This window comes from Archocentrus centrarchus, chromosome 1, assembly GCF_007364275.1.
Source record: "Archocentrus centrarchus isolate MPI-CPG fArcCen1 chromosome 1, fArcCen1, whole genome shotgun sequence".
NCBI lineage: Eukaryota > Metazoa > Chordata > Actinopteri > Cichliformes > Cichlidae > Archocentrus > Archocentrus centrarchus.
The window spans coordinates 27,727,556-27,871,734 of record NC_044346.1 but is presented as its reverse complement, the minus strand read 5'-3'; the positions used below and the strand labels follow the sequence as shown (position 1 = coordinate 27,871,734).

Sequence of the window (144,179 nt, the reverse complement as noted above, 5' to 3'; positions counted from 1 at the left end):
CAGTGCAGTACAAAGTGTGTGTTTGTGTGTGTGTGTGTGTGTGTGTGTGTGGTGTGCGAGCGTGTGTGTACTGTATTTACTCACTTTACTAATTAGATGTGAAAGCAAACCAGTAAATTCATGCAGTCTCTGTGCACAGTGTGTGTAGAAACTTCAATGTATGTGTGTAAATATATAGTCCCTGTAATAACTGAACATACAGTATATATCTTTTTGTGTAATGTGTGTGTCTGTAGTCCCAGTTTAACTAGCTGTGGTGTTTTATTTCATTTGAAGCTGTTTATGCTGCCTGTTTAAAGTTTGATGAGACCTCTAAATGAGCACAGTTAGGAATTCTGAGAGAGACGCAATGCGGAAAATATATCAAGTCTGTGTGTGTGTGTGTGTGTGTGTGTGTGCCTACATACTCTCAAATTTTTTTCCTGCCAAAACCCACTGTACATAGTTTTGTTTTTTTTTTTATTAGTAAGTGGATGAGTGCACATGTGGCACATGTATTTGGGAATGAGGCCTCATTATATTTTGTGATCTGTGTGTGCATACATGTGTTTCTTGTACTGTATGAAATCAGCCAAATAGTGTGTTTGTGCATGTCTGCATATGATGATGGCGGAAATGAGAGTGTGTGAGATTGGCATGTAATTATCAGTGTGTCAGCTCGGTGATACTCTACTGGGTCATTCATCCTCTCACTGTCACCACTCTACACACTCTTGGACTATGCTATCCTGAGACGTTTGTGTGTGTGTGTGTGTGTGTGTGTGTGTGTGTGTGTGTGTGTGTGTGTGTGTGTGTGTGTGTGTGTGTGTGTATGAGAGAGAGAGAGAGAGACATGCATCAACTCTATAACTGCAGTGGGACAGAAGAAGTGCACCCCAAAAAACTGTTGTAGCTGTTCTTATCTTGCTTTAGAATTTTACAACATCCAATTAGTCACATTGCGTAGAATTAGAAATTATGTATAAAAAATATAGTATTAAAAAAAAATTATGTATAAATCAAAATCAAATGTATAGTGCCAAGCTTAAAAAAATTTGTCTTAAAAAGGTCATCACACATTATTCTCAAGTATAAAGGTAAACACACACACATACACACACACACACACGCACACACACACACCACACCTCAGAAATCTTCCTCCACTGTTTAACAATGGACCAGATTAAAATATACCATTTTGTGCTGCCTCCCTTTTATTGTTTTATACACAGATCGGGCATAATATTATGACCACTGACAGGTGAACTGAATAACACTGATTATCTCTTCATTATGGCACCTGTTAGTGGGTGGGATGTATTAGGGAGCAAGTGAACATTTTGTCCTCAAAGCTGATGTGTTAGAAGCAGGAAAATGGGCAAGTGTGAGGATTTGATCAAGTCTGACAAGAGCTGAATTGTGATGGCTAGACAACTGGGTCAGATCATTTCCAAAACTGCAGTTTATGGGGTGTTCCCAGTCTGCAGTGGTCAGTATCTATCAAAAGAGATCCAAGGAAGGAACAGTGGTGAACCAGCAACAGGATCATGGGTGGCCAAGGCTCATTGATGCACATGGTGAGTGAAGGCTAACCCGTGTGGTCCGATCCAACAGACAAGCTACTGTAGCTCAAATTGCCAAAAAAATTAAAGCTGGCTGTGATAGAAAGATGTCAGAAACCACAATGCATTGCAGTTTGTGGCATATGGGGCTGCACAGACAAAGACCAGTCAGGGTGTCCATACTGACCTCTGTCAACAATTTGAGGTGTTAACTTGGCCTCCAAATTCCCCAGATCTCAATCCAATTGAGCAACCATGGGATGTGCTGGACAAACAAGTCCGACCCATGGAGGCCCAACCTCACAGCTTGCAGGATTTAAAGGATCTGTTGCTGACATCTTGGTGCCAGATACCAGAGCACACCTCCAATGTTATGCGTGATCTGTGTATATACTGATAGCCTCCTGCATGCTTCCTAGACATTTTCACATTTCTGAACTCCTTACTGGCTGATGAATTGTAAAATATTACTACTTCTATAGTTATCATCTAAATATTTAGTATTATTTAATGCTAGCAGTGTTTCCACACAATGTGCAAATTATAACTGATCCCAGAGCAGTGAAAGTATAGCTAGTGACATCTTGTCTAGCACACTAGTCTCTCATAAGTTTCTTGTCAAAGGCCAGAGGTTTTTCCACAGCGTGCATGCACAAACAAAAAAAAGCTGCTGGAATCTCAACTTGACAAACTCAAGCCTTTACTGATGAGACACATATCATAACACTGGTCCCATACAGATTTCAGTGGCTCATTGTCAAGCAGAGTTAAGCCTTCTTCCAGAGACAATAGCCAACTGCAGCCACAAGATGGCAGTAAATTACAAGCTGGCTAGAAATCATGAGATAATTTAGGCTATAAAGACAGGGGTAAAATCAAATAGGAAAATCTGCATAAATTCAAAAACTCAAGTTGATGAAATGGGAAGTAATGGAAAGTCTTGACATTTTAGACAAATGGCTGCCAGAATGAATGTCACCTTTAATTATTATTTCCAAGCAAAGTTTCTCTTTCCAAAAAACTCCAGTTAATATTATTCCATTCTTAAAATGTTCATTATTACAAATATAATAAGGTTAAATAACATGGAGTCAAATTCATTGATAATAAATATTAGGTACTGTATGTGGTTTCATTGGTGTACTTCAACCTCTAAATAATATCAATTTATAAATAATTTAAGTGCATTGTCAGAGAACATACTTACATATTACCTGAACCACTCTTTGTAAAGTTAACAATCTCTCTTTATGTTTTTATCCTGTGTGCGTTGATGCTTTGCACTGAATATCATTTGATAAAATAATTTATGGAGGCCTTGCAAACGAAAACCGCATTCAGTCTCACTGAATCTCACTGTTCATGTAACATCAAAGTAAGATTCAGTAAGCTTGTAATATTTGTGTTATGAAACCAACCCAGAGCCTTTTTACCACATGATAAAACCCAAAATATTTACTGCTTGGATATGAAGGAAAGCCACCAAAAACAGTGACAGTGGACAGACTTTCTCATAACAAAACCTGTGCTGTTTTTCATGCAATTCAGCCATAAGCATTGCTCAGCATATCAAGCATCTCTAATTGTCAATATCATGACAGCAAGAACATTATAGAACTACATTAATAATTGAAGTGTATTGGCAAGCATTGCATAGGATCAGCTCTTCTGTTGCTGATGCATGTGCAGTATAGTAGCATACAGTAGACAATTAGGTGATCAGCAAGAATCGTGAAGAAGACTAAGTTGTCTGTATTTCTACCACGCTAATCAATGCTGTGTTGTTTATTACAGACATTTTATTTGTGTAATGAATGCCTTACAATTGTTAATAAAATGTGTAATTATGCTGTAACTTTAACTTGCACAGAAGGACTAGAGTAATACAAATCTTGCACTGTTATAATATTGCCTTGACTGTTGCAGTCATCGTGATGTATGTTTTATGTACCAAACAATCAGCCAGCTTGCGTGCTATCAGGCTTTGTGAACCGTGAAGAAGAAGTAATTACATAAAACTAAACAGAGTCAAATCTTCATTGTTAACTTCGAAGAATCCCCGTGGTCACATTGAAAAGATGAATGTATTTACTGAGCATCAAACAAGTGTTTTTAGATCTGTGGGAACCCCATCAGGCATCATGAAAAATAAATACCAGGCAATGAGGCAGAAATGGAACAAACCGCTTTTCCATGTTGATATCAGACATTACAGCAGCAGAGAAAGCTGCTTTTTGTCTCCTTAAGTTAATGTGCTGTCACGCTTCATAAGCAAGTAAAACTACCTGAGATATTAAAAAAAAAGCTTTATTACAAACTAAAGTAGCAATAAAAATATGGCAGCTTAGCTGAATATCCTAATTTGCATGTATGAAAATAATTTTCTGGAAGCAAAAATGCAAGTCTAGTTGTTGGAGACAATTAGGCAAAAAAAGACAAAGGCAATCACTTTTCATTCTTATACGTCATCATTTTTAAAGTTGCTGTATTAACTGGTGTTTGAAATATCTATTAGTCACACAAAGCAAGATTGTTATCATGCTCAGTGAATAGTAAAGCACAGCTCAGCAGAAATGCAGCAAAGGAAAGAGTCATTTATTTAATTTTATGGTCCTATTATCTGATTAACCTTTGGAGTTTATTATGTATATGCTTCAAATATGGCTATAATCATAACTGAAAATGAGTATTAAATATAGGTACCTAGTGGTGTGATGTGCCAACAGCATCTGACATTTTTTCAAAATATGCTCTCAAAAGTTACATGAAGACAAGTGGGATGATAGATGATTTTGGTCAAAGTTGACAAGTCAGAGTTGGCTCAGCAGTAGATGTGGCTTATATATATATATATATGTATATCCTGCTCAAAAAATTTAAGAAACACTTTTAAAACACATCAGATCTCAATGGGGATGAAAATTATGCCGGATCTATATGTACTGGGGACTCCATCTGTAAAACCATTTCTGTTTTGGGTTTGTCTCATTGTTGCTCCTCTGGTGCACCTGTTGTTCATTTCAATAACACAAAAGCAGCTGAAACTGATTAAAAACCCCTCTGCTCCTTAACTGACCAGAGCAGTTTCCCAGAAGTTTAATTGACTTTTTTTGAGCCATATAAAATACAATAATGTGTTATCCATTTTCCAGCCATTAACTGTGCACTTACAGAATGCTAATTTGAAAGTCTGCATTATCAGCAAATGTGGGAAAATTATCTATTTCTGTCAATAAAACCATCAGAACAGCAATCCGTTCAGTCTTTTCCATTTCTTCCACTTATCCAGTTCAGGTTTGCAGTTGGACTGGAGTCTTTCCTGGCTGTCATTTGGTGAGTAGCAAGGTATACTGGTCGTGAGATTGGAAAGGAATAACCATGGTTCTGCTGTCCCCTGGCCCAGTCAGGAACTCCTTCAAGGTTGGCTTTCCGAGACCAACAAAAGATCTGCGGCGCTATAGTAAAACTGTGTCTAGGCAGGATTCTGATGCATTCAGAATCCTACTTTGAGGCATTCAATGTTAATACCACAGATGGTAGCAGAGCATCACTGGCTCTTGAGGCAAGCAGATACACTAAATGCCTGAACCTGCAGTTTTGATAGTACTGAGCAGGATTACTTTTGTAACACATCATCAGTAAAACTAACCTGTCTCACAATGGCCTACCAACAAAACAAACAAAAACTGCAAAACAGAACATCGTGAATCGGTTTTTAGACCGCTCGGATCAGTAATATATTTTTCCATTTATTTCAGAGGACCTTTTGGGAAACCAACAGTTTTATTCCTCATATTTCTAGTTCTTTTACCTGATAATATCTACCTTTTGATGATAATGTTCCAGATGCTTCAGTCCTTGAGTATACACTTATTAAATAGGATCAGTGTGTGTTTGCATACCTGCATTATTGCTGCCTTTTTACTTAAGTGACTTACAAAGCACTTTACAATGTTTGCCTTTCCTTTAGTGATTCACACAAACCCTTACAAATGCAAGGTACTTGCCTGCCATTGGGGGCAACTTAAGATTCTGTGTCTTGCCCGAGGACACTTAAGTACATGAACACAAGGAGCCACGGATTTTAAATTTAAGGATACACCGAGCTGCCCTAGCTTTTCATTATAATGGAGGAAAATATGAAAAAAAGATGACATAGCAGCATCACGCAGTTGCTACACATTTGTCAGCTGCATATCCATGACTCAAATCTCCCGTTCCACCACATCCCAAAGGTGGTCTATTGGATTGAGATCTGGTGACTGTGGAGGCCATTTGAATACAGTGAACTCACTGTCATGCTCAAGAAACCAGTTTGAGATGACATGAGCTCTGTTGGAAGAAGCCATCAGAACACTGTGGTCATAAAGGAATCATTCTCCTCTGACCTCTGGCATCAACAAGGCATTTTCACCCTTAGAACGGCGGCTCGCTGGATATTTTCTCTTTTCAAACTTTTCTCTGTAAACCCTAGGGATGGCTGGGTAAGAAAGTCCCAGAAGATCAGTAGTTTCAGACCAGCTTCTCTGGTATGCCACATTCAGAGTAACTTAAATCTAGATTTATATGCAATAATATAAAGAAGGAAATATGAATAAAGAAATAGTGATAGCAACCAAGAGGATAAAGGTATGGAAAAATCACACAATAAATATTACATTCCTGTTCAAAGCTTGTCCATTAGAGTAAAATATTGTCTATTTTACCAGGGAAACGTCTGTGTCATTATGGTAGTGACGATAGTGAGACATTTACTAAAATTACTGTTTTACCCATGTAAGGTAAGTCAATGTGGCTAAGAGTTCAAGCTTAGCTAACATTTTAAAAGTAACCCCTCAAGTCTGCAGTACTGCAACCAAGGCACGAAAAGACACCAGTACAATTTTATATAGAGCACCAACTTCAAAAGAAAATGGCACTTTTTTTTGCAGAATATTTTTAACATAGAATAAAACATACCGATTTTCTTCCCACAGAGCCATTAACAAGAACACTCTTGGAAGGAAGATGTTAGCTTAGTGGTGTATACTAATTATCTATTGGAGTGCTGTGTATGCCAAACTGATGGCGATCGATAAAAAGCAAAAGGGGAAAACAGCTCTGGCAGAGATAACTGCAAAGCAATAGAAGGCAAACATATACACAGAGAGACACACATACTAGTACAGAGAGCGAAGGTGAGACAGATGTGCATGTGTGTGCGCGTACACACACACACACATTCTTTTTGTCTTGACTTACATTATTTTCTGAATCTTAACTATAACTATGGTGTTAATGATACCCTAAATCTACTCTGACTTTGAGGTAAGTTTTCACCTTGAAATTTAATGAATGTGTAAAGTGACTTTATGTCTCCACATGTGAGTGAGTGCACAGCCCACGCACATATCATATACTTAAGTCAACAAATATTTATGATGAGTGTGTGAACAGCAATATCATTCATATCATCAATGGCCACCAGCCAAAAATAGCAATTTATTAAAGTTTGTATCTACTTCATATAATGTGGGCAGACTGATAAGAAAAGATGAGAGTTAAATAAACAGGTGGAGAACAATAGAGGAAGTAGGGCCAAGCAATGCAAAAACATACCCTTCTTCTCTCCTCACAGTCTTTCACATTGTTCTCTGCTCTGTTCTTCCTCCTCTCATCTGTATCCCTTCAATTAATTCAACTGCTGCAGCTGCTTTCTCTTAGTCCATGCAAACTCACTCTTGCCCTTCTCTCCGTATCCTCTCTATTTCTTTTCTTCTCCCCTTACTTACCTCTCTTCAGCTCTCCCTTCCTCTCCTCTCTCTTTGTCCCAGCTCATCTCCTTTCATCTCTCCTCTACTCTCCTTCTCCCCTCACCTCTGCAATTAATGGCAAGCTTGGCAAGGTGGTTTGTGTCTGATTTGAGGATATTTTTAGTCGAATTACCATCCTCCTGGTTGATCACTTCAGTTATTTAAATGAATTTAGCATGTCTATATATAAGTATATCTGAAATAATCAATGAGAAAACATTTATTTTTTTAAACTGAATAAGCAGACAGCTAAATTTTGTCAACACTGAATATACAATTAGTATACTCAATGCCTTTTTTCCACATAGAAATTCCTCCCAATGGCATCATCATCAATTATTGTCTTAATAGCCAAGTGTATCATTATTTGTTGTCGTTTCTAAATTTTATGCAGTCTTAACATGTCATCAACTTGGCATGGATATCTGTAGTAATTGATGACTTACATTTAAACTGATACGTACACAATATACCCATGCAAGCAACAGAAATGCTGGCTTATGCGGGGCTCATATTAGGCCATTTACGATCTGGTTCTAAACTATTAAGACCCCTCCACTGCAACTCAGTGCATTATGTCCTTGCATGTCATTACCTGCTCTGTTTCTTACTCTTCTGTTCTTCTGCCCCTCCTTCTAATGTGATCTCCTCTTCCAAGCTTGTCTTTTCAGCCTAATCACTGCTTCCCTGGTGTGCTCTTTTACATCAATAAAAAGACAGTAGAAAAGCAAAATCCTAGATGGCCTTTGATGTAGTGGCCAGGTCTGGCTATCTGCTCTCAAAGTAAAATGGGAAAGGGACCACAAATAAGGAGGAGAGTTACCACTTGTTCGTTACTCCCTTCAAATTTAAGTCTAGATATGAGCTTTGCTAAGACTACCCTTCTGACTTTCTTTCACTAACTCCTGCTTCCTTCCTTTCTCACTTTCATTCAGCGATCCTCTCATCTGGGCTGCACAATCGATTGAAGAGTTCTTACTGCAGATCTTGTTGATGCACTGAGACTCACTCTGCTCATCAATAGAACCAATGATCACTAAGGAAGAGGGAGATTGAGTAGAGACAAACAGAGGAGAAGAACTGCTATCGTCACATTTTGTTTAAACAGCTCCTGGTTTAAAAAAAAAAAAGAAGCTTAAATATAAGTAATAGTCTACTATAGCCTGATTTACATTTAAATTTGCAATCAACTGACAACAATGTTGCACTGAGGCCATGATGGGACTTTCTAACTGCCCTCTACAGTTAGAAGAGGGAAATATAGTGCACTCATTGTGTTTCTGGTGCTGAACTAATAGACATGATGTAGAAATATGACAGCTAAAGGGCCCTGTAACATTTACTCAGTGATGGAAATCAAGAAGAAGGCGATCTTTTAAAGTACTAATTAAACAGATTGATAATTCTACCATTTGTGATACAGTCTCTATCCTGGCAGTACAGGCTGTGAGCCTTAAAGAGGCAGTATGTCTCTTTGAATAAATAAATAAATTCAACAATGTGAACAAACCACACTGGCAATGGCTAAAAATTACTATATATTGTTTACCAATTTTCAGATCACTCATTTCTATATCTGCCTTTTTTAAGACAACCTTAGAACCTTTAATATGCTCGGCATATTCTCAATCACTGACAGCTTCAACGAGCTCAAACATTCACACTTTTCCTTGTTAATCCTATAATTAACATAATGTGACACCCAAAAGTGGTACTTTATGAAGCACTTTAGATCTGTTAAACAGGCAGCATGTTTAGGATGAAGCGCTTCATAAGAGGGATGTTTGCCACTGGAAACAAGCTGATGGCTGTGTTTAAGACATACAGCATTTTGTAATTTTTATTTATTTATTTTTTTAGCAAAAGCTCATACCATGTTACTAAACATTTAAATGGAAAAGTATATATTAGTATATATATATATATATATACATATATATTGACTACAGAGACAAAAACAGTCACTGATGTCACTAATATGAGAGTGAGAGAAATAGCTGTAAAAAATGATGTCGTCATGCAGATGACGTCATGAAGTATCATGCAGAACCTGCTCTTCATCGAAACTCACTAACACCTTGCTTTTATTCTTTTAGTAGTCAGTGAATAAAGACTCACATGGGCAACTTGGCTTTGAAAATAAACTCCAGTGGCATGTCAGACATGTCACAATAAGGTGAGCAGAGCTTGATGTTCCACCAAACTTTAGGACAGTCTTTACCATCCATTCATCTAGATTTTATCTCTTCTGAACCTTATGATTTTTTTTTACACATTATAGAACCTGTAACAAAAAAATGCTAGTTTTATGAGTCAAATTTAACATTTTAATTTGGTGTTTCACAATGTGAAAGCTTGTGAAGCCACATTAAAAGTTTATGATGGCTACGTAGATTATTCATTTCACAGAAATTATATAAGAGCTGCTCAATTTACTGTCTATGTCAGTCCTTCAGAGCAAAGCCATGAACTTCTAAATAAGCAGCATACAGTGGAAAAACAGGCTTCAAAAGGGCCCGTCCCATCAACATAAAATACTCAGCACACGTAGCTTGAAATGTGTGCGCGCGCGCGCACACACACACACACACACACACACACACACACACACACACACACACACACACACACACACACACACACACACACACACAGTCTATTTAAGTGCTTCAGAGCAAGGTACAGGCATGAACCTGTAAATAAGCAGCCTGCATATATATATATATATATATATATATATAGCTTTTTTTTTGTGTATAGTTTGTTTTTCCAGTGTGTGTGTGTGTATGCACACTTTGTACTGTTGATGTGATGGGCCCTTTTTGAAACACATTGGAATGTATAAATATCTTTCTAGCGTTTTCTGTTTTGTGCTCAAAAACTTATGCTTATTTTTTCAGTTCTTTGTTCACTCCTACATTTAATATTAAGAGATATGTGCATATATGTCAAAAATCTGCTAATCTGCTTTGAGGCACTGAAGAGGCTCAACAGGTTTTGGAAGCACACACACATATGCACAGCTCTGTATGTGTGTAATAGAAAGTTTAACCAAAAGCACTTTCCCCAGTTTCCAGTTTAGAAAGCGATAGAAAGCCTACATCAATACTAAGAGCCAAAGTGCTGAGTGCCACATCACACACACAGACTCACAGACACATACATGCGCAAGTACACACACACATACACACACACACACACACACACATGCACACACGCCCTGGATCTGTACACAGTGTAGCGAACTGTCACCAGCAGACTGTAAATAATAGGCTGAAGATGAAACCATTTCCAAACAAAAGCTGTATAGTGTGTGTGTGTGTGTGTGTGTGTGTGTGTGTGTGTGTGTGTGTGTGTGTGTGTGTGTGTGTGTGTGTGTGTGTGTGTGTGTGTGTGTCTGTGTGTGTGTGTTCTGTGTTTGTGTTCTGTATGTCTTGAATACCCTGTAGAGGCCCAGGCATTTGCCCAGTCCACTGCTCTTTCTTCCAGTCTGGCAGGCAGACAAGGGGAAGTGAAAGAGATAAGTTGAAAGGAGAAGTTCCTGAAGTCCTGTATGGGCAGGATATGGTCTGATTAAGATAGACGCTGACTGATTGCTATTTGGACACAGCTTACATCATCAAGTCAGTCTCTGTCTCGGGTCAATTCAATCAATTTGAAATATAAATCAATTTAGGAGCAGCCAGGAAGAGATTACATTTGCAAGCTATATTATCTATTGCAGTATGAAAGTTGGGCAACTGTGGAGTGTGTGAGTCTACACCCTTGTTCATTTTTTTTATAACTGACAGTCAGTATCATAATATAGTGATTCTACTATCAGACACCTTACATGGAAGTCTTATAAGGAGTCACAGCCTTCCCTAACTGTCTCTCTTAGGCAGTGTACACGTACACTACAAATCCATTCATAATATAACAATGTGTGTAATACACTGTGTATAATGTGTATAATAACTGCTTAACACACACTTTGTTAACATAATCTCAATCTTTATTGACTTGCAGTATCAGCTTGTTAAATCCGTCATTACATCCACATGAAAATGTAAAAGAAACTGAACAAAAATTAGATTTACATTGTATTTTGGTAATGACACAAGTGCGCACAGTCCTGTTTCTTGTTTCAGAATCATAGAACTGCCGCTAGCCTTCCTCAGAGTTCATGTAGAGCTTCTGCTTCTTCTTTTGGCTGCTCCCTTTAGGGATTGTCAGAGTGGAACATCTGCCTCCACGTCAACCCAGCATCCTCTTCTGTCACAGCAGCCCTCTGCATGTCCTCCGTCACTACTAGGGTTTAATATTTTTCCCGAAAATGACATGAATCAAATCCCGGGAAATGACGAGCCATTTCCCGGGAATCCCGGGAAAAAGTTTATTTATTTTTTTATTTTAATTAGGCCTTCTGTAGCCTGTGTCGGCCTTAACCTATTGTGATATTGTAGAGGTAGCTTTCCAGCTATGTCCTGTTATGCCCAGTAGGGGGCAACGTCGGCTTGATTAACGCAATAAAACCTACATCTGGACATTTGAGTGCTCGAGCTATGCGGTGTTGTATCGTTCCTCAACACTCCCTTAACAAATATAATTCGAATATTCCTCCATTGTACATGGAATTATAACAAGCTATTTTACAACTGCTGGTGCAAAACAATACGGTTCATCTCCACACAGCATTGATAAAGGCTCAGCCACGCTGTCGTGGCGACATCTGTTGCACTATATCTCCACCAGTGGAACGCTGTAATAGTCATTGAAAAGTTAACTACCGTACTTCACTATAATATGACATAACACAGGGCCTTGAGTAATGCACCACGACTTGGTCATTGCCATTCTGGCAACAGCAAATTTATAACACCGTGTCTGAGGGTTAAAGTAGGTTCGCTGTGAATCGTCTATTGAAAAACTGGCTGATCCTTATAGCCTAAAAAATATACATTTTACTCAACTCCATTTTAAAAGCGAAATATGTTAAAGCAATCTATTTCATGATAATTTCTTCACCCATTAGGCCCGTATCCTAATTCATGATTGTTAGTAAGCGGCTGCAAACGAGGAAAAGAAACACTCGAAGTTAAACAGATATTTCTTTATTGTTCAGGGCAGGCATATTTTATAGGCTATATAATGCAATATAACAATATATAATAATATAGAATTATATAATACAAAATACCTTAGGGTAAACACATTGCCTACGATTTCAACAAATTAAAGAGGAAAAAAGTACAACTGGGTAATACCTCTATTAAAACGCTTGAGATGAAGGCTGAAGCCTTAAACGGAGGCTGAACGTGCCTGAAATGAAGAGTAATGCTTTTCGCATTAAACGAACCCTTCTCTCAATATTTCCTTAAATTTAACATTCTGAAGCTTTCTTTTCTTTCTGAAAGTCAAATCGACGCGCGCGACTTTTTTCCCGGTTTCCCGTCTAACGTTTCCCGGGAAACGGGAAATGGTTCTGATCGCATTTCCCGGGAATCCCGGATCCCGGGATTAAACCCTAGTCACTACATCCGTTAATCTTCTCTGTGGTCCTCCTCTTTTCCTCCTGACTGGCAATAAAGTTAATTTTCTTTGGAAGCCAAATGTTCTTTATTTACACATGTATGCTTGTCATTTGTTGAGGGTGAATCACTTAAAGCAATGGATCACTTAAAGCAATGAGGCAAATAAGCTGAGCTTAAGTTACCATGTGAAGTTATGCTCAAGATTACTTGTTGGGTCATCTAAAAGTAACAATGATAATAATGTAGTAATAATGAACAAATTATAACAAAACAACATGGTTATGCTTAAAATCTTTACAGTAAAAAATGCATTTATTTACTAAATTGTATTTTACAGTATCCAGTATGATCTCAAACCAATGCTTGTTTCTTCTTATTGTCAGAAATAGCCACGTGTTTTCTCAAATTGCACCTACAAGTTAGACTATTAAAAGTCTAATTGTTAGTTTGAAGTCTGAGCTCACGTTACATAATTAAAAAGTAATCTAACAATCATGCAATCATCACGGTGGCTTTGTGTTTGTCTGCTGCAAATAACCATTGATTTCATGTGTCTGTTTGCGTGTGTGTGTGTGTGTGTGTGTGTGTGTGTGTGTGTGTGTGTGTGTGTGTGTGTGTGTGTGTGTGTGTGTGTGTGTGTTTGTTTGTGTTTGGGGGGGGGGGGGTATTAGGGCAAGATGTACTAAAGAGGGGAATTTAGAATGAAGTTGCTTCACTTGCAAAAAAGTGCTAGTTGTGGTAGAAGGTCCTGCAGGTGTTCTAACTAACAAGATGCATATAAACAGCCTACATTTGAATAATGACCAAGGGCAAGCACAAATTAGCAGGTCGCAAACAAACCTGATGAGAATATATTTTAGCTGTAAACCATTTTAGGCTAGTGCTGATTCAGAATGACAGAATGAGTACTTAAAATGACCCAAAAGTACAGAAACAATAAACAATACTGAACAAATAATGAATTGTGTGTGTGTGTCGGTGTGTCGGTGTGTGTGTGTGTGTGTGTGTGTGTCGGTGTGTCGGTGTGTCTCTGTTTGGTAGAGTTATGACAAGTCTTGACATAACAGTTGAAAGCTGTGTGTTGCTACCAGCTAAACTGTGGCAAGAACCAGGATGAGTAAGTGAACCCACGGGTGCTGTGTGGTCAGTGATGGGTGAAAGTCTATAATCTGCAACACATGCTGACACACAGAAACACACATATATTCACACACTTTCCTCCATGTGGGTATCTCAGCACACACACAAAAATATCAAATCTAACACTGAAAGAGCTGCAAAGCCGCCATCAGAGAGTTTGAGGAGTAGCTGTGGCATACTGTAAGCTTTCATATTGGAGCTTAAGGTTTGAATTATTAACTGGTAATTATGTGACAATGCATCTACATAATGCATTACTTATTAAAAACTAACAAGGAAAGTGCATTACATTATTTTTTCGAATAACGACCCAAATAACAGACTTGGCAGCGTTTAGATTAAGATCACAATTATTATATAATTCATAGGGGTCAAGAAGTTGTGTGATAAATAATTTGAGAAGAGGCAGACATACAATAAAATTTGTGCAAAGCCAAAAATCTATGTTCACATGTTCCCACATGAGTGCTCCCGTACATAAAGGGGTTTGCTGTTGTCCTCGTAAAGAAAAGATCAGTGCTGAGCTTCCATGTCTTTCATCGGCTTAGACAAAAGAAAAAAAAGATCACCTAACTAAGATCAAGTCACAGCCCAGGAAAGAAAGCAACAGCATGAGAGGGAGTGAGAGAATATAGTAATGGTAGTATTAAAGGCAAGGTGAGGTAGGAGGAAACAGGCAATTCTCTACTGATTCATCTAGTTTTCAGTGTCAGTCATTTTCTGTAGTTCAACATTCTGTTGAAGTGTGTGTGTGTGTGTGTGTGTGTGTGTGTGTGTGTGTGTGTGTGTGTGTGTGTGTGTGTGTGTGTGTGTGTGTGTGTGTGTGTGTCTGAAAGACCAAGCTGGAATACTAATACACTTTATGTGTGTTTTGAGGGTTTTTATTTTTACGGGGACCTTACAAAGAATTCCGCAACGAAGCTCGTCATAGAGGAAGAGACAGAAAGGATATAATATAACTCCTTTTTTTTAAATGGGAGGAGTTCCTTGCTACCGTTTTCATAGAGGGAGGGTGAGATGAATTGTGGGAGGGATAAAGAAGGAGAAGACAGTGATAGTGATGAAGGGACAAAGGTTTACAAGCAAATGTCAGAAGCTAAGAAACAGCAATCAAAGGTGATTGATTTTAATTTAACAAGGCTTTATTGCATGCTTCCCCTGATCCCCAACTTCCATGAAGTGCGCCTGCTGCAGAATGACTACTTCCTTCCAGTAGAAAGAGAAGTTGTTTTAACGAGATGTGGATTTCCTTTATCATTTGAAGCCATATCCTTATTCATTACTCCTGAAATAGCACCCTGCAGACGCACTGAGCCTATTTTCACAAACAAATTGATCCTTTTGTCATCAAATGCCTGAAATTAGTTTGACAATCCAGGAAAAGTGATGGAGGCGTTGCCTGGGTTCTATTTCCTGTGACAAAACAGGACAAGACTCCAGCTGCACTTGATAAGCTAGCAACCAGAAACAAAGGCATGCTGACATGCATTTCATACAGCTAATTAAAAAAGCATTTTATGATAAATGTACTCACCTCCTCATGAAGTACCACTGAAGGAGTCTGAATTAATGTGTCTTCTAAAACAGCTCCTTACAGCCAGGAACCTTAGTCAGCAGCCGAGTTACATTATTCCCCCGTGTGCCTTTTTACACCACAGATTTAGCTGTCTTAATCAGGTGAAGGCCAGAGAGAAATGCAGCATCTGCCATGTCAAGTTATACTGCTTAATGAACATCAAGTTGGACCACATTATGGTGGCAGCACAATGTAGTTCACGACATCAAAATGAATAATATCACTCTCAGCATTTTAACATGGATGTCCTACTTTGGAATTAGCATTAAGACACAGATTCTGAATGTGAGACCCAGGTTTATCTAAAAAGGGTTTTTGCAGGTTTTTCACAACTAGACAGTTTTACCATCCTGCACGAGAAAAAAATTCCTTTAATCTCAAAACCAGAGCGGAGTGAATTTGAGTGGAAAGTTGGGTGCTTTGTTTCGGACACTGTAGCAAAAATACCAGTAAAGGTTGAAAAAAAAAATAAGTACCATGAATTTGGATCAAGGGGCAGCACGGTGCTGCGGTGGTTAGCGTTGTTGCCTCACAGCATGAAGGTCACCAGAGGGAGCGGTCCCCCTCACAGTGTTGGCAACTTAGCGACTTTCTAGCTAGATTTAGCAACTTTTTTCCAAAAAGCGTCTAGCAATAAATTTAGTGACTTTTTCCGGTGACATCGGCGACTTTTGGAGAGTTTTGGGGGTGTTTTGTGTACATACAGCATTCGTACTGCGTCCCTTCGTATGCTTTGGCATTGCGCGGACCTCCAATGGGTACCCCCATACTCCTGTAGTTCTTAACATATTTAGGGTGTTTTTACCTTATTTTTTGTCACTCCAAATATGTTATTCCTCTCTCCTATAGCCTCGATTACAACTACATGCAAATGATCAATAATGCAAATTAGGCGTCATATGGCTACTTTTAGGACAGCCAATAACTACTTTCCTTACTGAGGAGTTGGCAACAGTCCCCCCCTCGGTGGCAAAGTGGTGGCATGACAGACTGGCGACCTGGCCAGGGTGTGCCCTGCCTCTCACCCTATGGCAGCTGGGATCAGCTCCAGCTGCCTTCTGCAACCCTGAATTGGATAAGCGAAGAAAAGTACACATACTGGGAGGCTTGTTTTATGCTAATGATGTAATTGGTATATTTAATAATTAAATCATAATGTTTTACTCTTTTTAAAGCCATCAGTTACAGAAACATCAGCTATAGATGTTGGCTTTCTAAAGAGAAACATTAGGATTGCTACCTAAAACTCTAAGCCTAAAAGTGACATTTGTTTTTTTGTTTGTTTTTTTTAGCATTTCCTTCATAATTAGCTGTTTAGATAAGTACAGGTATTGATTCCTGTAGGGTGTATGCAGCACAGCTGCCTAGGTGCTTTTTGTTGGTATTTGATACTGAGGCATGAGGATACTCTGTGATTTTTAGCTGAAGTGAGCAGAATATTAATTAGATTGAAGACAGGACCAAGATGACGGATAGTTGAGAATTCATTACCTCAGTGCTTCTGCTGGATTTTCTTTTTAATTCTTTTAAAGACACACTTCATAACATTAAGCCCAAGGACACAGCGAAGTGCAGAAAAATTGCAGATGTTTATGTGTGAGATAAACATATGATATTTAAAACGTAAATAATTTAAGAAGTCTTGACTGTGGCTCGGCACTCAGTATGGCTACTATCAGTGTCTGTGTGACTGTTTTATTGTGAAGTTTTTTCCATTTTGTTTTTCTTTTTAAAAAATAACAAAACAAGAATACAGAATACTATTAACAACATGTCTCTTTAAGGGATTTTTTTTTCATGTCATATGTCAGGAGGACTAATAAATTCAGAAAACATTGCTTAAGGCTTATTGGAATTAAAAAGCATAATTAAAGAAATGAGAGGTGGAAGCTGTGTCCCACAGGAACAGAACGAGAGGGAAGAGAAAGAGGAGAGGAGATGAAAGCCAAAATGGAAGAGAGTCTAGCTCTGGAGATGCTTAATTTGAGACTGGATGATCATGGTCACATGTGACAAACACACACAGATACATATATACACACAGGGTGCTAGTTTGCACGTGTGCACATGCAGTACACTTGTTTGTGCGTCCATGCATGCTCCACCATTAGTGTTATCAGTTTGGAGTGGCAGTCTTATGCGTGCCCAGTGCTTTGTTTTTTCTTTTTTACACAAAAGCACTGGACAGTGGAGTGAGCGAGAGAGAAAGCAGAAAGGGAAAGTATGCAGTGTGTGATATTTTCTGCAATACAAAGATGCGAGTGTAAAAAAGCAACTGAAAGAAACAAAAAAGCTGCGAAGAAATGAAATCAATAAAAAATGAAATTATGTAAACAAATAAACCAAAACTGGCATTCTGTTTATCCATCCATCCATTTACTTCCATTTATCCAATTCATTCTATTAACTAGATATGTTGAATGTTTATATTTATATATATTTATATCAACACTTTTTTTTACTGTTTTTTTTTAAACCAACTACTATTCACAAGTTGACTCTTATAATGTACTAATATATCAGCCAAATATAAGTATTTGGGCCTGATACTATGATGCAAGTTAAACATGGATATCTTTTAAACACATACACTACCAGTGCTACTACTATGATAGTACAGGCCTCTGCTGAAAACTAATGTTTGCCTATCAGCAAATGGGATACAACTTCTTCACTGGAGGTAGCTGTTGTTTGTTGTTGTTAATTTGAAGCTGGCTACATGTGTAAAGACAGCATGACAATGAGCTGCAAGACTTACAGGTTCTCTTTATAGTGAAGTTCTGTTTGTTTAATCATTGGCTAAAAAAAAAAAAATCTAATTTATTTACCATTTATGGTTTGTGTGATCATGTTGTATTATCTTTTTTGTTGTGTTGGTGTCCATGTTCTCCTGTGTCAAGGTCATGGGCTTTGTTGCTGACCTCATTATTAAGGATGATATTCACACTGCTTTTGCATTTGATTTTAACAGACTTAAGTCATAAATCACACAGTCAGAGGCAGTTCTAATCATTTGACCCAGTGACCAAAGCAATTTCATTTTCCCTTGATAAATAAAAAATGAACCTGCTGTGTATTTACCATGAGATCAAGAGAAAAGCTTGGTGCAGACACTAACATTTATTTGTATCTTACAAAGTACTGACTCTTCTATTCTTGCTAATAAAGTTATAAAACTGAACTAAGAGAGAGAAGACAGAGGAAGAAAATAGAATGTGTCTTTTTGTCAGAGGGCAGCAATGACAGATTGGGAATGCACAGGAATAGACTCCTGCCTTCGAGAGAAAGCAAGTGGAAGCGAGAAGGGAAAAGGGAGATTGGCTGTCGCAGTTAAAAAAAAAAGAGTGAGAGTGAGAGAGAGAGAGAGAGAGTAATACAAGGTGATGAGAGATGATGAAGACAGTGATTTAGAATGAGAAAAATAAATTTGCCAAATGGGGAGTGGTCATGGGGGAGAGGAATGTGGGGAAGGGGGCTAGCAATGAAGAATGATAAGTAAGGGGGGGGGGGGGGGGGGGGGGGGGGGGGGGGGGGGGGGGGGAAGGACAAGGAGAATAATCTATACACCAAGAGCAGGATGTGATAAATGAAAGGAAGATAAAAAAAAATGGGAAGACAGAGAGTGTGTGACGATATAGGGGGAATTCAAATGAGGGAGTGGTTTGGATGCAGAAGAGGGAAGAGCCAATTGAGAGAGAAAAGGTGGGAAGCAATCACAGAAGAAGATAAAAAGACAGAGAACAACTATGCACTACTGACATATTGATCCATATTGTCACCACCCTCCCCTCCTTTATCCAGCCCCAGCATGGATTACTGCTACAGGCCTCAAACCTCATAGGTCACTGGTCACACGACAAACACACACCCAAACACACACATGCAGACATATGGACACTCACAAAATACACAGCAGCAATTCCAACTACCACAGTGTTGACAGGAAATATGTTAGATACACTTGTTTGGGGAGTTCAGGCCAAACAAGACACATACATACACACACACACACACACACACACACACACACACACACACACACACACACACACACACATGAAAGTGCGTACAGACACACAAACAGATTCCTAGGGGCAGTGTGGGACACCAGTCTTTGTGTTCATTGATCCACAGCAAGAAAAGTCAGACCACTCAAGCTGTGACAGAATCTTGGCTCACACACACTTTAACTTCCACACACATGCAATGCACACTCAGACACTTGGCGTTCTTATCACACCTTTGTGTGTGTGTGTTGTGTGCCCAGGGTGGGGGTGAAATGATAAAGGGATGACAGGAAGGTAGAAAGATGGTGGAATGGATGAAAGCAAAATTAGTTGGAAAAAGAAGAACGGGTGGAAGAGAAGGCAAGCAGGTGGAGATGTGGAAGTGCAAAGACTGGAACAGGGGTGAATTAGAGGACAAAAAAGTCTGCAAAGGATGGGGAGAGAGATGTGAAATGGAGAGCTGGAACCAGGAGAATATAAAAAGAGAAGTAAGGCGAGTGCTGGCTGACATATTTAGAGGACAAGACAAAATAGTCTATCTCACCTAAATGCATGCTAGATTAAAGTGGGATCTTCTGTGTGTGTGTGTGTGTGTGTGTGTGTGTGTGTGTGCGTGCGTGTGTGTGTAGGTGTGTGTGTGTGTGTGTGTGTGTGTGTGTAAAACACCAATCCCTACTCAAGGCCAAAACTATATAGATCATATCCCAATCATCATATTATTGCCTCCAACGTGAGATAGAAGACAGAGGGAGAGAACACACAGCACTCTGTGTCCCTCAAACACACACACACACTCACTCTCTCTCTCTCTCTCTCTCTCTCTCTCTCTCTCTCTCTCTCTCTCTTTCTCTCTCTCTCCTGCCTTCTGGTATTTTCTCTACTATTGCTGCTTTTTCCCCCCTAATTTCCATCGCCCACTGTAAATCTGAACTTTCTTGTCCCTTCAAGAACTTGAACTCAAATTCAACCCATACACTTCAGTAACAACAGCTGATGACAGTAGAACTCGATAGAAGCAGGAACTGCCAAAGACAAAATTTCTGGGTGGTGCATGGCTTTGAAGTACAGGGAAACTGCTCTCTTGTGGTTCCTAGTGGTTTTCATTGGCTATATTAAAAAAAAAACATTGAAAAATTATTTTAATGACCAATGGCATTCATAGACTGTATATAAAAGATGAATGGGGCTTGCCAAGCCTTGGCACCGGTGGGACACGGAGGGTGGGAGTTACCCCTCCCTACTGCTCCACGCTGCTCCCCACTGGTCGTCACTGCCGCCCCTGGGGTGTGGGTGCCCGTGGGTCCCGGGATGTGTGGCCGGATGTCTCGGCATGGTTTTTGGCCTGCTCCCTTGGCGGCCGTGACCTGGGGGTGGCTTGGGCCTCTTTGGCGCGTGGGGGGGCTCTGCCGGGTGTCGGGCTGCTCTCGGGCGCTTGGGGCCTCGGGGGCCGCATGCCTGGCTCGTGCTGGGGGTGCCGGCCTGCCGGGGGGGGTGGGCTGCCCGTCGTCTCTGGCTCTCTGGACTCTAGCCCCTGGATTGTGGGGGTTCCGTCTGTAGCCTCCCTCCTTCCTCTTCTGGGGAGTGTACGCGGTTGCCATCGGGATGTGTGGCCCCAAGTCTTCTGAGCTCCTGTGCTGTGGATGGCCTGGGTCCCCTGGGTCCTTCCCTATCTACCTCTGGATCGCGGGGGGCATGGTTGCAGTTTCTCGCCCTCATTATCGAATACATTGCATGACAAAGGCGCATACACACACATTACTACAAACAATAAACTTGTGTGTGTGTGTTTGTGTGTGTGTGTATATGTAGGTGCATATGGGTGTGTGTATGGATGTGTGTGTGTGTGTGTGTGTGTGTGTGAGTATATCAACCCCTTTTATTTTTTTTTTTTTTTTTTTTTTTTTTTTTCTATCTCCTTTCTTCCTTTTCTCCCCCCCTCCCCCCTTTCTCCCCCCCACCTCTTGCCCCTTCCTTGTTGCCTGTCAGACTTGGCATGAATAACTAAATAAAAAGATAAATAAATAAAAATAAAATTGCAAACATTAACAAGAAGAGCCTATAGGAAACATATAGAGCTGTTCTTGTCAAAGCAAATATGTTTGGTACATCAGTGCATTCGGATCATCATTCCGATTGTGAAAGATGCCAGACATGACAGGCTAAAAAAAAAAAAAAAAAAAAAAAAAAAAAAAAAAAAAAAAAAAAAAAGATGAATGGGACTGAACTTTAAAGCCACTATATACAGTACCAACCAAATGTTTGGACACACACAGACACACACACAAAATCAATAAAAAACTGATTTTGTGCGTGTGTGATATATATATAGGGTCCCTAGGCTATGCCCTGCAGGCTACCCAAGCCTACCTCAGAATATGAGCGAATATGAGCAAGACATATACAGTTGAATCCATACCAGATGTTGCCCAGATTAACAAGGTCCACATCAGGTGCTGAGGAACCATGAAATACTAATGACAAATGGGCTACTGGAACAAGCATACAGATATGGCATACGTGGACAAGCGATGAGAATAGGGAACTGTTGAAACGCTATTACGCATATAACCCTAGTGAAAGGGGTGGGCCCTTCGACACCCAACAACTAGACTAACATTGCTATCAGAACTTGGTATTAGCGTTCAGTTTCTACAGTGTTTCTCACCCAGGTCCAATCCTTGCTCATAACAGGAAAAAAAAAATCATGTTTTTGTTTTGTTTTGCTTTTTTTAGCCTGTCATGTCTGGCAATTTTCGCAATCAGAATCAAAAGATCATGAGTTTGAGTAAAAAATTACTTTATAAAGGTTATGGTAGCTTAGTCGTCATGGTTACCATCATAATCCCTTTCCAACAGCATGCTGGAAACCGGAAGAGGTCTCTCATCAAAGTCTAATCTTTTGTTGACCAATCCATCTGACTTTATCATTCTTTCATAGCATGAATTTACTTCCTCCTTTGCTCACATAATAAATATCATGGCTGCTACAAGGCTTTGCCATTTAAACTATAAATATGTCATCTTGGTGCACTTACTAAAATAACCGTTGCTGTCACACTTCCCGAGATAAGAGCTTAAAATAACCAGGCATATGGCCCCTGAGGGCAACACACAACAATGGTGGGTAACATGTCACAACACCCCAGCCTATTTCTCATACACCGGCTCACACACTAGCAGTGTCTTAATAAGAGCTGACATGCATCAACACATCAGCATATGCCATCATTCAAGATCAATCAAGATCAGGTGTGTTCAGGGTGGTATGGCCGTAAGCAAGGATATGCTCCATCTATTTCCCAACATCAGGGCATTGCAGCTATTCAGAGAAGTAGTAAATTTATTCAGTCCTTGGAGTGGCGCATCTCAACTTCTGTATCCAGAATGCTTCCTCTGTCTAAATGGTCACTTTGTGTTGCACATCAGAAATATATTTTTTCCTTTCCTCTGTTGTTTGTCTACATCTGCCTCTATAATTTTCACAAAATTTGCTCTTATCAGTTTGTACTCTGGCCGTCCCTTTTCGTCCTCTCCTCTGTTCTTCCTGCCTTCATAGTGTGTTGTGTTGGATCTTTTCCTGAAAGCAGGAGCGCAGTGGTTTGCTTTCAGTTTATTTTCTCAATAAGCAGTTATAACAGCTTACGCAGACAAGGACTGAAATATCAAGTATGGATACATACAATTACCAGAAGCTCCCCAGAATAGGTTTATACGGATATGCAGGTTTTTTTATTGTAAATAAAATGACTGATGGGAAATGACACTAATGACACTAAATTACACTAATTACCTCTTTTTCCAACACCATGTTTAACTACATGATAATAATAAGTTCATTCTCAAAATGGGCCTCCAAAGAAAATCATTGCTGAGGACCTCCAAAAGTCTACAGCTGGTCCTACAAAATCCCCCCCCTCTTTCTCCTTATTTCTCTCTCACCCCCTCTGGTGAGACCAGCTGTCTCATAGCAACAGGATGACACTGTTCCTGATTGCCTGACCACCTACACAAAACACATTGCACACATAGTCATGTATCCCTGACTTCAGACAACATTACATTACCTTACATTTATTTCCTGAAGACCAATATTACCTTAACTAGTAGTGTAATTTAAAACCAACCCATCAGATTGATCTAACCCTAACTTCTACATTTAAGTTCCATATTTATGCAGAAATTGCCTCTGAGTTGTATTTAAACATGGCCTAAACCAAACTGTCAAAGATTTAAAACAACTCTAAAATCCAAACCTAGTGTCAAACAAGTTGATCAGCTTGGAATTAAATGTTTTAACTCCAATCACTTAACTCAAACCTCTTCATCAAAACAAAATTCTTAAACCCCTAGTGTAAACCAACACTGTTCCAGAGCTTAATGAAGACAAATGTAAAAGACACACAACAATTCAATGGGTTAAATGGGCTGCAGATAATGCACCATTGCACTGCCTTTGGCTCTCCAGTTTAACCACTGGCTGGATGCAGTGGAGGGAGTGGATGAACTAGGTAACAATCTGTAAAACTAAATTCACCCCATATTTAAAACATACCATCAGCTTTAATTTCAAGGATCTGCATCTTCGGATTTGTTTTTTTGTCTCCATAAGGAAGACATCCTCAAAGTATTACTGTGCAAAATTGTAAAAATAAATAAAAATTTAAAAAACATAAATAAACACATAGATATATACCCTTCACACATGTACTTGTATTTTCATTAAGTTTCTTTCCTATATGTTTCTCGTCTATTTCTTTCGCAGTGTTTTCATCATACGAAAACTGGCAAAGCTATTCACTTTGAGTGCATAAAGTCATACATTCCAAGCTGAATGTGTTAAGAGTTTCTGTTTTCATGTGAATGTATTTTCTATTTACCCATTTCAGCATACTTGCATGAAATACCTGCACATGTAGAAAACAGTATGAGGTTAATGTGTTTTTCAGGTGGATGTGTCTTTGTCTATGTCTGCTTTTTGTTGTTAAGGTGGACAGATAAATAGACAAATCACAAATTCCTGTACAACTAATACATGCTGCTATTCTTCTAAACACATCTAAAACGATCAGCACCATTTTTCTACCAGACTTTGGTCTCTGAGAGGCAAGTAAAGCATGCCACTGTGATCAATGCCCATTCATGAAAAAAAAAAAAAAAAAAGAAAGCTCTTTTGGCTTTTTCAAAGAAGACCCCTCTTTATTTGACATTACTTTCAGTTGGGAGAAAAAAATAAAGACAGCCTCTTATTGGTGACAAAAGTTGCATGCACAAAGGTCTTCAAAGGAATCTGGGAGAAGTTCAGAAATGCAAGGCTTACACACGTACTTACAAATGTAAACTGAAAAAGAAACACACACGTAGATGCACACATGCACCAAAATCCATCTAAAGCAGAAACTACCTGCACTTTCTTTCATGTCTTTGGAAAAATCAATACAGACAAAAAGTATGCAAGAGAAAAGAATAAAAGAAAATGAATGAGAAAAAAATCTTTTTATTTTATTTTTTATTTTTTTACTGAGATGCCTCTCACAAGGAATAGTAGAGTATCTATTACACATCAAAGGCATCTCACACTCCTTTTTTTCCTCTTGACTCTTCTTGCCTTCTAATCAAGAGAAAAGGTTTGAAACTCTCAACGAGAAGAATAAAAAGGGAGTAATGTGGTGAGGATGCATGATGGTAAAAGATGCCCTTTAAACTTTAATGGACTCTTTCTCTGTAGTGTTAAGTCTAATATGGACATAAACAAACTAAAACATGTGTACTTGGTTGCAATGAAATTAGGCACACACAAGCACTTGTGGTCTTTTGATGTTGGAAACCATGTTGTTAATAATGTCTTATGTCTCTAATAAAGGTTTTAAAAATTATTCTGCATTAATTCAGTATACAAAGTGTGATTTGCCTCATGCCAAATTATTTTTTTAGTAGTACCTGGTAGAAAACCTTGGAAAGATTTGTATTTTAAATATATATGCAAATACAATTTTTCATAAAGGCTTGCTATTCCAAGTGACTTTTTTTTTTTTTTGCTGATAGGGAAAAAAACGACCTTGTTAAGATAATTTTTTTGTACAGAAGTTGGGACAATGTACTAGGCTACACTGCTGCACCCTCAACAATTACTGTAGAGATTTAAATCTGAGAATTCCTGCTGTTCAAATTTATTTGCAGCGTGCTGGGATACGATGGAAAGGGCATAAAAATAAAAAAAAAGCTCAGCTTGTACAAAAAGAACAAACACCTGATATCAAACCATTCAGATACTGGTATGCCAAAAATAAGTACACACATGCGCGCGCGCGCACACACACACACACACACACACACACATAGTTTGATACCATCAAACATTCATATTGCACCGACAAATGCACACAAAGCATCAAAAGCAGGTAGAAGGACAAGATCAAGAGAATCACTGCATGAAAAAAGAAATAACATCACAACAAAATATCAAAAATAAGTCTCTTTCATGTCATGACAAAAAGGAATAAGTAATTTTCCCACAATACAATTTTCCATTTCAGGAATGAAAGGCACCTGAGCTGTCCATCTTCTTTTGTGACATGAACAATATGTAAAGCTATTTCTGAGCGAACAAGTGAACAAGTAATACGCTCGAGTCAAAACATATGGATCAGGCTCCGTGCATTTAATGAGCGCAACACACTGCAGGTTTAGCATGTACCCAGTTGTTGTTTTAGTCCATGTTGTATTGATGATAGAAGAGAACAATCATCGGTTTAGTCCTCTACACAAGCACATACATACTCACACAAAGACATTAATTTAGGCCACAGTTACACAGGCCTAGAGACCAGTTGGCAACTATCTGGCAACCATCAGTTGCGAAGGAATAATGTGGATTCTGCCACCTGCTGGAGAGTTGTTGCTGGAGATTGCCGGTAATCGTTAGCATAAAATTGGTTGCAAAGAGGTATATGGTGCTCCACCAGAACCTCCCTGTGATTGCTCTGGTCACTAGCAGATTGCCATGGTTGCCAGATGTTAGTATGATCAGAATAACAGAGCAAATGTCAATACTTAGATTTAAGACATAGCAGTAACAGAAATAGATTCAAATAGAAATATACCAAGCTAATCAATGGGATTATTTGACAGTTCTTTGTTTCTTTGTTTTTTGGTGGAATTAAATGGGTTTTTTTCTTTAAAGAAAATCCAGTGTGATGCATATTGCTATGATACAGCGATTTAATTCACAGGCAACATGCTATTAATTTGTAGTTATCTTAACTACAAAAAAAAAAAAAAAAAAGACACACACAGCTCTGAAATTCAAAATCAAAGATGTGATGCTAGAGCCCTCAGTGGGTGGTCAGATCTTAGCCAAGAGCGTGTGCACATTCAGTACTTGATGTTCTAATTTGTGTGAGAGTCCTGCCTTCTGGGTAGAAGCCTCACTCTGAAGTTTACCAGCCACTGAAGAACTCCTGCGTGATCTGTTCCCATCAGTCACCACTCCTTTCCTGAACTACAGTGAGGCAAGTGTTCATCTTTTCTTCTGACTCCTTCCTAAGAATGATAAAAAAAAAACAAAACTATTTGTCATTTCCCCAACCTACTGCCCGCATAACATATGAAAAACTAAAGTCTAATCATACTTAAAAGCATGGAAATTTTACATATGTTAATGAACACAAGCTGCAAATTCAAAGGTATTGATTTAAGTGATGATGATCCTGATAGCGCATGCAGAGACAGAAATCAATTAGATAAGGAATATGGCACAAGATGAATGGCTATCTCAGCTGTCAGTTTTCAGTATCTGAGTCAATTTAGCAGATAGAATCAGGCTTGAATCTGGCAAGCAGCCAGTAATGTTTTTACAGGAGTTTGGGTCAAGATGCTAAAAGCAAGCATTTTAAAGTCAATTTTACAGGTTTAGGAAGTATCCATTTTCTTTTTTTCCTGCATTTTGGATTTCTGCTCTTTTATGTTCATTCTGACCTTCACTTTTTGCCTGCCTTTAACTCAGCTCCTTCTTTTTAGCATTCTATATACCTTTCTGTACATTGCTTGTCTTCTTACCTTGTTCTCCAGTTTTGCCTGCTCTTCTCTTTGCCCTCTGTCTGTTGCTGCATTATCATCCATCTGTAGCCCTCTGAAGTGAGACACAGTCCTCTGTCCTCCTTTCCATCACTCCATCTCTTTCTGTCCTTCACTTTCCCACTTCTGAATTATGAGAACAGACATTGACAAGGACCTTGTCCTATTCTGTTTAATTTCTCTCAATGTATTTTCACTTTCTCTGCCTTTGTGTCCCCCTTTTAATTCAGAAGCAACACAGACTCTGGGAGATCGCAGTTGTGATTGCAAACTAGATATAACTAATATGCAATCCAGAATTACTTTCAAGATTCAACAGTTCATAGTAACATCTGAAGGTATTCACATCCAGAACCAAATATAAATATCAGTATTTATGCACATCGCTAATCCAGTTCAAAAAAAAAAAAAAAAAATCAGGTAGTACATTGATACATGTTTATACTCACTCAAGATAGGAACACTGTAAAACAGGTGATGTCTACATTTTAGAAATGGAAAAGAAATCCTATTGTGATGAGTTTAGAAGGGGCATATTTTTCAGGTGTGAATGTAATCCAAGCAAATTAAAGGAGAAGTGTGGTGTGGAAGCCATGTTAATAGTATCTCTCTCTTTTTGTCTCACTTGCTCTCTCAGTTAAAGTCACTTTCTCACAGTCGTCAATCAATTACCTCAAAAACTGACACAAATAAGAAGAGCAGATGTTTAAAAATCTTCACTCACACACTAATAGTAAAATGGTTAGAACAGTTCACACCATGTGCATCTTATTCAGCTCCCTCTTTTACAACTACAAAGCAAACATTTTGTTATTAGATGCTGCCAAGTGCTTCCTCATAGGTGGCCTTTATATTGGGCTTTTTTTTCCCTCTGTAATCTAATAAGTTGTTTACAACATGACTCAAAGTACATTAAGATGACTATTGCTGTATATACACACACACACACACACACACATAATTATATATACACATTATATATATATATATATATATATATATATATATATATATATATATATATATATATATATATATATATATATATAATAATTTCTCCTGAAATGTGTGTGTGTGTGTGTGTGTGTCTCCCTCTCTCCACACATACATATATATATGAGAGGGAGAGAACGAGAGGTGTCTAGAGGTGTCTGTACCCTAGACTGGACACTTCCCTATCTCCACCCCCCACCCGTCTGTCCCTCTATGTTTCCCAGAGCTTATTTCATGCCCCTGAAATCTAGCACCAGGTGTTGGTAGCTTTGCTGGCATATAACTCAACTCAACCTCCTCCATATTACTCTGTCGTTCCGCTCCATCCAGCCCTCGATCTCTCCTCTTTTCCTCCTCTTCTCTGTGCTCCTCTTGCTTCATTTGGCTCATGATGAGGTGTCACCACTCTGTCCTTGAGTAGACGAGAATCCCCTCTGACAAAATGTGTTTGTGTGTGCATGTGGATGCCAGCGTGTGTGTGTGTGTGTGTGTGTGTGTGTGTGTGTGTGTGTGTGTGTGTGTGTGTGTGTGTGTGTGTGTGTGTGTGTGTCTGTGTGTGTGTCTGTGTGTGTGTCTGTGTGTGTGTGTTCAACATGTGTGTGGCCTACACTAGCCTGCAGAAGTGAAAGACATCAGGATTGTGCTGTCACAGCAGGAGAAGAGATGATTTACTTGTCAGGGGGCTGAGGGACAGGAAGGCAGATACAGCTAACAGATAAATGCTCTGCTGCTGGTGGGATAATGTAAAGATGCTAGGCAATACTGCTGGGACAGTACAGCTGAAGGACCATTGATGCAGAGCGAGTTAGGGCACAGGTTGTCTGCCTCCTAGAGTCATGTTTGTTTCAAATTGTGATTCATATCATGTCACCTCCTGTCTCTTCAGCATTTTTGACTGTACTTTATTTTCAAGCCTATAGAGTTATAACTTCTTGTGGTCATATGGTTCTAATATGACAATATGCAATCTAGCTGAAGAATCTTCAGTTCACAAATGCAAACACTGGGTCTTTATCTTGGCCTACAACCTGTTTAAGTGATTCTTTTTATTGACAACGCAAGACCCAGCATTCCTTAAATGATGTGACTTTATGTTTTGTTGGACAAATATCAAAAACTGTTAAAAAGTATTGTTTCTGTAATGTAATGCTGGGTACAGGTAACATCAGGCAGTGTTTTGCAGTTTGAATGAGAGGACTGTGTCACTGTAATTTAGTTTGGGGAAGTAATCAAGTACAATTTTAATTTCCAACGATTACAAAAACAATCCACTTGAGATAAAACAATTATTGTGTGGCCTTGATTTTCACAAAAATGTTTTTGTTTGTGTTTGTGGTATAAATCCACCTCATCCCTTTTCTTCACAGCAGTAGGATTTTGCCACTGCATAGAAGCCCAAAGTCACTCATTGGTTACTTTACTGTTTCCGTAAAACATTTGTTTCATTACACTTTTTGTCACAACTTATCAATAAACAATTTTGATCCCTTCATCAGCTGATGCAGAGGTCATCCACATGACTGTGACCATGTTGAATGGTTATGGATAATAAATGGATCCAGGCCAACCTCTGCACCATTTATTGACCAGGCATTGGATGGGAAATGTAGCCTCAAAATTATATCATGACAATTCAAGAAAAGTTGTGATATTGATATTTCTGACGATACAGAAAAAATATTGAACAGTGTTGTATTGATGATTGCAGCTTGCAACCAGCAGCATTTCTAAGTGTAAGTAAATAAAGGGCATTTTTTTCATCCTTCCTTTCCAATGAGCTACTGTCACTGATGGCACTCTTCCTAATTTGAAACGTGTCTGTTTTAACTAATGTCTATTGAGAAAAGGTGCCAGCAGCAGCAGCAGCAGCAGCACCACTACAGTGAAATAGTAGTGACAGAGCATTACATCCAGTGTTCCCTGGAAACTTTAAGTCTAAATAACTCCTTAATACTTTAACAATAACTAAAGTAATTTAACCTTGTAACCTATCAGGAGCCTCCACAATGTTATCACATTGTAAAACAAAAAAATCTTTTCTACCTGGGATGTTCTATCTTAATCAAACTTTTTAACCAGCTATTTAAAGCCCTGCTTTTCCACCATATGACCACATCAGTCATTTCCAGCCACTGTTTGCCCTTCCTTTCATATGCAGTGCAACCAGCGACACTTGGTGAGGTCATTTGTTTACATTTGGCTCACACATCACCAGCTGTTAGCATCTCCTCCTTCAAAGCCTGATTTTTCTCACTGGTGTGGGTTTTGCCTCAAGTGGTGAAACATGTTTATTGTTTCCACCTTTGTCAGGAACAGTTTTCTTGCATATTTTGCAAAGTGTTGTGCTTTGTTTGAGGTTTCCAGCTTCCCTTTTAGGTGCTAAATCATCACTGAAGACTTGACGCCGCTCTTGCTCCCAAACCTGCTGGGCTTGTCTCGTTGTTGCACACACCAGGAAATGTTAATGTGTGGCATTGCAATAGTAATGATATTGTGATTTGACATTGGAACAAAAAGCTATTTTGTTATAGGTTGTCTTTAGCGTTTTGGCTGCTGTGACACAATGGCATCTGGGATACATTAAATATATCTTATCTTATGATGTCTCATGTTGTCTTATTTTAGAGCACAATTAACCGATTGCCCCTAACAAAAATTTTACCAACAAGATTAAAATGTTGTGAAATCATTTAAGATTTATTCAACGGTCAAATCTAATCTGAATTTAGACTGCTCTTCAATAAAATTAACACAACTGAACAAATTTGGCTAAGCTAAACTTGACTGTTTAGACTGTTGACAGTACAAACACTGGCAATTATCATCCAGGGTCAGAATCATTCAACCCTAATTAATTTGACTGTAATCTTGAGCTAAGTTAATGTCACAAGTAGCAGCAAAGTCTGTGCTTTGGGAAGTGACTGACAGGACAAGATGGTGTATAAGGAGATGAATATTACCCTGTCATTCCAGTGTCACTTCTACAGTCTCTGTGAATGATATCCAAGCTGGGGCACATGATAGCTGGCTTGCTGCAGGGAAAGGACAAAATAAATACTATCAGGGAATAAAGGTTATGCCACATGTGCAAGTTGGAGGCTGAGGATGCAGAGAGTGAAAAAAAAAATCCTTATCTGCTTATAGCATTTGGAGGTATAGCCTTCTGCACAATCATAAGGTAGAAATGAGAGAAAAATATGTTGTCAGAAAAATAATCAGATTTTCTGAAAATTTCTAAGCTACAAACTGCACTACCTTTTAAGTTTAGTTTAGTCTATGGCCAGTGCACATTATAGAATATGACTCCAAATGCAACCCTAAGACATTCAGTGTTAATCACTGTTAAAAATGTTAAATCAGCCAGCTTTGCACAAAAGCCCGAACAAAGAGCCACTGATTTGTACACCTGACAAAAACAGGTGATCATTAGCTTGCTATAGCTGGATCATATAATTACCAGATCATGATTATCTTGTCATTACAGCATAATTCAATTTTGAAATAAAATGTTGTTGAGAAATTGAGCCATGTTGCAATAAGCTGCAAATGATCGTGGCAATTTGTGAATAATTTAATGAGTGAGATCTGAGACTCTGTTTAACTCCACTGTGCAAAGCAGCATATTAACTTGTCACTGGTGGACAGGGGGACATAGCCTGCAGCAGTGCACATAATGACAAATGTAAAGGTCCCTTCATGGTGGGCTACACCTCAAATTAAAATCTAATATTGAACAGTGAACAGGCTTATGACATTTAAGCTGGAGATGAAACAGCACCACATCATTTCATTCTTTTGGACAGGGACAAATTTGTACATCTCTCAAAACCTCTATCTCTGAAGTACTTAAAGTGGATGGACAAGTTAATGAAACTCAGCAGCATAAATGCCATAAATTTCCTTGATTGCAGTTTTCAGTGAATTAATGAGAAATTGTTTAGAATTTATACACTGACTGTTGGTAATATAGCTTGAACAGTGTTGCAGTATTGAAAAGAATTTTTGCACTTTGTCACTGACAGGTCAGCTGAAATAAGAATTTGAGCTTCAATGCCAAAAACAGGGGAACAGATCACATCAAGGCCACGTAATCAAGCAATCTGACATATCGAGGATGAACTGTGCCATGAGCCCTGATCGCCATGCAGATACTGCAATATATTTTTCATATGCCACATTTCATAGTAGAAGACTGATAATACTGCTTCTCATAAAAATGTTTCATTAAACTGAGGAAGGATTTCTTTTATACACCAACATGTGTGCAGTGCAAAAGAAACAAAGTAGTTACAAGAGTATGTCAGAACATGAAGTGGGCAGACCATTCCCATGTGTAAAACTGGCTAAAATAGAATGTAAAAGTCACACAAAAAGAAACACATGCACACACTGTCACACAAACCCTAAGGCTTTCGGAGGAAAGGTTGAGTGGCAGGTAGCAAGGTGAAGCATCAGTCATTGTTAAGCCTGATCACTCAGCTGGAAGCTTTAGGCTCTATGGGGATGTGTGTATTTGTGTGTGTCTGTCTGTGTCTGTATATTTGTGTTAGTGATTACTGCTATGAGTGGTGATCCTGGGACAAGTACACAGTAAATGCACCTGGGGCAAACATGATTGCATTCATTTCTGTATCTGTGAATGCAAAGGGTTATATACTCCACACATTTACATAGTCCCACCTTATAAACAGAAACTGATTGTCTGCAGGACTCTGTGTGTGTGCGTGTGTGTGTAATTATTTTAATCATATAGTGATGTGGACCCTAGAGCCTCCCCAGGGCCACGATTAACACCACCATGTTTTCTCTCTGCTAACAAAACATGTCTGCAGTCCACTCTGCCTTTTTCCCCAGGTATCTACTACAAAGTAATGCATCCCCTGGCACTTCCTATTATATGACTTCTTGTATAATAGCAAGAAGGGATATTTTAGGGATGCTGCATGCATCCCTAAAAAATCCCTAATATATCTGCTTCAGTGAAGATGGTGTGTTAAGCATCCAACAAAAACCCACAGTTTAACTGCCATTACTGATTTATTTATAACAAAAATTTGGCAGTGACAGTATTTAAAACTTAAAACTGAACAACTGATTCTTTTTTTTTTTTTTTTTTTTTTCAGTTGACAGCTGGTATGAAGAGTTTGTGTTGATATGCTGTGTTTGGTTTTCACCAAACACAGCATATGCTGTACATTATGGCCAAATATTTCCACTTTGGCCCCATTTGGTCACATTGTTCCAGAAGTCTTATGGTTTGTTCAGATGAAACGCTGCAAACATAAGCTATGCAGCCATGTTCTTTTCAGAGAGAAGATACTTTCAAATTCACAAAAATCTTGGACGAGTTCGAACCTCTGCGACCTTGACCTAAAATACTGTGTTAAGGCTGTATCCAATTTCACACAACATATACATAAATATACAGTACATATATGAATGTATAGTATTGGTAAAGTTCTCACAGGGAGCTTCTGATGAAGCCATACCAGCTGTTTCTAGTTCTTGTGTCAGAGGCATATTTCTGCTGAGAAAAAAAAATACATTTTAAGTCTAAGAAGAAAGAAAAAGAAAAAGGTTTCTTTCCAAAACAGGGGTGTCATTTCCTTAAATGTTATGCAGCACATCTGGGTAAGTTCACCTTCAAGCAGTTCACTACATTGAGTGGTTCACATACAGATAGAAGAGCGCACACACATACCAACAAGCAGTGTGAAGGTGAGGGGTTCACAGTGTGAATTACTTCACTCAGCTGCTCAGCAAACATGACAAAACTGTGCTCATAAACTTGAATATACATGCACACTCACTCATGCAGTCTAAACACTGCCAGGTTAACCTTTAAAAGGCCAACTTTAGCCCCATAGCTATTAGACCTTTAAACACTGATACTAGAGCAGCACAGACACACACACACACACACACACACACACACACACACACACACACACACACACACACACACACACACATACACATAAACATTAACACACATAAACACAGAAAAAAAATGTTCCCTAATAAAATTTTCTTTATCTTGTACACACACACACACACACACACAACACACACACACACACACACACACACACACACACACACACACACACACACACACACACACACACACACACACACTATATTGTGTAATGGAAGTGTTCTTTCTGCAAGAACAGGTAATTAACTGTAAAATGAACTGATGTGGATAAAAAAGGTTACTGACTACTTGACTTGGCAACTTACCTTGAGTACAGTACGCTCCTGCTCCAGGCAGTGTGTGTGTGTGTGATTGCATGTATAATGAAGCCAATACAGGCAGGAGTAAGAAAAAGTATTTAAGAAAGCCTAGGGTAAATTGAAATCGTTTTAGGTGGCACTTATTAATATTATGAAAAAAACAATTTTTCAGCCAGCCTTTTGTTAAAGTTCCATGATATAGTTTAAGTTTTCCATTTTCCCTGTCACATTGTCTTAGAATAGTAAACCACACGTAGGTTTGTTAACACTGCACATCTTTTATTATCCTTGCTTTGGTGTCACGTGGTGCAAGAAAAAGTTATGTTAATTAACTGAAATGTCCGTTTAATTGTGCGTGCTGAAGTTTTGGAGTACACTAGTTGACTACTAGAAGTTGCAGCTGTTCTCATATTAACTGAAATTAAAACAGAGCAGTACCAGTCAACGCTGATCGTCATTTTAATTCCAAATGTCACTTAAGTCAGTGTTAAATTTTTCAATTATTGACATAAAGGAGGAGTTTCTCTTAGTTCACAATAGTATACATTAATAAGTTACCTTTATTTGAGCTATTGTTGATTATTTGTTTGGCATTCTTTTGTCACTTTTTATTAGTTTTATCTAAATAACAATAAACAAAAATTACAGTCTTTGGTGTTTTCTGTTCATTTGCATATTATGTAATGTTATGTGCTGTTCCAATTCCAATGGCTATGAAACTTCAAAGTAGTTAAATTCACATTCAACTGTCTATTGCAGTGGAATAATTTGCCACCCAGAGAGGCTTTGTTATTAATGTGATGCCACAGTCAGGAATCTTAATGCATCACAGCCTATCTGTTATGGATTCAAAACTGAAATGAGCATGCATGCAAATGTTGGGGAAGTCTCCACTACAATAGAAATGAAGTCTGTGTGGGTGAGAGTGAGGCACTCACTTTTCAAATTGTGCAGCTGTCAAACTGGCAACTTCAACAAACGCGACTGTCACTACAATATAATGTATTTCACACTGGAGAACATTAAGCAGTCAGTTTATGTGTGTTTTTGTACTTGCAACATAATTAAACTGAACTGGTGTCCACCTGGCCCTTATTTAGAGTATTCAGAGTTTAGTGGATAATTTTAACATCCATGTAGATGCTGAAAATGTCAGCCTCAGCACAGCATTTAATCTATTATTAGACTCAACTGGCTTTTTTCAAAATGTGAATGAACCCACTCACCACTTTAATCACGCTCTGGATCTTGTTCTGACATATGGCGTAGAAACTGAACAGTATTCCCTGAAAAATCTTTTGTCTGATCATTTCCTAATAACATTTAAATTTACAAAAATGCATTGCAAAACAGTGGGGGAATAAATTTCATCACAGTAGAAGTCTTTCTGAAAGTGCTGTAATTAAGTTTAAGGATATAATTCTTCATTGTTATTTTCAGTGCCATGTGCCAACACAATGCAGAGCAGCTACCTAAACTCTACAACCACAGAGGTCAATTATCTCGTTAACAGTTTTACATCCTCACTGTGTATGACTCTGGATATTGTGGCTCCTCTGAAAAGAAAGCCTCAAATCAGAAGTGTTTGATTCCTGGTATAACTCACAAACGCACAGCTTAAAGCAGATAAACCATAAGCTGGACAGGCAATGGTGTCTTACTAATTTCGAAGATCTTCATTTACCTGGAAAAAGAATTTGTTGCTCTATAAAAACAAAAAAAAGCCCTCCATAAAGCTAGGATATCTTACTCTTCATCACTGATTGAAGAAAATAAGAAGAACCCCAGGTTTCTTTTCAGCACTGTAGTCAGGCTGACAGTCAGAGCTCTGTTGAGCCGAGTATTCCTATAACCTTAACTAGAAATGACTTAATGAATTTCTTCACAAATAAAATTTTAACCATTAGAGAAAAACAATTCAAAAGATTTCAGAGACATATCAGCTACTTTCAATAATACTGATATTTATTTAGACTCTTTCTCTCAATTGATCTTTCAGCATTATCTTCAGTAGTTACTTCCTCGATGCCACCATCGTGCCGATTAGACCCCATTCCTACAAGACTACTCAAAGAAGTCCTGCAGTTAATTAATGCTTCAATTTTAAATATTATCAATCTACCTCTGTAAATGGACTACATACTACAGGCCTTTAGGGTGGCAGTAATTAAAACAATACTTAAAAAACCATCACCTGACCCAGCTGTCTTAGCTAATTATAGGCCAATCTCCAACCTTCCTTTTATCTCAAAAATTCTCAAAAGAGTAGTTGTAAAACAGCTAACTGATCATCTGCAGAGGAACAGTTTACTTGAAGAGTTTCAGTCAGGTTACAGAATTCATCACAGTACAGAAACAACATTTGCTTGTTATGGCCTCTGTGCCTGTAAATGGGGAGTTTTCTTTACACACTAAGGTGAATTATGGAGTTCAACATGGTTCCATTCTAGGACCAATTCTATTTACATTATACATGCTTCACTTAGGCCGTATTATTAGAAGGCACAGCATACACTTTCATTTCTATGCAGATTATACCCAGAGTTATCTATCCATGAAGACAGATGACACACATCAATTAGTTAAACTGTATGAACGTCTTAAAGCTATAAGGGCTGAGGGGCGCTGGGGTGGCTCAGTGGTGGAGCAGGCAACCATGTTTGCCGTGAGGCTGAAAGCAGGCAGCGCAGGTTTGAGTCCCAGCCTGTCGCTCTCTCCTGCATGTCTTCCCCCCATCTCCTCTCCTGCTGTGGCCAAAAAAAAAAAAAAAAACGATATAAGGGCTGGATGGCCTCTAATTTCCTGCTTCTAAACTCAGATTGCCCTGGGCCTTTTGCCCAGTGTTTTGTGTTTTGTTCTTTTAAGTTCTGCAATCACTGATATTCTTCTGTGTTTTGCTATGGTTTTGATTCTGATTTCGCTATATCTTTTGAGTCCTGTTCTTAGTTATAGTTATTGTAAATAATTCCTGTTTCCCTGTGTCCCTGTGTTCCGGTGCCTGCTTTTCTCCTCTGTGTCCTGGTCCTTTGTTTCGTGTGTTCTGTATTTAGTTTTGCTCCCTGTGTTGTGTTACGTCTGCATTTGTATACCTGTTTCACTTCCTGTTCCTGTGTCATTGGGTTTTGCTTTGTCTTGTCTTCATTAATTATTCCCAGCTGTGTCTCCACCTGTTCTTGTTCCTCTCGTCCCTCTCGTTATCCTGTGGTGTATTAAATCCCTGAGTTTCCTCCAGTCCTTGTTGTGTCTTTGTCAGTGTTGCTCTCACTGTGTGTCTTCTTGTTTTATGTTTTCCCGTAGTTTAGCTGTGGCTCCTGCACAGCGCTGTGTACCGGCAGTTCTTTGTTCTTGTTTAACTTCAGTAATAAAGATATGCTTAAGTCTTTGTTTAGTCCTGCAAGTCCTGCATTCTGAGTCAAGCCTCGCCTGCCACCCAGCCCGCCATGACAGATAAAACTGAGGTTATTGTACTTGGCCCTACAAATCTTAGAAAGATGGTGTCTAATCAGATGCTTACTCTGGATGGCATTACCTTGGCCTCCTATAACACTTTGACCAGAATATGTCCTTCAATACACATATTAAAGAAATATGTAGATTGCGTTTTCCTGTGCAATCTCTCTAAAATTACATACATCCTGTCTCAGGGTGATGCTAAAAAACCAGTTCATGTATTTATTACTTCTAGGTTGGACTACTGTAATTCATTATTATCAGGTTGTCCTAAAAGCTCCCTCAGCTCAAAAGCTCAAAATGCCACAATGAGAGTACTAACAGGGACTGGAAAGAGAGAGCATATTTTTTTTCACATATTGGCATCTCTTCTTTGGCTCCCTGTTAAATCCAGAATTTAATTTTAAATCCTTCCTCTCGCATACAAGGTCTTGAATAAACAAGCCCCATCTTATCTTAAAGACCTCATAGTGCCGCATCACCCCAGTAGACCAATTCACTTTCAGACTGCTGGCTTACTTGTGGTTCCTAGGGTATTTAAAAGTAGAATGGGAGGCCCCTCTTCTGTGGAACCAGATTCCAATTTTGATTCAGGACACAGACACCCTCTCTACTTTTAAGATTCAGCTTTTTGATAAAGCTTATAGTTAGGGCTGGATCAGGTGACCCTCAACCCTCCCTTAGTTATGATGCAATAAGCCTAGGCTGCTGGGCCTTTAGCTTACAATATAAAGTGCCTTGAGGTGACTAAAGTTGTGATTTTTTTGTGATTTTTTTGTGAATTGAATTGAATTGAATTGAATTGAATTGAATTGAACTAGTGATACACAGATGAGGAATTGCACTCTCTAACTTGGAGGTTAGAGAGGAAAGCCTGAGCCTGGCTCACTTAAATGAATGAGTAATGTTCTCCCATCCCTCAGCAGCCACTTTTGAAGTGCCCTTGGAAAAGGCACTGAACCCCCAATTGCTCCAATTGAGCTGTTCAGTGGCCAGAAATGCAAAACTGTGGCTGCACTGGGTGATTACCAAATGGACTTAAGTAAAAGAGTGCAACCAAGGTGGAAAAACAGCCACATTGCAAATGCTGTTCTGGCTAAGGCTTGTACCATAAGTTGGTTCGTTTGGCTGTTCACTTTTGCAGTTATCTAACCATAATTTGGAAGCTATGTTATTTCTAAAAAAAAAAAAAAAAGCAGCTGGCCTGTGAAAATTATGGAAATAATACAGATATGTCTAGACTAGCAGCCAAAATGTCAGTTATGTAGCTATAATTTGAGATCTTAATCTAATTTTAGGGGCCTAGAAAAATTATTAAATTTCCTTTTGGTAGTCAAAATGACATAAACACAATTTTCTCCTGACACAGTATGATGATTAACAGTTGTATTTGAAGATCCTTAGTTATGTCAGGGTTAAATTATAATCTGTTGAAGTACCAGAGTTAATCTACTCTTTGGCTACTCTTTGCTTTCCTTTGCCAGTCAAGAGCTTCTGATCTAGAGGGTCAGATTCAATCTGACTGCCTTTATTATACTGTATGTAATTTATGGCGGAGCTATTACTAAAGATCAATACCACTTAAACTGCTCTATTGATATTGAAACCTGCACTGATTTATGAGCACATAGGTCTTTGGTTAAATAAACAAACGCACGCGCACACATACACATACCAATTGTAGATTTGATATAATGCAGTGTCTTATCAATGTCCTGATGTTGTGCTTGTACACTGTTCATTTCCTGTGAGTGCTTTTTGAAGCACACACTCACACACACACTTGAGCACTGGACACAAATTTGACTAACTGAAGGGGGAAAAAAATCTGTTTTTTCATTAGATTGGTTTGCTGTGTGTATATATGTGTGTTTGCCAGGACTATACTTTCAAAGTCCAGAAGGCTAGCTGGTTGGTAAACCTGCACACTCTCTGCACACACTCTCTCTCTCTCTCTCTCTCACTCTCTCTCTCTCTCAAACACACACACACACACACACACACTTGATGTATTTCAGAAACCACTGTATTCATTGACAATCCTTACCATTTTTAAGTAGTAGATCATGAATTATTAGTTCCTACTAGTAGACATACAATATTCACATACACATAAACTCACACACATACAGTACATGCACTCTTCTAACCTTCCCCACACAGAGCACACTGCAGGAGTGTGTATGTGTGAGTACTTCTTAGTGCCACCAACCAATGCACTCAAACCTAAAGACTGTCAGCATTGCCAGGGATATTACACCAGCTCTGCAGAAAACATCCAGCAGATGGATAGAGAGATGGACTGGGGGAAGTGGATGGAAATGCTTTAAATTCAGTGGAAAGTATGGTGCACTAACACCACTAGGAGTGAGATTTGATTAGTTACCAAGGGCTCTCCCTTGGGATGGGAGGAAAGTGTGATGATTATTCTTTGGGAATAACAGTTGGAGAACCCGCATAGTCATTTACTTTTTTAAGGAGAGGAAAGGTCATTATTCTTTTAATGTGGTGCTATAAAGCTAAGGCCACCAACTCTTGATATGCAATCACAATGTTTTTAAAATCAAGGCGCAGTTTAAAGGACGACTCTAGGCTTTTAAGCCTGGGTGTACATTCATTGACTTCCATTGTATAAAGTTTTAGAAAACATAATCTGATAGATTCTTAGCAACGATAGATTAATTTAATTTATTCATCAGATTAACAGACATGAATCATGTCTAAAAGGAACAAACAGGTCGCACAAGACATCAGAAAATATCAGACAGTCTACGCATGAGACAAAAACGTCGGCGCTCACACATTTCTGCAGGTCAGGTTCATTGGCTAACAGTTAAGGTCGTTTTTAAATCAGAATGTCAATTTTGATCTTTTAAATCCACAACCAGCCAGCTGAGTCCAAGTCCATTTGGAGCTCTGCATCAGTGCAGTATCAAGGTCCCCTTCTCAGAAATTTGATCACATAAAATGTTGCTTGAAATGTCAAACCTCTGGGGATTTTCATTGATTTGTTAATTTATCTAGTTACTGGTCACCAATAAAAGCAGCAGCACATCGTAAATGAACACCACCCACAGTCTGTGTCTACATTGTATTCCCTATTGAAAACTCAGTATGACAATAAATATACCATGCATTTGGCAATTAATGTGTATACTACATCGACCTTTCTTAACTGCTTAACTTATGATTGTTAATGTTGTCATTATTAGTTATGTATTATGTATTAGTTACGTAGAACACAAGCAGAAAAAAACAAAGGATTTTTTTTTTAAATAGCTCTAATTGCTGTTTCCTACACTGTAGATGGGTGACTTTGTCTCCGCACCTAAACAGAAAAATGAGTGATGTCAGGGGATAAAGTCAGATTTAGCAGGTGAGGAAACTCTAAGATCAGCTGTATTGGTGTAAGGTAGGGAAAAGAACCACTTAGAAATAAGTCACAGTAATTTCTATTGTAAATAAGTAATTTTCTTAGTGTACAGGCTGTGATCAGCTCCGATATTCACTGGTCTCTGTGGCTTTTCAAAACTGAATTAAACAAGATATAAGATGAGCTATTGTGGCTGATTTCCATTCCCTAAACAGTATAAAACTGGTATAAAGGTGGAATTCAGTAAGTTAATCTAATCAGCAACACATTCATCGTCACCTTAAATTGAATTCAATCCTTTCTACGTTTATGTGACCTAACAATGGCCATGAACGCCGCAGCTTCTCTGCACCAGTCCAACATGCATTACTGTAAACCTCACCACACTGCTGCAAACTAACCCGTTTAGCTTGCATTAATCTGCCCAATATTTTCAAAGAAACTTCAAATAACCCAAAATTAGTATATCTCATTTTGTTTTGCAGGATGTTTAAATATAATGTTTAATATCTGATTTTAAAAACTCTTTAAAAAAGACTTATGACACTGCATGTAAGCTTTACATTTCCAGTTTATTAAATGTCACTGAACAGTCCTTACAATTGGAAAATAATCTCACATCTTCCTCCCCATCTGGTCTTTTGACATGTTTCTCCATCTCTGCGTGACGATATCTCACATTCTTTCCCTCTCTGGGAAATACAGCCTCTGTACCTTTAGCTAGCCGACACATTGTGGTTCAAACTGCACAGAAATAGCTTGCTGATTTTTTAAGCTATGAGAAATGTTGCATTTGAAATTACCTGCAACCTAAAAAAAAAAAAAAAAAAATGACATGGAGTGATGTGAAATAATAGTTCCCCTCAAATCCCCTCATGATAATCACCCTGTTTTTGAAAATCTAAGGAGTAGAAATCAGAGATAGTTGTGATCAAATGTAAGGAGTAAAAGTAAAAAGTTGCCAGAAAAATAAATACTCAAGTAAAAAAGAGATACCTGAAAATTCTACTTAAGTACAGCAACAAAATGTTTGTACTTTATTACTTTCCACCTCTGGTTAAATGTATCCACAGTGCAGTAGACAGAGGTAATGTTTCATTATTGTTTTTCTATTATTTTGGTCTCAATGTGAAGTGCAAGAAGATTCATCCCCTACACACACCCAGTTTGTCCTACATGGACATACATGTACCTGGGAGACTGGGAAAACTATCAAAGGTTAGAGTTAAAGAACACAGAACTGTATAATCAGCCTCCACACTTATACTCAGGAAAGCAATGTCTACACAGCCACACTGCCTAACTCAGTGGGCACAAGCATGCAGATTTATGCCTGGTATTTAGGAATCGCCGACGTTTAAGCCAGTAATAGGCCTTTATTACACTGAAAAGGTAAAGTAAGATTAATAACTGGAGAGAGGGGATAACGATGACAGATGTGATAATAGGATAATGTCATCACGTCTCCCTTCTCTGTGTTTCTGTGAATTTTTGCTAATTCCTATAAACGTCGGGCACATCCGTCCCGAATGTCCCAACAAGGCACAGTAGTTTACTGCAACAACTACTTGTACAAGCAGAGCTTAGTGAAATTTACCTTACAACACTGTAAACTTACCTTAGCGAATACTGACACACACACTCTCCCTTACTCTTCTTTTCCAACCAACATTCAAGAGAGTGGGTTTATAAATACTTAAGAGAAACGGGGAGAGGGGAAGGAGCTCTTGGATAGTGCTGCAACTAGATCTGTTGACTCGACCCGATGTCAAACCTCATTTTCTAATTGTACCTCAAGACTTTCAGAATCCAGCCACCCTCCCAGCATCGTAAAGTCACTTGGTCTCCCCCCCCCAACTACAACAAACAACAAGCTGGCCATCCATCCAACTAACCAATCGTTAACAAGCACCGTCTCATCAGCTTTACCCTTCAGCGTCAGTCAATCATTTGCGGATTAATCTAACCAGCCAATAACAGTCATAAGGCCATTCACCCATCATTCCCAGTCACCCAATACGCCACCAGTGTCTCCATTCATCCACCGATTCAGAGGGGTAACTCTCTCTGCAGGAATAAGTGCGCGTCTCTCTGCTGCGAGTGTCTTACCTTGAGCGCTTCTATATCCAAAGACGTCGACCGGTCCATGACAGAAAGTGAAGTAGCCTACTGCAAATCAGTCACGAAAATAGAAGTCCCAAAGGCAGAGAAGATGAGAGGGAAAGAGATTTCAAACGGAAACCAAAAAAAGTTGGGATGCTCTCTAGAGTCCCAAACTCTGCTGCAATATCCCCTTGATTATTGTTAGGATTAGGTTATTAATATTCCAGCACGGCGACGGATTTTCTCAGTTTCAAGCCTCCCGGTAGGTCGCTTAGTAAAATCAGGACTCCATACCATGAAAGTCCCCCTGCCTCCGGTCCCCCGGTTTGTCCGTGCAGGGGATGGATGGAGGAATTTGAAAATAAATAGAAAAAGAAAAGAATTCGCCGTGCGTAATGTTTTAAGCTGCGGCTTTTGCGCACTTGGTGATCCGGTACGTGTTTTTGTGTTGTTACATCTGAGTAAAAAATATCGCCCCTCTGCTGGAATGAAGCCGGGATTTAGACTCTCCTGATAGTCGGTCAGCGGATAAATGCCGTTATATCCCGTGGAATCCCGGCAAATGTGAGTGTGCTGTGTCTGCTCTTGCAGATGTGGGCAAATGGAGAGAAAACGTCCGGCTCAGAGAGATGATATTCTGCTTTGCCTGGGCGACTTCCATGCGGCAAACCGCCAGAGATATCAGCTCTCCCTGAAAGAAAAGGGAAAGAGAGAGAGAGAGAGAGAGAGAGAGAGAGAGAGAGAGAGAGAGAGAGAGAGAGAGACCCGGTGGGAGAAATGCTGAAGATAGGAGCTGGAAAACTAGAGGAGAAAAGACAGTGATGTTGATGTATATAATTTCAGTGTCTGACGCCCCAGAGTGTGGTGTTACCTGCTTCTTGTGTGTGTGTGTGTGTGTGTGTGTGTGTGTGAGTGAGTGAGTGCGGGTGGGGGGGGGGGGGGGGGGGGGGGGGGGGCATTCTAATCAATTAGATGAATGGACAATGCTGCTTGCCACAGAATTCAAGAAGGGTATTTAAATGCAGAGGCTGTTGGATGAGGGCTGTTTCAGAAAGTCCGGGGTTGCTTGTGTGTGCGTGTGTGAAGCATGTTTATGGGTATAAATGCACTGCAGAAACATTCATTTGATACAGTATGCATCTATTTATATTGCAGAACAGAATAATAATGCTGTGATTGCCTGGGAACAGAAAAATACTGTAAACATCATATTTATAGGCGGACAAAATGTTTTTCTTTCTTTTTTGTTATGGTGCAAACTGTTCTAATCCCATTCCTGAATAAAAAGTGTCGCTGCCTGCTGACACCCAGGGTTTTTGCTTATCTCTAACACACCTTTTAAATGATGTTTGTGAGAAGGTGTAATCATGAAAAGAGCTGAGGAAAGGAAAGAAGAGAAGATGACTAAAGGAGGAGAGCAAAGGAAACAAATACAGAGCTGAGGTGAGAAGAAGAGCAATGGAGTTGGGTACAAAACAGGAGATGGTGGCAAAAGGATGAGAGGGAAGAAAGTGACTGGACTTGTTTAAGTTTTTAAAGATGTTTCACCTCTCATCCAAGAAGCTTCTTCAGTTCTAAAACCAAAAGGAGGAGAGCCGCAGGTATTTCCACCCTAATGGGAACCGTCCCCTTTGGAGGTGGTTGTTGACCCACTATTAATCATGTGCGTCATCACATGAGCCAAGGTGTAAAAAAAAAAAAAAGGCGTTGGTCATTACCACCAGGGGTTTTGGGTGAAACCACTGTGAGACCTTTCCCCACCCTATCATGTGACTTATTGAGGTCACCTGAAGTAAGGTGACTGTGGGGGGTTGAGCCGTCTGGGAAATGATCTCAAGGCTGCATTGTAGGTGGCTTACAGCTGGTGTCGTAAGCCACCACCTCATCATATTTAACATGGCATATGAGACTTTAATGTTTAGTCTTTGAGTTGGATTCCTTATTCCAGTACACAAATCTTCAGACCTCTGCTATTTATCCAGTAGTTAAAAGTTTTACTAATATCTTCAACTGAGTTTACTGTCTATCACTAACACCTGGTTTTAAAGGACCCCTACAAGAGAAGCCTGGTTACATAATGTTCTGACAGACTGCATTTCCAAGTGAAGCGAAAAACATATTGCCATACTGTTACAAGGATGGTTTGTTTATCACTTTGCACAGTCATATCATATTTAGCAATCGTGCATTATTGTTGTACAGAGCTCAGACACTTGATAAATGCATACTCATAGGAAAATGCACGATAACTCTCACTCTCTCTGTCACATACACACTACCATGGAACTATTGAATGGAACACTAGAGAACAGAAGAACATTTGTTGAGGGAGTCCGTCAGAGATAACGAACATCATATTAATGAATGCCTCAGTCAATCTCTTTGCTCCTCCCTCCCTGTTTGTCTGACTTTCTTCTTTTGTATGCTCATTCAATACACGCCTCTCTCTAACTTCCCTACTGCTATCTTTGCCTCCAGTCCCTTTATTTTCCAGTCTCTCGCTCTCTCACTCTCATTTCCCTTTTATTGTTGCATTCTCTCGACCTCTCTGTTGGCTGCGCCATTTTCCTTTTTCCTGCGCCTCTGTAACTCAGAGACCCCGGCCATCTCCATCTAGCTATCACTACTTCTTTCTGTTTTTTTTTTTCTAAAAACTTTACATCGTTGAGCATTTAATCATTTTTCTTAGTCCTTGTTATATTTTTAAATGGGAGTGTCTGACCCTTGTTGTGGGTACTCACTACTGTGCTAGCTGGAAATGCCATCACCCATCTTTCCTCTCTCCTCTCAGTGCTTTCAGGCTTTCTTTGCCTCTCATTTATTAGCTTCACATGTGCTGCTCGTACAAAGTCCTTCTCCCTAATTTCAGGTTTTCAGAAACAAAAAAATGGCTAAACACTGAATTTTATTTTCATTTACTAACAAGCAAACAAAAACACATTTTAAACAAATTTAGTGCACCTGAGTTTTCCTGTAAATTAGATCAGATTCTTTCCCCCATCTTTCACAGTAACCTTATTGTATGTATCTCTCCTTATTGCTTTGTGACAGTACACAGACCCCCCCCCCCCTCCCCCTACCCAAACATGTAGTGTGTAATTTTACCTGTCACACTGCTCTAAAGAACCATGACTGTGTTCTGCAGTAGCAGCAACTGACTTAACATGCTTCTCTGTGTCTCTCTGTACCTCTGCTGTCTGTGTCTTACAGTGTTCCTCTTGCTTCAGATCAGGCAGGAGTTTTATTCTACTTAAATGCAAAGTGCAGCTGTTTGCTTTGCTAGATGCAAAGAGAGCAAAAACTCATGGGAGGGTCATATTTTTCTCTCTGCTTTGCAGCATAAAGTTTGACAGCAACTTATAGGTCACTGCTGAGTGTTAGATACTTTGAGAAAAACACAGAGGATTCACATGAAAATGCTTCGGTGTCCCCAAAGAAAAATTATGGGACACTGACAGAGATTCAGTTATCCTAATTTAGCTAAAGAATTGCTTGCTTTGCTGGTATTTTATTTATTAAGTTTGGGATATTGCTACATTAATAATGCTTTCAAAATCACAGATCCTCCTACTTATCCATCCATCCGTTTATTTTTCTAATTCAATTTAGAGATAAAATTGAGGCTGCAGCCTATTCCAGCTACGGGATAAGAGGCTGGGTGGGTGCACCATGGATAGGTTGCCGGTCTATCATTGGCTAGCACACCAAGACAGAGAACCACTCAAACTCATATTCACACCAACAGCTGATTTGGAATCCCTAGTGAACCAAGAAAGCAAGTTTTTGGATTGTGGGAGAAAGCCGGAGTGCCTTGAGGGAACCCGTGCAGGTACAGGGAGAAGGTACAAATTCCACACAGAAAAGGCCCCAGCCAGCAAACAGATTAGAATACAGACCTTTCTTACTCTGGATGAATGGTGCCAACTATTGCACCACTGTGCAACTGCCTGACACAATACAAATGCTGCTTCTCTACATCTCTATTTAAGGAAAAAACATACAGCCAAATTTCAGAGGTTATCTGACCAAAATTTTTACCAGATGCAGTCTGCACTCTGCAGTCCAACTTAAATAATAGCCATGCAAGGTAATTCCGAGGAAATCATTTTGCAACCATGTCCAGCAAGTCTGGGAGTGTTTCCATGACTGAGCTGCCATAGAAGGAATAATCTGTGGTTTAAGAACACTGTAACATGTGCTGATTGTTTCATTGGCTTTAATACTCCAGCATCCATTTAATTTCATTCATTTCAGTATGAAAATATATATATAAAAGAAAATCCCAGATCACCCTGCAGTCAGTCTTTTGTCCTCTAAGCTTGGGTCCTCCACCAGAGGCCTGGGCCCCAGAACTGCATCTGTTCTGGGCAGAGATCTCAGATGTCGTTCCAGGAATCTGCTGGAGCCATTTTCCCAGTTTGGGGGGTCACTTCCCCGAGTGCTCCAGTTACCACAGGGACCACTGTTACCTTCACCTTCCACATCCTCTCTAGCTCTTCTCTGAGCCCTTGTTATTTATCAAGCTTCTCGTGTTCCTTTTTCTTGATGTTGCCATCACTTGGCACTGCTATATGTGTCACTACAGCTTTCCTTCTCTGATTGTCCACCACTACTATGTCCAGCTGGTTAATTCAATTCAATTCAATTCAAATTTATTTATATAGTGCCCAATCACAACAAACAGTTGCCTCAAGGTGCTTTAGCCATCAAAGGTTTGTCCATCTGTATCTGGAAGTCCCACAGGATCTTAGCGCTGTCATTCTCGACCTTGATTCTCTGTCATGCAGGACTTCAAGGTCATACTCAGCACAGATGTTTCTGTATACTATGCCGGCCATTTGGTTATGGCATTCCATGTATGCCCTGCCTGCTAGCATCTTGCACCCTGCTGTTATGTGCTGAATTCTCTCAGGGCATCTCTGCACAGCCTGCACCTGGGGTCTTGCCTTGTGTGGTAGACCCCAGCCTCTATCGTTCTTGGGATTAGAGCTTGCTCTTGTGCTGCCATAATTAGTGCCTCTGTGCTGTCTGCCATTGGTAGGATTTTTCAATATTAGCCAGTTCTATCTACCGCTGGTTCATGCCATGCAGGGGCCTATCCTTCCATGTTGGTTCCCGTTCTTGCTCCTCTACTTTTTCGTGTTTCTGCTGCCTGGGGTACTCACTAAGGACATGATCCTTTATGGCCATCTTTCCAATGTATTCATGGATAGTTGTTGTTTCATCAAGGATAGTGGTTCTGACACTCACTAGTCCTCGGCCTCCTTCCTTTCGCTGAGCTTACAGTCTCAGGGTGCTGGATTTGGGGTGATCTGACTATGAGGTTACAGCATAAATAGAAGTCCCACAGGATCTTAGCTCTGTCAATCTCTACCTCAATTCTCTGTCATTCAGGACATATATATATATGAACCCCCGTGTCCATTTATGCTGGGGACCCTTGCTGGATGTATGCCCTGGCTGGGATTCACACCATAACCAAGTGGCCGGCATAGTATACAAGAACATCTGTGCCGAGTATGACCTGGAAGTCCCAAGGTCAAAATGGGATACGCCCCCATGGGTGGTTGAGAACAACAGAGCTAAGATCCTGTGGGACTTGCAGAGACAGACAAACTTGTAATGGCTAACCAACCGGACATCGTAGTGGTGGGCAAACAAAGGAAGAAGGTTGTGGTGATAGACGTTGCAATACGGTAACATCAAGAAAAAGAAACACGAGAAGCTCGATAAATACCAAGGGCTCAGAAAGGAGCTGCAAAGGATGTGGAAGATGAAGGTAACAGTGGTCCCCGTGGTAATCAGAACACTCAGGGCAGTGACCCCCAAACTGGGGAAGTGGCTCCAGCAGATTCCTGGAACAACATCCGAGATCTCTGTCCAGAAAAATGCAATCCTGGGAACAGCTAAGATACTGCATAGGACCCTCAAGCTCCCAGGCCTCTGGTAGAGGACCCAAGCTTGGAAGGCAAAAAGACCACCCGAAGAGGCGAGCTGGGATTTTTATACACATACACGTGTGTGTGTGTGTGTGTGTGTGTGCTTGTTTTCATGAAATAGTCGTTTTCCGTTAAAAACATGGGTTTAGATTCAACAACACTGGGTGAGTTTTTTTTTTTTAGCAAGCCATTACAGTTTACAAAAGCCACTTGAACTGAGCCAATAACACCTCTCAGTCCTTTGGTGGAGGATTTAGAGAGCACATAAATTGCCATTTTCTATTAACTATACCTTAACTTGACTGACTGATTTATCAATCTGCTGATTGATTGAAAGATTTTATAGTGAATGTTTCTTTACTTGCCTTCTGCTTATATATTAGATGTATAATCACTGGCTTACATGAATGAAAGAGAACACCTTTTTAAATCTAGAATCTAAAACAATGTACAAAAGCCTGCCCAGTTCTGGGGTAGGGATGGAGGGTCTCTGGACACATGAAACCAGGATTAACTTGTACCAGAATCCATGGAAGAGAAAGTATAGAAGTAGTAGGATTAATTCTGATATGTACAGGGATACACTCAGATTCAGCCAAATGCTGCAAAACTGATCAGATTGCACTTCACAGTGCAAATGGATAATGACCCAAAGTGTACTGCAATTAAGCAAATTAATGCAATATATTTTTTTTACCTCCTTGAATTAAATTGAAAGTGTGCAGTGCAATCACATCTTAATTGTTTGATTTAAAATTCACTGTAATGGTGAACAGACACAAACTTGAGAAATTGAGTCATTTTCCAAATACTTATGGACTTAACTCTGTCTTGCACTTCAGAAAATGAAGATAATGAAGAAAAATATTACCCAATTTCTGTACCTTCCCTCTGGAGCTAAGGAATTACAGAGCTAAATTTGTTTAAGCTAGGGAATTGCATGAAGTGACCAGAAAAGTTAAAACCCATGTCCAGTGCAATGCACTCTACAGGCTTAATAGTAGTTCAGCTTCTAAGAGTGTGTTAGGGTAACACTGCTTTAGTCTCTTGCTGTATTGCACTGGGCAGCTTGATGCTTCATTTATGCTACCGTGGTTGTATTTGCCTATGAAGAGCCTACAGAGAGGGGTTTTGAACCACCACAAATGTGCAACTGTACAGTCCTCCAAAATCCAAACTGCATATTGCTTGACATAGATGATGCTGTGTGTTGATCGAATGCTGATTGGTTGATAGGTGGACCAGAACAGGGAAGGGAATGATAGCAGAGTTCACAGGAAAGGTGTGACAAAAAAACCCCACCAAAGATAAAAATAAATAAATAAATAAAAATACAGCATGAAAAGGACAAACATTGGGTGCAGTTTACATATTTAATTGTTTTTAACACTTGGTTCCACTTCAGCTCTTTGTATGTAATAACTTTGCTCTTCTCTGTATTTGGCTGATGGATCAAAACAGCACAAGTAAGAGTAGCCCACAGACCACATTTTTCTGACACTTCCACATATGAGAACAAATTCTCTTTGCAGGTAGACGGGCAATCCATAGCTGCCCACAGACTGCCAATGGACTTTTCACAGCTGAACTATAATTTCTTTGCACCATTACAAAATCAAATTTTTGGCACTGGAATCCAGGGAGGAAACAGGGAACTTCAGTTTTGATGCAATGAAATCAGTCAGTTGGTTTTATTAATGCATTTTTAAATGTATTTAAATAAATACAAGTTTCATATATGTCTATTTCCATTTTCTTTAATTTCATTTATTTGCTCTGAGATGGTACTACTACAGAATAATTAGACTACAGCTAGTCTTTTATCATTAACTACACTGCGTAGGTCAGTATCATAAATTGCTTATAAATGAGTGCCAAACATAAGTTATAGAAATAATATAGTATTTTGGCGAAGCCTTCCCCAAAGTATGAATTAGAAACGCATTAGCAGTACAGTAATCTAACCGTTAAAACTACAAAACCCAGAGGACCCCACATCCAAATCCCTTTCCGCCGATTGGCTGAAGTAGGATCCAATCGCTCTGCGGAGACGTGTCTCGCAATCATAGCATCCTTCCGTCATGGCGTCTGTTTGGGCTAAATCCGTTGTTAACCTGCAGTTCTTGGCTGTTATTTTCTTCCTGCTGTTATGTCTGCCACCGGGGGGAGGACAGAAGAAGAAAGAGGTAAAGGTTAAATCTAAAGAACCTGTTTTTCATCGAACACGGCCGTGCTATTCGTGAAAGGGATGTGCAGGTTGAACCCACCGGTGTTTTTTAAGCTAGCCGGGGTTAGTTAGAATTCCCAGGAAGTAACGCGGAGAGAAGCTCCCGACATGTCGTATTTTGGTAACAGTAATTTCCATTTGTGTCAGTGTGTGTTTTAAAGAGAAGGCTTCTTAACAGGTGTGCTGTGGATGATTCTTCTGTGTCACTACGCCCTCCTGTGTTTCTGAGGATGACAAGGGGACATGCATGAATAGGCGGAGCAAGCAAATGTAGTTGTAGATGATTGCTGTCAACGGCTGTATGTAAAAAGTCTATTTAGTCTGGAAGCAGTTTACATTGTTGCTTTTTGGCACTGCTCACTCAAACAGTACTGCAGTGTCGCCAATAATGACCTTATTTTGAAATCTGTGAGAATAGGAAGTGTTATTTTTTTACTTATAAGTAGCTTTATGATACTGGTGAGGATCTCGTAACCACGACATATATAGCAGCATGCTAGTTGTAGTAAGATTTCTGTAGTGCACCGGATCGGGTGTGTGCCCAAGCTGCTGGTTTCGTGGATATTTTATTAAAATTATAGTGGGACAGTTTCATCTGAAAGAGTAAATGGACTGGTTCTTATATAGCACTTTTCTAATCTGCTCGAGCACTCAAAGCTTTCTGTCTAACACATTCCAATGAACAGCTTGCAACTTGTAGTTCAGTATTTTGCTCAAGTATACTTTGGCATGCAAGAATCGAACCACCTACCTTCTGATTAGTACATGACTTGCTTTACCTCGTGAGCTACTCACTCACTCACTGTAGTGAGGGTAGTGAGGAGGAAGTCATTGAATCTTTTTATATATATATATATATATATATATATATATATATATATATATATATATGTATATATATATATATATATGTATATGTATATGTGTATATGTATGTGTGTGTGTGTGTGTGTGTGTGTGTGTGTGTGTGTGTGTGTGTGTTATTAGTTTGTTCACCAGCATTGCATTTGATTCATTTAAGTAAGGTATACATGTGTTGTTAGTAGGAGTGGGACTCGATTAAAAAAAATAATCTAATTAATTAGGAGCTTTGTAATTAATTAATCAAAATGAATCGCATTTTAATATTTAACATGATAAATATTAATTTAAGTTTGGTTGATGAGTGAATCAATATGCATAAGCTTAAACTTCAAAATTTTGTTTATTTTCCCACCAATCTACTACACAGACCAACGAAGGGTGGAAGTGCTCCTGTGATAAGCAAACTCCTGATATTGAAGTTAAGCATCATAACTGGATAGTTTTATTCAACATTAATGTCTCACTTAATATAGTTGGAAATAATCATTCGCTCAGCTGTATTCCTTGATGGTGAAATGTATTATGCTTGTTTTAACAGCTTATTTTGAATTAAAGACTTAAAATTAAACCACAAAAAGGAGAAAAAGTTCATTCTCCGTTTACCAGCTGCTTTTACACAGCTGTGCTTCGCGCTCACGGTTGCTAGGTGACATGAGCTACGCAGAGGTGAGGGCAGGTGACGCTGATATGAAGGCTAGCTGCTCACTTCCGGCCTTTGGTCTTCGTGGGCTGCGAGGTCTACGTGGGCCGGGTCCTTCGCAGGATGCGGCCCCTGAATTTTCGACATCGTGCGTTGATATAATCTGTATGCCTGGAACTCGTGCACTGAGAAACGTTCCACGGTGCAAAGTGCGATTAAAATGCGTTAAAATTTTTAATTCGTTATCTTCCCCATAATTAATTAATCGAAATTAACGCGTTAAAGTCCCACCCCTAGTTGTTAGTTATATTGCAAACCCCAACAGACGCATTCTGTATATTTTGACAATTTTGGGATGATGTGCAACACTGTCCATTTAATTTGTCGTTTATAGTTGATATATATACAAATGCTGTTTTCTTTGATGAAAATACAAAATGTTGCAGGTGATGTATTTTTGCTTCTAATTTTCCATTTTAACAAGCATGATGACAAACTATACTATGAATTGTGGAAGTTCATTTATAACCCCGGGAACTGTACTTGAACAGCATAATAGTAACTCACCCTATTATTTTCTCTGACGTTTGGAAATTTATATGGATAAAAGTTTGTTAAATATTACTCTTCATGGCTTCTGTCCAGTCACAGTCTTGAGTTTGCCAAACTTCTTAATGGCATATGTGTCAAGGCTTAACATTTTACAGATAGATTTTAGTGCTTTTGCTTGAACATGTAGTTTTTATTGCTTTTGCTGGCATCAAATGTGGGCACCATCTGTGATGCAAAAATCAGAAGAAATAAAAGTGTGGAACCTCACCCTTGTTTGGTCATAAAATCTTGAGTACCTCTTCTGAACGGCTCTTGACTGCACTGTCAGCCAAAATGGTTATCATATTGGGTGGCAGTGCAGGAAGTGGAGTCAGCATCTAGTCAGATTTAGAAGTAGTTTTATGTAAACTTGTCAGCATTCAGCACTGGCGGTAAGAGTATCAGACTGTGTAGAAAAGAGAGCTACGAAGCACAGTGTGTATCGGGCTCTTTTTTTTCCATCATGATTTTTGCTGTTTTATTTATAGTTATGTTTTCAGTCAGCTAGAACATCACATTTGTAAATATGTGTAGCCAGACCTTCTCCGCTACCAATCTAAGCACAAAAACTCAGTTAAAGAAAGTCTGATGCTCCCAGCTTGATGTTCTAAACTTGGGGGTTGAATCAGAAACATTTATTGGGCTGCTTTATTTTTAACACCTTAACATGCTGTTCTAGCACTCCTAAAGTTTTACCCCACCAGTCAGAATCAGTGATAGTGCCACAGGCCCTGAGAATATTAAAGCAGAATGTTTTTTTTTTTATTAGTATTATTTTGGCCTAATTTTTAACATAATAACTTTATTTTTATAGTACTTACAAAAGGCATAATAGATATTGCCTACAAGTTGCTGGCCTTAAAACACAGATTACAGAATGAAGCCTTAAATAAGGTAGGTTTAAATTTTATAAGCACAGCCACAAAAATAAGTATGACACGGTGCATTAGCATTTGGGACAATTCTTGATCTTCTTAAATATTTTGTATTAAATATTTTACTGGATTGGATTTTGTAATCTTTGCTACTATAGCAATATTTTTTTGTCTGCATAGTAGTAATCAGTGGATTTGTAGGTGAGTCATTTCAGTTTTGTAATAGTTTGGTTGTTGTTGGTCTAACAGCAGAGTCATTTGTATCTGCTGTACTGATTCTATCCTGAAATGTTTTCCATAAAAAAAAAATCACAAGAATCATTACTTTCATTTCACAAGTACACACATAAACATAGCTATATGTGTTGAAGTTGTTTACCTAATAGTCTATTGGACCCTGCACAACTGTTATATATTAAGGGGTTAATATCTTATAGACCACAGCATTTGAACCAACTCAGAATGCCTCACCTTTCTTCTGAACTGTCTTTTGAAATGAATCAAAAATTAATTGAGTGGCCTACTTGTGGAACTATTACAAGAAAGAATGCATGGACAAACGCATGACAGGTGAATGAACATTTGAATGAATGGATTGAGTGTATCAAATAATAAATGAACAAAGAACTGACTGAGTGAAAGAAATTATGAATTAATGACTGATTAGCCACTGGTGGAAAAGTATTTGGATGTGTAAGGAAATTAATGAATAATTGAAAAGGGAAAATTTGCCTTGCAGTTTGCTGTAAACCCTTTCTGTCACTAATTTTAATGGTTTGGAGGGTGTATCTTTAATTAATGTGCCATATTACGATTTAGAAGACTTTCATTAATTAAACAGCAACAACATTAGGTTCATGTATTTTCTTAATGAAAATGAAAGCGTTTTATAGGAACACTGAAAACACATCAGACCTCAGTGAGGGGACAAAATCATGCTGGTTCATATTGATAGGGAGTGGGTAATGTGTTAGGAATGAAAGGATGCCATCATTTGATGGAAATGAAAATTATCAACCTACAGAGGGATGAATTCAAAGACGACTTGAAAATCAAACCGAAAAATTATGCGGCAGGCTAGTCCATTTTGCTGAAATTTAATTGCAGCAACTCAGAATTGTACTCAGTGCTTATATACATGTCTGACAACATTGGGGCACGCTCCTAATGGGATGACAAATGGTCTCCTTGGGGGAGATCTGGACAAGGGCACCCCTGAGCTACTGGACAGTCTGAGGTGCAGCCTGGCAGCATCAGATGGACCAAAAAATAATGTCCCAGAGGTGTTCTATTGGATTTAGGTCAGGTGAGCTGGGGGCCAGTCAATGGTATAATTTCCTTTATCGTTCAGGAACCACCTGCATATTCTTGCCACATGAGGCTGGGCATTGTCCTGCACCAGTAGGAACCATTAGTACCTGGTACCAGGTACTTTTTTAGTACTCACTCAGCCGGGGTTCCAAGCGATCCGAAAATGTGATGCAGAAGAACAGCATGCCACTGATTGGCCAGGGAGTGTCGTCACTAGTTGAGCCACGAGAGCGACTCCTTCACCAGAATCAACCACACCATTTTTATAACCCGACAGCAAGAAAATAGAGGTACGCAAAGCACCGGTTGAATGCCGACAGTTCGCAGCGGTAGTTTTGTAACATGAGAGCCCTCTGAAACGTGCACACAGCATACATATTATAACACTATACTGCCGGGCGATCGCCACTGAAGCACCCATTACCTGCCCCTAATAGCTGTGAACAGCTGGTTAACAGGCTGATCATAGGAACTCTGAATTACCTTAATTACTTGACCGTTTGTCCTATCGGAAAAATTCAAATGGTTTTGGAAAGCTTAGGGTTATTACAATGATTGTTGCTGGAAGTATGCGAACGGCTGCATTTTTGAAGTATCCTGAGTCAATTATGACATGTTCGGCGGTATAGGGTTAATACTTAACAGTGATAACCTTCATCCATTAAAACATTGTACGGGGGACTTAAGCATGATGATGATATTAAACTGGCATTAGCTATGTTAGCTTGCCTCTATCTCATCCATTGTTGTGTTGTGTTTTGAGCTGCATACAAATTATGTCAAGACACTACTGTCCGCACTGCTATATCGACTCCACCCACATTGAGGTGGTACTCAATTGCAGTGGGAACAAAACAAGACCGTTGCGAGTCGTGCTGAGTCGTGTCAACCCGTGCTGAGTAGGTACTAATGGAAACCCGGCAATACAGTCTGACAATGGATCCAAGGAATTCATCCCGATACCTAATGGCAGTCAGGGTGTCATTGCTTAGCCTCTAGAGGTCTGTGTGTCTCTCCATGGATATGCCTTCCCAGACGATCACTGACCCACCACTAAACTGGTTATGCTGAACGATGTTACAGGCAGCATCTACGCGTATGTTTTCTATGGCTTCTGCAGACCCTTTCACATCTGTCACATGTGTTTAGCACAGGGTGCCAGTGGTTGACCTGCCAGTTCTGGTATTCTATGTCAGTCAGGCTTGAGTAACTGCTTGTCTCCAGCAATCTCCATGCTCTTGAGACTGTGCTGGGAAACACAGCAAACCTTCTGCCAGTTGCACATATTGATGTGCCATACTGGAGGAGTTGGACTACCTGTGCACCCTCTGTAGGGTCCAGGTATCACCTCATGCTACCAGTAGTGACACTCACCTTAGCCAGTTGCAAAACTAGTGAAAAAGCAGTCTGAAAAGATGAACAGGGAGAAAATGTCAGTGGGCACCACCTGTAAAACCATTCCTGTTTTGGAGGTTGTCTCATTGTTGCACATCTAGTGGTGCTGCATGATTATTTAATACGATTATTCATTGAATTTGAAACACACTGTATTTATTACACTTAAAGAACAGTGAATACCTTGAAATTAGTGCACTTCTACAATCTCTTGAAAATAAGAGATTTTAGTTGCTGCCCAGTGCTGGTAAATGGTTGTCCTTAATGTTACACCGCCATCTGTCACCAGATAGAGCTGCAGCCCTGACATCGTTATAGAAAAATGCCATAACGCTGTTAATCTTGGCCTGATATTTTTATCAGGTCTAGTATTGTTAGTTATTTTTTAAGTTTTATGACGTAACCTGAAGCACACCTCCCAAGTAACACTGTTGTTTCCTTCATTTCTGGCTACCTCCCTCAAGTACCCAGAAAGCAGCAAAGATATTAGAGGGACAAATGTGTTTGCACGTTAAAAAAAAAACCTGACCACAGCAAAGAGTAGGACCCAGGAGGGAAAAAAAGTCCCAGCATTTCGTGTTTCTGTCCTAAAATGTTTGTATTGTATTGTTTTATCATTTTAGATTTTAACTTTTATTGAGATGCGTGTTGAATTGTAATGAACGAGCATCGTTCATAATGCACAGCACACGTTTCAGTCGCAATTTATTTAGTTTTTGGATGTTATTTTTTCATATTTTAATTATGCGTAAACATTGTTTGCAGTAACGTGTTTTTGTATATTTACCATCAATTTAAGTTTTTTACCTTCGTTGCCTGTTTGGAGTATAATGTGCAGTGTTCATAATGCACAGATTTGTGCCTATAACTTTAATTGCTGCATAAGTGTTTGTGCCACACACTTAAGCAGCATTTAAAATGCAATTCATTATTGACGAATGTGGTTAATGGTTTCCAATGCCTTTATTTAGACCATTTTTGACACTGTCCATTAAACAGGCCTAATTTAACTTGATATGAGTGTTTCTTAGTTTTAGACCAGTTGGTTAGACAAAATTTTTTCCCTTTAGTCGACCAATATATTAGTTGCCAGGAACATCCCTAGTGCAAACGTATTTGTCACTGTAGTTTTTTTCCACTTCCTTGTGCCCTCACGTCCATTTTGATAGTTTCAGCAGTCTCCCTCCAGGAATTCGTTGACATTTGTGAGTCCTTATATTGATGCTATGATTATTATTCCTTATACTGAGATGATTGTTATTCTCTCACTGATATATTAAAAAAACTGCTGTGAAAAAGTAGTTGGAAATGCACGGGAGGAATCGTTGTGAAGGGGCCGATCAGAATTGTGGCAGGCTGTATTGACCCGACCTGTATTTACATTTCTCTGGAGGTGCATGTCAGGTTACGACGAAGGTTACGGTGATTAACAGTAATGAACACATAATGCACCTTGCACAAGCCTAATTGCTGGTAACGTTGCTGGCCACTTATGTAGGTTATGTTGTAGGCACTGCAAAGACTCAACTCTGCAGCACAAATCAGGGCATACTTGAGAATACCTGCAGAGCACAGTGTGACAACATAATTGTAATAACAATCCTTTTTGTCGATTACACTGTTTTTGTGATTGTTTGGAGCCGAAATTGAAATTCAATTAATTGGGCAACCCTACCCTCTAGTACACTTGTTGTTAATTTCAATAACACCAAAGCAGATCAATATCCCAGAAGTTTAATTGACTGTGTTCTATACTCTGATTGTGCTTCTTCAATTTTTTTTTGAGCCTCACTCACTCACACACACATGTATAAGCTGTTCAGTGTTTTGTGGGGAAATGTGGCTGCTTTAAACCAAATTTTTTGTATCTCATTAAGTAGCGATGAATCGATTGAAATAATAGATAATAAATTTTTTTTTTTTTTTAAACATTATTCATGCAGGGGCTGTGAGTGCATCAGTGCTTATTTTCAGCAGTGCCTTGCTTCACAGAATTGCACAGGGGAGTTGCCTGTTATAGTCACAGTCTGCTGTTAGGCACTGACCGGCTCAAGGACACGTCTACATTATCTAATGAGTGGCAGAAAAAGCATTTCTCAATTACTTACCCAGCTTAAATTTATCCAGCTATTATTAGTTTGCTTTTCTGACATTGAACTGGCTCTCTTTAAAACTTTGGAGTTAAAGTATTTTGTCTGCCAACATTTAACTTTGGACCATCCTTTATAAAGCACCAAATAGCAGAGAGGAGGTTGCCACACTTACTTACATAAACACACACACACACACACACACACACAGTGTGAGAGACAGCCATACTTTCGATGAGCCACAGGAGAGATATTGAGGGGTTATAATGTGAGGAATGTATTTTCCCAGTTGCCTGCCAGAGGCCATAGCAGGAGAGGTGGAGGAGGCGGAGGAAGATCTTATTTAGCTAGAAATGGACAAAATGGTGAAGCAGCACTTTGTATTCCTCTCACCAATTTCTGCTCTCCCTCACTGCCCTTTCCTCTGGCTCTGGCCAATGTATGATTTAACTCTAAACTGTAGTGAGGGATAGCATGATCTAAATGTTAAAGGTAAGGCTGTTGGTAAACATTTAAATATTGTTTTGTTAAATAAGTAAACATAGGTTTGCATATTTATTTGTTTGTTCTTGTCTGTATTTATTTAATTTTGTTCAGGGCCCAAACTGTGGCAGACTAGATTGTGGCTTTATTCACTTGAACTGTGCATTAAATCAATTTTTGAGATTTCATCAAGTTTGCATACAGTTTTTATATAAGCTAATTGCCTGAATATTCTGTTTAAATGAGGAAACATTCTTTAAAGGTACATTGTGTAAAATATCACTGCTAGATATTAAAAGATTGCAGATTGCAGTCACCTGAATTCTGTTTTCTTACCCCTACCAGTTCAGGTGAATAATCCTAGATGCGGTGGGCACTGTAGAACAAATAACTCTAGCTGCCCTTCATCTGTAATGAGTATAGGCTGTCAGTCTGCTGTTTACTGTAGCTGGTGTCCATGTGTGTTTGCTTTGGTGAAGGCTTTAAAACTTTGTGAAAGTAGTCCAGTACGAGTTGATGAGTCAGTGAAGCTCATTTCTGTACGATGACAGCGATACCGAGGTGAGCTATTGAGGATATCCTGAACTCTTCTGTCGTTAAGCACTGCTGTTTTTGCTGCTGTTAGCCGGTGTTGGTGAAACGTTCTTTGAAGTGAATCTGACATTGGTAGACTCAGACACTTAGCAAATAAACTCTATTGCAATGTGAAGATGGAATCAACCTGTTTATCTGTGTGATTTTTTTTTTTTTTTTAAAAAGGATACTCAAGTCTAACATTAGCTGTAATATTGTTAGCTTATAACCAGCTGTTCTTTAGTTGGCTCATTGTCAGCTGTCTGGAGACAGGAAGGTCGCAGTCTAATCTGTTGACAATAAGCAATTGTGACTAAATAAGCATGTTTATGCGTGTTTTCGTGTGTTAGAGCTAGAGTTCATTGCGGTTAACCGATAACCACGGTATAGAACAGATCACACTGTTATTGTACCAAAAATAATAAACAAAATGGATCTAAACAAACTTGAGTTCTGTCTGTGTTTTAACCCCCTGTACCCCATAGCAGCTGCTGCGGGCTGCCTTGCATTTCCCCATAACGGCTGTGGTTGGCTGGCATATTTCTACTACTGTTTGTGTATAAAAACTTTTTTGTATATGCTATATTTTGACATATTTTAAGAATAAACACTTGGCAATAAATCAGGAATAGAAAAAAGGATATGTGTATTATGATATTTGATGTTTTTGCTCCCAAGTCCCCTCAAATGCTCTGGCTGGCATTTATCTAGTGAGTGCACACCGTAAGATCACTGTTTACCTCATGAAGTGTCCACGTCTATTTGCTCTGGATGAGGCTGCAAAACTTTGTGAAAAGAGTCAAAAATGGCACGTTCAGATGGGTTCGCTATACTTGACAGTAGTGAAAAGTGCAATGCAAACTGTAAATGGAGATCTTCGTTTTAGCATTAAGGCACTGCTTTTACTTTGAAGGAGAAAAGCTTCAGTTGCCATCCACTTAAAGTTTTACTAGAAGAAGTCAGAGAACTCACGCAGTGGTGGCAATGGTGGTAATTTGCTAGCAATCCAAAGGAGGTTTTTGGTGCAATATCCTCTTTGTGACTGATTTGACCTAACAATAGCCAGCAACCTCTGTCCTGGTTGGGGAATACACATTTTACCCAAGCAAACAGGTTGCCAGGAAGTTACTGCCCAGTGTCAGCCAGTGCGACTGAGGGCTAGGAGATTCTTGAAAGGTACACTATATTGCCAAAAGTATTTGATCATCTGCCTTCACACGCATATGGACTTGAGTGACATCCTATTCTTAGTCCATTGGCCCACCCTTTGCAGATATAACATCTTCAACTCTACTGGGAAGGCTTTCCACAAGGTTTAGGAGTGTTTGTATGGGACTTTGTGACCATTCTTCCAGAACTGCATTTGTGAGGTCAGACACAGATGTTGGAAGAGAAGGCCTGGCTTGCAATATCCATTCTAATTCATCTTACAGGTGTTTTGTTAAGTTGAGGTAAGGACTCTGTGCAGGCCAGTCAAGTTCTTCCACAAAGTAGCTCATCCATGTCTTTGTGGTCCTTGCTTTGTGCATTGGTGTGCAGTCATCTTGGAACAAGAAGGGACCATCATCAAACTGTTCCCACAAAGTTGGGAGCATGAAATTGTCAAAAATGTCACAGTATGCTGAAGCATTAACAGGGTTTTAGCCAGCGGTTGATCGCCCGGTGCTGTGCTGGGCTGGGGTACCGTTGCACCGGGCTGAGAATTTTGTTATAGAAACTGTTTGCTATTACCATAATTAGCAAGCGGGCACAGCTATTAGCACTAGCAAGCAGTTGTCTGATACCCAGCCCCCAAATTTGTCTAATATTGAGAGGTAAGATAAAAAGACTGATAGTGTTAGTTTTGGATTGTTTGGATCCTACTTCTTTTTTGACCGGAACTCAAAACAACACACTGGCAGTATTGTGCATTTGGACCACTTCCACTCATGCACTGGAAAACATGGTTGCACCTTGCGTACAGAAAGAAGCAGTCTTACATGAAATTAGTGTTCTTCTTTTGTACATTCATAGTTGGCACTCATGCTGGGTGGCCACCCTGGGCTGGGTTTTGGTTGCTCTAAACCAGGGATCCTCAAATCCAGGCCTTGAGGGTTGGTGTCCTGCAGCTTTTAAATGTGTCCCTGATTCAACACACCTGAATCAAATGGCTGCATTGCCTCCTCAGTATGCAGTCAAGTTCTCCAGAGTCCTGCTAATGACTTCCATATCTGACTCAGGTGTGTTGAAACAGAGAGACATCTAAAACCTGCAGGACACCGGACCTCAAGGCCTGGATTTGAGGATCTCTGCTCTAAACTAACTCTTAAGGTGTGCTGGCAGAACACATCAAAATTGTATTAATGGTTGATCTGAACAGTCACATTTGTTTGCAGAGTTAAAAGACAGCTATCATGGGGTGGGGTGGGGTGCAGTATCATTTAAAAACAGAAATAACAGCACATATTGTCAGATAAATCTCTCCAAAGCATATGTCAATAATGTTGCATTGGGTTTGACACATGAAAAGTGCCACAAATAATTGAGTAAGAAATGGAGGAAAAAAAAAAAAACAGCTAGAAAGAAAAGTTCAGTGACTGGCTTATCTCTTACCTCCACACAACTGGCCAGTCTCCATGTGAAGTGGGTGTAAATGATGGATCATCCTTTTCTGAATGTTACAAATAATTGCAACATAGACAATATCTGTCCAGAAAGGTATGGGGAGAGGCATTTTTTGAAGCCTTCCTATGGGTAGACAGTAAATCTGATAAATGTATCTAGACTGATAATAAGAGAGAGAAATTAAATAAAGAAAGAAGAAATAATAAGTTTAGGGCAGCAGTTCTGGACCCCTGTTTTTTTTTTTTTTTAAATTCCTACTTTTTGCTACTAAGGCAGAGGAAGAAATAGTCATGGAGCGAGAGAGAATATTTATATCCCTTCAGTAAGCCCTCGTTCATCACACCAGCTCTGCTAGATATTAGAGCTTGTGTTGTGTTTCTGTCTCAAGGCTGACCACAGCACAAAGAAAGAACCAGTGTAAGCACTTCGTATACCTAGGTATGTGGAGTCAGGGGAGGTAAGGAGAAAAAAGTTCAGGGCGGCAGGCAAGGAGAAATTATATATCAAGAGAATTATATATCTACAGAGAGATAGAGATTGCAAAGTAGTGGTTACTATTACACCCAGGGACCAGTCTAATAAGTGGATCAGAATAATAAGAGACTGCTACCTCTGCACACAGAGGCCCAATAAACTACTGGGTAGGCCCTTCAGGGCATAATCCAAGCCACTTGCACAGTTTAGACTGGGGCTTATGAAGCTGTGTAAGCAGTATTGACTCTTGGTTTTTTGTCTGACTTGTTCGAGAGAATAAATGATAGTTTACAGGTTACAAATTTTGCTCATGGATTTTATAGTATATATATATATATATATATATATATATATATATATATATATATATATGAGAAAATGCAGCGTTTTTTTTTTTTTTTTTTTATCTGATCATATTTTGATGTTTAATGCACTGTGCTGATTTCCAAAAGAAGAAAATACACATTAAAAGGGTGAAAAAGCATAATAAATGTAAAAGGGAAAATGGAAAAAATATAAAGAATACTACCATATCCCAATAAATGGTGATGGCTGCCTCTGACTCATCTCAGAAGTCAGTGTATGTTTATGAAGCTCAGGTGGAACTTTTACCCCTTCTCATCTTTCCAAGGGCTTCTAATTTTCAAAAACTTGGAAGTTGGCAAAGCGCTAAAATATTTGGAAATTTACTCTTACATCAAACTCTCGGAGTCTAGTCCTTAGGGTTTTATTTTTGAAAAGGCTGCAGTAGCTTTTGACATCATTAATTAGTCTCTGATTAACCCAGTTTAGCTGGAAACAACATATTTATTTGGCACATTGCTGGATTAATTAGAGAAAAACAAACTAAAGCCTGTCCAAGAAGAGCTTAAGCAATTTCTATTTAAAATAACATTACATATCTAGGAATTGTGATTGCTAAGAAGTGCAGCTCTGTGACTGAGTCTAATTTTAGTCTTTTAAGTGAAAATGAAATTAATGAATTAACGAATATAGAATTCTGGAAGGCACAACCAGTTTTATTGCTGGGAAGAATATATGCTGTTAAGATGATGCTTCTCTCAAAGTTGCTTTATTTCTGTCAGAACGCCCCCATCCGTCTCACTAAAAACTATTTTATAAGACTGGGTGAGTCAGTGATTCTCCATTTTATATGGAATTATAAACCCCTTAGAATTAGGAAGGACCATCTCTGCAAGAGCACGAGGGAAGGCTGGCATTACCTAATTTCATTTTGTATTTATTACAGGCCTGCTGTCTCTTGCTCTGTTTTTCATTGGATAGATGACACAGTGAAACTTCCTGGATTGTAAGAGATGAAGCATGCATTGTCTGCCTTAGCCATCATGTTCCTTACTTGGCCACATAAATCTTGTTATAGGCACAAATCTGTGGTCCATACAACCTCATGATCCAAAATGCGATCCATAATACAATTCAAATGATTCAGATGGCAAAATATGGAATACAAATGAAAATTGGACCACTATTTCTTCATTTATTTATTTATTTTCACATTGAATATAAATTGGTCTTTTCCTCTGCTTCTTCCTCCCTTTACAGATATGCATACTCACAGCACTCATTTTCAGTTGGTCCTCTCTGTTGCTTCTTATGAAAATAAATGCATTTATATGTTTTATAGGTCAAGAGAGATGAGTATTGTATCCAGGCGCCTGTTTATCTTCTGTTTTGCCAATAGAACCCCAACCCAAAAAGCCCTAATGGTGCCACATTTTGCACAGTGAAACGTTTCATTGTACTTCCAGTTAATTCAAGGGTGATTTTGTTTGGATCTTGCTCATTAGCCATAGTTATCTGAATTATTGATGCACTAGTGTCAGGCCTGCTTTCAGAGTGACTGATGGTCTGTGCTGTTACGTCATTTTCCTCCCTTGTTATTTCTCCCTTTCCATCTGTTTTTTTCCCCTTGAATTTCCAGCATGTGTATATAACTAATTTCTGAGTGGGAAAAAGATTTTCCACCCTTCTTCCCATTATCCCCCCCCCCCCCCCCCCCCCCCCTTTCTGCTCCCATGGAACACCCCCATGTATTTTTTTTTTCCCCATTAACCACTCCTTTCTTTCCAACCATGTTACATTTTCATAATTATGTGGTTAGAGGTGAAATGGTATGAAAAATTTATTTCACAATTATTGTGACTAAAATGATGACACTTATCATAATAATTGTGGAACTAAAATGTGTGGAAAATGTTCAAGAACACTGATGCACACAGTGAAGTAATTTCACCAATTTTAAATTGAATGAAAAAAATAACACTAAAATGTGTGCAATTTAAGGAGTGTGCAATTTATTTTCTTCAGTATGAGACATACAAGTCTGATCGCAGTTGTTCTGACACAACTCCATTAATTTGTCATTGTGAGAAGGGCAAAAGAGCCACTTTCATAAGTAAACCATAGTATGGGACATCTTTTTAGATATACAATTCATATAAAGCGTTAAAACAGTTTATTACTCTTTCATAAAGGTTGCATGTAAGTAGGTGCAATGACACATGTCCACTTTGCATATTGAGTCACAAGATGACAATGATGCCAGGAACCCAAAAACTGACAAACAACTGAACCATTATTTGTTTGGTTATACAATGTTTTTCTTATTGAAGCTCTTTTCTCACAACCGATTTAAGGATTGCCAGCTTTTAAGAAACCTGATATTTTATTTGGGTGACTAAATTCTGCAACCTGTAATCATTTGCTGTAGGCGAACAGAGTCTGCAGGCACACAATGAAAAACACTGAACTCTAACATTATTGATAAGCTTTTCACAAGTTGGAGACACAAGCTATGATATTTTTCTCCTGCTCCTAAAGTCCCCACATTGTGCACTGAGCTAAAAGTGAATTCAGTCTGCATTTGCTATAATGTGGAGGTCATGAAGTGATTTTTTTTTTCTTTTTTTTTCATTCTTTTTTTCCTGTCCCGCACAAAAGGTATTCATCTTCTATCAAGTTTTTTTGGCACTCTTAAATTCCAAAATAAGACCAAACTTTAGACTTAATCCACTTCGACAGCTGCAAAGTCTTTGATACACTTTTACTGCCTTCCATGTTTTCATAGATCCAAAGCAAACTCGTGATGCTATGTTTGTGTGTGCATGTTAAACTGTAACAAAGACACAGCAGCGCATCCATAAATTACACCAAAATGTGGTAGACAGCACATTTTTGTTTAATTACATTACTATTTTGGTATAAACACAGCCTTGGAGAGTCACTTACTAAACAGAAAGTCTACCTGCACTTGGCTGTTAATTTTGGCCCCTCAACTGTACATTTCTTCATTACTCATTGTGGAAAGTGTTGTCATAGCAGTAGGTGCTCACTTTCCCTCCTCTCTATATCTTTATTTTTTTCTGCCAGCTACCTTCTTATTGTTTTTTTTTTCTTTTTTCCTGAACTTCTCCTCTCTGTCTCCTTGCTTCTGCTCCCTTTCTCCACACACCACCATCACGATCATCCCACCACTACGATGACAGGGCTTGCTGCATAGCTGACACAAGGTGCCATATTATTCTACTGTGCATTATGTGTGTATATTTGTGTTGGAGAGCGTGTGTTTGTGTGTCTGTCTGGCTCGGGGCTGATAAGACGTCAGTGTTATCCTCCCAGACAGACCTGTGTCACACTGACGTGTTCACAGGGCGCATATGCACTCACAGAGAAGCACAGTGAAGTACATATTATATAGACTAACACCCATGTATAGTTACATACACAAAGTCTTGACTATGTATTTGATTGTTATGCTGAATGCCTTTAATGCTGTCCATGTGGAGATGTGCTTGTGTTTATAAATGTTGCATTTCAGAGAGATCTGATTATTATTATTCTGCTTAATGCTTCACTAGATGAAAGCCTGTTAATATGGGGCTCAGGACTGTTTGTGTATGTTCTTTTGTATTTCTCTGCATGAAAAAGATTGTCATAAGACTGCCATATTAAAAACACATGTCATAAGCGGATAAGCACAGACATGAGAGGGCAGATAGTAGCTAGGAGATAGAGTTTATTTTTCTCAGTTCTGTTCTGCATCGTTTGACCTGAGGGTGGCATTTTTGTGGCCACAGTGTTAGTTCACGTTAGGAAAAGCTAAACCAAGAAATTGAACTGGTTATGAATTATTAAATTATGTTAACATAGCCTTTTGAAAGAATTTATTTGTACAGGGGATGTCAGGCAATCACTGTGGTCTTTTTGGCTCTTCTGCTACTTCTCATTTCCACAGTAAAACAGTCTGGGAGACCTATCATGTAACTGGAGAAAGTTTTGATGGTAGATGTGGTCAGAGTTTGACTTGATTATTAAAAAAAATAGCTAAAGGTGAAATTATTATGAGAAAAAAGAAACCGCTCAGCTTTCTCCAACTGCATACATTTATTATGAATTTCCATTCTAAAGCTCCAGTCACAGGCCAAGAGATCAGTTGGAGACTCCCTCCAACCACCAGTAGCTAGAAAAATGAGTATTCCCCCAACCAGATGTGAGTGGTTGCTGGAGGTTGCTAGCAGTTGCTGTAAAATTGACTGCTTAAGCACCAGTCACCCTAGGCCTAAAAACCGGTTAGCGAGCCCCTGGTATCCACAGGTTGTAAGGGAAAAATGTGCATCCGACCCCAACTGCAACGATCCATCAAGTAGCTCAAGTAACTCGATAACAAAAAAATCCTCTTGGTACCCGCTGCCTGCTTGCTTGCCCTCTTGCTAGTGCTAATGGCCACGCCACTAGCTAACTGTGATGATAGTGATCCATTCCAGTAGCTAACAGCAGAAATTCTCAGCAAAGTGCAGCACCAGGTGATCTATCAAGAACCCTGTCAGCACAACTGTTTCACTTACATTAGGGACTAAAAATAGACTTGCAATAGAAACGTATTTAGGAGAACTTTACATAATGTACGATGCACATTGCCCACAGTTAAGCCACATTTAAAGTGTGATTCATTGTTGAAGAATGTGATTAATGGCTTCAAATGCCATTTTTGACATTGTCCATTAAACATTCCTAAAGTTTTACTAGATATCTGAGTGATTCTTAGTTTTAGACTAGTTGTTTAGTCTAATTTTTTTTTCTTATTTAACTTACTAAGAAATTGGTCGTCAGGAACATCCCTAGTAGATACAATGAAAGTCTTTAGTTTTTTTTTGATAGATGTATACCATTGAACTATTAAAAAACACTGCACAGCAGTTCATTTTAAAAGATCTGTTTTTTTTCTCTTTTAAATATTTATTATTGCTCATTATTAAGACAAAAGTATTTCTTATTCGCTTACTCAATCAATGCAATAATCGATGGAATACACGAATACTTATATAATCGATAGCTGCAGCCCTAACCACTTGGAGGTTTTTTTTTGTAGCACCCTCTTTGTGACTGATTTTCCCCTAGCAACGACCAGAAACCTCCAGCAATCAACTAGTGAGGAAATACGCATTTTTGCCTAGTGAATGGAGGTTGCCAGGAGGTTGCAGACTGGTCTCTAGACCTATGTGATTGAGGCTTAGGTTTGTCTGTCTGACCGGTTATTTTTAGTCCCCAAAACAAGTTTTCAAATGCACTACCATCAGTCAGGACCATAAGTATATGGACAGTGACACAATTTCTGTAATTTTGACTCTGTACACCACTGCAGTGGATTTTAAAACAGTCTTACTTTTTCAGCCTATCAGAGAGAAAACAAAAGCTTTAGGAGTGGCCACATCTGGTAAATCTGGTACATTCTTAAAAAGAACGAATGCACTGGATAGCTCATCAACTCCAAAGGCCTGGAAGACTGTGGAAGACAGCTAAAGTAGATAATAGTATATTTTTTTCGTTGGTTAACAAAGACTACTTCACAACATTTAGCCAAGTCAAGAACACTCTCCAGGAGGTAGATATATCATTGTCAAGGTCTACAATCAAGAGATGTCTTCATGAATGTAAAAATACATTTACAACCACTGGTCACACTCAAGAACAAGAGGGCCAGATTAGCCATTGCCTTAAAGGGCTAAAAAGCCTGCTCAGTTGTGGGAAAAAAAATTCTTTAGACAGATGAAACCAAGATTAACTTGTATCAGAATGTTGGGAAGAGAAAATATAGAAAAGGAAAGGAACAGCTCCTGATTTAAAGTGTACCACATCATTTTTCAGACATGGTGGCATGGGTATGTGTGGCTGCCAATGGAACCAGGGCAGTAGTGTTTATTGATGATGTGACTGCTGATAGAAGTAGCACTATTAATTCTGAAGTGTACAGGGCTATACTCTGTTTAGACTCAGTCAGATGCTACAGAACTGATCGGATGGAGCTTCACAGTGAAAATGGATAATGACCCAAAGCAGGCTGCAAAAGCAACCCAAGTGTTTCTCAAGGCAAGGTAACTGGATACTCTTCAGTGTCCAAGTCGTTCACCTGGTTTCAATCCAATAGTGCATGATTTTCAGTTACTGAAGGCAAAGAGACCCACAAATAAGCAGCAACTGAAAGTGGTTGCACTAAAGGCCTGGCAGAGTATGTGACGGGAAGAAAAATGTATTTGTTATATTTGTTAATTGTTAGTTTGTCCAATTACTTCTGAGTATCGGAAAATGGGGAACTGTGTATAAAAATGGTTATAATTCCTTAACAGTTTATTTAGTATATTTGTTAACCCCTTTGAATTAAAGCTTAAAGAGTCCCTTAAATCCACTGTGGTTATTTTAAAGAGGCAAAAATTGTGTAATTGTCCAAATAACTATGTCGCTAAGTGTAACACAATGAACATAATGAATTCAGCTTAAAGCTGAAGTTAGGATAAATGCTAAATGTCTTATTGTCGGACCTGGTTTCTGTCTTTCTGTGTAATTCTTGCTTTCACCACATCTAAGTGAATTTCTGTTTACTAATTTAACTCTTTTTGAAAACTGCTTATGATTTTATTCAAGAGTGAGTTAAGATGAAGAACTGTCAAATTTTTTACCCAAGGCAGTTAGTTGCCTGTCAAAAGTGAAGTCATAACACCATTGTTTTATTTGAGCAGTAAAAACATATAGCTGTTGCATGCATGGTACATAAAATCTAAGAAGTAACATATCATTTGAATACATAAAAAGATCAATACACAGGGAATTACAGGTGACAAGTAGATCACATCTTTGTTTAGTTTAATAATTTTTGAATACTGTATTGACAAAAAGAAATACTGTAAAATCTTTACAAAGATTTTTCTGGCTTAGAAAAGAAATGAGTTTTTGAACTATGACTGACAGATCACATCTAACAAGGAGCTTGATTTGCAATGATTGCAGTCCTTATTTCAGCTGAGCAACTTGTGGTCTGCTTATCTTCCATATTGTTATTGACCAGCCAATTACTCTTGTCTGATGAGCTCAGACCATTATCTGTTCAGCACAACTAGTTCACCATCTCCCATCTGACACCACTTTGCAGTTGGCTATTAGACAGCTGGGCTATGAGAAATAACATTACCTAAGTTGCTCTAAATTCTGCATTCAGAGCAATTGAACAGGGGCTACAGCTTTAATGCATGCTTTTTATTTCCAGGCAGTAAAACAAAAAAGGTTCCGGACAGCAGCTTTTCTTTAGTGGCTTTATGCTGGCTCATTCTGAAATGGGCTCTTTAGCCAGTTTGCCAGCCCACTCTGGTCTATGTGCTTCATTAAACCAAGGTTGAACTTTAAAAAAATTTTGTCATCATTAGGTGAGATGTTTGCTCATAAGATGTCATGTTGCTTAGTCTTGTCTCTTAGCTTACTGTTTGTATTTACAAAAGCAGTGCTAAATCCATAAGCCTTTCGTAAGTCATCATATTGCAGCATTCTTCGTGTTCTCCTCATTCATGTCGTGGACCTAGTTGAAAATGCTTTTCAGTACTGTCTTTTTCCACAAGTTGCATAACAACTATATTAATATATTAATAGTAGATACCATTTGTCATAAATTTCTATTTTCACAGACTGTTATGTTTTAACATATTAATATGTAACAACATAAATTGCTGTGTAACAGTCTCCCTTATATTCATTTGAGTGGAGATGTGGTGACTTATAATGCCCCGTTATTTGATTTAAATTTTAATTTTCATATTTCATCGATGGAGGCATTGTCATCCAAGTATCTATGTCGAAGCAAAAAAAAAAATGCTTTATAAGAAAGCAAAAAGGAAACCGACAGGCAGACCAGATAATATGCAAATGTTTGAATTACAGAGCATAGATGTAGATACCATTTGTCATAAATTTCTATTTTCTAATTAGTCCAGGTATACATGTGATATTTGTTTTTTTTTCCCTAATTGTTAAAAGGTGCTTTTCTGTGTGCATTAGATCTTGTGAGAATGAGTAAAAGTGTGCACCAAGGCATGACTGCATAACAAATGTGAATGAGGCTAATTAGAAGTACATCACGCCCACAGTTGTTAAGTACTAATACTCGTAATAGATTTTAAAGGCTAATGAAGTACCAAAGTAGGCCAATCACACTTATATTTCTTATATGTGCATTGTGCACTTGGCCTTGACTTAGACTATTAAAAATGATGGATACATGTCAGACAGGTGACAGTTAAAAGACTGAGAGAGAGCAGAAAGGGCTAGATTTACTATGCGGGGCAATTAGCGTGAGATTGCAATTGCACAAATATGCTGATGGGATTGGAAAGTTTTGTGGGTGATCCACTAACGGTGTTCCACTGTATATACAAAGAGGCAACCAGTTCATTTTAAAAACAACCAACTTTCTACCAAGAGAAGTACAAATCGGCAATCCAAAAAAGCAGACTATGAGGGAGTGAGTCAAATAATAGTGCAATACATTAAATTGTGTCTCAAAACTTAGTAAATAACATTCATTTAAATATTCTCCTCCCATAGAAACTGAAAGGAAGAAAAGCTCTTCAAATACAGATGCAAAAAAGGTCTTTCAATTGCAAACTTGACTCTGTGCCTCTTTAGTAAATACCGGCAGTTGCTTTTTAACACCAAAAGAGGGTTTTGTGTTGTTTCAGACCTAATTGTCCACTTTTAATGTATTATTAAGGTCTCAGTACTCTCTGGAACAGTGAAAGAGAGAGCCAACTGACCTTGTTGTGAGACAAGATTGCAGCTATGTTCAAATCTCACAGGTTTTCCTCCCCTTATGCTGAACACTTGTTTTTTCTTTTAAAATAATACACATTAATGTTGTTACAGTATTGTAGACAATGCAGGTCAGCCTTTCTTATGTAGCTGGGAAAAAAAAGGGGGAAAAAAACATGTAAGTGTAAACCTTTTTTTTTTTTAACAACACGGGAATGCGTTTCCTTTTGTGGCGAAATGCTTTTCTTTAAAAGTTTAGCCCCACATATTTGAGCTTGTCTTACATTTCATTAGACCAAAACTGATAGCATAGTTTTGGAGCTGATGGGATGGAAATTCTTGGGAGTACAAGTGCAATGCATTGACAGTATGACACTGTATTTACGTAAGTGAGGTCATTGTATTTACAGCAGTGGTGGACTATTTGGGGCCATCAGGGCCTGCAAGAATTTTTTTTTTTCTTTTCTTCTAATTGAAGTGTGGGCTAAGCAGGGATTTCCTAGATCTACTGAATCTCATCTGTTACATCAGAGCTTCATGGACCAGGAATAGTGTTATAACCACAGGTGTGCTGCTTTAGTGCACTGAATCGATGCTCCAGCACTTTTTTTCCCACAAGGCTTAAATTGCTATTAGAGTAATCCCTTTAAAATTCTTTCATTTATTCCTATACTCAGTTTTAACATTTGATCATGTGGTCAGTTTGTTTACCTCTTACCTCGGCACTGCTTATATCACCTTAGAAAGCAGCCAAAACTCAACTATACTTAACCAGTGTGCTCCAATACTTAAACCACTGCACCTCTATCTATAGGTAGCCCTTTGTTAAAGTGGACATGTGTAAACACATTGAGGTGTGCCAGTGATGGTCTTTCCTGTATTGCAGCAGGGTAAGTACTTACAAGTAAGTACTTACAAGGTTATTTTTTTTTTTTTCTGTAAGCACGAAGTACCGCAGCAATTTCCTAATGCTGTGAACCTGTTCACCCATATGGCAATAAAAACCTTCTGATTCTTCTGATTCTGATTCTGAAATTGGTGTTAAAGACAGATATTTCAAATTCAAGAATGCTAATAAAAAAGTTTCCATGATTTTACTGCTTTAGTACTTGACAGTTGTAATTGCAAAAGTTAGAGGCTCAGTGCTATGATGGAGCTGTTATAATGGCATCAGTACTTAATGGAGTACAGGCTTGCATAAAAGAATTAGTCCCCCAGGCCCTCTTTATACACTCGTATGCACACACATTTAGTCTTATGATGTCTTAGGGACCATCAAAGATTAAACACTAAGATTTTTTTTTTAAATCAGAAATGATGGTATTTTTACTTATTGTCCCAAACAAACCAAATTACTTGATCCATTTTTCAAGAAAGTGTCTCAAGTGAAGTGGAACTTCAACTCAAGGTTGATGTGCACCATCCAGGAGAAAAGTATTAAGCTCACTGCGCTTTTCCAAAGCATACTCAGTTATGCCAAGGGTTTTGACCGTGAGACCGCACATTGTGGTTGAGGACACTAAACAAAGCTGAGATGCTTTGTCTCTTTTTTTTTTTTTGGCTTCATTGGCATTTTTGACTTGCTACAGTTGTAATTGTGACCTTTCATTATGCACTGCAGTGTCTAATAGCGTCACTTGATGTAAAAAAGAAGAAGAAATAAAGCACTTAACTGGTTGTGTTGGGGTTCTAGCTAGCAGGTGATCATCCAGTGCTGTGCCAGGCTGAAAATTTCAGGTGTTAACTACGGGAACAGACCACTATGACCATTAGCACTAGCCAAGCAGCCGACTGATGAAAGATCGATGGATGGATAGATGAAGTTTTAAATTGAAATAAAAGTCTGTTTTATTTATTATTATTATTTTATTATTATTATTATTATTATTATTATTATATCTAAAAGTAAATGGTTCTATGTTCTATTCTCATATTAAGGAGAGACTTTGTGACAGAATGGATTTATGAATAAAAGTGTCTATTTTTTCTTACTTTCCAGTTATTTCTTATTGCATTTTTCTTTCCATTTTTATCTTGTGGCCATGGACTGGGCTAAGTTTGATTATTAAATTTAACTATTTTTAATTAAATTTTCAATTCAAAGAACTTCTTTTTGGTATTTTCAAGAACTGTGATTTCTTATGTACTCTTGAAATTTACACATTATTTTTTTTAACATTTTCTTATCATTCTTGTCTCTTTGTTTCTTTTTCAGTTTAGTTTTAATGGGTCAAATGCTAATATTCATTAATCACTCAAAACTTTCCAAACACGCCCACTCATCTTTACACACTTTCACAAAGCATATCATAGCCTTTGGCACTCCTTGACTAAAGTCCTTGAGTCTTTTTTCTTTCTTATTTTCTCTCTGATTTACATGTAAGATGGATTGAGAAAGATGGGGTTGTACATCAAGCTGTGCCACCATTCTGCTTCTGTGCTTAATTAAACAGTAATACCACCCACAAAATGAATTGTGCCTCTAAAATCACTGAGCACACTGGAAGAATTGGACTCCTTTTTTTTTTGTTCCTATCTTAATTATGAATGAATTAGATAACAAACACTGTCTGTGAAAAATACTAAATAAACACTGTGCATATTGTACATATTGCTTTAGTGCGAGTGTAACCCATACATTTGTGTTTTTTTTTTTTTTTATCTCTTTGCTTTGTATTTAGCCCACTTCATATTGTGAGGCAGAGTTCAAGTAGCAGTAATAAGGCACTGAAAGACTTAATGGTAACATGTCCTTCTACATCGTCATAAATTAGCCATGTGTTGAGAAGAGATCCAACATTCGCTTTGTGTTCCTTTCAAATTCAAAAGAATGACTCATTGCAGCATCTAACACATCTCTAGGGCTCCATGTAGGTCTTCTTTTTAAGAATCTAATGGTTTTTCAAGCTGGTTTGAAATAGTGCGGTGCAAAAATCTTCAGCCACTCCTGATTTCATTGAGCCAGACTTTATTATAATTCTTTAAAAGTGGCCTTGAGCAATAATTCTCCAGGCTTTCTGTAGCTTCTTTCAAACTTTTTTGTTTGACATTGGCTGCTTTTTCTTCCCAGTCCTTGTACCTGATCATTTTCCAAGGAATTTGTTTGTTTGTTTGTTTAACCCATGAATTATTTAAGCATAAAAATGGCCCTAACTCAAGGGGTAAACCAGTGTTGTATCTACACACAATGGACAACTTAGACAGAAAAGAACCTTTTTTTAAAATTGTATCTTTAGGCACTTGGTTACTAGCAGCCACACAAAAAAAAAAAAAAACGCATAATTTGCTCCCATTTCTGTAGTTGAATGTATGGAAATTGCCAAAGGTAACACAGTTTAACAGCATAAAATAAAACAGAACAAGAGCAAAAAGTAAGGAAATCTGTGTTTATTCGTTTATTCAGTCGATTATTTTTTTGTTGTAACAATGTTTCTTAGCAGTAAATCTTATACTGTTGGAAAGTCTGTTTATTTCCCCTTAAATGGTGCCTCATTTGTAAAGAAATATGGCACTTGTTTGGCATTGGCAGATTTGGCATTTTTTTCGTGGGCACAGCCCACATACTCAATTCTGCAAAATACATTTTTCTTTCCTGCTTTGGGTGTGTTCTAAACTTCAGGTGTTTTATCTACCCTGAAATAATCAAGTTACTCTTAATAACACAACTCAGCACAAAAGGTACCATTTTCTATGCCCTTCTCTAGATATACAATCATAAGGTAAGTAAGCTAAGAAGTGTGTTAATTGCATTACCACTGTGGAGTAGTTGTATGGTTGTTGTACCTTTTTCCTGCATTACTCATTAAGGAATTCTAATTACATTTATTAATTTCACTTAATGTCGACGTTGCTCAGTAGCCAAACCTAGGGGTCATTCACAATTATCAACATTTGCCAAAGTGTACAAAGGTTATTGTTTTTCAGACCCCCCTCCCCAAAAGTGTACAAAGAAAATATTGATCTTTTTCATGACATTTCATTTCACCTGGTTCTTTGGTATTCTAATGTAATAGGAAGTATTAAAACATCCTGGTGTTGAAAAATGCTGGAAATCTTGGTATCAAATATACTCTTTCCTAACTATTAAAGCATTGTATTGTTGTACTAATAAACAGATATTTATAAATTAGAATTTATAGGGTGCAATAAACTGATTTTAATTTTAATTTTGATTTGAATGTGTACTGCACTGCATGTACACATGCAATGTACATGCCGCCACATTGCACACAGTGGCAGCAGAGCAATTTGTCATCTGAATAGCCGGTCTTGTGCCAAAAAGTGATTTCTGGTATTTGCCAAAAACAATTTTGCTGATATTTATATTGTTGTAAATGACTTGTTGACCTATAATCTGTCAACATATCTCAAACATTATCTCTCATGAATGACATAAATTTATTTTGAGTCATAAAGAACATTCCTGTCACATGGTAGAAGCTGCAATCAGTTTTTGGCAACATTGGTTTTTGGCCAGTGTTGCCAACTTAGTGACTTTGTTGCTAGATTTAGTGACTTTTTAGACCCCCCCCCCTCTTTTTTTTTTCCGGTGACCTCGACGACTTTTGGAGAGTTTTGGAGATAGGCCAGAAACCTGAAATCCTCCACTGTCGCTGTGTTTTGTGTACATACAGTGCCTGTACTGGGTCCCTTCGTACGCTATGCCATTGCCCAGACCTCACTTCAGCACTGAGGGGGATACCTCCTCTTGATTCGTCCTTTAGCAACTGTTTAGAAAGCCAGCAAATATACGGGCCAGCACAGATGAAAACATGCCAGGAACATGTAGAATTATTGTACATAATTTCTGAATAAAATCCACCATGGTTTTCTGTGGGTTACTGCGTATGGTTTCCATTTTTGATTCAGCTTTTTGGAACAATATTTCCACTTCCTTTGAATTTTATCTCAGGCAGCGCTGGCTGCTTTCCACACCTGCTGCGCAGCATTTGCACCTTGTTCCTGCCTAATATTGTCAGCAGAGAGTCTTTTTGTGACATGATGATGGTCTATTTTAGAGAATTAAATGAAAAAAAAAATTCAATGAGGCCATATTGCTGCAGATCAAGCAATACTGTAGTGGTGTACAAGTGAACGAGAGTGGGTGCCTCGGGAATTGGCGGCCAGACGGCTCAAATTTCATAGTTCTGACCGACATTTTCTAACTATTTGAAAAGTGTATGTTGGGTGTTAACCCCCTCCCCCCCGGCGTATGGTTTGTACACATTGGAACATGCTGATAATTGTGAATGATCCCCAATAGACATAAGACCATTTTGCAGTAACAAAAGCTTTTTTTTTTTTTTTCTTACACGCTCTCTGTCTGACCTTTGTCTTCTTTATACCTTTCTCTCTTGCTCTCATTCTCACGCTGTCTCTCACTCTCTCGCTCTCATTGTTATTTGATACTTGCCCAAGTTTTTCATTTTTCCTCATAACTTGTTTTCATTCTGTTTGTTGTTGTTTTTTTCCCCCATTTATTTTCTGGTGGTCCTTCCATCTTGCTGTTTCTTGGCTTTATTGCAGGGTACAGTATAGAGACCATATGCTCCTAGTTTCTTACATCGACTCCCTATTGTTTGACTCACCCCTTGCCCTTTGTGTCCATCTTCAATTTTTTTTTTTTTTTTATTTTATTAGGATGTCTTTATAACAAAATCAAACTGCACCAATGCTCAATAAAACCAATTGATGCTCTGTGCTTTCAGTAGAGAAATTATATTTGAAAAGGTGGGGGAAATGAAAAATAAAGGTAGCGAAAGGGATGAACAGAGGTTAAATACAGTCATGGTAACAAGAAAGTACACTATCAGTTCTAAGGTTTTATACATAAAGGAATAATAAAAACAAATCTAGTTCTTACTAGGTCTTAAAATTGGGTAAATACAACACACATGGCACATTAAACCATGTCATTAAACCATGGTATTATTTATTTAACAAAAACTAAGCCAAAATGCAGAAGCACTTTGTGAAAAACTTAGTAGATCCCATGATTCAATAACATGTACACAAAAGTATCGGAACAGTGAGGCCAATCCCTTTATTTTTGCTGTAGCCTGAAAACATTTGGGTTTGACATCAAAAAATCAATATTAGGCAAAAGATCAACATCTCAGCTTTTATTTTCAGGTATTTACATTTGGAACTGAACTGTGTATCAGATCCAGGTGTTCAGTTTTGTCTGAACCCACCCATTTTTCTTGTGAGCAAAAATATTGGAACAGGTGACGTTAAAATATATTAAAGTTAATAAGACTTAATATTTAGTTGCAAATCCTTTGCTTGCAATAACAAAATCAAGCCTGTGACCCATTGGCGTCACTAAACTTTTGCATTCTTCTTAATGGTGCTTTTTCAAGCTTTTACTCCAGCCTCTTTCATTTGTTGGTTGTTTTTTGGGGGGGTGCTCCCATCAGTCTGTTCTTTAGCAGGTAAAGTGCATGCTCTTTAGTGTTTAAGTCTGGAGATTGACTAGGCCAGTCTAAAACCCATCCACTTCTTGCCCTTGATGAACTTTGCAGTTTTGGCAGTGTGTTTTGGGTCATTATCTTGTTGCATGATGAAGAATCGCCTATTATGTTTGGTTGCATCTTTGTTTAAATTGACAGATGCAATAGCTCTGTAGACTTCTGAGTTCATTGTACTGATGCCATTATGTGTGACATCATCAGTGAAGATTGAGCCTGTCCCAGAAGAAGCCATGCAAGCCCAAGCCATGACATTACCTCCATTGTGTTTCACAGATGAGCTCATATGTTTAGGATCATGAACACATCCTTTGTTTCTCAGTCTTTTACGAATTGTACTCTTATAAATTTTAGCTTAGGCCTAGAGAGTCTGAGATGTAGCTCTAGGTTTTTTTGCAGTTTCTCCGAGCATTGCATCGTCTAACCTTGGGGTGAATTTACTTGCATGTCTATTCCTGAGAAGACTGGCAACTGTTGTGAATATTTTCCATTGTGAATAATCTTTCTTACAGTAGGATGATGGACTTCAACTTATTTAAACATGGCCTTATAACACTTCCCAGATTCATGGGTAGGAACAACTGCATCTCTAAAATCATTCTTGATCGCTTTCCTCCTTAGCATTGGTTAACACACATCTGAATGCTCCAGACCAGCAAACTGCCAAAACTACTGTTTTTATACAGGTGATAGTCACATTTGCTGATGATCAGTTAATTTAGTGCACTTGATTACCAGCATCTGGCTGTGACTTAATTCTTGGTAAATAAATAATCACATGGTATAAGATATTTATGTTTTGTACTTCATCAGGGGTTATAGTCTCCTAATTTTAAGACATGCAAAGGACCAGGTGATGGTTACACTGCTCAAAAAAAATTAAAGGAAGACTTTTTAATCAGAGTATAGCATCAAGTCAGTTAATCTTCTGAGATATTGATCTGGGCAGTTAATTAGCAGAGGGGATTGCTAGCATGAGGTGATACCTGGACCCTACAGAGGTTGTGCAAGTAGTCCAACTCCTCTAGGATGGCGCATCAATACGTGCCATTGCCAGAAGGTTTGCTGTGTCTCCCAGCACAGTCACAAGAGCATGAAGGAGATTCCAGGAGACAGGCAGTTACTACAGGAGAGCTGGACAGGGCCATAGAAGGTCCTTAATCTATCAGCAGGACCGGTATCAGCTCCTTTGTGTAAGGAGGAATAGGCCCTACAAAATGACCTCCAGAAGGCCTGAGGGTGGCCCGAGGGACTGACATTCTTTAGCACTTTTAATGCCCGATTGGCATTTATAATAGAATACCAGAATTGGCAGGTCTACCACTGGCACCCTCTGCTTTTCACACGAGAGCAGGTTGAGTACATGTGATGGATGTGAAAGGGTCTGGAGAAGCTGTGGGGAACATTATGCTGCCTGTAACATCGTTCAGCGTGGCCAGTTTGGTGTCGTGTCACTCATGGTTTGGGGAGGCATATCCATGGAGGGACACACAGGCCTCTACAGGCTAATGACACCCTGACTGCCATTAAGTATTAGGATAAAATCCTTAGACCCATTGTCAGACCCTACGCTTGGCGCAGTGGATCCTGGGGGTCCTCCTGGTGCATGACAATGCCTGGACTTGTGGCAAGAGTACGCAGGCAGTTCCTCATGAACTGCCACCACGATCATCTGACCTAAATCCAATAGAACACCTCTGTGACAATACATTTGGTCCATCCAACACTGCCAAGTTGTACCTCAGACCTCACCTCAGCAGCTCAGTGAGGCCCTGGTCCATATCTGGAAGAAGGAGCTCCCCAAGGACACTATCTGTTGGCTCATTAGGAGCATGCCCCAATGTTGTCATGCAAGCATGTAAGGGGGCATGCAGACTACTGAGTATCAGTTTGAGTTGCTGAAATGAAATTTTGGCAAAATGGACTAGCCTGCTGCATCATTTTTTTCACTTTGATTTTGGGATGTTTTTGAAGTCTGCTCTCTGTAGGTTGACAATTTTCATTTCCATCAAATGATGTGGCATCCTTTTGTCTTTAACACAGTACCCAGTCCATATCAGTATAGATGTCAGCATGATTTTTTCCCCCATTGACATGCTTTTTCAGTGTTCCATTAAGTTTTTTGAGCAGTGTAGTATGTTCTAATACATAAAACCTTTATAATTTAAATAAGGTGTACTTTTTTCTTTTTTTTAAACCATGAGTATAAGTGACTAAACAAAGTCTCTGCCTTCTGTTTCTTGTCTTTGATAAATTTATGAGAGCTCTTATGCTCTTATATATGGCATATATATATAAACATACTAAGTGCCAGATCTTGTAACAGACAGAGTGAAATTGATGTTGGTTTAAAAAAAAAAAAAAAATCCTACCAGTAATAGAGAATACACGTAGGGGTTTAGCATATGGTACTCTATAATGCTAACACTTTTGTTTTCTTGAGGGAAATGCATACATAAAGCCTATGCTTATATTTGTTAGACTGCAAGAAACAAGCTGTGTCTTTGTTGTTAGATTATTTGCACTCTAATCTGGTTTGCTTGTTTGTGAATCTGTGTCAGTATGCTTTATTCTGGTATGTTCACTTTGATTATTAATTAAATCAGTCTGCCTCCTCCCGAGTTCATAAATATGTGCATTGCTATCCCACTCAGAACTTTCCACTCATTTACAGACTTGCCTTTGATTGTGGTTTTTGCTAATTTGCTCTGTTTAGTAAATACGGCCTGAAGAGTGCCTCAGAAGGTCAGTGAGCACAGTTTTTGTGAAATAAATGATTAGTCGACGTGAATTCAAATTCAATTTAAATTCAACCATATTATCTTACCTCAGAGCTTTAAATAGTGGCCTTAAATAAGCTGTTTTATAATATAACCCTTTGAGTAAACACATATTGTTTTATTAGTTCATTTTGGCTTCAAATTTGGCTTATCTGGCATTTAAAGTGTCAGAAAAAAAAGTTTAAAAGTTTACTTGAAACTTTGCAGACAAACTAAACCAACAAACACAAAAGACTTAGGCACCCCAGGAAAAAAAAAATGACAGAAGACTTAAAATGTCAAACCATTTGCCTTGGAGGTTTAGAAAGAAACTGTAATCCGTAAGGGGGAAAAAAACAGACAGACCTTTAGATATTCTATAAGCATCACAGACAGAGACAACCACTGGCACTAATGGGAGAAAAGATATAAAGTAAAATTAAATCGCCAGAGGGTGACGGATCGACAAAGGCAACAGAAAAATGCATTTATTTCAAATAATTGTTATTAGGCAGATAAGCTGACAAAGCCTTACCCAAACCTGTCTAGTGACAAGTCATGATATTTTTGGGAAGCACAGATTATGGGCTGACAAGTGTGGAATTGGCAATGTGAATGCTTGTTGGTTTGATTCAGTGGAGGTCAGAGATAGGAACAATAACCCTGACAAAATAACTGACTGACACAGATATGCTGCCAATATGTCTGATGCTATATGTGATTGTATCTCACACCTTATCTGCTCTTTGTCTACCTTTTTAAAAATCCTGAAAACATGGTCACAGAATTTCACTGATTACCTTCATTTGTGTGTGGGTGTGTGCATGTATGTGTGAGTCTGCGGGTTATCTACTTGAAAACAGGCAAAGTGAAGTAAAACACGTTTGCATTTTTGTCAGTCTGGGGAAAAAAAGATTTCATATTGTGGTTTTATGTTCATTCCATATTCATAAATGTTCTCTCTCATCATTATGTCTCTGTCCCTCTTTTAAACTTTGTTTTTTTCATACATTTTCTTTTTAATGCATTTTCTTCCCCTTAATTAGTAACCATTGCCATATATAGGACTCTTTTTTTGTAGCCCATCACTGAATATATTTAAACACCGTACTTTCTTTAACCTCTTAGTAACATACTTCCCATCTTCCTATTTTAATTCCCATCTCTGTCATAAATAATTTTTTTAAAAAAGCCCCTAAGTATTGTTTTTTTCTTCCCTCCTCATTGGTTGTGTCCTCCTGAGCTTTTGTAGTGCATCAGTTTGCATGTGTCCTTTATGTATCTTTACTTTGGCACAACACCAAACCTCCCCAGGTCATCATGAGGACACTGTGATCACAAGAAATTGACTAGGAATAAGTCTTTGTTGGTTTTTACAAAGGCGTCATGCTTCTATGAATGTATCTGTGTGTGTTTGAGGGAGAGAGTGTGGGAGAGTGAGTCTTTGTTACTTGTTATATGAAGTCAATTTCTAGTAATCCCCCTTTCAATGGGAGAAGTGAAGGGAACTGTTTGGAGGCTGATGACCAAAGCAGAAACCCATTCACTCACAATAGACCTTGGTTAAGACCGCCTAGAGCAAGGGATTGTTGAGACAAACAAATACTGTTAGCTTTTTATGTTGACTATTCCCACATCAAACCCTTGGATGGCTGTCCCCATTCATGGCATACAAGGTATGCTACCTCATAGGGATTTAAAGACTAATGCTTCTATGAAACATATGTATACAAACATACTGAAAATTCTAAACCCATTTGAATTACATTTTGAAAACACCCTTACATGCGGGGGGAACATGAACACTCACCCCCCCACCCCGCTCTTGTTATGACACCATTACTGAACAAACTGTATTCTTTACATTTCTTGACTGGAATTTCTCAATCGGCTCTTGAGGACAGAAAAATAAAGACAGGATAGTTTGTTCCCCTGTGCACTTGTTGTTCAGTGTTACATTTTTATACAGTGAAAATCAAAATAAGGAATTCAAGTGACACAATAGAGATTTACGCCCAATAATAGCTGTGTCGTCTTTAAAGTGGAGATCACCATTTTAAAACTGACAGGTCAACAACTTCTATTCAGAAAAAAACTTGGATTGTTTGGTAGCAGCCATGACTGAACTGGTCAAATCAGTCCTTAAAAAGTTTTCTCAACTCATTCTTCATCACAAAAAATATTTGCTGTCCTTTTATTTTGGATGAGCACTTTAACCTGTGTCAAACAAAGTGATACCTAAGTATTATTTCAAACTTGGCAATATGTTTCAGTTTTTTTTTTGTTTTTTTTTTTAAACACTGCATAGCTGATCAAAGGTCTGACAGATTACCTCACAGCCAGCTTACTTAATTCATAAACTGGTCCTTTATGTGACGGACTGACATCTTAACTTTTCTAACATCAACAGTTTTATGGCTGGCAGAGTAAGTATATGATTGTGTAACTAGATGGCTAAGAAACTAACTGGCCTCTTTCATGCCCCACTTAACCTCTTCCTTCATGGTCATTGCTGCATGAATCAGTGGCCTTATATGTCATGCATCATCCTCCTGGCTGTCTAGTCACATCTCTTCAAATTTTATTCCTGTGGTGTTGGGATGGACTGCTAGTGAGATTTTTGTGGGTTTGTTTTAAAGTAACTTTTGTTGTTTATTTTAAAAGTCGTGACATTGAATTCTGAGCACTGTAGTGTCTGCAATGAAAGCAATGTGAAATGACAGTGAGGTGTAAAGAGGATAAGACAATTCAGGAAATAAGAAAAGGAGGGGGAAAGAATGAAATAAAGAAAGTATGAAGTAGATACCATGAGACAAGAGAAAGGAAAATCGGAAATGGCGAACATGAGAGAGATTTAGGTCTGGGTTCACTTCTAGTGTTACAGTTTGCCCCATACCCTGTGAACTATAGTTTGTGTGTGTGTGTGTGTGTGTGTGTGTGTGTGTGTGTGTGTGTGTGTGTGTGTGTGTGTGTGTGTGTGTGTGTGTGTGTGTGTATTGCAGAGAAATTATGGGATTCACATTGAGTAATAGAAAACAAGATTTATAAAGTAGGATATCTGTAGACCATTTGTGCATTTTACTCATTGAATAACACACACACACACACACACACACACACACACACACACACACACACACACACACACACACACACACACACTTGCTGTGATTTATTTCCATGCCCTGTGTGAGACAGAAAATAAATGTTTTTGATGGGCCTTGGCCGGTTGGACCACTTATGTATTTTATATGTCTCTGTGTGGGGTCAGGTAAAGTAGGGAGCCATGAAACCAATAAGTGGGAGTCCAGCATAAGGTATTTAAATGGCTTATTGGACAAACTGATTGGCTGTCATTTGAATACATTGTACTTAATGTGACAGCTTTATTTCAGTTACCGTGAACCTTTAAATTAACTGTAGCCTGAGGTTTGTTACTTTAAAACGTCAGATCTCCCCTGTTTTCAATGTCAACATTTAGTTAAAACCTTGTAATGGTATAGTTCAATCCATAATTATTTGTCACCACCACAGTGAATTCCAAATAAAGCAATGGATCTTTGATTGAAATGTAACTTGAGGGGTTAAAAGTAAGTGCAGAGGAAAAATATTTGTTTAATAATGTGCTAGAAAATTATTGCAGAAAATGTGTCAGAAGTCTGAAAGTCTGAGGTTTACTTGTTGTTTTTCAACTGTTTTGTGTTCGGTAATGTTTTAGACAGATTCAAATGATTCATAGAGACATACTGTCTCAGACAGTATTTCCCCTCCTCTAAGGTAATAGCATAATAAATACCTTTCAGAATGTCGAATGTCAGATTGTTTAAGAACAGCATTCAGTTTACTTTGAGTATGCCTGAGACATGCATTTAAGGTAGAATTTGCTGGAATGTTATAGGCTTGTTTTTTTTGACATGGTCCCTTTTGCCCAGCCTTTACTGCTTGTTTGTAGACCTTTTTTGCCTTTAGTTTTGCCTTCAGTGAAAAGCATACTTATTTAGGGTTAAGGTGACTGATTTGGCTATTTAAGAACATTTCATTTCTTTGCCGTGATCACACCACAGCATACTGGTTTCAGTATGCTGTGGTCCTTATTCGTCTGTGAAGAGCCATCCTGTTGTTTTGCAACATTTGACCATGTCTGAATAGAAAGAATAGCTCAAAATACTTTCATCCTCCCTTACATCAGTAATCACCAGTGGCCCAATTCCCCTGCAGTACCCTCTGTACTTATCTTTAGGATCTTTTGATTGTAGACTCTGACAATAACACACCTACCTCCTTAAAATGTTCTTGACTTTGTTAGATGTTGTAAAGGAGTCTTTCCTTCACAAATGAAACATGTCTTCCAACCTTTTTCTAAGACCTTGTTGGCTATAAGCTCACCAGTGCATTCCTTCTTTTTTAAATAGTTGTTTTTATCACTTCTGAACTTTATATTTTGCTGTTTCTCATGATAATTTAACTCTTGAAATCAACTCCAGACCCCATTTTGCTCTGATTTATTTATTTTATTAAACAAAAAAGAAGATTGCCTCACCTAGCCATTAAAATGCATCCAAGTCAGTGAAAAAGGAAGGACTGTGGAAAAAAGTTTAATTAAAATTAAAGCTGGAAGCATACACATCATACACACTGATTAAATTCAACATTTAATGACAGTCTTTTGCATTAAAAGCCTACCAGTGGCCAAGAAAAATGTTAACTTTGAAACACAGGGGCGCCTGAGTGGCTTAGTGGTGAAGCCGGCGACCACATACACACGCCGCGGTGCGGGCGGCACAGGTTCGCGTCCCGGTCCGTAGCCAATTTGCCCGCGTGTCTTCCCCCGTATCTTTCCCCCATTTCCTGTCACGCTCCACTGTAAAGCCGCTATGGCCAAAAATGCAAAAAAAAAAAAACCCCAAAAAAACTTTGAAACACAGGCACAAAGAAAATGATAACCAGAAATGATGGAATATAGTCAGTCATAAATTATTTAATAAGTCCCTTATTTGGCTACACAAATATTATTTAGTTTAATTTTAACTGGGAGACTGGACAAATTGAGAAGTCTTTTCAATCTAAATTAAACTACTTTAAATTTCTAGTTTAGTAGAGATGTAACACATTACTTCTGGTGGTATCACAGCTGTAAAATAATTTGTCAGTAAAACTAATCATACACTCCAGAAGATGCATAATTTCACTCACAAAATAGTGTGATACTATAAATGTATAGCCTTATGCAGCTTTATTGTCAGAAAAAAAATAGTACAGTGTGCAATGTAAATTTAATGTGTTTCTTGGCTAGCTTTTTTTTTTTTAATTATTTCAACAACTTTTGTCTTTACTGACTGATTCAGCCACTCATTTTAGTCCCCCATACAGCAGTTCATACCTCAAAACTGGCACAATATAAAAATAAGTCTTTTTAACTATCTAATCTGCACACCATTATTTTCAGGACCATTACAATCTCTTCTACTCTCACATAGTGCTTCTGCATCTTATAAGCAGGTGTGTGTGTGTGTGTGTGTGTGTGTGTGTGTGTGTGTGTGTGTGTGTGTGTGTGTGTGTGTGTGTGTGTGTGTGTGTAACAAAAGTTAGACAGTGCATCATTACTGCAGTATGACTGGCATCCACGACTGACAGCTCTCCTTTTGGGGGTGAATGCACATGGGCAGAAGCTAGGTACATGAATCAAAGACAGAGAAGCAGAGGTGTACAGAAACTACTTTGTACCTGATGTGGACATTCACACTATTGTGTATACATTTGTGTTTGTGTATAGTATTGTTGCCTTATTGTGCTCCCTTGGGAATCTTCTTCCTCATTATACATGGCCCTCCTGGACCATGTATATGTAGGAGTGTGTGCTGTCTAAAACATGCAAGCAATACTGCTAAAACACATGTCAACTACTGTGTGAATTGGCTGTTTCTGACTCGCTTCCTCTTCCTCCTTTTAGTTTTTGTTTGTCTCTGTCAGTCTTGTCCCCAGGCAGTTTACTGGAGAGATTTAAACAGCTCTGCTTTGTGCAGCCTAGTCTATGACCTGTGTGTGTGTGTGTGTGTGTGTGTGTGTGTGTGTGTGTGTGTGTGTGTGTGTGTGTGTGTGTGTGTGTGTGTGTGTGTGTGTGTGTGTGTGTGTGTGTGTTTTGTGTAAAAGAGTGAGCAGACGAGATTTTGTGCCCGATTAGCAGTTGGAGTGAGGTGCAGTGCTAAATTATTTAGGTACTCTCTACTTGATCCAATGCTAGCAAATGTTGGGGCATAATGAGGGATGGAGAGCGTAAGATGAGAAGTTAACGTACATATGTAAGACAGGCATAAATTGAATGCGTTTTTTTTCCAATGAATTCAACCACATAATGCCTGCCACTGATCTCTGCCATAGTTTTAGCCCTGAATTAAATGTCCTTCTGCCTACACAAGAGCTACATGCATATGATTGCTAGTAGAAACTGAGAGTGATGTAGCATGGTGTATATCAATTTAGAAAATCAGCACACTCAGCTCAGTCATTTGGCTAGACAGTTTAATTATACATTTAAAATTAAACAATAACATAGGCATAACCATGAGTTACTTGCCCAGGCAAAAGCAAGCTCAGCATGAAGAACCTTTTTTATGTTTAATATTGGATTTTACCATTCATGGAAAAAAAATTCAGAAACATGTTTTTAGTGCTCTTGCAGAATGAGCCTTAAACTACTCAATAGTATCACTAGTTTTATTTATTTTAGATGATAGGGCTATACTCAGAATCTTGAAATCGTACCTACTCTATAAACAATCAGCTGGTCATGAGAAAATAAATAATCTGATTGTTGTCTGTCGATTGAGCAAACTGGTCACGGTATGCTGAGTGCCTTCCAATCAGGGTGCACCTGTCCTTATTCCGTATGGTAAATATGATTTAGCACTTTCCATTTAGTTTAAGTTCAAAGTTGTGTGAACTTTGAGCTAAAGACTTTCAAAATCACTCTTCATGTTCACAGGTAGTCTTTTCCTTGCTTGATCAGCGGGAGACTCCGGCCCTAGCCAAAATGTACTAACTTTATTATGCTGAATATCATGTTAGACCCACTACCTTTTATTGTGTATCTGTAACTGTGCCCAAGATGTGCTAACGTTTTGCTGAGTAGGAAAAGATAGAATAGCAGACAAAAGCATTTAATTAAAAATGCATGACAAACCCTTAGCTCAGATTGAACACAGTCTAGTTAAAATTATTTTGGTCTGAGCTGAAATGTGCATCCTGTAAACTCTTTCTTGCTGTACAGTTTGAGCAGCAGATGTTGGAAAACAAGTATTTCATCAGCACCCTCACTATTTCATTACTCATCAGCTCAGAGCTGCTGAAGTTTGGCAAAAATCTTGCTGGTAGGAATTTAGCACTGTCCTCATGTGAACTTTTGCTAGCACAGTGATGCCATAGATTTACAGACATATATGCCAGATACACAAGGATAATCATGCTATATAGCCATATTACTTTTGTTTATTATTATTATTATGTTTTCTGATTGCAAAGGCACTAGTTATATGGATGTGTACAGATCCAGGTTGTACATTGTTTACCAATAGCATTGTGTTCTCGTGCTGATATTGTGACCTCTTACTTAAGCTAGACTGGTTTTAGTCAGCAGCAGACTTTTGAAATGCACACATAAGCACAAGCAGGAACTCAGGTTTTTCTATCAGGTCATGTCTCCTGTTTTTCAAATAATTACTGTTTGTTGTTATATTCCAAATTATTTCTTTGTACCCCATTTGTAATTGCAGGCAGCCTAAACTTGATATTTTGATTTAGTAACTCTCATCTACCAACACTTAGGAAGCCTTAGACTTTCAAAGCAGCCAAAATATACAGCAAGGAGATGAAATTGTTGGAAGAGACAGTGCCTGTTCTTAAGATACAAGGAAGATGTAAGGAAGCTGGGTCATATGTACTAGAGTCTTTCATTTCCTCATTTACCTGAATTTGTCACTGTGATTGCATTTTTCTTTTTCTTTGAAGTCCTAATGGGATGTATTGTTATTTCTACCTCATTGTTTTTGTGTGTGTTCAGAACCTGCTGTCAGAGAAAGTTGACCAGATGATGGAGTGGTCCTCTCGGCGTTCGGTTATCCGGATGAACGGGGACAAGTTCCGTCGTTTTGTCAAGGCTCCACCCAGGAACTACTCTGTCATCGTCATGTTCACTGCCCTGCAGCCTCAAAGGCAGTGTTCTGTCTGCAGGTATATGCACGCACACACACACACACACACACACACACACACACTGCCCCTACTGTAGGACACAATATGTTATAGCTCCATACACACTGCCCTACTGTAGGACACAATGTTCTATAGCTCTGACTGTAACAGTCATTCCTTTGTCCTTCTCGCTATCGCCCAAGATGTCATGGCCTCCTGTGCGTTTTCTCTGTGGGCTACAGTGGAAAAGTCCATAAGCTTTCAAGTCATGTTCTTTGCTTCCATACTACCCAAAGGGAATAAATAAATTCCACAGAACAAGGCAACTAGAGTTTTTTTTTTTTTTTTTTTTTTTTTTTTTTTTTTTTTTTTTTTTTAAACCCAATTGCACCATTTAAATTTGATTATTATTTAGAAAATCAGACCTGAGTCATGTTTGCAGCAGAATCAGGTACAATGCAGCAAGGTCAAGCACCCCAAAATAGGTATGCTGGATTAGATAAGATGGTATTATTTGTATTTTTAATGGAAATTTGTTCTCATGTGAATCAACAATTTTAACTCCCTGACAAGTTAAATTATATTTCAGCACGATGGACAGTTCTTATTACAGCACTGGAGTTCATAATTGAGACAGCTCTGGAGCTGTCTATGGTTTTGAAAGCTCCTTTGGCTTACTTAATGCAGCTGGAGAACATAAAAATGTGGTTTTAGTGCAGACCTTTTCTTATGACACATTTTACGCTTGCACTCATTTTTATTAAAGATTTGAAACTGAAGGCAGTGGTTGTTATGAATTTTAGGAATTTCTAGTTTGAGAACTCAACTGGTGAACTCTCACACAAATCACAAACTTATGTTTAGTCCATAACCGCTTCATATTGTATGGTAAACCTAGACAGCACCTTGTTTCTGTGCAGTAAAAACCGGGTAGCTGACCATGTCATAGTGTCCAAAGGGGCATCCAGCCAGCTGATGAAATCAACACTGACCTTCTCTGTCTTGACCTGGCTGGTTCCTCTAATCAGCCACTCTTCTACTTCATCAGTCACTTGATTAGATAAGTTATTCATCAGCCATGTCAGTACCACCCAGCATGCAGACAGACAGATTGGACTCAGTTTATAATGGTAACACAACACAAAGAATAATTTTCTCTTTTTTTTTGTCCTTCATATAAATTTAACTTTGCTTAAATTGCATGACCATAACTAAATACATCATTCCAAACCAGATTCTGCAATTTACAGTTTTATACACACCACAAATGCTAAGTACTTTCATTCATAGAATTTTACAGTGAGCTGACTTCTGACACATCTTTTTATTTTTGTCTCATAGTATTTATTTATTTTAAAACAAACTAGGCTACTTTCTTTATATTAACAGATGCTTCAGTCGTTTTCTTTTCTCCTCTTTCTCTCTCTCTTTCCTTTCTCCAAGCATTCTCTTATTAATGTTAGTATGACATCATTAGAAAAAAAAGAGTGAGAGAGAGAGAGAGAATAAGATGGATGATGGATGTGACCAGAGTGTCTGCTTTAAGAGGACTATCAGGCAGTGAAAAAGGTGGCTAATCACTGGGGTCCTCACTCCCACATCACTCTTAGGCTCTCTCCCTGTTTCATACTACATACTAATTCTAACTAGGATTTTTAAGCTTTTGAATTTAAGTATACAAAAAGATGATTGTCTTTACACTGTGTATTTGAGCATTCATTGATGGCAAATATTTTTGCCCACTTGTGTTTATTGAAAATTTTATATTTTTGACAATAATACTATAATATAAATGAATAAATAATTATTCTTTTTTTTTCATCCCTTCTCTCTGTCCTGTTTATTATGTTGTAGGCAGGCGAATGAGGAGTACCAGGTCCTGGCAAACTCATGGCGGTACTCATCTGCTTTCTCCAACAAGCTGTTCTTCACAGTAGTGGACTACGATGAGGGAGCCGATGTTTTCCAACAGGTAACTGGCTATTTAGGGTTTAGTTCTCTTAAAACTACTCCTATCTTTAGATTTTCATACTTGTTTTATGGTTGATTCTACCTTTATTTAGTATGTGGGAGAGTATTTTTAGGTTAATCTATTGACACCCAGCTTTAACTGCTACCTAAAGTTGGACTACAACTAATGATAATTTGTTTGTCATTCTGATGCGTGTGCATGTTTTGGTGGCTGGAGGGTTGAGTTGGGAAAATTAGATAGATCATTGGTATTGGCTGTTCCTCCACTGATTCCTTCTTTGTTTCACCAAACATTTAAAACTGATAAAATAGGCCCCAGTCACACAGGCCTAGAGACTGGTTAGCAGCTCTGTGGAAATCTCTGGTTGCTAAAGAAAAAATGTGTATTTGAATGGTTTTTAGATGTTGCTCGCTGTTGCTAGGTAAAATTGCTCACGACAGGGTACTGAACCAAAAATGTCCTTGTGATTCCAACGGTCACCTGTAGTTTACAGCATTTGCAGACAAAATGCCAACTTGTCTGCACCTTCAAATTAAATGCACAGATAATTTGGACTCTTGTCACCTTCAAAGTAAAAGTTAAGACTTTTGAAATGTGTTTGTTGCAGTGATAAGGCACAACTTTTACTTTGAAGGTCAACCGTTTTTAGTTTGGTTGTCCTTTTTGATTTTGTTTTTCCTTTCTCTTTTTCTTTACTGTCTTTACTTCTTTTTTTCTTTTATTATCATTTAGATGAGAATAATTCTGCAAAGATTAAATGTTTTTTGCTTTTCTTTTTGTTTTGTTTTTTCCTGCTTGCTGTTTCTCTAATTCTCTTTCTTTTTTATCACTTGGTTGCTTCTTGCTCTTTATCTTGTATTTTGTTGTTTAGTGTTGCATTTGGCCTGGTGTAGAGACCTTAGCTGATTTTTGCATTTTCCTAGTGAAGCTTCATAGTAACTCTAAAGCTAGTCAAATTAGTTTAGTTTAATCATTTTGACAGCTGAAAAATATAACTGTGACAGCTTTTCCTTGACACTGCTCATAAATTTTATCAACAATCTCCAAACATCTTAGCTGCAAAGTCTAGCCAGGATTTGGAAAAGCTCTTTCATTTTAGCATGGACAAAAAGTTTAAATACAGGCTTAAAAGCAGTATACAGCTGACAGCAGCACTTCAGATTTTGGCCCCTATGAAATGCTACAGATACAGAAGTAGAGTGAGCGAGTGCAGCTTTTGCTCTCTGATGCTCTCTGGCAGTAAGGATATCTTCACTGAAACCTTTGGCTGATGTTTTGTTGTTTGTGTCACTTTAGTGTGACTCATTAAAAAAACTGTTTGTGCGGGAAATGGGTTCCTAATCGTGCACTACTGGAAGACATACTGTGTCAACATTTATGTGACAGCATATGCATTTAAAAATTTTTTTTTTTTTTTTAAATTCTGGCTGCTGAATTTCATAACAAAATTTAAATGTAAGGAAGACAAAAATGTAATATGATCCTACATATTGTAAGTATATGGGGTAAGTGCCAGTATTAAAAAAAATACAAGCCTATGCCACCAATCTGCTAATGTGTTATGATTAGGGGATAATATTTTACCCATATATGTTTAATGATTAATTAACTTAGAATAGATAGAATAGAATGCCTTTATTGTCATTATACAGGATGTACAATGAGATTGGAGTAATATCTTCTTCCTTGTTTTCTCACTTTCTCTTAGTTGAACATGAACAGTGCCCCAACCTTTATGCATTTCCCAGCAAAGGGAAAGCCAAAGAGGGCTGATACATTTGACCTGCAAAGGATTGGCTTTGCCTCAGAGCAGCTGGCCAAGTGGATTGCAGACCGCACAGATGTTCAGGTACTACATAATCAAAACATTCATTCATGTATGTGCATTTGCAACATCCACACTTTTGTGAGAAATGATGACGAAGCCTAGGTAGATACACCCCCAGTAGTTTTTGTAGGCATGAGTAGAGTGTTTGTTAAACCACTGAGTTCCTGTTTACTGCAGTTTATTGAATAAGTTTACCTTTTTTGGTAAATGGAATGGTGCTTATATACTTAAAGTGCTTTCTGCTACAAGTCTCATTCACCCAATCACTCATATGTTCAACCAGCACTTTCATCAATACTTTCTAGTTCTAGAAGCTGTCACTATGGGTCATCTTCTCTAATTAGACCCATGTCACGACATCAAACTGTATTCTGACGTGAGTTTACTGCTAAATTTGGTGTGTAAAGCTTTATCTTATCATGAGGACCAATAGTAAAGACTAAAGTTTTATTTGACTACATTTTATGAACAATTATTCACTGTTATAACCAGGAAAATGGGGTGTTTTCTAATTTAAGAAAATTGATGATTTACCCACAGTGTGATTTATATGAGTTGCTTATTTTACAGTAACAACTGCCAAACTTTAGTAAAATGCAATCATAATAGACCATTCTTTGACTCAGTATAGTTTTTCTGATTGATCTGCAAAAGTCTTGCAGTGTTTTACGGACACATAATTTTTTATCCTGTATGTATGCTTAGACCTATTTGTCATCTTCTTTGTGGTGGGCTTCTGCCCCCATGGGTACCTCCCATGTGCTGGAATTTGTGCCTTCACCAGTGTGGGATCCATTTTCTTTAAATTGGCTATCAGAGTTTACAGCCAAGTTGTTTTTAACCAAATTTCCTTTTTATTTTTTTTTTCTAGTACAGCCTTTTGATATCACTATCATGTTACGAAATCAACAACACAATTAATATGCTACTTACACAGGTTACTTATAATTTTTCTTTCACAGTTTTCATGAATAGCAGATGAATATTTTAGAAGCCTACATACATATTGATGACTATTCAAAACAAAACTTTCAAATTTAGCTTCATCACTCCATAAGACCTGTTGCCACTGTTTTTTTTTGTTGTTTTTTTTCAATCTAGTTCTTGTGTAATTTAGCATACCTCAACCTTTTTTCCCTGTTTCCCTTCCTTAAGAATGGCTGCTTGACAGCCACCCTCCCATTGAAGTCATTTTTGATTAAGCCTCGGCAACCCTCAAGAGCCAGAGATTCAAACTTGTGAAATATTTAGAAGATGCATCTATGGTGTTAGTTTGAACATCCTAGCTGACATCGTTCTCGAGTTATGGCCAATGTTAAAGTTTTTGTTGAACAGACGCCGTTACCAAGGCTATGACAGTAGCTCGCCTTTTTCTTCAAAACAGCCGAGCTTAAAATTACAAGAAATTGTTGCTCTATAATATAAAAAAAATCAGGGGTGGCTCAAGGGACAGTAATTGCAAAAATCTTTTTCTTATTCTGTCAGTCTTCATCATTCAGCTTTGGAGATAGTTGGAGACCCACTTTTTCAGACAGTCTTGGCTACAAAGAGAGCTGATGCAATTTAATTTGAGTTAATGCTAGTTAAGGCTAAAGACTAAAGGTTTGAAAGGGGGGGGGGGGGGGGGGTATGGGGTGTTTTTTATTACAAAGAAATGAGCTTATCAGACCTCTGTTGGACACTCCTGCTTCAGGCATGTGGCCCAAGGCTACATTTACAGTTACAGCCTAAGACACTTCAGTCTCTGACTAAATGGTCAGCAGACACATGGCATTTTGTGTCATGTATGAACCAGATAATGACAATGAAAGTCAAATGTATGGAATACAAGTTTCTATGTTTCTCCTTCTTTCTTTAGCATCTTTTTCTTCAACCTTTCATCAAGATTCTACTACTGGTATAGTAGACCCATGCTAAATAGGTGGATTATACACAGATCAAAGTATTGCACCAAACAGCAGGTGCAGTGGGATTGTTGTGCATAAGTGTCATCCCTTTTTAGCTCGACTGTTTCAAAGAAAAGCATCGAGGTATAGCTTCAGCATCGGCGGTGACTGTTCCACAAAAAAATGTAACGTTGGCCATAACTCGACAATGATGTGACCTAGAATGTTCAAATTCACACCATAGATGCATCTATGTTGTGACACACACGTGTGTGTGTGTGTGTGTGTGTGTGTGCGTGTGTGTGCGTGTGTGTGTGTGTCTGTGTGTGTGTCTTTACACACACATGGTTTATCATATGTAGAGTCATACATGGCAGATTTGTTGGCCAAATTATTAATAGCTGCAGGTGGTAAACAAATTTTCAGTTGTGATTTAATATTTGTCAGTAACACATTTTATCTTTTAGAACATCATACTCTTGCATCTGTTGGAATAAAAATTAAAAGAAAAACAAGTAGTCTGTTTGATGTTGTAGTCACATTGAAATATGCGCATAAACGTTGTGTGAATTATGGATGAAGAATGGTCTTTATTCTAGATGGACTGATTGTGCTTACTGCATTCTAGTTCTTTTATCTATGTGTTTTTGTGACAGACAATAACTTGAGAAGGAATGTTTTTAGTATTCATATTGTACCACTGCAAGTAACTTAAGAAATGATTCTGCGTTCCAGGACCCTCTCCTGCACACAACACTGATTTGACATTTTAAATCAGCGTTATATGTGCTTCTCCTTCAATAAAGAAACAAACCATTGACTAAAAAACACTGCATAAAAAATGTTACTTTCAACCACTTGCTGAGTTTATGTCTTGAATGTGCATAAGAAACAAAAGGGAATTCTACTTCAGACCAGTATATAGAATACAAGTTTTTACAACACAGCATGAAATCCAAATTACAATCATTACATTAGCTCATAAACTGAAAAAAGTTACCATGCTATTCACTTGTCTCTCCATCTTTTCAGATCCGTGTCTTCCGTCCTCCTAATTATTCAGGGACTATTGCTTTGGCACTTTTAGTGTCTCTGGTTGGAGGATTGCTGTATCTGAGGAGAAACAATTTGGAATTCATATACAACAAGACTGGATGGGCCATGGCTGCATTGGTACGATACACACACACACACACACACACACACACACACACACACACACCAACATTAGAGTGAAGTCAAATATTTATCTACTTTCACATGCAAGAAATATCATGTTAAATGGCAAGTGAAATGAGATAAGGCTTGCAGCCTCACTTTATTAGTAGTTTTCTGCCCATTTTAACAAAAATATAATGTCATGTTTTATAAAATGGATAAGTTATCAATGTATATGTTCCTCCCTTATCTGTTATTTTCCATCTCTCTGTAAATAGTGCGTGGTGTTTGCAATGACATCTGGTCAGATGTGGAATCACATCAGAGGTCCTCCTTATGCCCACAAAAACCCACAGAATGGACAAGTGGTATGAGTTCCATTTTTTGCCCTGCCTTTGCTTATTTTTATATATATATATATTGTAGTTGTTTTGTTTTTATCTGTCCTTTTGCACTGTACTCTGTCATCTCTATTACACTTGTAGCTGTGTTTTTGGTAAAAGATATATTTTAAGGTTTAAGATGAATCTGTTTTACAGCGTTGTAAGTGAAACTATATTAGATCAGTGATACAAACATCTGTAAGGCTATTGGCCCCAAGTAAAATAGACTCTGTGCCATTACCACCTTCTAACGGGTCAGACATGGGACTGTGTGTGTGTGTGTGTGTGTGTGTGTGTGTGTGTGTGTGTGTGTGTGTGTGTGTGTGTGTGTGTGTGTGTGTGCGTGTGCGCGTGTGTGTTACTGGACAGCTGGGAACAGTCATTTTGTGTTAATATCACCCTAGAGGCATGTCAGAGTCATCTTGGGCCAAGCAGAGTGCAAGAGAGAGAGGTGTGGACTGAAAGACTTCCTTTCTTTGTTGCTTTCTTGCTGTCCTTTTGTTCTTTTGCACTTTCTTCCTTTCTCGGTTTTGTCTTACCCGACTATCAACCATCCTTTGTTTTATACAGTTGCTGTTTTTTTAAGAATTGTCACTTATTGCCAATATGTGTGCAAATACACACATTATTTTCAGATATAGTTTTGCGGGTCATAATTTAAGTTTCTCCACTGAAGTGTGAAATTAAAATGAAAAATATTAAAGAAAAATGGAAAAAAAACAAAACAGAAAATGTTGAATGTAGGGGGAGAGGAGGATGGGAACAGTGAGAGTGGAATAGACATAAAGAAGAATGGGAGGAATATGGGAAAGGAAGAAAATGTGCCTAAAACGTGTAGTTGCATGAATGATGGGGTCACAGAGATAAGTATGAAGAACAGTGAGGTTGTTTTAGAAAGTCAATTTCACTTAGGCAGAGCAAAAAAGGGTTGGTATTCCAAGTGGCCAGTAATCAACATAAGACAAACACACAGCAGGAAGGAGTGGATATATTGTACGCAGACAGACTGCCAAAGCACCACAACCTCCCTCTTGCCCCTAACTTTCTTTTAATCCTGACTGTATCGTCTCTCTGTCGTGTTCTGTGTAAAAGGCACTCTATTTCTCAAGCACTGTTGGTGCTCTCTGTAATTTTTCAGTCTGTTTGACAACAAATGGGTTACACCCTCATCTGATGTAGCTCTCTAATGTACCCTTCAGCTCTTCTTTCTTTTTCCCTGTCATTTCCACATCTCTCTAGTCCACTCGTTTGCTATCTCTTGCTTTTGAACCACTTTTATTCACACCCAAAATAACTTCTTCAGTTGAAGTTGACTGTATAGTATGCAGATAGAAATTATTTCTTTTTAAAACCTAATTAATTTATACTAATGATGGTATTGCACAGATGACAGGAAGCACTTTCTCTTTTTACGTTATGCAATTAGATGAAAATTATGTACATACACACATTGCCAGTTCTTTCTTTTCATTACCTGTGTCCTGACTCTGTCCTTATTCAGCCTGTTTATTATTGACTCTATTTGTTATTTTGTCTTCCTTCTTCCCGTTCTTCTCCATGCCCTGCCTTCTCACTCCCACTCTGCCTGTCATCAGCTAATTTGAAGCATATCTAACTGCCTGTCTCTTCTGTCCTCTCTTCAGCTCTTGTTCTTACCGTAGCTTGAACTATGAAAGGGCGATGAGGGCAACATTAAAGCTTTAATCAAGTGTTGAAACAGCATTTTAAATAAAGACAGAACCTAATTCAATATTTTTAGGAAGCAATGACCATAGGCATCTGATTCAAATGCAAAGGTGAGGAGATTATAAATGGTTTAGTAGTGAGCATACAGAAACTAAATTATGCCACTCAGGTGCAGCAAGGCTGATGAGCTGGTGGGAGACCAGTTGTAGCCTGAACTGGATAAGTGGAAGAGACAGACAGATGGACTGATTGATGGCGAATCCATACTTTGGTGTCCACTAATTAGATTGCTGCAGTTTCTAAAGGTTGTTAATGTTTTATGGAATGGGAAGGCATTTATATATAACACCTTTTTACTCTACTGACCACTCAAAGAATTTTACGCTACAAGCCATATTTTACATTTTCACATACATTCATACAGCACTTTATTCTATGCACTTGGCATTGTATCTACCGTGTATTCATACTTATAGCCAGTTTAAAATGACCAACTAGCCTCACACCTTTTGAGTGTACTAGGAAGGCGGGCTACCCAGAGAAAAACTATGCAGGCACAGGGGGAACATATGAACTCCATACTCAAAGGCCTGGAGACCAGGAGATTTGAACCCAAAGCCTTCTTGCTGTAAGGCAATATTGCCTCGAGGCCACTGTTATTGTGATTTGGTGCTATATAAATAAAATTTAATTGAATTGCTAAACACCAATTTATGGTGCCAGCCTACAGTTGTGATACTTGCTGTGTCTGCGAGTATGTGAGGGTCCGCTAGGGTCTGACTAACAATAATTTCATCACCAAAGGATTAATGCAAAGCTTCATGTGGCTGTTTGTGTTCCTGACGTTCTTTTAATGACCATGGTGACTTGCATGCATCCTTAGGGCAGACTCCAAATGTACTTAAAAAAAAAACCTTAAAAATAAAAAAAATAGCAATGACAGCGTGTCTGACGTGTCACCAAGCGAGTATATTCTTGGTCCTAGAAGGTTATAGTGATAATGTTGCTCTGTACCGCATAACATTCAGAGGTGTTCCTAAAATTCTGCCTTACAGTAAGTATTGCTCTTAACAGCATTAACCTATGTGTGCAACAACCTACAGTATATGCTTTCACTTTACCATGTTTGTTTGAGCTTGTATTTTGGACCCACTCATCTGAACCAGTAGCAGAGCTAGGCTTGTCTATATTGACTACAAAGGTCTTTTTTTTTCTTTACACTTTTGAACCTTACCGTAACCTCTCTCTCTTGCTCTCTCCATCCCCTGATAGTAAATGGCTGTGAATGAGAAGATGATACTGAAAGGATCAGTATCATATTATCCTTTCTTTTCTCCTTCCCACCCTTTTTCATGTTACCTCTTTTCACCTACTTTTCTAATCTCCCATATTCACCAGACAGTGTAATTCCTTTAAAATGATGAGCGAGCGAGACCAGGTAGACTATATTGAAAGGATTTGTCAACTGACGAATAGTACAGTGAAGCAGATGAAATTGTAGTGTGTGTGTCTCACTGTGGAGCCAAGAAAATGCTGCTAGCTCATTTTTGCTCAGACACACACAAAATGTGACGGGGACACAGTTGTGCTGTAACAAACCTATGCACACACAGGTTCATACACAGACTATACCCAAATCCACATACACATGTTTTACAACACTCATGCGCATACAAAATAGTCACACATACTTTAATATGGTAAACACAGTCAAAATAAGGCAAGGTAAGTATAGAACCATGTCTTTTAAATAATACTAACTTAAAGTTCTAGTATAACAAGTGTAAGAAGAAACAGTGATTCATCTTGGGAGAAAGCATCCTTCCTGTGGGAAGGGAGGGGCATTAGCACTTTGGGAGTCCCTTTTTGCCAGTGTTTTTTCTCATGTGTTTGACTATGACAACCACATTTTTCACCTCTATTGGCTGATGGCGTTGCCATATTTCCAGCTGATTTTGCATGCTTGGTTGATGGTTTTTGGCAGCTGTTGTCATCCCTGCTAAACCTCTCATGTTTTAGTGAAGCACTGCTGTCACTTTTAGTGGCTTTCTGCAAATGGTTGACTTTTGGCTTGGAGAGGACTTCATTGTGAGGTGTGTCTTAGTCACACTTTGTGTTTAGTCTGCACCTGTACACCTCCACAAAGAGGGAGGGATTGTTCTGTCTTTGTGTGTTTTGAGCCGATACGGAGTGTGTTGAACTGTTTGGCAACATAGTGTCAGAAGTTGTCCTTCAGCCTGCAGGCTTTGCTTAGACTAGTAGACACTGAGAATCCTATCAGTCTCTGTACTCAACTGCTCACACCCACTGACACTAAAGTGAGTGGAAGCTTTGTTTTTTTAGCAGAAAAAAATGCAATCAAGAGCTATGTATTAAACATATCCTGGAAGTGTGTGAGAGAGAACAATGGAAAGGGTTTAACAGGCATTATTCTGGACAGTCTTATATCGACTACTGCAACAGAGCAGTTGAGTGAGCATTATAACACCGTTTGGGCTACAGTAACTTCTTCCAGGCCGTTCAATCAAGACAGATTGCTATTGGTGAGTGACATGAATGTACAGTACTCATTGCTGGTGAATCTTTTTGTGTCAGGCTTCTTTTACACACACACACTAATGGAGAATGTACAGTGTAACTTGAGTTTTTGGCCACCTATTTCATTCAGTTCATTGGAGCAGTTAGTGGTTAACCACCTTTGTTTCAGTTTTTTTTTTTTCTTCACTCCTTTTCAGGTTTATTAGACAATTCTGATCTATTTAACTGAAGCTACACAGAGCATGTGAAGAAGACTTGAAGTCAGACTCAGGAACAGCATTTTATTTATTTGTTTATTTTACTTTTATTTTACCAAGAAAATCCCATTGAGATTTAAAATGTCTTTTACAAGGGAGTCCTGGCCAAAGCTGGGAGCAATATAAGCATAGAGAATATGGGAAATTTTCAGATTAAAAGACTTTGCGCAGACTAAACAGTTTGCTTCTGAAACATTCCTGATGGGATTTGAAGTTGGAATGGAACAAAACTGTGTCACAGGGACAGTGGTCATGAAAAGCTGAGTTTTGCATTGTTGCAGCCTGCCCATACCTTAGACTATATCGTTCTGATACTTGACACATTGTGCCAGTCAAGCCTGCTAAATAGAAAACAATGGAGATGGAGGCCTCAGAAATTAAGATATAGCCCTATAGCTCCAAAAGGCTCCTAAAGTATGTCTAAAAATAGAACACAAAATTTACATCACAGTGTTAAGCCACCTTCAGTGGTTTCCCTTCAGGAGGATTGCATCATTTGACTAATGTTTCTGTCCCAGGATGATTAGAGGCATGCTTTACAGGGCTCATGGTGAGTCAAATTAAAATACTCACCATGGCAAATTAAAAATCATTTACAATGAAGTGTACCTTGAAAATATGCAGTTCAGAAACAAACACATAACACAATTTATAGTCTCCATTCCTACTCATGTTATTTTACTTTGATCCAGAAGTGCCTTATTAAAATAATAGCTATTATTGTAGGAATATCAGCTGCTTAAATGAAAGATTTACAAATATGTGATTATTAGTTGTGTGTCAGTAAACTAATCCTTAGTCATAAAAGGACACACTGTCAATGAAAACCTTTTATTTAAAAAGAAATTGTAACATGAATCTTGATCATCAGAGGATAATGCTGTTGAAGCATCTTGAGGCAACTGTTTGTTGTGATTTGGCGCTATATAAATAAAACTGAATAGATGTACCAAATGCCTGGTCATTGTACAAAAAATTACCTTGTATTACTTAATTGACTCAGAGCTTGTTTACTTTGATGTAAACTGTGACAAATTTCAATTATATTCCTTTTGAGACAGTATTGCTGTTATTAATCTCAAACATATATGCAGAACAAGTTCCTGTCTATTATGAGTGTACAACATAAGGCAGGTCATGTGGCATTAACTCCCTCGCCTTGGGTGGTCTCTCTCTGTATATTCCTGAAAGCAAAATAATTAATAAAACTCTGCATATTCAGGAAGTTAAAAGTCTCCTCATTTTACTGATTGACATGTTTTCAAAAAAGAAAACAGGTTTGAATGGTTTTAATTGACTCTTGGGTAATTAAACTGAACTCTCCATGGAGTGCATAAACACTCAGCTGCATAAACACTGAGTAGATAATGAGATTTTAAAGCATTACCTGAATCCCTTAAATAGACTATCATATTTGTTCAAATGAAGGGTTCAGTGAACCTAACCAGTTTCACTGCTGCTGTGAATAAATCACCTCCAAATGTTTTCAGATCCTGTTGGTAAGACCTTAAATTGTTATGTGTTGCAGCACATTTCTCTTTTAATTAATTAAGAAATATTGAAATGTAGTTAATATAGTACTGCAACACAGTCTTGAGCCACCCTTCATTTCTTTACGTTAGGAAAATGGTAAATTGGTGTAGTGATTTATTGAAGCATGTGCATGCATGAATAAAAATACAGTATATAAGCCAAGAACTGAGTTTGTACAATTCCAACAAATTTGAAAGTCAGTATTTGTTATGACCACCTTTATTCTTCAACATAGGTTGAACTCTGAAGTAAGCTTTCTTCTAATTTTGTTAAGTAGTCTTCTGGAATAGTTCTCCAGGTTTCTTGTGGGACATTCCAAAGCTCTACTTTGGATGTTGGTTGCCTTTTTGACCTTTCCATTCTCTTTCAAGATGATTCCCCCACTGCTTTAATAATGTTGAGATTCATACCCTGGGGAGCCCAGTGCATGACTGATAGTGTTCCATTAGGCGATTAATAACGTACAGCTTCCTAGTACTGGGTTTGACCCCCTTTTGCCTTCAGAATTGGCTAATTTTTTGTGGTATAGATTCAACAAGGTGGTTTGAACACTGATAAGAACTTTTGATCCATATCAAGATGATTGTAGGATGGGTAACAGAATGGGAATCTTGCTGCACATCCATGATGCAGATCTCCTGTTCCACGCATCCACAACACAGGGAGCTCATTGCCATGTTCAAGAAACCAGTTTGATTTGAGCTTTGTGATATGGTTCATGTTGGTTATGCCAAATTCTGACCCTAACATACAAATACAAATTGAGACGGATCAGAGTAGGCAAGGTTTTTCCAGTCTTCTATTGTCCAATTTTGGTAAATTGTAGTCTGAGTTTTTTGTTTTTAGTTGACAGGAGTGGCACCTGGCATCCACTGCATACCTTGATTGCATGGTTATTTGAGTTACTGCTTCCTATCAGCTTGAAGCAGTCTGGCTATTCTCCTTTGACTTCTGTTATCAACAAGGCATTTTGGCTCAGAGAACTGGCTATTTTTTTTTTTCTTTCTTCAGGCCGTTGTCTGTAAATCCTAAACATAGTTGTGATCCCATCAGATCAGCAGTTTCTGAAATATTCAGATTAGCTTGTTTGACACGAACAATCATTCCATGTTCAGAGTCACTTAAATCATCTTCCTCCCCCTTTCTGATATTTGGTTTGCAGGCTGTCTTGACCATGTCTACATGCGTAAATGTAATGAGTTGGTGTCATGTGACTGGTTACTTAAATATGCGTTAACTATCATTTAGTCAGAGCATCTCCAAAACTGCAGTTTTTGTGCGGTGTTCCTGGTTTGCAGTGGTCAGTATCTATCAAAAGTCATCCAAGGACGGAACAGTGGTGAATCAGTAATGGGGTCATAGGCAGCCCTGCTCATTGATGCATTTAGCAAGCAAAGGCTGGCCGGTGGGATCCAGTCCAACAGACAAGCTACCGTAGCTCAAATTGCTGAAAAACGTTAATGATAGAAAGGTGTCAGAATAATCAGTGCATCGTAGTTTGTTGCATATGGGGCTGCATAGCTGCAGACTAGTCAGGGTGCCCATACTGACCTCTGTCCACCGTTGAAAGCGCCAACTGTGTGGACGTGAACATCAGAATTGGACCACAGAGCAATGCAAGAAGGTGGCCTGGTCTGATGAATTGAGAATAGCTTGAGGAGCACAACAATGAGCTTGAGGTGTTGACTTGGCCTCCAAATTCCCCAGATCTCAATCCAGTTGAGCAATTTATAGAACTTAAAGAATCTGTTCCTTACATCTTTGAGCCAGATACCACAACTTATCTTCAGCAGTCTAGTGGAGTCCATACTTCGACAGGTCAGGGCTGTTTTGACAGCAAAAAAATTGTTGTATAAATAAACACAAAAGGTAAGGAAATTTGTGTTTGGGCAAGTATTTCTTTGTTGTAGCAATGCTTCTTGGCAATAAATCTTATACCTTTGGAAAGCCTGTTTATTTTCTCCTTTAATGGTGCCACATTTATAAGGAAAATTGATTTGTGGGTTGAGCAGCAGAGTTGAGTATGTGGGTTGCATCCATGAAAAGTTGAAAAATCCTCTCTGCCAATGCCAAACAGCTTATTCTGCTTTTGATTCTTGTGTGGTGTCATTTATTGGATTGGATAATTGAAGTCTGAAGAAGCAAGACATATTGGCAATTTAACAATTTATTAATTTAACAAACAGGGGCCTCAGTAGCATGTGAAAGAACCATGTGCAACCACAACAGCCTGGCACCTCCTCCCCATGCTGGTCACCAGTTTGGTCACTGTGGGATCACCTCCCATTCTTCAACCAGCATTTGTTGCAAGTCATCCAGTGTGGTTGTGTTGGTCATTCTGGCAGAAACAGCACGCTCAAGTTAATCTCATAAGTGTTCTGTGGGGGCAAGCGTTGTCATCTTGGAGGATAGTTTGATCCTAGACTGTGGAGATATGGGATTGCCACTGGTTGCCAAATCGTATCTCTGTATCTCTCGGCATTGAGATTGCCTCCAGTGATGACAAGCCAGATTGTCAGTGCATTTTCCTTACATTTTATCTTTTAAGGGGAGATAAACAGGCTTTTCAACGGTATAAGATTTATTGCCACAAAGCATTGTTACAACAAAGAAATATTCAACCAAACAGAGATGTCCTTACTTTTTGTGCTAAGTTTATATTACACAATGCTCAAAAAAATTAAAGGAATACTTTGAAAACACATCAGATCTCAATGGGGAAAAAAAACATGCTGGGGATCAGGACTGTCTGGCCTTTGGCAGGGCCTGGTACTGTCCAACTCTTCATATTTGAGATTCTTTTTTGGATGTCTGCTGCTGTGTGCCGCTGGTTACTGGATTCTGTTCAGGGAGGATGCTGTGGTCCGCTCTTAAATCCACTAGCCACTGAGCATTGCTGTTATACCACACGTACACAAAGCATTGAACTTTGTGTACATGTGCACTCAGTAAATCCAAAACCCATGCGGGTTTTAATTTGAGGAAGTACCACATCTGTTACTTGGGAATGAAAGCCTGCCTGTAATGGAAAGCTGATTCATATATAACCTGTTATTTTCAGCAGCTGGCCTAGATAAAGGCCCAGACAATATGACAGGAAATAAAACATGTGAATCCATATTTTATGCTTACATTTGTGCAGACACATAATTTCTGTCATAATGTTACAGATAGTTAATCTTGTATAATGATGATTTTAATGTCAGTGTTATCAGATGGGTCCATAAACATAGTCACACGTAGTGCTGTGCAAAGCTTCATTCTTGTTTTAGAAGAATGTTAGCATAAATATCCCTGAGATCCTGATATATAAACCTAAAACACAACTGCATCCCCAAATAAAGGAGCAAAAAAAATTCCTTTCATTTACTATTCTGATTCTTTCTAACATACATTTGTTATTACAAGACAAACCGATTAGATGTTTCAGCCTAATTTGCAGACATAGCAGCCTTCCAAAAAAAAAAAAAGCAAGAAACTAATCCATCAGATTAATTGGAGCTGTAGTAGACTGCAGTTGTACCAGACGCTCCCCAGCATGAACCTGCCAAAATTTATGCAGGCAAGCCATCGTGAGCCTATTTAAAATAGAGAAAATGTATGTGTCAGCATGCTGTGCAAAAAATGGCACCAGCAATAATATAATAGTTTTGTGTTTTGTTAAAAAAAAATAATAATAATAATAATAATTAGATAGGAAAAAACTTTTGAAAAATGTGATCAAGGGTTACTCTGTATTAGACAGACAGGCTAAACTGAGTGAACTGTGTTTTGTTCTTATTGTGGAATCTTCATCGTAACATAGTCTTGTAATATTGCTAGCCTTACCATTTACTGTAAGAGTGATTTGGTTAGTGACACTTTAAGGGCACTGACCTAATATATAATGGCTATATAAGGTGACGCTTCAGTTTTTTTTCCCCCGCTTTTTGCTTCCACTAGAAGCAGCAGTTCAGATTATCTCAACTGCAAACAGCATTCTACAATTTGTAAAAAATATGTTTCCTATGTTAGGTTGTTCTTTGGCAATTGGCATCATATCTTACAGCTTTCTTAAAGTACATTTCCAACTGAGCTTTTAGGACATGTCTTCTTACAATCTTTCAAATATTGGTAAATATTTTAAATCTTTAAATGGCAGCAATGGTTTCAGATGTGCCAGAATCAGCTCTTTACTATTCCCCTTGCCATTTTGGTTGACATTATGGCACAGTTTTGATGCAGATGATATGCTATTAAAAAGTAGTTTTCCTCGGACACTGTCAGGATCATTTTTAGCAGTTAAAGGTATGTATGTATTCAGTGAACATTTGACCTTGTCTATACTTGTCTACACTAAATTTTGTGAAAGCTCTCTTCATGGTAATAAACAGACTGAAGGACTGAAAGCTGTTTTCTTCTGTACATTATATTGATCAACACACACACACACACACACACACACACACACACACACACACACACACACACACACACACAGACCTATTCTCTCTAAACAAATGTTTACTTATGAGTTAGTTACATACACTGAAACATGCACACTCTCAGCTCTGTGCACTAATAAATGAAACACCTAGATTTTAATCCATCAGATTAATTGGAAGTGCCCAACCATGGAGTGAGGAATGTTTTATCCACCGAGCACTGACTAGTTTATAACCTCCTATCTGCAGTTTCTTTTTTGTGCTGAAGGGTAATGTGCAAAGAGTGGAAAAATGGTATGGACTAATGTTTGCTTAGTTCTGGTGATGAAAGAAAAATCCCCACTGGATACTGAAGCACCTATCAGTATTAATGTATGCTTTCCTAAGTTTTTTTTAGGAGGCATTTTGTGATTAATTTATTTTGTCCTCATTGCAGTCTTCTTTAACAATCTTAATAGTCTCATGGAAAGGGAATGGGCTTGTCAGTCAGTATTACACATGAGCCATGTGGTTAAAATGAACAGCCGTACAGTTGTTAACTAAGAAATATACTGGAACTTCATTCAAAACGCTTATGTAGGTGTAGGGCATAAGGCAGCTAGAGCTGGGGGTCAAAACATCTTCCAGTGGGTAACAGTTCACACTCATGTGATGGGTCAGTTATCAGCTTAGCAAGCAAAAACTTTAGACTTACAAGTGGCAAAATAATGATTACTGTATTTTCCGGACTATAAGCTGCACTTTTTTTCATACTTTGGCCGGGGATGCGACCTATACTCCGGAGCGACTTATATGTGAAATTATTAACACATTAACCAAAATACTCAGACACTTGACGTCTCCGTGAACCAGAGCTTTAAGGCAGTCTTGCGTAACCTGTGGGAGCAGTGGATGATGGATGAAGAGCACAGCTTTACGGCAACTCGAAGAATGCGCCACCCAACTTTCCTGGAAGTCACTGGATGGATCAACAAAGCATGGGCTTCAGTGACCACCGAAACCATCCTGTCGGGATTCAGAAAGGCCAGAATAATTGGAACTGCAACTGACGATGAATCAGCGACACAGAAGAGGAAGCGGCGCTTTGTCTACCTATGGAGTTTGCGGACCAGACACGTACTCAGTTCATTGTGCGTCATGTAGCTGAATGTGTTACGTTAGCATACCGTAGGCGTAGCCCTATTCAGCCTGCTCTTGGTCTCGGATTCTATCAAATCACCCCACCCCCAAAATGCGACTTATAGTCCAGTGCGACTTATATATGGTTATTTCTGCTTTATTATGCATTTTTTTAGCTGGTGCGACCTATACTCCGGAGCGACTTATAGTCCGAAAAATATCCCCTTCCCCCTGTCATCTGAAACAGGTTTATCACTGTGTAAATGTTTTGTAAACTGGGTCCGTGATAGCTGAGTTTACACAGGAGTGTCAAATTCAATCAAAGAATGGGCCAAAATTGAAACCACAGTCTAGATCACGGGCCAGACAGGATTAATATTTACTGAACAGTCTAAAACTGAAAATACTTGGCCAGAATACATCAACTTCTTCCTCAACACCAGGAAAAATGAGAATATTTCAAGCTTATAAAAACTGTGATCTGATATCAGCAAAAAGTCCAGAAATAAGAAACAACAACAAGCTATTTAGTTTTCTCTTTTATTCCTTTTCTTACTTACGTTCCATGAACTGACAAATTTCCTCAGGCAGCTCATCGCACCTGTGTGATCAGGCACGTCACCAAATTCAGAAGGTATTTCCTCCAGAAAATACTGAAACTGTCATTGACTTAAACCTTTGCCTCTTATAAAGTTCACTGTCTGTGTTATGGTGCTTATGACATATTCTGTCGTCAGGACTTTGCTGCGCAGTGTTTCCTGTTGTGTGATGCGGTGATGCACTGTCAGCTCACCTATGCAGGTCTCCCTCTGTATTTTCTCCTGCATCCATCCTACCATTCCACTTTTTTCACCGCACATCACAGGCAGGGGAAAGAGACACACGGTTTACCTCCAATGTCAGCGAACAGGTCCTTTGCCCCCCACCTCTTTTGAAAATTCCTTTTTTCAAAGTCTACATTTTTTGGCCATTGTGGGGGGTCAGGCTAACTTGAAAGTCACTGTAAAAAGTGCTAAGCAGTGTTTTTATCCATTGACCACTTGATGTGCCATTGGCAACGTGGAAAATGGGTAAGTGCACAGGTCTTGACCTGCATGGCAGCTATTGCAGTGCACAGTGGGATTTGTAGTAGAAGTGGTGGGAGCACTATTTACTGGCGGGCCATTAATTATAACCATATCTCACAGGCCTTATATAATTATATCATGGGCAAGATCTGGCCCACAGACCTTGAGTTTGACATCTGTGGTTTACAGGATGGTTGTGACACTTAAGCACAGTAACTTGCGAATAGTATGTTGTGTTAGTATTATGCTTAGTATCATCACAAGCTTTTCCTACACACGTGACAGTCTATGTGGAGATGTCAGAGGAGGAAGCTCATGTAGCTGAAAAGCCCAAAGAGCTGGGCAGACAGACTCTTGACTACCTTTAAAACCACAGGGAGAGTCTGTTACGGAGTGAGTGGACTGTTAAACTCGGATCCCATTTTTACTTGCTACACAGTGGAGCATTCAGGCCCAGTAAAAACAATACAGCCAACTTATCAAGCAGTAGGCTCATGTGCACAATATAATTGCTGTGGATGAAACTGGAGTCAGTTGAAAGATTTTTATGCCCTACTATTAGACAGTTGTTTTATGAATTGCTGAAGACTTTCTGGTAGGATTTGGACTTAAATTATCAGCTGGCACTATTGCTAGTTATTGATAAATTTAATAAGAAAACTGCATCCATAAACTGTACAAATAATTTCACCAGAACTAAAACACAACTCTTTGGATGGTCTGTACTACAAAGCAGGTCATAGTATTTGTTAAAAATATCCCATTTAAAATGATGCAAGGCACAAACACAGTAGAGATGACCAAACCAATGACTCAAATTATGGGTGAGGCCTAGCAGGTAGCTGAACTCCAGGTTTTTTTTTTTTTTCCTTTCCATCTTAGATGTATCTTTTCTGTCTTGTCCTTCATAACTAAAGTTGCACTTTGTGTTGCTGTTGACTACTTTATTAAATAAAGTACAACTCATTTTACACTTTACCATAATGCTTCATAGCAATGCTAGTTAATCAATATCCAAGTCAGTCTCCTGAATTCCATGCAAATTCTTTTGTAATAACCTGACACCCTTAAGACTTTTCCCTTTGTTCTCTGTCAGGAAACTGAAATGAAATATATGTTTGTTCTTAATTTTTTTAAGTGTTGCACCAGTAAATACCCCAACAAATTCCTTTATCACTAATGTTTAATTTTTACTACCATGGTTGTGTCCATTTTTGGAGGTATTCGCCTTTTGAAAGGGGTTTTTAACCACCGCAAACATGCTTCCATGCAGTTCTCCAAAATCCTGTTGCATGTTGTGGCTAAAGCTGTGCATCGGTCAAATGCTGATTGGTTGACAAGTAGGCAAGACCAGGGAAAGTAGCAACAGTGAAGTTCACAAGGAATGGGAGAACCATGAGAAAAAAGTATCAAAGATCAAAAAATTATTTAAAGTACAGATAGTGGCTACAGTGGACATTTTTCACTGTTTTTGACACTTTGTTTCACTTCAGCTCGATGTATTTTATAACTTCAGTCTTCTCCCCAGCTTGTTGGCAGTCCAAAGCTGCCCACAGACGTCCAACGCACCCCTGGACAAATCACCCCTAGACCATAATTTCCCCAAAAGTTCCCCTTGCAGTTTTGGATGTATTGATTAGGAATGCAAGAAAAGAAATGTTCACCAATTTCCAAAGTTTCCCATTGTTCTAGTCCATGAGCCTTAGTTATTCAGTCAGTAAGAAAAGAATATTGAAAATATTTTTTTAAACTCAGCTAATGGAGAATAACAGGTTTATATTGAAAACAAAAGGATCTGTTTCAGTGCTGAGCCTTCATTGTCTTTACGTCTGCTTTCAAGTGCAAAAATTCTTCACTTCTCTCCACTGAAGCAAGAAAAAGCTGTCCACCCTCTACTCCACCTCCTTTGTCATCTTCTATTCATCATTCCATACTTATTCTTTTCTGATAGAAAAGGAATGAACACTGCACCAGTCAAGTGGAAAAGCAGACCCTTGATATGCCTAGACACTAATAATCTGCAGGGATTCAACAATGTAAAACACTTTGAAAGACTTCCTCCCTTCTTCTCCTGTTTGTTTCCTTTCCTGAGAGCCTCCACTTCTTCCTCCGCTTCTCTGCCTCTCACAGAGAAATGTCAGTCGATGTAGGATTCTGACATCTTACGAGAGAAGCTTGCTTGGCAGCATTTTGCTTGGAAGCTCAATAAAGTATGATCTGCAGCCAGAGGTTAGAAGTAACAAAGTACAAATAGTTTGTTAATGTGCTTAAGCAGAATTTTCAGGTACCAGTATCAAGTATCTATTTTTCTGATAACTTTTTAACTTTTACCCCCTACATTTTTTTTTACACAAATAATTGTACTTTATACTCCTTACAGTTTCAAAACAGGCTCATACTTTAGGTTTAATGCATTTGAGGGCAGTTTTTACTTCACATTACAGCACACCTTCAAACATCAAACCAATCTGAGCCTAAATGGGGGGAAACAATAACAAGATAATCCTACTGGTGTACACATCACCAGAGCTTGTCACATACAAAGAGATAAAAGAAGAAAAAATCTATCATTTATGCATCATTTATAAGACCGTGCTCAGGACCCAGAACAATCCAGAATGGTAATTTTGTTGCAGATGTCCATAAGTTGTGGTCGGTTGTGGTACTTCAGCGTCTAGCTAGCGCTACTGAAGAGGAGCATAAAGAGAGTAACATTTTTTTTTAAATGGAAGGTAATTTCAAATGCATCAGCTCAGCATGTGTGAGCAAACACACAAATGGTTTGTCTAGTTTTTCACACAGTGTGTCTGCTAGCTAAAGGTACAGCTGCTGTATTTCACAGGGAGAGAAAAGAATGAGAGAGAACTTCACTCAGATGGAGAAAGATGCAAGAAAGACAGAACAGGAGAGGAAGAAGAGGAGTTATATTTAAAGGACTTCTCAGTGACATTTGATAAAGTGGCCATTTAAAGCTTACATAGAGTGGCCTAATGTTCAATTAATCAAATTTAAGCTTTATTTCAGCTCCAAACAATAAAACAAAAGTGTAATTGACAAGAAAACGATGATTATTAAAATTATTTTGTCACATTACGTTCATCAAGCATAAGCTTAGTCCTGGTTTTTGCCACAGGGTTGAGTCTTTGCAGGGCCTACCACAGGCACTTGTGCAAGGTGCTTTATGTGTTAATTACTGAGCGGGACCTGATGTTCACCTCCCAAGAAATGTAACTACTAGGGTTTAATCCCGGGATCCGGGATTCCTGGGAAATGCGATCAGAACCATTTCCCGTTTCCCGGGAAACGTTAGACGGGAAACCGGGAAAAAAGTCGCATGCGTCGATTTGACTTTCAGAAAGAAAAGAAAGCTTCAGAATGTTAAATTTAAGGAAATATTGAGAGAAGGGTTCGTTTAATGCGAAAAGCATTACTCTTCATTTCAGGCACGTTCAGCCTCCGTTTAAGGCTTCAGCCTTCATCTCAAGCGTTTTAATAGAGGTATTACACAGTTGTACTTTTTTCCTCTTTAATTTGTTGAAATCGTAGGCAATGTGTTTACCCTAAGGTATTTTGTATTATATAATTTTATATTATTATATATTGTTATATTGCTTTATATAGCCTATAAAATATGCCTGCCCTGAACAATAAGAAATATCTGTTTAACTTCGAGTGTTTCTTTTCCTCGTTTGCAGCCGCTTACTAACAATCATGAATTAGGATATGGGCCTAATGTGTGAAGAAATTATCATGAAATAGATTACTTTAACATACTTTTAAAATGGAGTTGAGTAAAATGTATATTTTTTAGGCTATAAGGATTGGCCAGTTTTTTCAAAAGACGATTCACAGCGAACCTACTTTAACCCTCAGACACGGTGTTATAAATTTGCTGTTGCCAGAATGGCAATGAGCAAGTCATAGTGCATTACTCAAGGCCCTGTGTTATGCCATATTATAGTGTAGTACGGTAGTTAACTTTTCAATGACTATTACAGCGTTCCACTGGTGGAGATATAGCGCAACAGATGTCGCCACGACAGCGTGGCTGAGCCATTATCAATGCTGTGGAGATGAACCGTATTGTTTTGCACCAGCAGTTGTAAAATAGCTTGGTATAATTCCATGTACAATGGAGGAATATTCGAATTATATTTGTTAAGGGAGTGTTGAGGAACGATACAACACCGCATAGCTCGAGCACTCGAATGTCGAGATGTAGGTTTTATTGCGTTAATCAAGCCGACGTTACCCCCTACTGGGCATAACAGGACATAGCTGGAAAGCTACCTCTACAATATCACAATAGGTTAAGGCCGACACAGGCTACAGAAGGCCTAATTAAAATAAAAAAATAAATAAACTTTTTCCCGGGATTCCCGGGAAATGGCTCGTCATTTCTCGGGATTTGATTCATGTCATTTTCGGGAAAAATATTAAACCCTAGTAACTACAGGTTGGAGCGACACAGCCTGCAATGATTGTGATTGGCCTGTTCAGCACAGTCGGTTATCCTCGCGCATTTTTGGTGACTTTTACGCTGCAGTTATCAGAGAGAATAACAAGCATCGTCTCAATGTAAGGACTCACAAATGTCCACAAGTTCCTGAAAGGGATTGCTAAAACTATAGGTATGGACGTGAGAAACAAAGTGGAAAAGCTAGAAGGACAAATATGTTCACGCCTGAGAAAAAACTGACCACAATGAGCTAGGACCTAGGAGGAAAAAAGTCCCACCATTTTATTTGTTTCTGTGGGCTGGCTCCGCAGGTATAACAATGGGACACAACCACAAGGTAATTAACACATACCACCCTGCAGCAAATCTGTTATCTGCACTAGGGATGGCACGATACCACTTTTTTATGTCCGATACGATATTTTATATTTGGATATCGCCGATACCGATACAAATCTGATCTTTTTTATGTTATTATTTTTAAAAATTGTTTTTAAATGCCTGGATCAATTTTATGTAAGTCAACAGTCTCTCACACAACAAAATTGAAATCTTTTAGTTGTCCCACATACAAGACTAAGGCCAGGGGGGCAGAGCTTTTCAGGCAGTGGCACCAAAGCTCTGGAACTGTTTACCACTCCATCTCCATTTAGCTGACTCTGTGGCATCTTTTAAAAAACAGCTGAAAACTTTTCTGTTTAACCAGAGTTTCTGTTGACTTTATTTTTTTCCTTTTCTTTTAATATGGTGATGTTGTGTTTTAACATGGTTTTCTATGGGCTTTTTTTTTTTTTGGATAGTGTGTTTTAATTGTTATACAGCACAGTGACTTGTTGTCTGTGTAAGCACTATATAAATAAACTTTACTTACTTACAACAATCGCTTTATCACCTGAATCCTGTTGCTCTTTTGTGAGAAGGTGATGCATTGGCTTACGGTATGTTGCAAATTTCATTAGGGCTGCAACTATTGATTATTTTAGCTATCGAGTATTGTATCGATTATTCCATCAATTAACCGAGTAATTGGATAAGAAATACTTTTTTCGTATTAACAGTTCATCTGCATATTTTTACTTCTGTACTGCAGTTTTTCCCTGTGTGAAACAAACAGGGTGGATGAAGCACCTACAAAAATCTCTTTTCTTCACTTACTGATCAGTTGATTGATGAAGGACCTCCAGCTGTTTCCCAGTAAAGGTTTAATGGAGGTTACAGAGGGAAAAGCTTCATCTGGACACTAGAAAAACATTTCCTTCTGCTCCATCTGAGCTCACCAGCTCCGCCTCTTTGCGCTTGTGCAGACAGACTGCACGTAAAACAGCTGACTACTGCTGTTGTGTTATCAGTGTTTATGTTGAAAAACTGAGGGCTGCGTGAGCGTAATCTTGTAATGCCTTATATTCACAAGCATTCTCCTAAATACGTTTCTACTGCAGGTCTATATTTAGTCACTAATCAGGGATTAAAGTATTAAAAAATATTTTGATGGGGAAGGGGTCCTTCCGGTACCGGACGGTCACCAGTGCCAATAGCTGCGCTCAGTAGCAGTATGTCCGGGAGCTGAAGTAGAGAAAGAAATAACAGCTGACATTCTCAGCACAGCGAGCACAACACACGAACACAGCAGAGAGCGGTGGAGGCGGAAAAACATGTCAGCGTTCTAACTCCTGATCACCCACTCCATTCCAGTAGGTGGTGGTAATGCAGCTCTAAGCTGGTTTGTTCAACCGCAGACCCACAAGAAGAAGACGACGACCGAAAACTGTAATGCAGCTAATGTGGGTCGGATCGGATTGCATTTTTTATTTCTTTCCGATATCCGATCCGGTAATTTAGGCCAGGATCGGACCGATACTGAATATCGGATCTGCGCATCCCTAATCTGGACCATCCGGCAACACGACCAACCCGTTCAACCAGCTGAAGTTCAAACCCCCACAGTTCTACCAGTATAACCAGTATTTGCTGTGTTGGCCGGAATAATTCTATTTTTAGTCTGAAGCTAAAGATGTTTTCTGTTTTCTCTGGGCTACAATGGGCCAGCCTGAGTGGAATTATCTGAATATAAATTTTGCAGACATGTTTGCGTGGGTTTTTCTCCTCTACTCCGGTTTCTGTCCCAAGTCCAAAGACATGTACTTAGTGGGGTTAGGTTAATTGGTGATTATAAATTACCCAAAGTTGCGAATGTGAGTGTGAATGGTTGTCTGTCTCTTTGTGTTAGCCCTGCCACAGGCTGGATTTATGTTGTAAATTATTTATATATTTTATTTATATTTTTTGTATTTTATTTATATATTCTGTATTTTATTTTCAATTTAGTTTTTATTTTCAAGAGACTGTTGAAGTGCACTAGATTTCAAGGTCTTCAATAAATGCAGTATGTTTACAGAGTCAATGAGTAATCATGTTAAATATGAATATTGAATAAATATGTCTTACCATACAATAAAATGCACCTTGAGGCGACTGTTTGTTGTGATTTAAATAAAATTGAATCAACCTTTTATAGCAACTGTATACTGTCTAATATAATGACAGTATGAATAGAATAGAATAGAATGCCTTTATTGTCATCATACAGGATGTACAATGAGATTCGAGGGCCACTCCTGTATACTGTCAGTGGGGCATGGAAATCAGCAAAGATAACTTGTGAAATAGTGGGTTATGTCTTGTGAAATTCAGTTGTGGAAATCCACTAAGAGCAATAAACCTCAGAGCAGCAGCAGCACAGGTCAGCTGAGCAGAGCCTGTACACAAATTAAAAACTACTGGAGCTCACATTGGAAATTATAGTAAGTAGTGATTATTTTTTCACATGCAGAGCCACTACAACCAATCTTACCTGCCGACTACCACTTTAATCCCTGACTATACTTGCTGACTATATTTTCTGTTTAGGTTCAGAAGCAAAGTTTTAAAAAAAAAGTCCCTTTAGTCTCTGCAAGCATATCAAAAAAAGTTGAGGTTACAGCAGGATGAATATGTTAGTTTAAATGAATCGGCACTCCTGAGTCATACTAACTGTCAGGATCCTTAAAGCACAGGCTGAGCAGGAGTTTCAGCAATCTAGCTTATTAATCAACCAAAGACCCAGACAGAGTTTTAATTTATTTGAAAGCCTGACTCTTAGCCTTGTCCACCCTAATTGGAAAGCTCAAAAAACTGTCTTATTTGTTGTTATCTATTGTCTACCTGGCTGTTACTCAGAGTTTCTCTCTGATTTCTCAGACTTTTTAATTTCATTTAGTGCTCAGTACAGATAAAATAATTGAGTGGGTGATTTTAACATCCATGTAGATGCTGAAAATGACAGCTTTAACACTGCATTTAATCTATTATTAGACTCAATTGGTTTAAGGATATAGTTCCTCCGCTGTTATCTTCAATGCCATGCGCCAACACAGTGCAGAGCAGCTTCCTAAACTCTACTCCCACAGATTTCAGTGATCTTGTTAATAGTGTCCTCACTGTGTATGACTGGATACTGTAGCGCCTCTGAAACAGAAAGCTTCAAATCAAAGGTGTTTGATTCAGTGGTATAACTCACAAAAACAAAGCAGATAACCTGTAAGCTGGAGAGTAAAGGTCTTTACACACCGGATGTGTAAAATTTGTGCGAATGTTTCGTGTGTTAAAACCACGTCATTTTACAGGACAAATTTGTGGCATTTATTTTTTCGGATCAAGTTAGATTTTTCCAATTTTTGCAATCGAATAAACAGATCTGACCAATCAGACCATTACATTTGGCAACATGAGGTCATATCTCAAAACCTGCATCGATATACGGAATATAGCTATGTGGGAATTGAAAAATTATACTATTTTTCCTCACACACACACACACACACACAGCTAGATGCTGCTCCAGGTCAGTCAAGCCACTGTAATTATCTATCTGCCTCCTCAGATGTGATCCCAGTTAGGCCAACAAGAGCTCAAATTGCCCCACTGATATCCTGATAGTGATCGTGATGCAGCTTCAACTCCTGGATCAAACCATGAAATTCTTCCTGTTGATGCTTTCTCATGAGAGTTGGATGAACCCAGAATATCTGCTTCTTCCTTCTCTTGTTCAGAAACATCAGGACCTAATCACATCATTGCTTGATGTCAATTGCATTTTTTTTCACATTGCATTTTATGAGGACGATTTATTTGCAAAAACATAACGCGTTCGTTGTATATGTAGGTTACACGCATCCGAAAGATTTGGAATTTCATGATGCTTTTTGCAACATTGCCGGTGTGTAAAGGCCTTAGATCTCACTGATTTAGAAGATCTCAGTTTAACCTAGAAAAAGATTTTGTCACTCTATTTAACAAAAAGTACTTTGTAAAGCTAGGACATCTTACTTAAATCAACACTGATTGAAGAAAATAAGAACAACCCCAGGTTCCTTTTCAGCACTGTAGTCAGGCTGACAAAGAGTCAGAGCTCTGTTGAGCCAAGCATTCCTTTAATCTTAAATGGTAATGACTTAATGAATGTCTTCACAAATAAAATTTTAACCATTAGACAAAAAAAAAGCTATAACCATCTCAAAGACATATCATTACCTACAGCTACATAATAATTTTTTTTAGACTCTTTTCTCTCTAATTGATCTTTTTGACTTAACTTCAATAGTTACTTCTTCCAAACCATCAATTATTATACCTTAGTCCTAAAAGACTTCTCAAAGTAGTCTTACAATTAATTAATGCTTTGATCTTAAATATCATCAATCAGTCTCTATTAAGTGACTATGTACCACAGGCCTTTAAGGTGGCAGTAACTAAACCATTACTTAAAAAGCCATTGCTTGATCCAGCTGTCTTAGCTAATTGTAGGCCAATCTCCAACCTTTCTTTTATCAAAAAAAAAAAATCTTGAAAGAGTAGTTGTAAAACAGCTATCTGGTCATCTGCAGAGGAATGGTTTATTGAAAAAGTTTCAGTCAGGTTTCAGAATTCATCTCAGTACAGAAACCACATTAGTGAAGGTTATAAATGATCTTCTTATGGCCTCTGACAGTCAGCTAATCTCTGTGCTTATCACTCTAGCTCTAGGTGCAGCATTTGACACTGTTGATCATTTGCCTCATATCTAAAAGATTCCACTTTTTTCATGTAAATGGTGAGTCTTCTTCACACACTAAAGGGTGTGATAATTATGGGTAGTTAATTAGCTCCATAGGGTTGTGTGTTAGGACCAATTCTATTTACATTGACATGCTTCCCTCAGATAGTGTGATTAGAAGGCATAGCATATTTTTTTCAGTGCTATACAGATGATACCCAGGTTTTTCTATCCATGAAGCCAGATGACACACCAGTTAGTTAAACTGCAGGAATGTGTTAAGAACATAAAGGCATGCTTCTAAATTCAGATAAAAACTGAGGTTATTGTACCTGTAAATCTTAGAAACATGGCATATAACCAGATACATACTCTGGATGACATTGTTGTGGCCTCAAGTAACACTGTGAGGAAGCTTGGAGTCATTTTCAATGCACATATTAAACAAAAATGTAGGTTTGCTTTCTTGCATTGCAATTAGAAACATCCTGTTTTAGAGTAATTCTGAAAAACTAGTTCATGCATTTATTATTTCTAGGCTGGACTATTGTAATTCATTATCATGTCCTAAAAACTCGCAGGGAAGCCTTTAGTTGATCCAAAATGCTGGAGAGAGAGTACTGACGGACTATAAAGTGAGAGCATATTTCTCCCACATTGACTTCTCTTCATTGGCTCCCTGTTAAATTCAGAATTGAATTTAAAATCCTTCTTCTCACACGGTTTTGAATAATCACGGCCCATTCTGCCTTAAAGACCTCATAGTACCTCATCACCCCAGTAGAACACTTCGCTGTCAGACTTCTGGCTTACTTGTCGTTCATAGGGTATTTAAAAGTAGAATGGGAGGCCCCTCTTCTGTGGAACCAGGTCCCGCTTTGGATTTCCTTTCTACTTCTAAGATTCGGCTTGAAACTTTCCTTTTTGTTCAAGTTTATAGTTAGGGCTTGATCAGGTGACCCTGAACACTCCCGTAGTTAAGCTGCAATAGGCCTGGGCTACTGGGGGCTTCCCATGATGCATTGTGTTTCTTCTTCATATACCTCTTTTCACTCTGTGTTTATACACCACTCTGCATTTAATCATTGTTACTCTCTGACTCTCTTCCAAAGCATGTCTTTTGTCCTGTCTCCTTCCCCTTACCCCCAACCAGTCATGTCATATAGCTGCCCCTCCCTGAACTTGGCTTTGTCTTAGATTTCTGTTAAAATGGAGTTCTTCCTGTTAAAAGGGAGATTTTCTTTCCCTATGATCTTGCACTTGATCATAGGGAAGGAAAATCTCCCTCCCTTGTCTGACCTTACAATATAAAATACATTGAAGTGACTGTTGTTGTGATTTGGTGCAGATTGAATTCAATTGAATACTGGATGATGATTCAGTTTAACCTTCCTCTTGAAGGAAATGGTAACATTAAAGTGTGGTAACATAAAATTAGTCCACTGAACCACTGTGTCCTTTTGTTTCTTCATTCTAGAAGTTTGAGTTGTAACTGACTGAATTACCGGTTGAAAAGAAAATGTTTAACTAACATTGTTTTCCTTTCTTTCTCTTCCCCCTAGAGTTATATTCATGGCAGCAGTCAGGCTCAGTTTGTGGCCGAGTCTCACATCATCCTCCTTCTGAGTATCCTTCCTTTAATTAACTTGTTTGTGTTTGTGTATCACATGTTGCAAAATGCTAATCACTCAGAGCAAATTATCTCCCCATGAAATGTCCAACAGCTCATCCTGGCAGCAAATTCCTTTAGATCACCATTTCCTGACACACAACACCTTTGAGACATTTTTATGAAAGAGCCTTCACTTTTGCTTTTTTTTAACTTTTTTTTCTGAACAACAAAGTGTTATCATCCTTGTGCATTCTCCATTAAGAGCCTGTCTGTTGGACTGAAGAAATTCACAATACAAAGACAATAGGTTGTCCTCTTTAACTTCTCCTCCTTGCCTGATTTGTTCCAAATTCCAACCCCTCGTGATAGAGTATGTCTTTGTGTGTTTGTGCGTATTTACTTGTGGACTTGTTTGGCAGTATAGATTTTTCTGTTTGTATTTGTCTACTTCTGTCTGCTTGTATATCCATGCATACTTGCACTGGGGCTTCTGTATGTGTGTGGGTAATGATACTTTTCATTCCTAGCTGTTCTGTTTGTCCCCATAGGAAATAGTAGGTCCAAGGTCACACCTGCTGCAATGCTATTTTTATTTATCCATGGTCACACAGTTTATTTTTTTATTTTGTGCCGATCTGATTACACCTAAATGAAACAGACACACCTGCTGAAATGCTAACATATCGGCCTTTTCTGTCCATGCAGGTGGTGTGAACACATTTTATATCATCATGGAAGAAATTTCCTTGCTTGCTTGTTTAATCTTGCTTAATCCTTAATATATGCATGCAGAAACATTTAGTTACCACATGCTGATCAGAAGGTCGGCGGTTCAATTCCTGGCTTCTCCAGACTGCATGCCAATGTATGCTTGGGCAAGATACTTAACCTCCAACGCAAGTGTTGGAGTGTGAATGTGTGTGAATGTTAGATAATAAAAAGCACTTAGCTCAGTTAATCATGGAAGTACTCGTATGAATGGGTGTGAATGGGGTAAATGTAAACGTGTTGTATAAGCGCTATATAAGAACTAGTCAATTTACCATTTAAATGAACAACAAAAAAATAGAATCATATAAATATACGGTATATCAAAAGGGGCTGATCTATAGAGCAATGGAGGCTGTTCCTCTTTCACTTTTAATAGACAAAAGGTGAATTGGTTGAAAGTATCTATCTAAATTAACTATTAAAGAGTCTTAGCAACATTTGCTAATTGCCTTTTCTTTCATCTTTGAAAAAAAATCCATTCTTCATATTCTGATTGGAATGCTTTAACAGCAACATTCTAGTCTAATATTGGCCTATTATTGGCCAAAATACATATAGCTTTCCAGCAAAGGATGTCCTCACTAGCCATAGATAGATAGAGAGACATCAAAGAATTTAAGGGTATTATCCAACTTATTTGAATTGTGGTTCTGAGAGGGCTTTTTCTGAAATATTTCTAAGTCCTTCAGGCAGCTACTGTATAGTTAATGTACTTCTTATTTCATCAGTTTAAGCTAACCTTCAAACATGCATGATGTTTGTTGCTATAGACTGCTGAGGATGTAGGATGCCTGCAGGAAAAGGAACCAGTGTTTGTTTTTATAGATACATTTCTGACCTGCTGCAGGGCATAATGGTAATGGTAACATTATATCATTAATGGTGGAACTATATTTGTTATCATAGCTTTTTTGTGACACTGTGGCAAAACTCCTTACAACCACTCAAACTACCACAGACTATGATTTTGCTCCATTGCTGTACATAGAAATTGTTCTTGTCTTTTTGTCACACCAGCAATGTCATGTCCTTTACCTCAACATCAAGAGGATACCTTAGTTTTTCCTCTGTATGTTCCCATGTGGCAGTCTTTGTTTGTGTACCCCATCAGGCTTTGCTTAGTTATGTGCATTTGTATGCAGAGCATGCTGGAGAGAAGAATCTGTAATTAGGCCCTAAGCCATGTGAGGCTGTGCTTGAAGTGATTTCAAAACAGCTCAGGTGTTGAGTGGAGAAATGTTTGCTTCTGTAATATGTGTTCACAATATTATGTGAATTGTTCACAGTTAAATGTTAGTTACCTTTTTTCACAAGTCATATAGGTAGTTATCTAAAAACTCCATCAAAATACACACATGGCACTAACAGCTGCCACAGAATTACTATTTGCAGTTAGGATTAAATTGATTTGTGTTTCTGCAGCTGTGTGATATTAGTGAATTTCACTTTTTTCATAGTATACAGAAGCACACATCATGACTGGTATTTAACAAATGCTTGATATTTTATCATTTTATTTAGTAAACAAATTTTGTTTCTTGTTTATTAGATTTTTGAAGTGAATACTTTTTACATTCATATTTGTGTATTTGTTTATTCATTTTTTCTATGCACAGTTTTTATGGCCACATAGTATTTAAACAGGCTTAACTATCTGAATAATCAAACATGTTTTTATAATTTTGTCTGTCTGAAATGTAGACTTTAAGCTTGATTTTGTGGTCCAAACAAGAATACTGCATTAAGCGTTGCAATATTATAGACATTTTTTACATAGTCCCTCACTTATAACAGGAGATTTGGGCAAATTAACACATTTGTAGCTAAACTCCATCTTGCATGGGATCACACAGCTACAACACAAGTAACTTTATTGTGGTATACTGTAATTCTTTTGACTTTATCTTGAGTATTTAGTTTTCTTTTTTGCTAAATGTATATATTTTAAACTTAGACTTATCTAAAACTGACAATAAAATAATTATTGATGTAGCTTCACAATTCTCATGTCATTTTAGTCCCCCAAAGAATCAATGTAAACACAACTAATCTGTAGGAAAGCAGGTAACCTACAAAAAGTCTTTTTCTCCTGTTAAGAAAGGGGGCAGATCTTTTCTAATTTTGTGAATGTAATCACACTCTTTAATCATTTATTTTTTCATTTTTGTTCTCTGTGCCGCATTAAGATTTTTGCTGGGTTTGAGTTCTTTGGCAATTTGAGTCGCTGTAGCCCCAGAGCTAACTATAGCACAGCTAGAGATGAGAGAATATGACATTTATTTTCTTTCAAATGAAAGAAAAAAAAAATCTGCCAGCATAGTCTAAACATCAGAAAATCTTTTCAATATTTATTTTTAAGATTTTTTTTCCTTTTTGATATACATTTTTATTAGCCTTGTTCTCCAATTTTTTTTAATGCACACAAGCACTTCTCAAGCAATATAATGCCTGCTTAACTAAAGAAGTTAAAAAAGCAAACATTATAAAAAGTGCATTGTATGGTGTTTTACATGTTCTGCCATTCACTAATTAGTATAGGCCAGTCTATTTATTGCTGTATGTGAACAAGGTTAGCATTAGTTTAGTGTTCTCCGGTCATGTTGAAAGTGGGAAATAATCTCCAAAAATAAACTACCAAATTCAAATTTAACATATGGCATGATTTCCAGTCCTTGTATCTTGCTTCACCTTCTATCACTCCACTACCAAAACACCAAATGAGAAGGATGGTGTTCCACACCCATTTAGACACAAAGCCAAGGAACAGTGAAGCTTTTCTTGATGTGTATGGTGGCCCAACACCTTATTAAAACACTTTAAGTTGATTTTCCCTTCTTGCTATCGTTTGCAGTGATAATGTGTTTAAAAAACAAACAAACAGAACCATTTATTTGCATTTAAAACCAGAGTTTGCCACCAACAGCAATGAAACTGTTGATGTGACATCACCATCCCATGTGGGCTTCTGAAAAATAATTTAATCATTTAAAAATCATTTTTGAGGATTTTTCAAGGTTAAGGCACAACTGACATATGCCACTTTAAAAAATATATATATATTGCCACCTGCTTTATTGCCCTACAAGATAATAACACACTACCTGTCAATGATTAAAAGTTTGGTTTGATTTTGTTAACTTCATATTGCCATGTGCTCTTTTGCCCTACAAGATAATAGCATTTTACCTGTGAATGACTTAATAACAACTTTCTGTGTACTGAAATAAAGTTTCCCAATTGACTTTTAAGTTTTCTGTTATGTTATAAACTGTTCTGTTTTCTGTTGTGCTATACACAGTCATACACTGTTACCTACAGTCATCAAACAAAATGTATATGTTTGGAAATCATACTGAATGCATAACCTTTTATTTTAATTTCCAGCCATTCTTCCTCAGTCATTATGGTCTTCTAGTTTCTTTCTTTTCTTGTATGCAAGTCTGTTTCCTTGACAACCTTGCCCCAGATGCTGCAATCACCATGGGGATGGTGCTTCTCAACGAAGCTGCCACCTCCAAGGGAGATGTTGGCAAGAGAAGGAGTAAGTTGAGATGTTTTTTTTTTAGCTTTTTTACTTGTAGTAAGAATGACTTAGTAACTAGGAAGCTATTTATTCTTGCAGCACCCAGTGCATGCATCAAAATCAGTCTTTAAAAACGTATTAGGAGTGCTGGAGAATTTAAAAAAAATAAAAATAAAAAAGCAAAACCTTTTATCAGAAAGACACAAACACACACACACACAGTGGAGAAGACAGGGAAACTGGTTAGATTTGAGGGATGGATGAACGCAGCTCAAGTAGAGAGACACTTTGAGAAAATTCTCCAGAGTTTATGCAACTGTAGACTGGGGTGTTAGTTTTATCATGACTCAAAGCATACTGCCAAGAGAATGCGTCTGACTATCTTTGACTATTTTTATTAGCTCAAGCAGCTCTGAAAGTGACAAATGCTTGTTTTGCTCTCAAGATAATCACTGAGATGATCGCTCACCTCCCACTATAACTGCTACTGAATACAATGCAACTTTGGCATGCTAACACACTTTTTGTTTTCTTTATGGTACACCTTAAATCAAATCTATTTCAGGTATTACTAATAAGCTTGGAAAGTTAATTTTCTTTGTAGATAGGAACTTAATTCATGCAAAGATGTTCTTAATCTACATGAATCTCACATAAACAGAAACTAATGGAAATGCTAATCGAATCCAGCTGGATCCAAGTATGATTTTTGCAATTAACAATGGGGGTGAATAATACTGATAATTACTGAATTTACACTCAGTCTGTCTGGAATTAACATCAAATTTACTAAGCAGCAACGAATTATGCAGCCACCAACTATGCAGTTTGCAAGGAAAGGAGTTTAATGCCATAGTTCAGTTATGGCCTTAAAGTTAAAACATATTAATTCAAGAACTATTAAAAGTACTGTAATGGTAAACACTTTACTGAAATTATATGTTAGTATTTAATTAAAGTAAAATTAATATAAGTAAAATACCAACAAGAAGTCACAGAATCATGCTCAGAAAAAATTCTCACAGCAAGCAATGCAGTGCAACCATTAAGAGCACAGGTGATACCAAAGCAGGTTCAAATCTATTTCTGTTCAAGTTTATTTATATTGCACCAATTCAAAATGACAGGTGAAGACCATACAATATTGGAGTGAGAATCCCAACAATTAGACAGTGTCTGTGAGTGTAACCGGTGGCTTCTTCTTCCTCTGCGTTGTGTTGATTAATAGTGGGCCGGACCACCGACATATTTTGGAGGGAATCTCCGTGTATTCACTGACAAAGTAATAATAAAACAACACATTCCGGTTAGTGATCGATCACTCTAAGCCTTGCTCCCGCTGAATGCAACAGGAAAAAGGGGAGAGTGAAGCGCGAAACTGCTCCTTATAAAGGAGTTGTCCCAGAAAACCAAACGTAGGGGTACAGAAGACAATAAAAAACGAAAGGTTCCGCACACCAACCAGAGTTATAGAATTACATCAGTAAGCTAAATAAAAAAATTTTGTGGAATTCTATATAACTAAACATGAAAATAACAGATAAAGACAACTGTAAACTGTAAACACTATTAACAAAGAATTGGCATTATTACACGTGTAAGTACTCTGCAACAGTGGAAATTAAGAACTCCCTTTTAACAGGAAGCTTCTTCAGTAGAACCAAGTTGGAGCTGCCATCTGCTGTAACCAGCTGGCAGGGTGAGGGGGAAAAAAGAGAGCATAGAGAGATGAGGACAAAACACAAACTGTGTCAGAGAAAAGTTACTGGATAATAAATATGTGGGGAATGGAATAATTAATAAATAAGTCTGGTGTCGTTCTTGATTCTGGACACTGTAGCCAAATGATAAATAAAATAATCTCACACTTTGCGTTAGTTAGAGGCTGATGGCAGAAAAGTAGTCACTTTACTGAACACCTTTAAGGTAATTGTTGGATGACAATTTGTAACTCGTTATGCAAGGTTTCGGTAACCATAGCTATGATGGCTATGCTTAATCTGTTAGTTTTAAGCATAGCCACCATAGGGTAACCAATTGGTTTTGGACTCTGGATTTTGAAGCCTAAACAGTAGTGTTTTGGCTGCAATATGTTAGTTTTTTGTTTTTTTGTTGTTGTTGTTGTTGTTTTTTTAAATACTAGTTACTAGATTTTGATGAAGGGTGGAGTGCTGAGTTGTCATCTAATTTTAGTAAGCTTGCTTAGTAAGCTGATTTTATAAACTGTACAGGTGCAACACACAGAAACACAAATCTGCTATTTACTGGTAACAGACGAGTAAAAAAAAAAAAACAACTGAAGAACAGACTCATTAAACGCTGTATACCACACAGCTATCAATACTATTTGTCTCTCAATTCTATTAAATATGCTTCAAACAGCTCCAGAGAGCACCAACTTCAGTTACCAGGCTATGAACCCACTTTTTAATGCAGTAAAAGCAATAAATGTATCACAGTTGACTCACTTTTGCAGCCAACCTCAAGTGGCTATTAGAGGAACTGGTGTTTTTGGCACTACATGATAATGTTTGCTTCACTTTTCACCCCTTTGGGTTTTTTTGCTTGGTGTGTATACATAATTTTTTGAAGATGGGTGTGGACTGAGAACTCACTGGCATCTGATTATTTTTAATCAGGGTGATGATACATTTGGGTTGGTATGGTACTGTGAATCTTTAGGTTGTGACACATTTCATCATTGCAGATTCAAGGTGGTCACTTGAGTATACCAATTCCATAATAAATATATGTACATATTGTTAATTCTACTCATTGCTTCATTCTAGCACGTGCATTTGCTTAAATGTGCATATTAAATTGATGATAATATGAAAGTAATTTACATGTCACTTTTCTGTTTTTCAGCAGTCCTCTTAATATTTACACCTGCAATAAAATTTCAGATACAGCTCTCCATCTCTGTTGCTTATTGTACCAGACTGTATGCTTAAACTGGTTTTCACATCAGAAAATTAGTGTAAGCCTCTAAACAGTCCTTAATATTTTAGAAGGGTTTGAGCATAATTTCTAGATTATCATGGGAGGAGATGGATATTAGATGACCTGTCTGGTAATTACCTCAAACACATAGACATGGTTACACACTAGGGGATTTAATTAGAGTTAATGTGATGATGAACCCACTCAATAAGTGTTTCACTTGTCTTTGTGAGACCCCATATTAAATGATCTCTCTAAAATATCTAAAGGAAAGAATATTACCTATGAGTACTCCTTTAGATGTTAAAGCTTGGAAATGAAAAAGCCATTATCTTTTAAACAACATCAAGACTTGTTTTTCACTATCAGACTAAACAAACACATGCCAATATACATACATACATACAGAGGCACACATGTGTAGGTGGTACACATAATTATCACCTATGTAATGGTGACATATATCATGTGCACAGTGCAGAGGACTCCATAATTTTCCATCACTATTTTTAGTATATCAGCTATTTCAATTCAGCCTCTTTTGTAGAAATGCTACCTGCTAATTTACATAAATTAAAGGAAACACACCATGTAGATTACATTATTATGCAGTGCAAGCATTTTAATGCTTCCAGAAACTTTCTACATAATATACAGAGATAAACACATATGCCTGGATTAAGCAAGAAATTTTATTCTACCATACACACTATTGTCCTGGGAAAGACGCGTGCAAAAAATGGAAGTAGGAAGTAGTGGTGTCTGCAACAGAGATCATACGTTCTGTTTCTCAAGAAGGGAGTTAATGGAGGTGCAAAATCCCTATTTTGCTATATGATGGATTGAGATGTGTTCAAGGAGAGAGAGGGGAAAAATGGAAACCAGTACAGGAAATGGCGAGATCAAGAGAAAACAAAATACAATTAGAGACGTCTTTAAATTAAGGCAACACAAACAAAAATCCCCATATTGCTCTGGTAAAAGTCAACATGTGACATAATATAGTACAGGATCTCAAAAAAATTGAAAGGCAGTAGTGAAATATCATTTAGCCACCCACAGGATATGATCCCAAAATGCAAGTCTTAAGAAAACTGATTTTGCCAGGATTTTAAGAAAAAAAACAAAGCAGCTTCATTAAATTGGTTATTTTCTTCATATGTAAGTCAAATATACAAAATACAATAAAGCAGTTTTGTTTTTCACAATAGAATAAAAATCATTACAAAAGAACCAAGGTAAAACAACAGTTGGCCGCCCAGTAGCCATTAGGGGACAATTCACTGAGCCAAGAATTTAAGGCAACCTCTTCGTCATCTTCCTTTTTTTTTCATGCCTCGCCCTAAGCACTCCAGTGACACCAGTTGGTGGTTGGTAACTTTTAAATGATAATCCCTATTTAAGAAGATTAGACTTTTTTTGGTTTCCTTGGATTAAACCAAGTTTAGCTTTGCGTTTTTTCCAAAGCTATGAGTTTAACCACTTGACTGAAAAGATGATTTTTGGGGGGTTGGGTGGGGAGAGTTGATTTTCCTTCTTTTAGCTGCGACCTTTGCTGCCTTTAGGGGTCGCCACAGCAGATCATCTGCCACATGAAAAGAATGTGCTATTAAATTAGTATACCACCACTTTGTTCTAATAGCAACAAGGAAACAATCTGTCATTCAGTCCACATGTTTGTGCACAACTTGGTCACCCATGTTATCCCACCGTGATTTTGCAGTGCACTTCTTTGGTTTTCAGTTAGCTGAGGTAAGTTAGGGACCATTGCACTGCTGCAGTATCAATGCTTCTTTTCAAAAAACTAGGAGCATGTAGCATGTTTCTGAAGAATGAAGTGGTTTCATTGTAGTAAGTTTGGTGCAGATGTCCAGAGTAGTAAACTATCCCCAGATTGCATTCCTCCCATCATCACACCTTTATTTCTGGGAGTGATAGTAGTATCAGTCTCTCTATTTGTCTCTTCACATATACCCTTTTGTCACTTTCACAAGTCAAACTTGGAATTATCCATATATAATATAGATAGGGCATTGTTCATTATTTGGTTTGAAATGCTGGTCTTGGCCCAGCTCAAATGTTTGCCCCCAGTAAAGAATATAATGAGCAAAAAAGTGATTACTGTGAACCAGACTTGTCTTTTCTGTCTTGGTTTGTTGTAAAATCAATGACTGGTGTGCAATTGTATCTGCAGATGGAGTCACTTCACAGTTTATTCTTTGATTAGCAATTGGCTGCAGAAAACATGAGGAACCATTTAGTTTTACAATCTATTCATTTCGTCCCCCTAATTAAATAGGCTTAACTTAATGTTTATTGGCTTCCTCTTGCTTGGGAAATGTAAATTTATTTTTACCATGCCAATATATTGTGATTTGAATTGAGCTAAGTCATACAGTCAAAAGAGGGATTACCACCTTTGTCACTGAGGGAAATCATTCAGCTTAAACAACTTGTCATTTCGCCAAGGTCATAAATCACTTGGCATACTTGCGTGCCCTGTGTGTGTCATTATCCGTGGATGCATACTAAGATCTCTGTCATAATTGATGAGGTAAGGGAAATGCATCCCTTTCCACTTAATGAAGAAACACAGACGTTCTGATGCTCCCACACTTGCATATGTGGATGTTGCAACCCAGAAAGCACAAGGGCATAGACAGTCTCTGTGCAGACACTGTCAAATATATACATCATTCTCAGTTAAATCACTTGGTAGAACATTTTTGTATTACAATACTTCCAACATTTTCTTCAATTAGGCATCAGAATAACCCTTATTTGACCCAAAGGGGACATGAGGTAGAGGGGGTTCTCCACTGGCAGTTCAGTTCCTACCCTCTCCACATATTAAATTGTGTGTGTGCGCATGTGTGTGTGACAGAGAGACAGAATGAGAAACACAGTATCAAGTTTTTGTATAACTAAGGTTAAAAGACACTAAGTACCTTTAAGTACCCAATATTTACACTGTAGCAGATGCCATTTTGTCTTCAGTGTTTTGAATATGTAGTACACACTGAGTGACTGTGGTCGACTAGGTCTTCAGTGTGCAATCCCAGTTTTAAAAAAAGTCGGGACATTTTGTAAAATGTAAAAAAAAAAAAAAAAAAAAAAAGAATCCAATAATTTGGAAATCTAAAACCCATATTTTATTCACAATAAAACACAGAAAACATATCTATCATATCTATTCTGAGAGATATCGGCAGATTCTCAGACTCTTTTGATTATATTATGTACTGTAGATGATGAGTATTTAGTTTCTTCATAAGTTTATGTTGAGGAACATTTTTACATTTGTTTTTTGCAGATTGATGAACCTCTGCACATCTTTACTGTCGCTTGGGCATGCATGCTCATTCCCTTGGTCTTTATCTTAGTTATTTACACACACACACACACACACACACACACACACACACACACACACACACACGCGCACACACACACACACACAATCCACCCCGTGTGAGAACAAGAACATATCTCGCTATTTAGTCTCCAGGAGAGGTACTCATCCTAATCCCTGATTAACAATATCAGTCGGTGGTGACAGTTTAATTTAACACAGTACTTCTCAGGGATTAGCACTGCATGAGGGTGTGCATACACTTATACACCAGCACATACAGTGACAGACAATTCTCTGGCAGATAAAAGGTCATGCTTATGCATTTCACATTAGAATAGCTAGGAAATAAGATGATAATGGCTTCAAACATAATTTTCTGTAACACAGCAGGGTCATGGGAAAGAGACAGTAACCCTAACACATGCATGAAGGGAATATTTTTAAAGAAAAAGAAAAGGTGACTTTTTTTTTCTTTCATAATAATGAGACAGGTAGTGTTTTATGTATTTTCTAGTAACATTCTATTATAATTTTATGTTACCATTGAAATGTGTGTATAATTTGCTCATAAATTTGTGCTTGTATCTGTACCTGTCCATCTAACTACCAACATGCAGATAACAGGATGCTTTTACTGTGTGCCAAGTCTAAATCATGTAAGCATATTCAGTTTGAATAGAGATCAAAGAAAGAGTTGCATCAGTGGTTATAATGGGTGTGAAATGATTGAAATGAATGCCTTTAGCCAAGAAGGAAAAAAAAAAATCTCAGGCCATTTTCTAATTATTATTAGGACTATTTTGGGGTGACTGTATATCCCACAGTTTGAAAATGTGTTAGCATCAACTGTAGTTATAGTAATGTAAGATTAAGCTGTCACTTTCTTTGTGTATTAAATTATCCTTAATGCTGCTGTTGCACAGCCCTTCTAACCTGTAACGTAGAACAACAGTCTGTGTTTGTCTTCTTGCAGTCATCTGTCTGGTTGGCCTTGGCCTGGTGGTGTTTTTCTTTAGTTTCCTGCTCTCCATCTTCAGGTCCAAGTACCATGGATACCCCTACAGGTAACCATAGCAACCACACACCACTGTACAAAAGATTCCATCAGAGCTCAACAATTATTCAAATACAATATACAAGCAAACAATGAACCTTAAAATCACTGAAGCTGACACAAAAATCACTGCACAGTTTTTGCAGACACTGAAAAAAATCTGAGCCAACACCAAACACAGAGCCAAAGATTCAGTCACAGTCAGTATGTTGAATAGTATTCTTACCTAAATAGTTAGAAGTAATGGGTCCCTTGTGGATTTTTTATTTTTCCAAAGGGTTTTGTGAACACATTTTTACATCCAAACCTATAGTCTATTCAACCAACAGCACTTTGGTTCTACTTTGAGCTAAAGGTCACCACAGTATAATAGATTTAATGCTTGACAGAATATTCCACAAGTCTTCAGAGCCTGGATCCAATTTATCCCTGTTTGAGCAGCTTTAAAACATTACAGCAACCAAAACCCCTACCTGCTGAAACTCACCTCTGGACCTGGAAGGGATTCAGAATGTTAAGGGGTCTTCATTAGGGCAGACAATTTACAATAATAGAGGCTCGAACCCCTTTGTGCTTTAAAAAGGACCAAATTATAGTTTTCAGTGGATGGGTATAAAATATAATTCTTGTTTACAGACTCTGGTATGAAACTGGTAAATCTGGTCTGTAATTGCTGAGACTTTATCCCTAAATTCTAGAAGTTGTCCTGTGATTGATTTTAATTATTTTGAAAAGGTGTAATAAATAAACTAAATCCAAATGCAAATAATCTTTACTCTGTTTTCAATAAAGATGGTCTAATGAATTTTATGAACTGAGAAGATGATCTTCTTGTTAAATTTGCTGCCAGCATAATTTTTCAAAGTAGTGCAAACAGGAGCATCTTTGCCACTGTGTTGCAATGTTGCTGCAAAACCTGTATTGTATATCTGCAGGATTCTAACCAGCAGTTGATGGCCTGGCACTATGCCAGGCTGAGGTACTGTTGTACCAAGCTGAGAATTTCACCAGTTTGCTATTGGAACTGTTCGCTATAATTATCACACTTAGCAAGCAGGCGCAGCTATTAGCACTAGCAAGCAGTCATCCAATAGCCAGGGGACACCCCACCACCACCACCACCACCACCAGTCATCTGATACCACCAGGCTTTTTTTTTCGAGCTAGATCCCTGATCTGTCCTTTAGCAGTAATGTACCTTTACAAATGTGCATGGTACTGTTGCAATTTGTATTAGTGATCCCCCTACCATCATAGATGTTAACTTTTGAAATTTGTGTTGATAACAATCCAGAGAGACTCTCGTGTCATTAGTCTGGGCAATGTGCAATCCATGATTTCCAAAAGGAATTTCAAGTTTAGTTTTGGTTTAGACCACAGGAAAGGCTTTCATTTTGCTTCAGTCCTTCTTAAACGAGCTTATGCACAGAGAAGGCAGCAGCATTTCCTGATCTTGATTATATTTGGTGGAGTGCTATGGTACAGTTTTAACTTGGATTTGTGGATGAAGCAATGAACGACATTCACTGACAATAGTTTCTTGAACCCGTTCAGTTATTTCAGCTACAGAATTGTGTGTTTTTAATACTGCGGTGTCTGAGGGCCTAAAGATTGCAGCCGTTCAAGACTGATTTGGGGGCCTTATCTCTTGCATGTAGAGATTCCAATTCAAATTCCAATGTTACCATTAAGAAAGGTTACGGTCAGATTTAGCATGAGTTTTAAAGATTCTCAATTTCAGAGTTGGGTATGTTTGCCTCTGTCATTGTTGGGATCATTACATCCTGTAATGTAGAAGCAGACGGTACCATCTCTAAACTCAGCTTGTGCAGAGTGCCACATATTGCATACTTAAATTGCTGGTACTTAGATTTGTTTGTGACTTTGATAAACAAAAATGCATCTTCAAGAAACGTTTCTTGTTTACATGCTTCCAGAAACAGTTTGCACTTGAAATATGTATTTTTCCTTTTGGCTTTGTGTTGCACAAAATGTTTTTGTGTAAAACAAGCTGAGACAGAAGAAAAAAAATACTTAAATTCATATCCCTTCCTTATTTTTTTTTCCCTCCTCTTCTTTGTATCTCTCTGCTTTCCTTCTCTACTTCTTTTAATCTGTCGCTGTCTCACAGCTTCCTTATTAAGTGAAAAAAAAAAAAAAAACACAGCAGAGGCAGCCAGAAGAAGATGGCGAAGATGTGGTAGGTGAGAAGAAGAGGAGTTGAGAACATACTTGAAGAGGAGGCAGTGTCACTACTGAGTCTAAAGTGCATGGTCTGGTTACTATTTGTGTATGTGTTGTTTTTTTTGTTTTTGTTTTTTTAATCAACTGCTACCATTAAATATTCTAGCTGAATAAGAATTGGTTGTCCCTTCATACACTGGAAAATAAAGACAAGATTTGGCATGTTCTTGTATCTTTATTTTTGTGTGGGTGTGTAAACTGACCAGTGACAGTGTAAGCTGAGCTGATACATTTGACATATTGTTTTAAACATGAATTGAACCTTTCTTATGAAAAGGTGTTACACATGAAGCTGGAAATTAAAGTATTGTGGTGGGTTGGTGGGGAAAAATGGGGGCAAAATCTCTAGTTCAATATTTCTAACTAAATGACTTACACTCACTAGCCACTTTAATACTTCACCTTGTAAGTATTTAGTAGGACCTCCTTTTGCTTTCAGAACTACCTCTATTCTTCATGGCATAGACTCAGGGTGTGAAAAACATTTCTCAGAGATTTGGGTCCATATTGCATGATAGCATCACACATAATGTGAATTTCCCATTCCACCACATCCCAAATGTGCTCTATTGGTTTGAGATCTGGTGACTATGGAGGTTGTTTAAGTACATTGAACTTATTGTCATGTTCACAAAACCAGGTTGAGATGATTTGAGCTCTGTCACGGTGTGTTATCCTGCTTGAAGCAGCCATTAGAAAATGTGTACACTGTGGTCATAAAGGAATGGACATGGTCAGCAACAATGCTCGGGTAGGCTCTGTTATTTACATGATGCTGAATTGAAACTAATGGTACAAAGTGTGCCAAGAACACACACGATCAGCAGCTTAAGTGTGTATCCATGCTTTCATGTTCTTTATGCCAAATTCTTACACTAAAATTTGAATGTCACGGCTTCAACACTCATTGGAAATCAAGAGTCATCAGACCAGGCAATGTTTTTGCAGTCTTCTGTAGTCCAATTATGGCGAGCCCCTGTGAACTGTAGCTTCAGTTTCCTGTTCTTAGTTGACAGGAGTGGTACCAGTTGTAGTCTGCTGCTGCTTTAGGCCATCTGCTTTAAGGGTCAATGTGCATTCAGAGATGCTCTTCTGCATCTCTGGTCATAAAGAGTGGTTATTTGTGAATTAATCTTGCCTTTCTATCAGCTTGAAGCAGTCTGGTAATTCTCCTCTGGCATCAGCAAGGTGCTGTCACCCAGAGAACTGCTGCTCACTGGATATTTTCCCTTAATCGCACCATTCTCTGTAAACTTTGGCTGATTAGATATTTGCGTTAACGAGCAGTTGAACAGGCGCACCTAATAAAGTAGCCAGTGAGTGTATGTTTATGGTGATGATAAATTATTTAACATTATTTAACTTGTGTAATACTACATTGATTAATATATGCACACATGGAGATTCATAAATCCAGTCGTTTACAACTGATGCCATAGGGCTTTCTGAATTATGGCTTTTGTTGGTAGCTTTCAAGTTTCCACCATGAAACTCCAGCTGTGTAGCTGCAATACATTTTCTTAGATCAAGATGAAAATATGTCATTTAACTGTTCGGTTATCTCTAAATATTCATGTATGTATCTGTAAAATGCTGGCTACCTGTCTTTCAGCTGCTGGGTATATACTATATTATCATCTGACAGCTAAATTATACTTTATATTATGCAGCTGAAACCACTTGGATGAGCTAAGGGAAAGGTTGTGATCATAGTTTAACAGAAAAAAAAGACCATGAATGAGTTTAACTGCCCAAAATTGAGTAAATTAATAAGCTTGCCTTAAACTGTCACTGAAGTCCTCACTGATGCAAAATAGTAGCACATGAACTGCGTTTACAGAAAACTGGCAGCTAGTAGTGTTAGATTTCTTGCAGAAAGTGAGATGCATAGGTCATTTAGAGAATACATACATTTTCAATTCTTTCACTTTTGGACTGCCCACTAAAACAGCGAGTGGGATGTGCAACGAATCCATTTATGTAACCTGCTGTGTATGTGGGCAGACAGAGAAATGCTACTGTAGATAGACCAGCTTTGACAAATGTTATAAAAATATTCCCATTCTTGTCTATTTATGTTTTAAATCATCAGAACAGTGAGCCATTGTCCTGGTATTTGTCAAATCTGGGTTTAAAATAAATACACAACAGACTATTTGTGTTCAGAACATATTCTTAGTGTGTAAACTTAATACATATTGCATAGCAATAAGAAAGCAACATGAGAAAGTTGGCACAATTTAACAAATACCTGCCCTCTTAAGGCTTAGAGGAAAATAATAACTTCCTTATGTGGAATGAGTATAATCACCACAATGTCCATCCTCAAACTGCATTGAGCTTATTGATTGGCCCAAAAATAAGACATTATGTTTTGAGGATTTTTAAGTGGCGTGTGAAGCCAAGAGTCCTTTTGCTGCAGCGTATTTGAATAAAAGTAAAGAACAATGCTGATCATCAGCCCAGCAAGCAGAATCTCCCATCTGTTTTCCCTCAACCGTTGGCCTTTACGTGTGTCGGAAGAAAACAGAATAAATGTCACCTTCAGGGGGGATAAGTATTTGCAAAGAGAGCAAAATCAATGTGAATATTAGATAGAGGACAGTTGTAGAACAAAATACACAGTGACATGAAGAATAATCTTTCCACTAGTTAGAAAAAAAAAATCAGTTCGCTGGCTAAAATTACCCACAAATCTTTTACAGTCAATTCAGTGTGTACAAATTGCAAATTGAAATTAGACTGCTTTTCAATAATACACACTTTTTTCTGCTGTAAAACTGTTTAGTCTGTTAAATTACTGAGTCTTTTGTAATGTGTATCCTCAGTGCTGGCACCTAAAATCTAAAAATGTACCCCACTTAATTGCACAGCTCCCAGATATGTTCACTGATTATCATCATCAGCCCAAGTAAAGTGAACCTACCTTTTCCAACTGGCAAAAAAAGCCACTATCTTAGTATTATTTTGAATTTCACAGCTTTAATGAAAGCAAATGTTTTGTATTTAATTGGGTTTTACATTTTCTGCCGTGAACCCTCGATCTTCATATCCCTCAATTCAAAATCATTTATGTCTAGGATTCTCATGAGATATCATGCTGATTGAACAATGCCAAATTCACTCACAGTTGTTTGAATGCTGCTGAATTGGTAGTAATGGTACAAAGTGTGCCAAAAAATATCCCCCATACCATTACAGCAGCAGCAGCAGTAGCATGAACATTGACCCAAAGGAGGATGGTTCCCTTCTTTCCTGTTCTTCATGTCAAATTCTGACTCTACCATCCAAATGCTGCGACAAAAATCGAGACTCATCAGACCAGGCAACGCTTTTCCAATCTTTTCTGTTTCCTGTTCTTAGCTCATAGAAGTGGCACTTAGTGTTGTTGTCTCTACTGCTCTAGCCCACCTACTGTACTTCAAGGTTCAACATGTGTATTCACAAATGTTCTTCTGCATATTTTGGTTATAATCTGTGGTTATTTTAATTAATTTTACCCTCTTATCAGTTCAAAGCACTCTAGCCATTCTCCGCTGACCTCTGGCATCAACAACTGACGCCCACTAGATATTTGCTCTTTTTCACACCATTCTCTGTAAACCCTCGAGATTACGTGGGAAAATACCAGCAAATCATTAGCTTCTGAAATACTCATCATTTTTGTAAATATTAATAAAATGGCAACAGATGCATTTGTCAACCAGAGTAAATGTATGCATGATTTCTTGTCTCTCTCACTGTGATGTAGCAACAGCATACTCAGGCTGCTTTCAGTCAGGTCCCTGCCAGGATGGGCCTCTGCCCCTGTGAAAAAAGAGTGTGCATAGATTTAATAAAAATCTGTAATATGGTTCCAAAGCATGAATTGTTCCCCAGTATGAGTACCTGTTTAGTTCAAAATTACACCAGCTGGGTTTTTTTTTTTTTTTAAATAACACCAAAAAAAAGAGTAAGGTGTTATTGTTCTTTTGCACCTGCTAATAATCATTTTCACGCATCCAGCTGACAATGAAAATCAAAGAAATACACTTTGGGGCATTTTGTGATGATGGCACTGGTGGTTGTATTCTATAGATAGCAATTCAGATCAATTCTTTTCTGGAGCCTCTCTTTCATGCCTGCACTTTGCATCGCACTACAAACACTTCTGAAAAACTGTGTTTTTTACAGTCTGAAATATAAACAGCTCCAACAACAATCAAGAGATGGCTGCAGGTTGGTTATGTTATCTTTTACTGTGCACTGTTTGATGGTTGTGATAGCTGACATGAAAAAAAGATTATCCTCATTATATATTCCTGAATGGCAGTATTGTATTCACTCGAATAACTTTTCAAATAATTTGTTTTGTGAAAATGTTAAACTGGATTTCTGGGTTTTTTTCTTCTTTCTTAAATTTTACCTTTCATTTGAATCTCTCCCATCTCATTTTACCAACCATTTTAAACAACCACACTGCCGCGGGTGCTTTTTTCTCAGAAATGATGGTGCAACCTGCTGTCAGGTCTCATTCAACTCTGTTGTCTGATGTTCTTGGCTTATCTGACCTGTATGTCAACTACTGCTGTGCTGCAACCAACTTTGAAGAAACTCTTCTGCTGCCTGTCTGTTCAGGGCATGATGCCACCTCACCGTGGATCAACCTTTCCTCCCAAAGGCCACAAACACTTTCTGCGGGCATCCAGAGCTGTAATGATTATCATCAGAAAGCTGCTGTAGTTGTTGCTGTTTTGTTGCATCACTGTCTGTGGTGTGTGTTTGTATCTCTTGAGTTTGTGCATGTGTTTGTGTCCATGAGTAGACACATGTTTTATATTGTTGAAATCATTAGGTAAGGCATGTTTGATTTGAGAGGAAACAGCTGTGTTAGACTGAGGAAAGTTAAACTGCTAAAATAATATCTATAAATAATTCTTGCATCAGAGCACTTTGCAATATTTTCTGCCTTATTTCTTCTGTCATTCTGTAACACTGTTGACTGGCTGCCTCTGATAAGCTATTGTTGGGTCATTTTGTAGAGCAGTCGACTTAAAACCAAAGTGTTTAAAAAAAAAAAAAAAACACCACTTACACTCACCAGCAATTTTATTAGTTACATCTGTTCAATTGCTCATTAGCACAAATATACAAACACATGGCAGTAACTCAATCTACAATTGATGAGGCATCTTTGAGACATTGCTGAAGAAATGACTTCAAGTCCTGTTTTCCTTTAGTTTGCTGTGGTGGTGTGATTTTTTTATACCAGCAGTATTGTGGATTTACAGAAGCAGAGAATGGGTCTGAGTAGGTAAACCAGACCACAGCTATCTACAAGAATGCTGTTTATATAGGAGACTGTGTGGAAGAGTGAGGAATCAGAGACTGGTGGAAGGGGTGTCAGTTACATCTTTTATGATTTTTCACTTATAAAGAACAAAAGGTAGGACACAAAAGCATCTGGTCAGTGATCATGGGGTACCAGGATCAAAACTAGGAAAGCTGTAATAAAAGATAAGGGCTAAAGACAAAAGTCTGGTCAGGTGACAGAGCAAAGGCTCAGACCGATCAAACAAAAGCAAATGGTCACAGGCACAGGAGGTCCCTCTCCAGGGAGTGAGGAGCTTCCTTTTGCTCACAGGAACTGTTTGCATTAAACAACTTCATATTTGCTTTAACGCAATGAAACCCTGTCTGTCTAAACAACCTTTAACAGGATGTAGACATGGTCAAGATGACCTGCTGAAGTTCAAACTGAGCATCAATAAGGGGAAGAAAGATGATTTAAGTGATACATTGTGTGGTTGCTGGTGCCAGATCGGCTGGTTTCAATATTTCAGAAACCTGAGATCTGCTGGGATTTTTGAGCTGATAGCCCAGCAACAGTACTTCAAATTACCACTTGTTGCAACCATGATACACAGAAAAGCATCTCTGAACACACAATACATTAAACCTTGAAGCAGATGTGCTACGTCGGCAGAAGACGACATGTGGTGACACTCATGTTCTTAACTGAGAGGAGTGGCTTCAAGGGCTCTGATAAGTTTCAGTTTCTGCTACAGCATTCAGAATTTGGCTTAAGCAACATGAAAGCATGGGTCCATCTTGCCTCTTGCCAAGTTCTGAAGGCAAAGAAGGGTCCAACTTGATGCTAGAAAGGTACCTAATGAAGTGGCCAGTGAGTGTATATAGCCAGTCAGCCTGCTTGAAGATAAGCCTGGATTTGGCATGAAACATAATCAGAAAGATATATCACAGCAGGGTTACGTGGGAAAGGGGGGAGAGTACTGCAGAGTCTGTTAGGGGAATGAAAAAAGTATTAAAAGAAAGTGTTTAAAGATAACATGGTGTTTTGGTGTGGTATCTTATGAAATGCAGGGTTCAGAAACACAATCTACCACATATAATAATGTACGCTTACTTGCGGGGGAACTCATCTACTTCATCTATATTTCTGATGTAAACTCGATAATCACAGCCACTATGGAAAGAATCTTTTGAAAGGTACTCTGCATAGGTGTATGTGTGAAGTCAGGGAAAGAGTAGCTGTAATGTTATCTGTACTGTCAAACTTTCATTATCTTCTTACGAAAATACCTACACTTTCCAATAAAATATTTTTCTTCTTAAAAGTTTCTTTCACTCGTGTTCTATTTTCATCATACAATCTAACTTTTTTTAGTTAGATTAGTTCGCTTAGTTCACCAAGTCAATATTAAATTAACCTTCTTGTTCCTCAGGCTATTACTAAACAGTACTTCTTTATTTTTTTTTGTTCTTATGTGGAGTTTGTGTTTCCTTCCTTTAGCAAGTGTTGCTCACTTGTTGCTCTAAGAGAGCAGAGAGAATAGAACTGTCATGTCTAAAAAGCATTATAGATGTAACGCTACACCTTTGCCTCATTTTGTATGCACAGATCAATAAAAATGCAAATAAGTTCACACCCCACCAATCCAGAACTAGGACTTAGCCGTACTCACCTACATAGCAAATCAATTTCTTTTATTTCTTTCATTGTACTGTGAATACCTGCAGGACTTTTAAAAGTAAAATCCATCCATCTTCGTCCACTTATCCAGTTCAAGCTCGCGGGGGGGCTGGAGCCTATCCCAACTACCTGAGGGTGAGAGGCGGGATACACCCTGAACAGGTCGTCAGTCTGTTGCTAGGCTAACACAGAGAGAGACAGACAACCATCAGACTCACATCCACACCTGTAGGCAATCTAAAATCACCAATTAACCTAACCCCACTAACTGCATGTCTTTGGACTGTGGGAGGAAAGCAGAGTACCCAGAATACACAGGGAGAACATGCAAAGTCCACGCAGAAAGGCCCCAGATGGTGTATTCGAACCCAGGACCTTCTTGCTGTGAGGCAACAGTGCTAACTGCCATGCCACAAGTAAACTGTCATTTGTATTATTAGTTTGTACCTTTTTTATTCTGCATGACTCGCATGTAGTTCTGAGAATCTAGATAGCATTTAAACATGCTGAATGCATGAGTTTTTTGTTATCCATAGCATTCCTGTAAAAATCAACTTTATTCCTCCCATCATCACAAAGATCCTGCAAGAGACAAGAGTCAACGTCTACAGCAACTCTGAAAGTTTCCTCTTGCAGAGATCTGAAGAGATATTGTCAGACTATGCATCCTACAACACCACATCGCTATAGCAACCAGTGCCCTAAGACCCAGTTATGAAGCAAACTTATATCATTGAGAAAAAGTATGAGAGTAAGAGTGTCTGTATGTGGTGTGTATGTGAAAGACAAGAAAGTTAGAGGAAAAACAAGGTTGCTCAACAAGCCGTTAGACCAAAATTGCATTTGCATTTTCTTCTCATGTTTGCTAAATATAACTTTTACAGCTTTTAATTACCTTCTTTCTCAACAGGATTTTTTTTTCTTAAAAAAAAAAAAGATAATTTTCTTTGCAGTCACTGACTTGAGAGGGTTAGTCAAATTTTTTTTTCCTCTGGCAGTGAGCCTGTAATTACACTTTGTTACACACACATATACAAAGAGACACGCACACATACAGAAACCTACACACCTATATTCACACACCCACAGACACACACACACACACACACACACACACACACACGGTACCATGCAGACTATAATTACACGCTGTTACAGTGACGGCCTTGGGGCCTGTCAGGCTACCGTTGGTTCTAATACCTCAAGTGAGTACACTACGTTGCCCAGAAATACAGTCTCACACACACAGTCACACTGATACCCAGCTGGAGTAGGAAAGTTAGTTTTCAAGGTTGACTCTTGACAGTCCTGATTCATTGAAAGTGTACCTGTCATACAGCAACATGTAATACACAGTAATTGTCACTCCTCTTCCTAAATCACTCACCCTCTCTCACCAAACTATCAGTCTATCAATCTTTCTCTCTATTTCCCCTTTCTGTCTATCTAAGGACATCGAAAAAGAGAACAATCACACCTCATCAAATCACCATAAGCTCCTAATTAACAATATAATTGTGGATAATTAATAAATTGATTAAAGTGCCAAGGCAGGAACCAAATAAGCCCCACCCCTGGTCTCCCAGAGGGCTGACAGCAATGATTCCTCCCTTCCCAACACCAACACAAACAAATGCCTTCTTCCATGACTTCAAAGGGAGGAATTAGATAATTCAGTGGCGATCCTGCGAGGGAGTAACAAGATAATTTTCTTTCACAAACAAACTGTCAAAACACACATTTCGTACCACAACCGGAGGGGTCTAGGATCATCATCAACATTAGAACTTTAAAGGGAAGCGTGCAGTGGCTGGAAGAACCCTTCAAAGGATAGCCTTCAAAGGGAGTTTTAATTATTACATGGAGCATCTCAGTCTCTGTTGTCATCTCTCTATTTTCACTCTCCCTCTTTTTTCCCTGTCTCTATATATTTTTCAGGCTGTCCCTCGG

General features: G+C 38.3%; 1 protein-coding gene across 2 annotated transcripts; it reads left to right on the top strand.

Annotated features, from left to right (window-relative positions):
• The first annotated feature begins 51,794 nt into the window (after nt 1–51,794).
• tusc3 (tumor suppressor candidate 3) lies at nt 51,795–135,418 on the top strand. 2 transcript variants are annotated; one of them, XM_030741686.1, is made up of 10 exons: nt 51,795–51,926; nt 90,243–90,412; nt 92,228–92,345; nt 94,054–94,194; nt 97,092–97,232; nt 97,496–97,585; nt 121,317–121,380; nt 125,604–125,678; nt 132,932–133,022; nt 135,144–135,418. In XM_030741686.1, exons 1-10 carry the CDS (start codon nt 51,822–51,824, stop codon nt 135,157–135,159), a joined length of 1,011 nt encoding a protein of 336 aa, XP_030597546.1. In that variant the 5' UTR covers nt 51,795–51,821; the 3' UTR covers nt 135,160–135,418. The 2 variants fall into 2 exon arrangements, with proteins under 2 accessions (XP_030597546.1, XP_030597554.1); XM_030741694.1 differs by lacking the exons at nt 132,932–133,022; nt 135,144–135,418 and adding an exon at nt 131,917–132,000.
• Nucleotides 135,419–144,179: the final 8,761 nt, after the last annotated feature.

What these genes read in the sequence shown, in the direction of transcription:
- tusc3 (XM_030741686.1), top strand. Translation starts at nt 51,822, where the DNA reads ATGGCGTCTGTTTGGGCTAAATCCGTTGTTAACCTGCAGTTCTTGGCT. An exon ending in ACCCACAGAATGGACAAGTG is followed by an intron (nt 97,586 to 121,316) that starts GTATGAGTTCCA and finishes TCTTCCCCCTAG; the next exon opens with AGTTATATTCATGGCAGCAG. An exon ending in AGATGTTGGCAAGAGAAGGA is followed by an intron (nt 125,679 to 132,931) that starts GTAAGTTGAGAT and finishes GTCTTCTTGCAG; the next exon opens with TCATCTGTCTGGTTGGCCTT.